Consider the following 144,179-nt stretch of genomic DNA (forward strand, 5'->3'; position numbering starts at 1 on the left):
CACGCTTGGTGTTTAGAGGGGCAGACAGAAGACCCTTGTTGGCTTCAGTGACATGAATAAGGAGGAGGCCATAAGATGGGGTTAGCTCAGACTCCTTTTAGCCCTTAAAAGTCCACACATAGAGTTGGAAAGCACAAGCAGAAAGTGAAACTTCCTCTTCTAAGACTAAATACTTAACAGAACAGTTCACTGTAAAAGCAAGATATAATGCCTAAAAAAAGAGACTATTCTTGCCTCAAAATCTTGTTTTTCTGCATTTATGACACATTGTGGATCAGATGGCCCCTCAAGACCGATGGCCCAGAACTACACCTTTGAGGAGGATTAGTATCTTTAGCGGAGAAGGCAATGGCACCCCACTCCAGTACTGTTGCCCGGAAAATCCCATGGATGGAGGAGCCTGGTAGGCTGAGTCCATGGGGTCACACAGAGTCGGACACAACTGAAGCGAATTAGCAGCAGCAGCAGCAGAGTTGGAAAATGGGCCTGGAGTCAGGAAAAGAGGAAATGGGAGGTCCACCCTTAATCAATGTCCTTCCCAAGAAGAGAGGAGCTTAAGAAATGTCTGAAAATCTATTTCAATTGAATCCAGTCCCTCACGATCTCAAAGTCCTTTAGAGAGGTCTCTGCCTGTGTTTACACTATGACGTGTGGTAACTATGGTGATGATGAGATGGGTTGACAATTGAAAGCTTCATTGAACTTTGGTATTAAATGTATCCACTTCGAACTTCTCCAAAATATGTATCTTCCAGCACAAGCAGAAAGTGAAACTTCCTCCTCTAAGACTAAATACGTAACAGAACAATTCACTGTAAAAGCAAGATCTAATGCTTAAAAAAAAGACTATTCTTGCCTCAAAATCTTGTTTTTCTGCATTTATGGCACATTGTGGATCAGATGGCCCCTCAAGAACTCAGTCTTGAGCAACCCAAAACAGATGCTTCCTGATCAGGTCTCTGGGCTGAGTGAGATGGGCTCACAGGACTCGCTTTATGCCTTTGGACCTCAGTTTTATCTTTGACATGAGTGTAAATACCTCGAGATTAATGTCAGCTAATTGGTAAGTAGACTCTAGAACCTGCCTTTTCTCATTTTTGCAAATCACAATGACTTCCACCTCTCTCTGTGGCACACCTCCCATAATTTCCCAGAAATGACTGCTCACAGGTCTGTGATCAGTTGCTCATTCAGTGCCTGAACAGTCGATGGCCACAACATGATGGACAGGATGACCATGGTCCCTGCCTTAGAGAAGCTAAGTCTAGCAGGGAACACTGAACAGGTTATTTCTGGAGTGAGTGTCATGCAGGAGAAATTCAGGTCCCTTTGGGAAACAGCCATCTACATTGTCTGGGATCCCCGGAGGTTCAGTAGTAAAGAATCTGCCTGCAATGTGGTAGACCTGGGTCTGATCCCTGGGTCAGGAAGATCCCCTGGAGAAGGAAATAGCAACCCACTCCAGTATTCTTGCTTGGGAAATCCCATGGACAGAGGAGCCTGGTGGGCTACAGTCCACAGGGTTGCAAAGAGTCAGACACGATGGAGCACACACAGCACACACACATCTACAACATTCAGACCTGAGGCTTGGAGAACTCAGCCCCCTGGAAGGTCTCATCTGCCTTGAGACATTTTTTCCAGGCTTTAAAGATGGTTTTGCTTTATGATGCATTGAAGAACCTGCTGGTCTTGCTTTCTATCACCCGCCTGTGGTACAGTGGCTCCCTAAGTGTGGCCCTGCCCCATCTTTCTCTAAATATATTTTTGAGCAGTGTCACAGAAAGAGATGTGGAGTCATGGAAAGACCCAGCATTTGGCCTGAAATGATCTGGGCTCAAATCCCAGCTTCGCCTCCGAGACGTCCCCCACATGCTCTGAGAATAATAATTCTTACCCACCCCATCCCCCAAGGATTATTGTGAGGATCCATGTGATCATTTACATGAAAATGCTTTGCAAACTATGGAGCATTATCCTCATGTCAGCTGCTATTTCACAAGTCTTAGCATATTCTGGACTTCAGCTTTTCCTGACACTAATATACAGATTCCTGCTATTCTTTTGTGACACCCTTCATTACATCCCCCTCCTTCCATCTTTTGTTTGTGCTCATCTGAAATCAGAGCTCTAACAGCCTCCCCTCACCAGCACATCGGTTCTTGTAGCTGCCTCTTCCTTTTCTTCTGAGTGATGTTTTTAGTACGGGTACAGATAGCATGTCACATAAAACTTCATAACCTTCCCGGGTCCTTTTGGAATCTTCCTCAAATCCAAATCACAAGCATCTCTCTATCCCATTCATGAACTTCGGAACATCAGGCAACTCCTTTTAGTCCAGATCAAAATGATCTTTCTCAGCTTGGTGTCAAGTCAGGACCAGGGTAGCCCAGCTTTTTCATGAAATTGCTCCCTGCTGGTGGTGGCCCTGGAGGAACTTTACGGAAGCCATAGGGGTCAAAGTCTTCCCCAGTGGCTCGGTGGTAAAGAATCCGCCTGCAATGAGGAAGATGCAGGTTCGATCCCTGGGTTGGGAAGATCCCCTGGAGAAGGAAATGACAACCCGCTCCAGTATTCTTGCCTGGAAAATCCCAAGGACAGAGGAGCCTAATGGGCTACAGTCCATAGTGCTGCAAAAAGTTAGGACTCAGCATGCATGGGGTCAAACGTCCTCTGAGGGTCTATACAGTGGTTCAGAGAACCTAGCAGCTGTTTATCCAGGGACTCCTCCTATCACCCCGGAGTTTTCTTAGGGCTCCCAGACCCACCCCATAACTGACCTCATCAAGCCAAAAAGCTGAATCTTTGTTCACTGGCCCACGACCAAGGCACCCCACCACCGCCTCCCAGGCAGTTGGTGACTGGATGGGAGCAAGCTGGCCTGGGAGTAAACCATTTCTCCCAGGACCTACCAGAGGCAGTTTCAAGCCTGAGCTCCCCCTCCAGACAAGCCACCACTGACCCTGGTGGCAGCCTGCCAGCCGTTGCACTGCCCTCTCTGTTCGTAATCATCACCAAGGCCTTTCCAATCCAGGCACTCGGAGTCAGAGCAAGAGGGTCCTAACCTTCACTAGAGAAGTCCCAACAGTTGCCAGGTGACCGGCACGGGCAAGGTTTGGGGAGAATGCCTAAGGCAGGCAAGCAAGGAGACTGTGGATATTACGAAGTACCAACATGGGAAAACCCAAGTACATGGAAAGGAAATGAACGTCACTTTTTGCCCCAATTCAGTAAAATAAAAAAAAAAAAAAAGGGTCGCTGGGTAATTGCAACCCAGACACAACTTCTTTATTGGAAGTGTCTTGCTCCCCAAGACAATAAACAGGGCAGCAAGTGGGACGGATGATAAGACCCTGAGTTGCTACCATGAGGAGTAGGGGGCAGCTGAGTGCTGCTGGCGAGGATGCTGCTATGGAAACAGCTCTTTCCCAGCTGTGGGCACCTCCGCCGAGGTCCTCAGCCCAAAGTCCACAGCTTGCTTCCCTGGCCGAAGCAGTGAGGTCCCTGGAGACACAAAGAAACATACACAAAGAGCGGCCCATTAAAAAGGATGAGGCTCTTGAGCAAAGAACCAAGGCATGGCGGGACTGTGGCTGCTCCCCGGCTCCCTGACCTCCGTTTCACCAGGCGACAGCAGCTTTCTCCCAAGTAACTTATGAGGAATCCCAGGAGAACGTTGCCTGTGTTTTCAAAGACTCCCGAGTTCTTTAGTTACGGAGCAGGACACAGTCTTTCTTCTTCTTCTCCCCACCCTTTTTTTTTTTTTTTTTTAAGCCTTTTCAATCTACCCATGTTCCATAGTCATCTCCCAGTGTCACTGAACCTCCCGTGTCAGACAGAAACAACTACTGTTGGCCTGAAACACAGGTTCATTTATTGCTGGAATATGGCACATTGTAAAAAAGGCAACTCTAGAGGCATTCTGAAATATAAGCACTAGCATTAAAAAAAAAAAAAAAAAGTAGCTTTATATTGTCCAAAACACCTACTGGGAAATACCATCATTTTCACTTGTTGCAGTCAGAGAGACATTAAGTGGGCTTCATCTTCATAATCTGGAGTAGTTTTTTTAAATGTGTGTCCCTATGGGTTCTGGAAAGCCTGCTGGTTTTGTTGTTCTTTTGGTCATATGCTTTAAGGGTATGTTAGAGCTGTTCAAGAAAGTTTTCCTTTTTCCTTTTTCCTTTTTTTGGGGGTTTTATGGAAATATTGACCCACGAGGATTTAAATCCTCCTTGGTTATAGGCCTCCAGAGACAAATCCATATCCATGGCAACCACAGGCGGCCCAGCAGAAGAAAGAACACGCCAGACCCAGAGTTTAAAGGCTCTGTTTACCGATGACAGAGATCTTGAAAGCACTACTGTACTTTCCGACTCCCGGCTGAGGGCAGGGCTCCAGGCAGTCCTCACCCTTCAGACCAAGCGATCTATGATCGGAGCCACATAAAGGGGAGAAGCTCTTTTCCCAGCCCCTGGACACTTCTCCAAAGGCCCGGTTTGGTCCTGCAGGAAAAGAAATCCTGAGCCAATAGGAGAAGGAGGCGGGGACAGGGCACGGTCCTGGGGTGGGATGGGGCGGGGCACCCACCAGGACTTCCGGGCTCTGGGTGGGCGGGGACCTGCTTAGCTGCGGGCCCCCTGAAGCAGGTCTCCTGCCGAGACCACCTCACTCTTAGGAGGCAAACACACCCATCAGAGCAGGTCCTACAGGAGCTCAGGTCCCCAGGTCACAGCCAAGCGTTTTGTGAGTTACCCTTTAATGCCCCCATCTTGCACCAGCGGGCCTAATTCCATCAGCCCTTTCTAGGTGCCAATACAATTCGGGGACTGACTTCCCAGGTGGCGCCAGTGGTAAAGAATTTACCTGCCAGTACAGGCGATGCCAGAGATGTGGGTTCCATCCCTGGGTGGGGAAGATCCGCTGGAGAAGGAAATGGCAACCCACTCTAGTATTCTTGCCTGGGGAATCCCATGGACAGAGGAACCTGGTGGGTTACAGTCTATGGAGTCGTAAAGATCTAACAGGACTGAGCATGTGTGCAAACGGCAAACGACAAATCAGATAAACACTCAAACCCAAGTAAAGAGGTGTGCTCACTGAGCACCTCCTTGCTTTCTGCTACCTGGGCACTAAACTGGAGCTCACACAGCTCTCCCTGCAGCTGAACCAATAAAGTCTCGGCCTTGCTGAATGCCCTTGGTCAGCCAGCGGTGCCTCCTCTCCAGATAGAGAGTTCATCAGAGCAAACACCAAAGCGGAAAGAATTCAAACCCCAAATGCATGAATTTTAACCCAGAACACAATGGAGCCCTCCCTAGGAAGTTTTCAGATGCCTGAATCTAAGGAAGGGGAGGAGACTGTAGAAAGGGTCAGGGGAGGCAGGGTGGGCATCACAGGGACCAGCGATCTGACTCTGTCCCTGTAATGGAAACAAGGACAGACTTTATTTTCTTGGGCTCCAAAGTCACTGTGGATGGTGACTGCAACTGCGAAATTAAAAGACTCTTGCTTCTTGGAAGAAAAGCTGTGACAAACCTAGACAGCATATTAAAAAGCAGAGACATCACTTTGCTGACATACATCTGTATAGTCAAAGCTATAGTTTTCCAGTAGGCATGTAGGGATATGAGAGTTGGACCATAAAGAAGACTGAGCACTAAAGAATTGATGCTTTTGAACTGTGGTGTTGGAGAAGACTCTTGAGAGTCCCTGGGACAGCAAGGAGATCAAACCAGTCAATCCTAAAGAAAATCAATCCTGGATATTCTTTGGAAGGACTGATGCTGAAGCTGAAGTTCCAATACTTTGGCCACCTAATGGGAAGAACCAACTCACTGGAAAAGACTCTGATGCTGGGAAAGATTGAGAGCAAGAGGAGAAGGGGGTGACAGTGGATGAGATGGTTGGATGGCATCACCAACTCAATGGACATGAGTTTTAGCGAACTCCAGGAGATGGTGAAGGACAGGGAAACCTGGCGTGCTGCAGATCACGGAGTCACAAAGAGTCAGACACGACTTAGTGACTGAATAACAACTCCCCCCTAGGTCTCCCAGTAAAGGAGAAAGGCCATCCCCAAGGATTAAATTGCAAGAAACTTCTGAGGAAAGACAGGACCAGTCAGGTAATTCTGTAGCAGCTTGGGGGTTTTATCTATTTTCTATGCCTGGCTTCTACATACATATACATTTAAATGCTTTTAAAGTTCCAGACATGGGAACCCCCTGGCAGACCAGTAGTTAGGACTTCACATGCCCACTGCAGGGGCCACAGGTTCCATCCTGGTTGGGTAACTAAGATCCTGCATGCAGCGCAGGGAAGCAAAAAAAAGGAAGTTCCAGACATTAAAATAGTTTGAAAATTACCACTCTAGAGATGGAAAAAGGGGATGGAGAGCAGAAGGAGAGAAGGTAGGGGGAAGATTTTGGAGTGCTTAGTGGGTGCCTTTGTATTCGTTTATTTGCTTATTCTTTCACTGACCTTATCACACAGGCACTGCATTTTCTATCGGTTTTCAGATAAAGAATTGTAAGTTGAAGAAAATACAGAATTTCCCCCAGATATCACACATTGGCAATAAAATCAGTTCCAAGTCTATGTCAAGTTGAAGCTGTGCACCAGGGCTGTTTGATTCTCTGCCCAGCTTTACTCCTCTATAAAACTAGCTGTTTGCCTATGATTACAGATGACAAAATAAAGAAAGCTTATGCAGTTGCCCAAGCCTTGAGAAGAAATTTGAAATATTCGTGCCCCAAATTGAAGCAATCACTGTGACCAAACCTTCAGCGCCAGATTTATTCTACATTCTAAAAGCTCTCTGCTGAGCGGCAGGGGGGACTCTGTTGCTTGTCACCGGGGCCCCAGGTACCTTCTGTTTTTGATCCCAGCGCTTTGGGAAAGTTTAGGCTGCTCCATGTTTACCATCACAGAGCGGGAGCCTTGTGGAATTGCTAGGGAGCGGAGCCAGCTCTCTGGGTACAGGCAGTCGTGCAGGGCATCCTTGCCAGAAAAGGAGTTCGAGCTCCGGCTGCCAGTGGGAAGGACTGGGGAAGAGCTCCATTCAGAGCTGTGTGCTGGGCAACCGCTAAGTGCATGGAACCAGTTTCTGTGCTGAAAAAGTGTCATGGAAGCAGCCAAGGTTCTCTGACCAGACCTGCTGGCTTTTTAAAAATATAGGCCAGTTGGGGATCTTGCCAGAAAAGGTTGGGTCTAGCTTCAGCTTCCAGGGCGAACAGAGCCAGTGAAGGAAGAGCACCCCGTGGGCACCACATCCAGTCACTGAGATCATTTTATCCACCAGTGGCTTGTGGCTCAAGCAGAAGTTGGAGAATGAATCCATGACACCAACTGAAAAAAGAATCTTACATTGGCTGCACACTTGATCCCTCAGAACATCTCCAGGAATTGTTGAACTTGTTTGACCTAACTCAGCCCTGGGTGGAACAAGCTAGCAGCTGGTGGTGAGAAAAGGACAGAAGACCTTGTGTGTCTACACTGGAATTCAACAGCAATGCCAGAGACGCGTGTCTGCACCCAGTCATCTAAATGTAAACAACCCAACCAAAACCAAACCAAACCCCAAACCCACACAACCAACTCTAGCATTACCCCTCCCCCCAAAACACTCACATACCCCCCTCCCATAATATTCCATCCCATAATACCAGGGCTTCCCTGGTAGCTCAGATGGTAAAGAAACTGCCCTAAATGAAGAAGGCCCAGGTTCCATCCCTGGGTCGGGAAGGTTCCCTGGAGAAGGAAATGGCAAACCACTCCAATATTCTTACCTAGAGAATCCCATGGACAGAGAAGCCTGGCAGGCTACAGTCCATGGGGTCGCAAAGAGTCAGATATGACTAGAGACTAACACTTTTCCCAAAATTTTCACAGAAATTCAACTCCTGCCCCCTCTGTCCTGTAGTGGTGGTGGAACAGTGGGACCCTAACTCGTTTCTTCTAGTCTCCCTGCATCCTGTGTACCCCTTACCCCCAAGCCAGTTACCCTCCACTTACCAGCATCTAACTTTACCTTTATGTCATATTCCTAGGGATGGTGGCAAAAGTTACTATAATGAAGCTACACTCCTTAGGCTTCTAATGTTTCTCGTTCTCACTTAATTTCTTTTAACTTTCTATTTTGAAATAATTGCATACACACAGGAGGCTGCAGAACATTTGAATGTTAACAGTTGTTTACCTGAGATGAGAGCTATAGTCACACGCGCTACGTTCCCCTTCCTCTAGGTCTCTGCTCTTTGGGGTCTCAGCCTGAGGACAAGAGTCCTTGGAGACTGGAGAGTTACGAACTTTTGGGGTCTAACTTTCTTGGAAGCCGAATGACTTTCTACATATACATGTCAATGTTTTGTTCCCTCAAAAGATCATGTTTAAGGGACTTCCCTGGTGATCCAGTAGCTAAGACTCTAAGCTACCGGTATAGGGGGCCTGGGTTCTATCCCCGGTTGGGGAACTAGAACGCACAGGCCACAGCTAAGAGTTCATCTGCCGCAATGAAAGATCCCGCGTGCCACAACAAAGATGGAAGATCCAGAGCGGGAATCATGGCTTAGATCCACAACTAACACCTGGCACAACCGAATACATAATTTTTTTTTAATCCATTAAAAAAAAAGAGCATGTTTAAAAGACAGAGAGCTCGCTCTAAATATCCAAGTTATTATGCTTTCGTGATTATTGAGCCTAATAGAAATGAATTCAATTTTCTCTTTTTGCTATTTTGTCATATCTGACATTGGCCTCTCCCTACCTTGTGAAATTACCCATTTTTTTCTGCTAACCCTCAAATAAGAATTCCAATTTTTGCAATTCTTGATATAGACTTTCATTTTGATAAGTATCTCAGGGATTTCTACACCCAATGGATCAAAAATCCACCTGAAAATAATTTTTTTAAGCCACTCTGATTTTCATTTGCAAAAGAGCAGTAAGGAAAGGGAGCACTCTGTCAGGAGGAAAGTTACCAGATGGAGAAGACTAATGAGATCTAGGTTTGTGCTTTAAAATCTTTCAGCGCTTGCAAAGAGCTGTCAGTGAATGGTTCAATCCTGGTTTCCTAAAAGAATGTCAAGTGCGACCCCATGGACGTATCCTGCCAAGTTCCTCTGTCCAAGAAATTTTCCAGGCAAGAAAACTGGAGTGGATTGCCATTTCCTACTTCAGGGGATCTTCCCCACCCACAGAGCGAACCCACAGCTCTCGCATCGCCTGCTTGGCAGGCCCAGGGAAGGCACTTGCAGCTAAAATGGCATTTCCCGCATAAGACCCTGGGCATTCAGATTTCGTTTTCTGATGAGAAGGTGGACCACCCACGTCAGCCTGGATGAGAGCCCGAAGGGGTCCTTAGTGGGCTTGAAGCCTTGTCCCTCAATGCCAGCATTGCCCACTGCAGGGGCAGCCCAGGACCCCCGTCTAAAGGGTAAGAGCACCAAGTAGAGACCCACAAAGTGTTGGATGGCTCTGAAATGCCCTTGTGCTGGGGGTTGGTGAGAGCTTACCATGGGGTATCTCATGGCACTCAACCCAGACTCCCAAACTGTATGGTATTACTTTGGGGAAAAGCTCCTGACTACGAAAGCAATCATATATGCATTTCAAAAACAATTTGGGGAATTGAAATAAATAAAAGGAAAAAAATTAAATGTAACTGTGCCATCCAGAAATAGCCTCTGTTAATGTTTGGTATTTCCTTCCTGTTTTTAGGTATGTGTGTATTGCCTTCTAGACAAAGTTGGACTCAAAGTATACATAGAGTTTGGGATTCTGCTTCTTTCCATGTCATTAGATAATATTGGCTGTAAATAATCAGCTGTACAATATTCCACCAGATGGGCATACCATTTGTTCATTCATTCTATTACAGGACTTTTTTTTATTGTTTCAAGTATTTTTTTTAATGATAGATGATGCTATAAGGAAAAAAAAAAGCATCCTTGTTCACCAGTCTGTATCTTTGCTCTTCTCTGATTCTTCCCTGGATGTAGATTTCTAAAAGTATGAAAGTGAAAGTGAAGTCATGTCCAACTCTTTGCGACCCCATAGACTGTAGCCTACCAGGCTCCTCCCTCCATGGGATTCTCCAGGTAAGAGTACTGGAGTGGGTTGCCATTTCCTTCTCCAGGGGATCTTCTAAAAGTATAATAAGCAGATAAAAGGAAGAAACATATTTATGACTCTTGATGCGTATTGCATGCTAAACAGTTTTCCATGAAATCTGTACCAACTCAACTTTCCAGCATGTCCCACAATCACACACAAAACATGTACAAGAAACACCATGCCAACATTACAGTGCCCACTTTATAAAATAGTAGTTCAGGGTCTTTGATTCTTCACATCATGTAACAAGATCAGAAGGGATTAGAAATTCTGCAGGCTTTATTTATTTTAACTTAAAAAGGCTTCCCACATGGCACCAGTGGTAAAGAATCTGCCTGCCAATGCAGGCAATGCAAGAGACATGGGTTCAATCTCTGGGTGAGGAAGATCCCCTGGAGAAGGAAGTAGCAACCCACTCCAGGATTCTTGCCTAGAGAATCCCATGGATGGAGGAGCCTGATGGGCTACAGTCCATGGGGTCACAAAGAATAAAAAAGGGTGGGGGGACTTCCCTGGTGGTCGAGTGGTTAAGACTCTGTGCTGCCAACACAGGGGGCATGGGTTTGAACCCTGGTCAGGGAACAAAGATCCCACAAGCCACTTGGTGCAGTCAGAAAAAAAGAAGGCTGACAAACACCCCAGAGCCCCTGGAAGCGTACATAGTACCTTTGCTCAAATTGGAAAATTCACACCTTTCTCAAGACCCTTTACTGCCATCTGCCAGAAAGCTACCAGAGTTTACGATGACTGCAGTGGGACTGGAGGCCCTGTGAGCTGTGCAGGGCTCCCTTGGTGCTCTTGAGCAATGTGTCCCTGCAGGCTAGAGGCTGATGTACAAAAGTGTACATATCTCCAGATACACGACAGCATCTCTCACTTCTTCCCCAGCACACACACACACGCTCCACCACACCGCTGCTTGCAACAGCCAGGCACCATTCATTAGAAAGCCTCCTAGCCTCCTGTTTGCCTGACCACGATAATTGCCCCCCGAGGTGTCTGCTTTCATAGGTGTTCCAACCTGGCTTGCCTGCGCTGTTTCTTCCATTCAGACGTCCCCGCAGTGCCTCAAATTTGTGAGAGGAGACAAATCTCATTCTCTCTGCCCCACTTCTCGGTCTCTCCTGGGATGCTTATCATCTTAGGGTTGTCAGCAAATCACCCCTGCCCTTCACACCTCACCGCTGAGCTGTTGCCAAATTCTGATTATTCCTGCTTCACTCCCCTTAATGCGCCACTCTCTTCAATGCCCCTGAATCCATTAACTCCAATCCCAGGACATTAATGAGCCCCGGTGATGGAAAATTACTCCAGCTTCTGATAACTGGCAGCTTCACTGTGCCCACCTCAGACTCAATGAACACACTGATGCTTATGAAATCTCCTGCCTTCCTCTGAACCCTCCCTGCAGCCCCAAACTTCTGTACTGAGCCTAGAATGGAAAACAGCACCGAACAGAGTTACCCAGAGGCAAGAAATAAATGATGGAGCTCTCTGCCTTTGGCAAATAGACGTTCGAAGTGTCAACTTAAAAAAAAAAAAATAGTCACAACCCGGAAGCTGACAGTTATGTTCTTTTCGGTGAGAATTTTTAGGACTTCAAGCCTGGGAGACAGCATCTCAAGTGATCCTGGGAGAACTAGTCTGGGGATGGGGTTGGGGGTGGGAGGAGTCAGATTATACAGAAGTTTGCAGCCAGGGGCAGGTAGTCTGAACATCGGAAGATTATTATTAATGAAGGAAAACCAGATATCTCAAGGAATTTAGCGCTTTTCTGTGTATGGGACGGCACAAAAATCTTGGCTTACTGCAATCATCCTGCAATTTGATTTTTCACATCCTTACTTCATCGCTCATGGTAGGGAGTGGCAGCAGTGCAGTGGCTGCCAGATAACAGACATTGTTCTTCCTAGGCTCAGAAATCCACATTTGGAGGGCCGGTATCCCTAATGACTGTGACATCCTTGTTTATTGATATGGCAGGAAATACTCCATTTCACTTAAGTTTATACGTGAGTGAGTCAGGGTCAAAGGCAATGATGCCACCAGACTGCTCTAGGTGTTGGGCAAACATAGCTCAAACCCACTGAAGGGAGGGGGTGGGGTCCCTTGATAATAGCCAGGTGAGCACCCCAGCTCCACTGTCAGACACTGCAGGCTCCAGACAGAACCCTAACAGACCTCCATTTTCTGCACGCGAATGCAGTTTTGCTTTTGAGCTTCCAGTGGAAATTCTAATGCAGGTGACACCCCTCAGACTCACTGTGGTTCTGATGAGACAGAAACGCCCAGCATCAGACACTCCCCAAGGGGGCATTGTTTTCATTTTAAGATCAGAGCATGAGGTGAGGTGGCAAGACAAACAATGTATGCCTCAGAGAAAACCTGCTACTCCCCAAAGCCCCTCCTCACCTCTTGGTGTGGAATTTCCCCTCATGTTAGTTGCTCAGTTGTGTCCAACTCTGCAACCCTGTGGACTGCAGCCCGCCAGGCTCCTCTGTCCATGGAATTCTCCAGCCAAGAATACTGGAGTGGGTTGCCATGCCCTTTCTTCTCCGGGGGATCTTCCCAACCCAGGGATTGAACCCAGGTCTTCCACATTGCAGGCAGTTTCTTTACCTTCTGAGCATAGGAAAATTACCCTTAGGAAATTGTGAAAAAAGATAGAGAAAGCAGAGTCATCATGAGCTGGTGCCCTGATCACTTACCTACATTTTGGCAAACAGTTTATGGCTATAACCAATCCTGTCTCCTCCATTTCCATTGAGGAGAAAACTAGGAAAAAAATGGTTCATAGTAAAGAATTTGGCCTTGCCCAAAGAGATTTCTGAAAGGAAATCAGCCCTGAATATTCATTGGCAGGAGTGATGCTGAAGCTCCAATACTTTGGCCACCTGATTCGAAGAGTCAAACTCACTGGAAAAGACCCTGATGCTAGGAAAGATTGATTCAGTGGACATGAGTTTGAGCAAACTCCAGGAGATAGTGAAGGACAGGGAAGCCTGGAGTGCCACAGTCCATGGGGTTGCCAAGAGTTGGACCCAACTGAACGACTGAAGAACAACAAAAGAGATACCTGACCTTTGCCCTTGACTTCTGGAAAGTAATCTTTGTCTCGAGGTGGAGCTAGTGGTAAAGAAGCTGCCTGCCACTGCAGGAGACGTAAGAGACGTGTGTTCAATCCCAAAGTTTGGAAGATGCCCTGGAGAAAGAAATGGCAATCCACTCCAGCATTCTTGCCTTGAGAATCCCATGGACAGAGGAGCCTGACAGGCTACAGTCCATAGGGTCACAAAGAGTCAGACATGACTGAAGCGACTTAGGACGGAGGGACCTGATAAGAGGGTCTTTGTTTAGGGCAAGGGCAGGCCACACCTGATGGCTTAGGGAGTTGGCCAAGCCAGAAAGACCAACCATGGGATTTAGGACGGGGGCTTTGGGTCACATGTTATCAAGGAGCCTAGAGAGTGAGTTTAACTACATGGGAGATCAACCCCTCAATCATGTCTATATAATGAAGCCCCAACAAAAACTGAGGTGAGCACCCCTGATTGGCAATATTCCATGCATAGAGTCACACATCAGTACTTGGGGGAGGACACAGTCCATCCTGACTCCACGGGGAGAGAGGACACCAGAAAGCTGGCCCAGACTGCCCTGTCTCTCCCGTTGGCTGATTTCAGTCTGTCTCCTTTTCCTGTAACACACCACAACTGAGAGTGCTGCAGCTTTCCCTGAGTTCCGTGGGTCCTTCTAGCACATCATCAAACCTGAGAGTGGTTTTGGCAAGGCCCCAAACTTGACGACAGTGTCCACAGTGAGGGTAGTCTTGACGACTGTGCCTCCAAACTTTGCAGTTTGGCTCACAGGCAAACGGGCTGAAAACAAAGTATAATGCGATCCAGGTTGGTCCACAAGCACACTTTATGACAAAGTTGCCCGGTTCTGAAAATGAGGTGATATAAGCCATTTCAAAGACCTGTTAAACATTTCTCATCTTTCCATAAAGGTGTGGTTGATGCTGACCACAAACAGAGAAACTGGCCAGAAGATTCTCGAAGCCCCTCAAATCCAGAAAGTCTCATCCTGGGGGGTGGAACCCACTCTGTGTGTAAGCCTCCAGAAGTTTCCCATCACATTTAGAATGAAACCCAGACTTCTAACCCTGTTCATGTGTTTGTGTGTTTGGAAGCTTCCACAACTAACATGTAAATCTAAATGGGTGCTGGGCCATAATTGGTTCAGTCGCTCAGTCTTGTCTGACTCTTTGCAACCCCATGAATTGCAGCACGCCAGGCCTCCCTGTCCATCACCAACTCCCGAAGTTCATTCAGACTCACATCCATCAAGTCGGTGATGCCATCCAGCCATCTCATCCTCTGTCGTCCCCTTTTCCTCCTGCCCCCAATCCTTCCCAGCATCAGAGTCTTTTCCAATGAGTCAACTCTTTGCATGAGGTGGCCAGAGTACTGGGCCATAATAGATGCCCACAAATATTTGCTGAATAAATGAGTAGCTCAAGTAAAAGGAATTAAAAGTGCTCATTTTGCCAACAGAATTTTATCTCTGGCTTAATTCTTTTCTGTTTTCTTCTTTAATTGATATATAATTCATATACCATAAAAACCAGCCTTTACATTTGTGGGTTTTAGTGTATCCACAAAGTTATACAGCCATCACCAGTGTTTAATTTCTCTGGCTTAATTTTTTATCGTAGCTTTGTCTCTGTCTCTTTTTTTAATTAACTCATTTTTGGCCATGTGGCAGGTGGTATCCTAACTCCCTGAGCAGGGATCGAACCCATGTCTCCTGCGTTGGAAGTACAGAATCTTAACCACTGGACCGCCAGGAAAGTCCCTCTCTGGCTTAATTTTAGTCCCTGTTTGTCCTTCCTCTCCACCATGTGGTTCTAATGAAAGTGTTCGTCACTCAGTCGTGTCCTAATCTTTGCGACCCTGTGGACTAGGCCGTCAGGCTCCTCCGTCATGGCAAGGATACTGGAGTGGATAGCCATTCCCTTCTCCAGGGGATCTTCCTGATCCAGGGATCGAACCAGAATCTTCTGCATTTCAGGCAGATTCTTTACCCTTTGAGCCACCTGGGAAGGCTGCCAATCACAATACCCTATGCACATCAATCATCAGGAGGATACACAGCCCAGGGAAGGCCACACTCCTCCCCAGCACTTTCCAACAAAAACTAAGAAAACCAAGAGCTTCCCTCTTAGTTGGAGGAGCTGTGAGAAATGAATATGGAGCTGGTGGTGCCCAGATCCCTGCCATGTGGAAATAGCTGGTCCCTAATAGGTGGAATAAATCTGACACCCAGAGAGACAGAGAGAGGGAACACTGGTTCTTGTTGTCCCTGAGGCCAACCACACCACCCCACTTCCCACAGTTTGCTTACATAACCCAATCATTCTCTCTTCGGCCAGTGGTTTTCTGTAACTTGGAACCTAAGATGTTCCTTGAGACAATACAGTTCTTGTCTGGCTCACACATTCCCTCTACACATGTTTATTAAGTATTTACTGCTTGCAGGGCACTGGTCTTGGAGCATGCGCTCTAGAGGGGTGCGTGGCCAGGGCTTTGAGAGAGAAACATGCAGAGCAAAGCATCTCCCCCACTGCCAGTGAAGCAGCAGAGACTTAGGGAAAAAATGACATCTAAGCTAAGACCTGAAGTCAGAAAGGAATTAATATCAGAAGAGAGGTACATAAGATGCTAAGGGGAATGAGAACACATTCCCATCAGGAGTCTCCCAGCAGGAGAGGTAAGGGGTGCTCCGCAAAGGGCAGGACGTTAGAATTAAGCCTTAAAGGATGGATAAGATGCAGATATTTAGGGAAAAGGCACAAGAACATCTCAGCAGAGGAAATGTTGAGCAAAAGCCAGATACCGGGTTCACTGAGAAGTTAACTGGAAACTGGGATGCACGGAGGGAAGTGGTAGGATTTAGGTTGTAAAGGTAGGTTGGGAGCACACAGCAGGTCAAAGCCCCGATGTGCAGAGGAGCAGCACCCTCAGCTCTGTGCTGCAATGCACAGTAGGATGTGAGATAGAAAAGTTGGATGAGATAGGGGGTCAAAGAAACCAACTTGGTGCTTATTTAACAGCGCAGGGAACAAGACGATCTGCCCAGCACAGTGGCAGGAGAAATAGATAAGAACATACCTTGGCATCACTGAAGAGGTAGAAAAGATCAGACTTAACATTGTGATTAGAAGTAGAGAAAGAGGAACTAAACACGATAATGATGACTGATGATGGTGGTGATGGTAACCAGTGGTCATTGGCCCCAAACTGGACCGAGCCCTTTATATGCATTATCTCGTCTAATCTTCACAACCCTATAAAATAGATCTGATTATTACCCCCAATTTTACCATCTAGGAAACTGAGGAACAGAGAGATGATGTCATTTGCACAGAAAATCTGAATTAACACTTTTTTTTTTTTTTTAATGGAATCCAGGCAGAAAAGATTCAGGAAGGAGGATAGAGTCATTGCTGCATAGAATGAGGGTAAGCTGCCTATATAGATGAAGCTGAGCCCCAAACTTCAGCTTGAATGTGTCCCTGCCAGACAGCAGTAGTTTTACCTACATTTTCTTCATGAGTACAACACAGTACAACATGCCAAGGTTTCTTAAATCAGGATAGATTATCTTGACTGCTCCTCCGTCCACCATGCCTGTCACTCTGTGACAAGAGGAAATTAGATTCATCTGATCAGCTTTGTTTTTCACAAAACTGTGAGGGATGATTACCCAGTTCCCTGTGGTCTTCTAGGTGTTTGCAAATTGATTTTTTGATCATTTGTTCCGGTGATTTTCCAAGTATTCAGTGTTTTTCCAATTTTACAACGTGGGTAAGTTAAAATTCACATTTGCCTTCCTTTTCCTGCATTAATATGAAGTGTTAATGTTGCAATCCGTTAGGACATTTTTTATGTGTAACATATATTTCTGAGGGAACATTCATACAAATCTATGTGACTCTATGTGACTCTATGTATGTGAGTAGGCATAAAGTGATATCTGTGCAGACTCCCCCAAAATTTATGACCATATACTGAGAACCTACAACTAATTCAAATGTCCCAAAGATCATCACTCTCTAGAAATGTTTATATGGTGAATTAAAAAAATTTAATAACTCAAAACTTCAAACAGAAAGATGTTACAACTGTGTTGTTACAGCTGTACCAAAAGCAAGATACAACCAAATTCTTCAAATTTATCTTCTCTGCACCCAGTGGTGCAAGAGGGAGTGGTGTCTGTCTAGGACACCATGAAAGATTCAATTTAGGGAGATACATAATCTAAAAATCCAAACCCAGGACTTCCCTGCTGGAGCAGGGGTTAAGAATCTGCCTGCCAATGCAGAGGACACAGGTTCGATCCACAGTCAGGGAATATCCCACATGCCAGTGCCGGGAGCCGGCATATTGCATATTGAGTGCAGCACTTTCCACAGCATCATCTTTCAGGATCTGGAATAGCTCAACTAGAATTCTATCACTGCTCAACTAGAATTCTATCACTGCCGGGAGCCAGCGTGAGGAGCTCCACCCATGACAAAGGTCATGAGGAAGGAGGCTCGGCATACGCAAAGGCGGGATGGAGCCTCAGGAGTCCCCCTGGAAATTCTCGAGCATCTACCCCCAAAACCAGAGTCTGCCTACTTTCTGCTTTGTGCTTTCACCTACACCTCTGACTTTACGGGGGGCTGTCCCCCAATACCTCTCTCTGAAAAAAGAGTTAACTTACAGCTCCAGTTAATAATTCCTGGGTGTGACAGTGTTTCAACCTACAAACTCCTTTGGAAATCCTCTAGCCTGCCTGAATAGGTTTTTCCGGCCACATGTGATTGCTCAGAGCCTCCCAACTGTGAGAGGCATGAGATGTTCTAAAGTGTCTAAATACAGAGTCCTTTGAGCAGTTAAAAGATTGATTAGAAATTGTATTGGTGAAGGGTTTTTCACTTGTTGGGCCAATATTTGCTGCTAAGTCTCTGTATCCCTTACCTGCTGTGTCCCTGGCAGTGTATTGATTAATATAATTGGTGTAAGTAGTAGCTTTAATGTTTGTAACCTTGGACCCTTGAGTTAATTCTTTTCTTGATTGAGCCCACCATACCTTTGCCCTATAGGAATGCAACTTTATCTAATGCTTTTGGAGGGTGGCTCCTGACTTTGGAATAATCACCTTTAGAGAAAAATAAGTTTCTTAAAAAGTTAACAGGCCTCCTGGCCAGAAGATGATGTAAATCACCTGAACTTTTGCATATGATAAGTTTGAAAGTCTGGCTTCGATTAGGATCAGGAACTGCTGTCCTTGCATGACTCTACCCCTTCCCCCATTATCCTCTATGCATAACTTAAGGTATAAAAACTACTTTGGAAAATAAAGTGCGAGCCTTGTTCACCGAAACTTGGTCTCCCCATGTCGCACTCTCTCTCACTCTGGCTGAGTCTCCATCTGGAGCACAGAACCCACCATGCTTACTAATTATGCCTGGGCTTCTAAGATCCGACCGGGGAGGCCTCAGTGTCTCCTCTCCTTCGGGAGAACGGAAGGATGCCTGCAGCCTACGTAAGTGGTGCAAACTTCTTGTCTTGAAGTTTTATTGGTCTCCCGTGTAAACCAAGCTACTCAGCCTCTTTTCCCCACTGAATTTTCCTACTGAGCTATCCTCATTCTATTACTCTTTATATCCTTAATTAACGTTTAATTAAGCAGTTGTTTCCTGATCCTCGCCTACGCCGTCTCTCCTTCGAATACCCTGGATCAGCCGGGGCTGGACCCTGGCATACCAGGAAACAACTGAGCCCCTGCGCCGCAAATAACTGAGCCCATGAGCCACAACTTCTGAGCCCTCACGCTGCACCTACTGAAGCCCGCACATCTAGAGACCGTTCTCTGCGACAAGAGAAGCTATTGCAATGAGAAGTCCGCCCACCTCAACTGGAGAAACCTTGTGCGCGTCAGGAAGACCCAGTGCAGCCATAAGTAAATAAATATTTTGTTTTTTAATCAATAAATATTTTAAAGATAAATTAAAAACCAAACCTGGGGAATTCGAAGCATAAGATCCAGGACCCAGTGCTTCATGGGTAAAATGAAAGGCTCCATTAAATGATTGCAAAGGGCATTTGTAGCTCACAATAGTCTATGAATATAAAGACTAATAAGGAAGATGATTAATGAAAACTATGGCAAAATGTTTTGCAAAAAATACAAAGTTATAAAAATGGCAAATAAAACTCAAGCAAATATTTCCCCACAAAGTTAAGCTGTTTTCATTTAATTAAGTACATGTTTATAGAGGCATCTACTATGCTCTGTGTCTCTTAAGTATCATATTCATCCAAAGGATGCTTTTGTCAAATCTGTGAGGCCACAGATCTATTTTATGGAAAATGAATGATTCATGGGATGAGTGGATTTAACAGTCTTCATGTGAATGGAACTCACTTGCCATAAGAAAGCAAGTTTTAAGACAAACAGAAACCACAGCTCCTCCTTGGCAGCCATCCTCCCTCCCCTTGCTCATTTTAGATTGAGGAGCCCTGGAGACGGCATTATTCCTTATTGCTTTTCTAGAACCTCAACAAAACATAAGTAGTCCCTTTATTAAACTCTGTTAAGAATGTCATCAGTTTCCTACTGGGCCCCTGGTTGATACAGACATAATAATATTATCTGATAACAAAATAAGGATTAAATTGAAAAAAAGTATATAAAACATTTATCCAAGTTCATGGTACGTGCTCAATAAATAGTTGTTATTATTACAGGGTTTTATATTTTCCTATCTGTTCTGTCCTACTCGATTTAATAAATGCAGCTCACCTGCTGATGATCAATTTCTCCTCCAGGCTTTTTATTAGAAATTTTGAATAAGCATATATTTAGCCTAGTATGTTTCTCATTGAAAGTGATATTTTTGTGTCCCCTTAAAATCCCAAAGGACTTTAAAAAGAGAGCAAATCTCAAACAAAGTTATGTGGATGCCAAGTCTTTTTCACAGTCGTTTCTCAGGGTTAATGGTAGTCTAAGAACAAATTGGGGAAGCTTCAAAGAGTTCAACACCAGTGGGACAGAAGTGTGGCTTCTAAATGCCTGGAGGTTTTTCCTAGCAGCAAATGTTTGGAGAAGCAAGCAAGATAAACGATTACAGCAGAAGATGCACTTATTTGGGTAACAGTTGGAAACTGTCTTGTCACACATCAGTACTAACATTTCTAACTCTAGAGAGCTTATTGAGTGTATCATGAATTCCTGAAGTTTTTTACAACAGAATGTGTCAAACAGGGCGTGAGAAGAAAGTGTTATTTTTTGCCATTGCCTCACTCCTCAATATGTGTAATAATATAATTTTCTATTTTCCTTCCTCCCCTTCTCCCCCCCACGATAACTGCTTCAGTGAGCTTTTGAATCACAAAACACAGTAGACTGTACTCTGAACTACTGTGCCCTCAATAATGTGACTTTTCTGAAAATCCTGCTGTCCTTCTCAAAGGAATGGCTTTAGGCAACTTAAAAGCCTATAATGTCTTACAATGTGTCTTTTTTTTTTTTTTTTTCCCAAAGAAGAGCACTTTTTGATCATGTGTTCCATATTCACGGTACAAGGAAAAATTACGCAGGAAAACCAACTGAAAGATCTATCTTAGCATAGGACCAGCTGACTCCCTGCTCCTCGGATTTAAAGACTTATTTCAAAAGCAAACTTGGCACTCTTTCGAGTTACTTCCTTTCCGTTTGCTCCTGCCGGTCGACCGGCTTTGAGTGGGCTGCACGACCATTCACTCTAGGGTAGACCTCGATTCTCTTCAGCTTCAGTTTCCTCTGGGTGCTCTGAAATGGGGTTATAGCTCTTTCTAAAAACACCAGTGTTCCCCTAGGTTAGGGGTGTTTGAATTATTTTCGTTTTCTGTCCAAAAATGTGGTGGCGTTCCCACACCGGGAGTCGAACCCGGGCCGCCTGGGTGAAAACCAGGAATCCTAACCGCTAGACCATGTGGGAGACGACGAGTATTGGTGCAAACCTAGACAAATTGAGTCTTCAGTCTCAGCTTCCTCCCGCCCCGCCTCTTCCGACATCCGCTGGCAGACCTATTTCTGCGCATGCGGAGCTGCTTTACGGCCGGCGCCCCAGCCCTCGGCGCTCGGATCTCTTCTGTGCACGTTCGCGTCCTTTGTGATCTCATCCGGTCTCCTGATTCTAGACACCGCGTCTTCGCCTGTGTAGATTCTAGATTGATGAGTCATTATTCATAATTCCTCAGGAGAAGCCGGCAGAGTACCAGAAGGCTGGCACTGCTTTGGGTGAAGACGTAAAATCGCTTCCACAGAGGCCGGCGTGTGCTGGACGCCGGGGCCCCTGCGAGGCAGCCGTCCGGAGCGCCGCCGACGCGCCTTGGTGCCGCCCGCCCTCTGGCCCTGCTCGCCGAGCTCCGGGCATGCCCGCGCGCCCGGGGAAGCGCCGGAGCTGCGTCCCCTGGCCCGCCGAGCCCGAGTGTCCCCGGCACCCGGGGGTCTGCCTTTCTCCCCTCCGCGCCGTGCAGGGCCGCACTCAGGCCCCATCCCGTCCCAGAAATTTCCCCTCTCAAGATACAGGACACGGGGCTGCCTGGAACATTCCAGGTCTATTTGTGCCGTTGAAAGTGCAAGGTGGTGGCTTGTGAACGTAGTTTTTAAAACCGGAGAAAGTCCCTCGTTGCAAGCAGGCATGAAGGATGGAGGGTCCCCGCGGTCTCCCCGCCGGGTCTCGGCAGCATCTCGCCGGGTGCAGTTTTTCTTCCTCCATCAGCCTCGGGATGAGGAAGCCCGCGTGGGAGAGCTGCGGTCCTGGTGTTCTCGAGGCGGCTTCAACTACCCAGAAGTTGTTTGCACGAGCGCCCGACACTTTTGGAGCCCAACTTAAAGCTGGTTCTGGTTCTCATTTACTTCCTCCTCATCCCCCACCTGCCAAAGGGTCTTAGAAGGTTTTCGCTCTCCCCTTCATTGAGGCTGCCTAAGGCTTCCCTTGTGACATTCGTCAGAGGGGAAATAGAAATGATTCTTAGATTTATTAACACGGAGGATGCTCCCTCAGAGGGAGTCAACATCCAACACCACGGAAATGCAATGAGGCGCCGAAGGAAAGTCACAACCTACTGGCTGCAAACCTACTGTGTGTGTTCAGTTCAGTTCAGTTCAGTCGCTCAGTCGTGTCCAACTCTTTGCACGTTCAAGTCTGTTTGCTCGTTCATAGTATTCCTATGTGGCAGGTCTCGTGCACGTCTTGGGGGTTCTTCCTGTACCATTTTTTGTATCTTTGAACAATTTCACTTGTTTGTTTTGCAATCAGTGAGACAGCTGCCTTCCTCTGGCGGACATCTGTTTCGGAACAGTAAAGAAAAATCTCCAAAACAAACCTCATCAACTACCGAACATCCCGCATCTGTGGTTCTCAATCTGAGGTTTGAGAGTTCACATGTACCTTTCAATTTTGTATTTCCACGTGGTAATTCTTTTGGAAAAGTATCTTACCAGTTTTAAAGATAAAAGTTCCCCTAGTAATCCATAAGACAGGCACCATCCTTAGGATATAACCAAACCGTAAATTTCTCTGGCCTCTTAAACTATCCTCAATCTGAAATTTGTTCAGTTTTCCCCTAGTCATTGGATGAGAACTTGAGTAGTTACCAAAATCCCTATGGTCACTTTATTTTTTTTTTACTATTTTTATATTTATTTATATGTCTGTCTCCCACATGTGAGATCTAGTTCCCTGACCAGGGAGCCAACCTTGGCCCTGGCTGGGGTAGAGCAGCAATCTTAGCCCTGGACTAACAGGGAGGTTCCCCTGTGGTCACTTTAAACAATAAAGCACAGTTCAGGACAATATACTGTTTAGCAACTCGCCTCATTCTAGATAGTTCTTTCCCACCACCCCAGCTTGGGCAGGACTTCAGGTTAGGAACAGTGATGAACTGGATTAGGCTCCTGCCAGCTCACAAGATCTTATTTTAGCTTCTCTTTCTAACCCTGTATTCCTGACATCACATTGGTAGATGGCTATGGTGGTGGAGAATATTTACACCAAAGAAATAGGCGGATGCTCCAAGGCAGGGCTTATTACCTTGGAGAGCTGCTGTACTGATTTAAGAATAGTGAGCTGGTTAAATGGACTCTGGGCTTAGGATCTGTTTGTCCAGGAAAGAGGGTGTGTTCTGTTTCTCATTTCTTTCTTCGGCCTTCCCCCCATCAGTGCTTCAAGGCCCTCCAAGATTGGAGTGTGTGGAGAGCATGAGAAAGGGAGACTGAAACTTCCTACTGGCCTGCTGCCACCAAAAGTCAGCTTCTTGCTTTCTGGGCCTGAACTCTTTTTCGCTCTTTTAGGGCTCTTAGGGCTCTTTAGGTTTTAGGGCTCTTTTCTCAGTGGTTCTCTATGAGTTCACCGGAGGCTTCCTTTCGTGGACGCCTAGGACGGTGTCTCCCAGAAGGCTGGCAGTGGCCGCCCAGTGTAGGTCTTACATCTGTGACACCAGGAGCACCACTGCCTTTGTTTAACTGCAGATTCCCGACCCCACCCAGAGCTCCCGAATGAGAGCTTCTAGGAGCAGGGCCTGGGAGTCTGAATTTTAACAAGCACACCACCCCCGCTCCTCCCAAATGACTCAGATGCCACTAGAGCTTGAGAAACCCTTACGTGACCCCAAGTTCCCTTCAACCTCTAAAAGGCCATGACCTCTGAAGCACAATTTCCATCATTTCCTTTTCCTGCTGAAAAACCTGGGGGGAGAAAAAATGACCCCTAGTTGTCATTTTTGTTGTTTAGTTGCTAAGTCATGTCCAACTGTTTGGGACCCTATGGACTGTAACCTGCCAGGCTGCTCTGTCCATGGGATTTCTCAGGCAGGAACACTGGAGTGGGTTGTCGTTTGTCTTCAGGAGATCTTCCCAGCCTTGGGGTCGAACTCGAGTCTCCTGCATTGGCAGGCAGATTCTTTACCACTCAACCACCAGGGAAGGCCCAGTCCCCTGTTGAGTAAAATCTATAAATTCCCTGCCCAAACCTTCCCAGCTTTCTATAACCCAGCCCTCACATAACCTGCTAATATTATCCTCTCATGCCTGCTCTTCAGCAGTCACGTGCCGGTCACCCTGCTTTCTCTGTCCCACTTGCCCCTCGTGATGTCCTGCCCTGATCTCTTTGTTCCCTTTCACTCTGCACCTTCCCTACTCGTCTTCCCACATCTGACCCCAACTCCAAGGCCAGCTCAACCCCCATAAAGCCACCTCAGGGCTGTGGGTTCATTTCCTCTGAATCTCAAAGCACAGGCCTCTAAAAAATGGTGACATAGGCTTATGCCTAGCCACCCTTATTATTTAAGTTATTTAATAGGAAAGCCCATGAATAAAAATCAGATTCCATAATCCCCCTGGGAACCTAGTCCCACAGTCACTCCTTTTGCCAAGAGTCCTTCCTTTTATCTAACTTAAATACTTCCTGCTGTACTTCTGTGTGAAAGCTGCCTCCTTTTAACCAACAGTATGAACAAAATGTTCCTGGGAGAAGGGAAAAAACACACATTTTTGAAGTTTAGCCAGACCAGTAAGTGAGCTGAATTTCTTTAGTTCCAGACACACACACACACAAAAAAGCCTCCTTGTTGACAGAAGGAACCGCTATTCCTGTTCCCATGCATCTAAGGCTGACTCTCACTGGGCAGCTCTCTCATTTCATCCACCATTTGATACATTTGATCCTGGAAAAAAGCCCCAAATACATTCTACTTGCCGGGCATCTAGATTAACCAAAGCGGAGAGTGCAATTCAGGTCCCCTGCCTGCCAGTCATTTAGGAGCTCAGATGGTTTCCATTTCAGCGGGCCCAGGAGTCACCCTTTATAAGGGCATCGAAAATAAATGCCAATTAAGTTCCACTCTCCCAAGCAGAGCTCTGGCGGGCACAGACCCAGCCTAGGGCATTAAGTTAACCTCAAAGCTCTTTTGGGTAACAGCACCTGCCCATGCTGACCAATTGGGGTGAGTTAATCTTCATGGCCTAACACTTGGTTCAGTTTCTAAAAGTGGACTTGAACTCAGGAGGCCACTGGGATAACAGAGCTTCCTCGGGGCTTTTTTTAGGTTATATAACCCTGCCCTTCACCTCCACCCCAAGTCTAGTATCTCCTACTCATGCTAGGACTCAGGACAAGTACCCTTGAGCCCCCGAAACTGGGTTAGGTCTTGTTCTGTGGGCCCACCCCCTCAGTCTGTGGACTGGATGAATTTCCCCGCCTCTCTCTCCAGGGCAGATGTTAAGCTCCTGATGGCACAGTCTGGGTCTCACTCTGTTGTCTCCCCAGATTCTTGGCACAGCGCTTGGCAAGAAGCAGCTCCCTCAGACAGGTAAATACCTGTAATACAGGTATTTACAGGTAATACAGGTAAATACCTCCACAGCGTGGTATCCTTCCTGCCACATCAGCCACACTCAGCAAATGTTTAAGTGGTCACCTACCTGATTCATTCATTCATTTAGTAATCAACCCATCACTCAATCCCAGGGGAATAGTCTTGGTTTCAACCCAGCACCCAAGGGGCAAAGCAACTGACTACAAGTTCTGCTGTGCTATGCTAAGTCGCTTCAGTCATATCTAACTCTTTGTGACCCCTGGCCGGCTATGAACTGTAGCCCACCAGGCTCCTCTGTCCATGGAATTCTCCAGGCAAGAATACTGGAGTGGGCTGCCATGCCCTCCTCCAGGAGATCTTCCCAACTCAGGGATCGAACCTGCGTCTCTTACATATCCTGCATTGGCCAGCGGGTTCTTTACCACTAGCACCATCTGGGAAACCCAAAGTTATTTTTTATATATATATTTATTTATTCAGATACCGATTAAATTCTCACTTATGATAACTACTAATCTAAAGGTCACATGGCAATGATTAGAATGAAATAAGCCTTCCACATTCACAATCCAAACAAAATATACTGGTTAAGTATAATAAAGGCTGGTGTAACAGCATCTCATATGACAGTACTCCTTACCTAGATCTAGATTGACTCCTGGAATACCTTAAAATTTAGTTATCTACCATGCAAGATTGGTATGCTATGAGCTTTTATCCAGTTCATGGTACCAAACTATAAATAAATTCAATTAATATAAATGGATTCTGAAAAAAAAAAGTCTATTATTGGAAACTTCCAAATACATGGTCCAAGTCAGTCACTGCTGTTTTATTCTATTTTTATTTTATTTATTTATTTATTTATTTTGGCCACACTGCAGAGCAGGTGGGATCGTAGTTCCCCGATCCGGGATCCAACCCGAGCCCCTGAACTAGAAATGCAGATTCGTAACCACTGGAGCGCTGTGGAGCCCCAGCCACGGCTGCTTTACAAGTGGCAATTCGGGGACCAGAGCTCTCTACTGAGATATTTACCCAACTTACCTGGATCCAAATTCTGGCTTCTAAAAGAACGGTCAGGGGGGCCATAATTTGTAAACACCAAATCTTAAAAGTATAAAACTGCTGTTAATTTTGTAAATTCGGAGCCTTTGCTCTTGATTCTCTCTATCTCCTCTGAAATCCTCCCTTGGGTACAAAAATTCATCACTTCTGTGGAACTCAGTTAAGGACCAGGAAGCATACAAATAATAAAACCACTTCTCATTTACATCATGCTTCACAGGTTATAAAATCAGCTCATAGACAATGAACTCATGTGGCTCACAAGTTAAGGGTGAGATATAATCAAACATCTGTGGTGTTCTAGCTTAAAAGATATCGGTCATTATCAGGGTGTGGGTCAGACATGGGAATTTACACAAGCTTTGTGACAAGGCCATAAAACCGTATATAATCTAATAAAGTTGCAATGGGTTTATCTCCTTGGATCATCTGAATATGTTTCCTCCTGCCTCCACCTAATGTACGCCGCAAAATAGGCCCATGCTGCCAAGTAATAATACAGGAGTTCCAAGTCAGCTGTCCTTGGCTGCTCCCTTCCCTGACCTAGAGAAAAATATTAAGTTCAAGGTAATGCTGGAGACTCCTGAGGCAACTGCCCAGATGTCCCCAGGAAATGAATCGTCCCCTCCTCCCCCCACCTAACCACTAGTCAAACAGGCTTTTAAAATCCCTGTGCTAGTTCTCTCTCCTCCGCTCAAAACTCAGCATTCAGAAAACTAAGATCATGGCATCCGGTCCCATAACTTTATGGCAAATAGATGGGGAAACGATGGAAACAGTGACAGACTTTATTTTCTTGGGCTCCAAAATCACTGCATATGGTGACTGCAGCCATGAAATTAAAAGACGCTTGCTCCTTAGAAGAAAAGCTATGACCAACCTAGACAGCATATTAAAAAGCAGAGACATTACTTTGCTAACAAAGGTCTGTATAATCAAAGCTATGGTTTTTCCAGTAGTCATGTATGGATGTGAAAGTTGGACCATAAAGAAGGCCGAGTGCCAAATAATTGATGCTTTTGAACTGTGGTGTTGGAGAAGACCTTTCAAGAGTCCCCTTGGACTGCAAGGAGATCAAACCAGTCAATCCTAAAGGAAATCAATCCTGGATATTCATTGGAAGATTGATGCTGAAGCTGAAGCTCCAGTACTTTGGCCACCTGATACAAAGAGCTGACTCATTAGAAAAGACCCTGATGCTGTGAAAGACTGAAGGCAAGAGGAAAAAGGGATGACAGAGGATGAGAATGGTTGGTTGGCATCAATGACTCCAATGGACATCAGTTTGAGCAAGCTCCAGGAGATGGTGAAGGACGGGGAAGCCTGGTGTGATGCAGTCTATGGGGTTGCAGAGTTGAACACTACTGAGAGATTGAACAACAAAACCCCTCTGTGATGCTGGGGCATCACTCTGGAACCAGGCTACCCTCTCCAGCAGGCTCCCTGTTTGGCTCTGCCAATAGAGGGCGCTAGAGGGAGACTGCCTCCAGTTTCTGAGGGTGACCATGGAAGAAGTGAAAGTGTTAGTTGCTCAATGGTGTCCCACTCTCTCAACCCCATGGACTGTAGCCTACCAGGCTCCTCTGTCCATGGAATTTCCCAGGCAAGGATGGGTAGCCGATCTACTGGAGTGGGTTGCCATTCCCTTCTCCAGGGGATCCTCCCAACCCAGGGATGGAACCTGGGTCTCCCACACTGCAGGCAGATTCTTTACCGTCTGAGCCACCAGGTAAGCCCCATGACCACACTGTAATTCATCCTAGCAGCAACTGCTGGTTTCAGTAGCAGCAGTTGCTTCCAACATTTCCAGAACCAACACAACACCACCTCCCTTCCTCGCTCAGAGATACCAGCACTGATTGGCCAGCATGCCCTCAGCAGAGGTGGGAGTGTCAGGAATTTCCTATAATTCTTACCTCTACGGCACCTATGTCCTGTCTTTGCCTTTTTTCTTTCCTAATACCTGGCTAACCATTTTTTTTTATATTTACTACTAAAGCTCAGACAGTAAAGCATCTGCCTGCAATGCGGGAGACCTGGGTTGGGAAGATCCCCTGGAGAAGGGAATGGCAACCCACTCCAGTAGAATGGCTATCCATCATTGCCTGGGAAATCTCATGGACAGAGGAGCCTGGTAGGCTACAATCCATGGGGTCGCAGAGTCAGACACGACTGAGAGACTTCACTTTCTTTCTCACTTTCACTACTAAAATACCTGCTGTGGTTTCTGTCTCCTGATGGACTCTGATGTGTGTGCTCAGTCACTTCAGTCATGTCCAACTCTTTGTGACCCCATGGACTGTAGCCCGCCAGGCTCCTCTGTCCATAGAACTTTGCAGGCAAGAATACTGGAGTAGGTCACCATTTCCTACTCCAGGGGATCTTCCCGAACCAGGGATCAAACCCACGTCTCTTGTATCTCTTGCACTGGCAGCAGATTCTTTACCACTGTGCCACTTGGGAAGCCTGGTGGACTCTGATACAAGTCCAATAAAGGAACTCATTCAGTCTGATTTATGTCAACACTTCTTTAAGAACACAAATGCTGGTTGCTATCTTCCAAGAGGTCCTTATTTATCTGTTAATTCGTGCTCCTTCAAGGCCAGGGACTGGCCCTCAACTTGAAAGAATCAGAACTACGTCAGAAAATAAAAGCAAATCAGTTCCTTTTATCACTTCCATGGGGAAAAGGACCTCTGAGCCAGCATGACCACAAGTTAGCCTGGCCAGGTTTCATGGGTGCCGGAAGCCCCAAACTCCTGGGTTGGAGAGAAAGGGCTTTCTGCTCATGGCAACACTACAACCAAGTGTCAGCATTCCCATTATTTTTTCAAGCCCCAGTTCTCACGAGGCACTGACAACAGGGCCAGGCAACGCCTGTACAAGCAGTGGGTTGAGTCAGAGGGACAATGAGTTTAGGGAACCTAGATATTTTTATAATGTGCAGTAAGCACGTCTGCCCCATGCTTTAGAGAAACATCTCTTTTCAAGGCTGGCTGCTATTGAAAGATCCTTGAAAAAGGAAGCACAAGAGGCCCTAGGAGAATGGTCTCCCAACATTTACTGAAGCTTGCATGTGAGCACAGAGCAAGGACAATCAGCTGGGTAACTGAACTGCTTATGTTTCCACACCAGTGATCTATCAGGACCTAGAATAGTCGAGTCTTTGGACCAGGGTTCCCCTTTCTTCTTTAGTGCCATTCAGCCTCTCTGAATCTAGATTTTTCTAAGTTGTTGCTATTCAGTTGCCCAATCATGTCCAACTCTTTGCCACCTCATGGACTGCAGCACGCCAGGCCTCCCTGTCCCTAACTGTCTCCTGAAGTTTGCCCAAGTTCATGTCCATTGCATCAGTGATGCCATCCAGCCATCTCATCCTCTGACGCCCTCTTCTCCTGCCCTCAATTTTTCCCAGCGTCAGGGACTTTTCCAGTGAGTCAGCTGGTCGCATCAGATGACCAAAAAACTGGAGTTTCAGCTTCTAAATTAAATTTTCTAAATTACAGGATATCAATCTCTTTTCTCATTAGCATGGAAGTAATTTGAATAAATGTTAGTCAAGTCTTTTCTGACCAGTAACTAAACCATCCTGTCCCTAGAAAGTGATTACACTGTCCAAATGTTACCCATTATATGATTTAACTATATAGAGGGGACAGTCATTATTTGTAAGTAAAGTAGCCCTCACTTATCCCTGGGGGTTATGTTCCAAGATCCCCAGTGGACACCAGAAAGCATGGATAGTACCCAACCTTATAAATACTGTTTTTTCCTATATACACATACCCATGATGAAGTTTAATTTATAAATTAGGGACAGTAAGAGATTAGCATCAGTAACTAAATAATAAAATATAACAATCTTAACAACATACTGTAATAAGTTATATGAACTTGGCCTCTCTCACAGTATCATATTGTCCTGTACTTGCCCTCCTTCTTGTGGTGATGTGAGGGTCCTGTCCTAGGCAGGACAGAGTAGGACGGTGTGGGACTTCATGCTGCTCAGAGTAGCGCACAACTTAAAACATATGAATTGTTTATTTCTAGAATTTTCATTTAATATTTTTGGACTGCAGTTGACCACAGGTAACCAAAACCACAGAAAGTGGAAAAGGAGGGACTACTGTAGCTGGAAACCACCCATCCTCAAAGACCACCTTAGAGATTTAGTTTGAGCATGAAGTTGCTTTCTGTTTCTGTTTCTGTTAAAAAATTCTGCTGTTTATCCTTAATATAGAGCTAAGGAAATCCATCTTCTGTCTATAGATATCTTTCCAGTACACTTTGGCTTTTAGAATCTTGTTGTTTAGTCGCTCAGTCATGTCCTACTCTTTTTGCGACCCCATAGACTGTAGCCCCCCAGGCTCCTTGGTCCATGGGATTCTCCAGGCAAGAATATTGGAGTGGTTGCCATTTCCTTAGAGGAAAGTAATGCCCTAGATAGTAATAGACTAAGATTCTTGACCTCCTAGATCAATGTCAAGTGTGAGATCATAGCTGATGCCTGACATATACAGGAAGCATTTGATAAATAGTAGTTGTACCGTCATGACTCTGGCAAGTATCAGAAACTCAGCACATTGTGCAAAATAAAGAATTTGTTAAAACAGGGTATCTTCTAGAAACCCAAGGCAGGAATGCAGCCTATTTTGAAATGCCCACCCTGCCTTTGCCTCTCTGTATAATGTAACCATTCATTGTCATTCATTCAGCTCCTACACACCACGCATAGTGTTTGCAGCTGGAACACAATAGGAAACACAAATGGATTTTTAAAAAAATTTTTTACAGTGTAAGTCCCAGAGCTTACAGTCTAGTGGAGAGGTACAAATCAATCACACAAGTAAATATAAAACCACAACTTTGGCAATGCTGAGAAAGGCAGGTACATGGTGTGAGTATGTGAAAAAGGAGGACTTGACCTACTTGGGGAGGCCAGGGAAGGCTTTCCTGAGGAAGTGAGGGCTGAGCAGAGATCCAAGTCAAAGCAAGCAATAATACGATGATAGGAGAAAGGGAAGAACTTTCCAGGCATGGAGAGGAGTAAAGGCCTCCTGGCAGGAGGAAGCATGGCTGGAGAGCAGAGAGATCAGGGGCCGAAGGTCACAATAAAACCAAGGTCAAAAATGGGGAATTTAGCCCAGAGCCACACATTCCATTCTACTACCAAGCCATCCTAGCCAACAAACATCACCTTCTTTCCACTCAGAACTTTCCACAGAGGGAGTTCCCTGGCAGTTCAGTGGTTATGACTCTGTGCTTCCACTGCAGGGGGTGTGGGTTCGATCCCTGGTGGGGGAACTAAGATTCCACAGCCTGGCCAAAAACCAAACAAAACACAAAAGTTTTCATGGAGACAAAGTTTCATCAGTTAACACTCACACAAAAGGATACAAATGACCAAGTAGAACACAAACTGAGAACCTTGCCACAGAACTCAATTTGTTGTTTCCTTGTTGAGTTTGACCAGTCGGGGACTGGGGAGCCCTGGGGAGTAGTCTGTCAGTGGTACTCAAAGTGTGGTCCCTGGGCCACTAGCAGCAGCAGCTCCTGGGAACTTATTAGAACTGCAAATCCTCAGGACCCACCAACGGGTTTCCCTGGTGGCTCAGATGGCAAAGAAACTGCCTGCAATGAGGGAGACCCGAGTCTGATCCCCAGGTTGGTATTATCCCTTGGAGAAGGGAATGGAAACCCACTCCGATATTCTTGCCTGGAGAATCCCATGGACAAAGGAGCCTGGCAGACTACAGTCCATGGGGTTGTAAAGAGTCGGACATGACTGAGCAACTCACGCACACACAGGACCCACCAAAGACCTGTGAGTCAGAAACTTGGGAGGTGGATCCAGCAATCTGTATTGGAACAAGCAAGACATCCTGCAGGGGCTTCTAAAACACAGAAAGGTCTGCATGAGATATTTTCAAACCTGTCCAATCATCCAAATCATCTGAGGAACTTGTTAAAATATTCCTAGGCTACATTCCCATATCTACAAAACCCAGAATCTCAGGGTGGGAACCTGTATTCAGGTGATCAGCCTGATGTGGGAGCCACTGGTCGACATCAAAGTCATTCAGCATCTGACATGGTGAGCAATTAATCTTCATATGCCACTTTTCCTTGCTAGGTGATTAAGGGCAGTAAGTATCACAAACTCTACAAGCCAAACTCAGTACGTAATTTGATTCGTATCTTCTATCTTCTCAGCTCTTTGATTTTAAAACAGTACCTTTCAGAGAGCTTCTTCTGATGCTTTTTGATGAATGTCTCCTTGTCTGTCTCATCATCATACCCACCAAAAACCACATGAGATCTAATAGGCGCTTACCAAATTCAAACATTGTTACCTTAGTTGTGGTCAAAAAACTATTTCTTGAAAACGTCCCCAACATTCCAAAATATTCAAAAGAAAAGTGCCCAGCCTAGTAACACAAGTATGGATCTAAATCAGTTTTTTCTTTTTCCTGCTTCTGTAAGGAAATAGATTTCTTTCACAGTGATTTGGCAGTGTTTTAAACACACAAATAAATATGGGAAGAATTGAGACGATGTCTAAAAACAAAAACTAAAAAAAATATTTCCAGAGTTGAAACCATAAATGTAATCCTAGATTTATTTTCAAGCAACAGAATTTTTAAGAATTTTCCTATCTTTAAATTCTTCCATATCCTGGGATTTATGCAGTTCATCTGCCAATAACATTGATTGGTCTATTGTAGGTAATTTTACATGTCTCAGAAACTCTCAAACAAGATAATGATATATGACTTCAGTTCAGTTGCTCAGTCTTGTCCAACTCTTTGTGACCCCATGAATCGCAGCACGCCAGGCCTCCCTGTCCATCACCAACTCCCAGAGTTCACCCAAACTCATGTCCATCAAGTCAGTGATGCCATCCAGCCATCTCATCCTCTGTCATCTCCTCCTCCTCCTGCCCCCAATCCCTCCCAGCATCAGGGTCTTTTCCAGTGAGTCAACTCTTAACATGAGGTGACTTACTTCACTCAAGATATAAGGCCATAGGCCAGTGAAAAGGGACAAAAAAAAAATGAGTGGTCACTAACGTTAAAAAAAAAAGGCCTCAATTATTAGTTATCTTCAGATAGTTTAATGGTTAGGGGAAGCAATCTCTGATTGTGTAAAACCAGAATTTGTGAAGTGGCTGCTGCTATCATTCCAATAAAACAAGGAAGTGGGACTTGCCCAGTCCAGTGGTTAAGACTCCATGCTTCCACTGCAAGGGGTGCGGGTTTGATCCCTGGTCAGGGAACTAAGATCCTGCATGCCATGCAGCCAAAGAAACCCCCCAAAAACAAGGAAGAAATTTCAGTAGTTTTAAGAAATTGGAGAAAAGTGCATAGGAAGGAAAAAAAGGGAGCCTTGATCAAATAACTGTGCCTTTGAAGATATTAATTCAAATAAAGCCTGTAGTTTGGCTTTACAAATTAAAGCACAAAAATAAGCAGAAAAACATGCGGATACTGAACTGCAAATATTGAACCCAGGAAATGATGGTATTCCCTCCTAATAACCAGAAATCAAGTTGCCAGAAACTGGAATGTGGAAACCTTCATACAAGGGTTGCAAGATCCTGAAGCGAAGATGTCAAAGTTTTTCCAGGATTTGTACAGACTTAGGTAAGTCAGCCGGATACAGAGGACCAATTGAAGAGACTTGCTTTTTTTTATTATTATTTATTTCTGGCTGTGCTGGGTCTTCGTTGCTGCACAGGAATTCTCTAGTTGCGAGGAGTGGGACCTACTCTCTAGCTGTGGTGTGGAGGCTTCTCACTGTGGTGGCTTCTCTTGTTCCAGAGGACAAGCTCTAGGCGATCGGGCTTGAGTAGTTGCAACACACAGGCTCAGCAGTTGTGGCTCCCAGGCTCGAGAGCACAGGCTCAGTAGTTGGAGTGCAGGGGCTCAGTTACTCTGTGGCAGGTGGGGTCTTGCCAGACTAGAGATAGAACCCGTGTCCCCTGCATTGGCAGGCAGATTCGTATCCAGTGTACCACCAGGGAAGTCCCACTTGATCTCTTTATGAGATGACCCAGCAAGTGTCCCAAACATTAGCCACACCAGTGCGTGTTTCACAGGACACACTGCACTGCACACACAGTCTCTAGGCGTACAGCTCTAAAGAACAGAACTTCGAGGTGGGGTCTTTTGTCTGTGCATCAGAGTATTTGTCTTCTTTATTATTCCGTTTAACCATACTTACTGATTTTCCCCTCTTCCAATTTTGAGAAAGAAAGAATCCTTCGTTTGCTAGGTCACTTCCAAGCTGCCTCCAGGTCTGCTAACAAGAGACTGTTCAGGAGCAAGTCTGCCCTCCAGAGCTCAGCTTCCATTAGAAGTGGCTTCTCTTCTGGCGATCTCTCGGTCCATTTCAGGCTTATACATCAAGCAGTCACCAGACAAAGGAAGTGAATAAGGCAACTTTCAAATGCTAATTCAGACTGTGGGCTGTGAAAATTAGAAAACCCTCAGAAGAAAGACTGCCCTGGCCTGTCCATCAGTGGGGGTCTTGCCTCCCCTCTCCCTGAGGACTCACTGACCCTAGCACCCAGCAGTGGGGCAGAGCTCCACAGAGCACCACCATCTTCACACTTAAATTCAAACACACTGTCCTCCTCAGAATTTAACTCTCATTTTGTAATGGAAAAGAGGAAGGTGTTAGTAAATACAAGAAATAGGTTGAGCTTTTAAATACATCCAAAATATATTTTCCACTTCTCATACACAAAATGAGGCACAATATGAAATATACAGGATGATCTCAACTATGTTATCATAAAAAGTTATAGAAGCTTATCTGATTGTAAGGAGTTAATTTATAAATGATAGTTTTGTTTTTTTTTTCAAATCCCTATCTTCTAGGGATGTATACTAAAATATACAGGGATAAAATAGTAAGATTCTTGAGCATAAGCTTCATATTAGCCTCCAGTGGGGTGGGGTGACGTAAGGTGGGCTGGCATGGCTAAGGCGTAACTGAACATGACCGGCCACGGACAGATGAAGTGCTGACGCTGCAGGGCGGGTGGGAAGAAGGGCATCACTACATCACTCTCTTTCTATACGTCACATACTTTTACGTGTGCTTGAAATTTTCCAAAAGAAAATGCTTTTTAAAAAAGCCACAGGGACTTCCCTGGCTGTTCCGTGGTTAAAACTCCATGCTTCCAATGCAGAGGGTGAGGGTTTGATCCTTGGTCCAGGAACTAAGATCCCACGTGCCACATGGTGAAACAAATAAAAATTACTTAAAAAAAAAAAAAAAGCCACAAAAAGGAGAGAGAGAAAAAAATAAAACAAAGATACTTACCCAAAAAACTGCAGAGTGAAAAAAGAGACTCAGGTAAAAGTCTTTATTAAAACAATCAACTACTCTCTCCCTATGTTCCAAATTCCTTGAAATGATCATTTTTAAAAACAAATGAATACTTACAACAGGGAAGAAATATAAGATAAAGGACGGCATCAGGAAACCAGTGGCTTGAGAAACTCCTAAATTCCTCAAAGTGGTTCTCAAAATGCACCCCCCCTCCAAAAAAAAAAACACCAGCGCTACCTGAAACCTGCCATACGTGCAAATTCTCAGGCCACATCCCAGTTCTTCTTAATTATAACCTTTGGGGGCAGAGCCCTGCAATCTGGTTTTAACGAGGCCCCCAACTGATTCTGATGAACCAAAGTTTGAGAACCACTATAAAGCTGACCAGGAAACTTGGAAGGAAAGTTATGACCAACCTAGATAGCATATTCAAAAGCAGAGATATTACTTTGCCAACAAAGGTCCATCTAGTCAAGGCTATGGTTTTTCCTGTGGTCATGTATGGATGTGAGAGTTGGGACTATGAAGAAAGCTGAGTGCCGAAGAATTGATGCTTTTGAACTGTGGTGTTGGAGAAGACTCTTGAGAGTCCCTTGGACTGCAAGGAGATCCAACCAGTCCGTCCTAAAGGAGACCAGTCCTGGGTATTCATTGGAAGGACTATATTGAGGCTGAAACTCCAATACTTTGGCCACCTCATGCGAAGAGTTGACTCACTGGAAAAGACCCTGATGCTGGGAGGGATTGGGAGCAGGAGGAGAAGGGGACAACAGAGGACGAAATGGCTGGATGGCATCACCGACTCGATGCACGAGTTTGGCTAAACTCCGGGAGTTGGTGATGGATAAGGAGGCCTGGCATGCTGCAATTCATGGGGTCACAAAGAGTCGGACACGACTGAGCGGCTGCACTGAACTGAATAAACCTGACCAGGTTGACAAGAAACAAAAGGAAGGCCTCCGCCCAAACCAGCCCCAGAGACAACCACAGGAAAGGTAAAGTTAGTCCAGAGGCACTCTAAGCCAAGTCAACAAATGACAGAAAGCTGGGGACTAGCTCCAACAGTTAAGTCCTAAACCTGCCCACGTCCAAAACCAAGCAGTTGGTGGGAGTGGCAGATAAGAGTTCTGCCCCGGAGAAAAGCTCCATCCTCAGATTAAAACTCTTGGTATTTTGGCAAAGAGGTAGGAGTGACGCCAAGAGCCTAGATTTTTTTGCCCACTCCCCCTCTATTCTAAAAAATCTGTGTGAACAAAGCTTCCTTTTCTCAGTCAAGGTAAACATCTTTTGGAGCAAAGAAGGCTTTATACAAATCTGGGAAAAATCCATGCCAACCCATTAATCAAGAGACTCTCTTTCATATGTAAAAGTGATTCTTTCAACAATTAGCAGTAAGATAATTGTTCAGTAAACTGAACAAACAGAACAACTGACAATCAATGGGGAAGCAAATAATTCAAGGAATAGAAAATAACATGAAAATTCTCACTGGTATCCTTAGAAATATAAGGGTACTACACTTATGAAAAAAGCAATCAGAATAAGAAAGCAGTCTTAAATATTTGAAAACAAATTACTAAATATTAAAAACTAAACAGAAAAGCTAAATGATTGTAGCATATCACAGCATATCATCAAGTAATTAAATGTTGAATCCTCATTTCAATTCAAAAAAATGAATTGGGAATTCCCTGAAGAGGGAATTAGTGATTTGGAAGATAACATTTGGGCGGGGGTGGGGGGGTGGGGGGGATGCTGCACCACGCACAGCATGCAGGCTCTCAGTTCCATGACCAGGGAATGAATGAACCCTTGCCCCTGCGGTAGAAGCTTGGAGTCTTAACCACTGGACTACAGAGCAAGTCCTTGGAAGATAACATCTAGAGAAATCTTTCAGAATAGAACAAAAAGACCAAGACAAATTATATAAGTCCAGTGAAAAGATCAGGTCACGAAGTTCCATATTCACTGGTTAAGTCCAGAAAAACAAAAGAAAAAACGGAAAGAAAATAAATCATTTTAGAAATTGTCCTTAGTCCAAGAATGGTACAATTCTTCAGAGTGAAAGGACCGTAAGGTAAGTAGAATGAATGACATATACTATATCCCACATACCTGGGCATTATTGGTGAAATTTTAGGACTCCAAGCATAAAAAAAAAACCCAAGGTTTTTCATGAAGGTGAAAAATAAGTTTTTGCCAATACAGACAGAATCGGACTGCTGTCTGCCTTTTAATAAGCAATACTGGATACTAGCGATCATGTGTTCAATTTTGAACCTAATACCCTAAACTCGGAGAAGGCAACGGCAGCCCACTCCAGAACTCTTGCCTGGAAAATCCCATGGACGGAGGAGCCTGGTAGGCTGCAGTCCATGGGGTCACTAAGAGTCGGACACGACTGAGTGACTTCACTTTCACTTTTCACTTTCATGCATTGGAGAAGGAAATGGCAACCCACTCCAGTGTTCTTGCCTGGAGACTCCCAGGGACGGGGGAGCCTGGTGGGCCGCCGTCTATGGGGTCACACAGAGTTGGACACGACTGAAGCGACTTAGCAATACCCTAAACTAGTTTTTTTTTTTTAATTGAAACGAGGATACAGCATTGAATTATTTGATGATATGCTGCAATAAACCAAAACAACTAACCCTGGGATAAAGGGAAAGGCAGTGAGAAGGAAACAGTGAACTAACAGTTTTCTAAGTAATGATGCATAATGTCAAGACACAAACGCATACACACAAAGATAACAGAGATGAATCTAAAAATACTAACAGGATTGCACCAGAAGAGGATCCAGGTGGGGAAGTGAAAGAATGCTAAGGTAACTGACTTAATTAGGAGGTGAGTGCAAAATATGGCTGCTGATTAATAAGTATAGAGAAAAAAGGTAACCCCTAAAGAAACAGCAATATGTTGAATTAATTTCAAAGCACTAGGAGAAAAAACAACAATCAATCAAGCCAATAAAATGGTGAAATAAAAACAGGCACAATATTCAGAAAATACAATGGCAGAAACAGTCCAAACATTTCAACTGTTTCAATTAATATGAATGGATTAAATTTCCCAGAGACTCTTACATTGAACTCCCCTAAACCTGTTTTGAAAATAGAAGCCAATGGAGAGAGTATTAAGGACAAAAAAGAATATCTCATAGTTGTAAAAAGCACAACTCACCAAGAGTCACATAATGCTTTCACATCTCTGAAATCAATTCATTAAATGGACATCAAGAATGTAGAAGTTCTGACAATTAACAAGGTAAATCCAAAAAAGAACAGGCAAGGCACCCGTCTCCCCTCAGAACTCAAGAATATTTACAAATATTGACCATGCATTCCATAAAGCAGAAACCATACAGGTTACACTCTACCTGCTTGGGAATTGTAAACATACTTAAGCAATTCCTGGGTTAAATATAAAGTGAACTGAATCTGAAATTACCCCCTAGAAATAAACACAGCTTAACAGTCACCACAGCTTAACACTGTTGGACACAGCCAGGGCAGTACTCAGTGGGGCATTTTCAGTCTTTACCACATTTATTAGAAAACAAGAAAGACTGAAAATAAAACATGGCACAATTTACCTTAGAGCAGTGATTGTCAAAGCCCCTGGAGACATGATGGTTCTTCGAAAATAGACTAGGAGTCTGTGAATTCATTTATATATTTGAAACCTACGGAAATTGCATACTAACCTGAGATAAAACTGCAGACTAGTCAAAATTTGAATATCAAATCAGTTTGTAATATTGGTTACTTCTCTGTCCTGTTGAGATGAACTGGGTTAAGAGTAACATCTTTGAATAATGCAAGGTTTTATTCATTTTTCTTTTACTCCATTAAAGTATTATATGAACTGAATTAATGAATGAACTAGTTGGTAATTTTCCAAAATACAGGGCTCTTTGGAGAAAGAGAGTAAAATAGAATAAAAAGGTCTGCATGGTTGTTACCAGGATGGGAAACATTGACGTCAATATGACTGTTAATCTCAGGTCTGTGATGTCACGGTGTTAGGTACCAGATGTTCCAGGATTCGGGATGAGATCTTATATACATAGAGGAGCAAAAGGGGCAGAGGGCTGCTATCAGCTCTCTTGTCCTACTTCTTGAAGTCAAGATTCCTGGATTTCAATAATCACGATGTCAAATAAAATTAATTTTCCAACTACAAGAGACTAAATTTTAAAAATCTAGCTCCTTTGGCTGAATGTCAAGAGAGGAGCTTTAAGGAATGCATTTGAGTCAGTTCTGATGAGATGGATGAACCCAGAGCCTATCATACAGAGAGAAATCAGCCATAAAGAGAAACACAGGTATCATGGATCAATGCATCTATATGGAATCTAGAAAGGTGGCGCTGACGGACCTGCTTGCACGGCAGCACTGGACACAGACACAGCGAACAGACACGGACCCGGCGGGCAGAGGAGGGAGAGGCTGGGACGGACGGAGAGAGGAGCATGGAAACACACGCAACCACGTGTGAAACAGCCAGCCAGTGGGGATCTGCTGTTGTATGACTCGGGGAACTCAAACCCGGGCTCTGGGACAACCTGGAGGGGTGCGACGGGGTGGGAGGCGGGAGGGAGCCTTAGGAAAGAGGGGACATATGTGTACCTGTGACTAACTCATGTGGATAATAGGGCAGAAACCAACACAATATTGTGAAGGAATTATTCTTCAATTAAAAATAAATGCATTAAAAAAAAGAGTAGAGCTCTAGCACTAGCTAGCACAAACGACCAGAACATAAAAGACCGGAACCTCTGGCATTACAGGAGATAAAAAAAACCTTAGTAGCTGTTATTTATTTAAAACATATTTTAAGGTTCAATGATTACCTTTATAAGCAAATTTTAATTCTTTAAATCTCATATGATATTTTACAAATTACTGTTTATGCTGTAAAAAATTAACTGAACCTCATCAAGTACTATACTTTACATACTTTTTCACAGGAAAAAAATTTTAAAACGTCCAATTCTGAACCATACCAAAAAGAAGCACTTCTACTGAACTGAACATAAACAGAAGCCATATCTGTACTATTTCAAATGATCAATACCTGAGCTGCCAATAGGTGAATGTCAACATGTCCTTTGAAATAAACAGCAGAAATTTAAATTTCAAGATGTTCTCATCGTATTAATTCATTCTGGTTTATTTTAAAATACCCTCCTTTTGCAGGGGTTAAAGAATGACTTTCCTCTCCCATTTATTAAAAACAAAATGACTGTATTTCTCTCCTCAACCTACAGTTCTCCTCAGCTTAATTTAAAAAATTTTTAAGTTTTTTTCCTTACCAGTAAACCAGCATCTTCAATTCTTATCTGGCCCAAGAGTAGACTTCCTTATACAACAGCAATAAATACAAAGTAGAATTCTGCCAGCAAATATTACATATGATCCCAACAATACAGACAGTCTTAAAAATCAATTAGCTATTTATTTATATAGCGTCAAAGACTTGAAAATCCTACACAATAGCCCATGAGGCTTACAATTTAATTACTAAATCCAGTTGAAAAAAGAAGACTTTTCACCCACAAACTTGAGTTTGTTACTATCCTACATGCTTCAGATGTGTGTGCTGAAACACCGGGTACCTATTCATCTTTAGTGTTCACAGTAGTAGTATTAAGTCCAAAAAAGTCTTTTTTGATGATGTACCGAACACACTGCAAAATCACATTTCTTTCATGTCGAATGTCCGGAGCTAACAGCTAAAAAATAATAAAGAAAAAGATTAGCTTTTAAATAAAATACATACAAGAAACAGCATCTAAGATATTCTGTGTGCCTTCTCTATATGAAGAACACGGAATAATAAAGATTTGTATTATATTTACTAATTATTTCACTAAAAAACAATGTAAGAATATCTCCTTTTAACCAAAACTATCGAGATTTAAACACTAGTATCCAAGGTCCTCTCCAGGAGTATCAAGAAAGTGATGGGAAAACTAGGTTTAGAAGCTTACAATTCTTTACATCTAAAAACTGTGTTAAACAGGATCCTCCCAAACCCAAATCTATAAACAGTATAGAAACTGGTATGAAGCTATAGTAAATACAGTAATAATGAAACTAGCAGTAAATAATCCCAACATTCCTGGTCTTTCAGGACTTCCCACTTTTGTGCTTACTGTAATTGAAAGAAAACTGAAAATCCCTGGTATCTAGAATACATAACCAAGGAATCACATGTGATTTGCCAAAAAGAATAATGTAACACTCATCTTATTTCTGCTGTCATTGTAGTTCAGAAACACCCACAGAGGAACTTTCAGTAAACAGATGATTTAATATACCACTTACAAGGAAAACATTTTAAAAATGCAGTTTCCTTTACATAGCACCAAAATTTACGAAATAGTACATTTCAGATCGATTTTATTAAGAAGCAACTGTGCCTGTATGCACCATGCGGGTCTGCAGTCACAGAGCCCTCGAGCTGTAGTACAGGCACCTCCCTAACCAGGCAGAAACCCAACTCTGCACAGAGCGTCACCAGGCAGTTTCACAACCCCACTAGAGATTCCAGGGTATCTCCATCACTCTTAGACATGAAAGGCTCAGATCTTTGAACAGCTTAATGTCCATTACCCAGAATCAAAAGAGGCACTATTTCTTTATAATTTAAAGAAAAATTGTAAGCTTTTGAGCACATCACACTGAGAATAAAGTCAACAAAACACAAAACAAACACACAATACCCTTTTTCTCCCTTTAGCCTGCACTGTATTTAGTTGTGCTTTCAATGAAAATTTGAAAAAAGGTCAGTACACTTCGATATACTTTACCAACTACCTAAGCCTGGGTTCCTTTATTTTAAGCAGTTTTGAAAACTGTAATTATTCCACATTTACTGAGTATCAGCTATATTCCAAAGGCAGTTTCAGAACTAAGATACATACATAATTCTTCAAGGAGCATATGTCTCTGGTAACCTTAAAACACACAGGGATGGACACACACACACACACACAAGCCCAGCAGCTCTATTCTCAGGACACGAGAACACAAAGACCACTTACCATTTCCAGGAGATATGGATGGTGTGTTCTTGGTTCAAATAATGTTCGATAGTTGAGATCATTCTTTTTCCTCTTAGGATTTGTGTTTTTAAAACTTCTCTTTTGGCTCTCACACTTGGCTTCTGAGGAATTTTTAACAGTTGCTTTAACATCTTGACTTGGTTTCTTAGGAGTATTGCTATGAAGAACCTGGTCTTCTGCCAGAATGTCTGCTTCAGTCCTGATGGGAGCTTCTACATGTGATGAAAAATAAACACAAAAATAACAAATTAAAAAACAGGTAAAACTTCCAAAAATAACCAATAAAAACACCCCCCACAATAATCTCCTTCCCCAGCCATAACAGTTACTTACTTAAAACTGAGCATGTACAGTGTATTACAAAATTTTTCAAATTGGGAACTATGACTGCCAATAACTGAGGAGATTAGTGTCAAGAGCTATGGAAAATGATCCCTATGAAAGAAGTAATACCAGATGGAAACTTGGATCTACACATAGGAGTGAAGAGGGCCAGAGACAGTCGATATGTGGATAAATACAAACGACCTTTTTCATTTGAAAAAATTTTGTAAAGATAATTGACAACTGAAAGCAAAAATGCATAACAACAATGTCTGTGGGGCTTATCAGCATCTGCAGAACTAAAACCTGAGAGCACAGCACAAAGGGAGGGAAGAGGAAAACCTAAGCATACTGCTGTAAAATTCTTAAATTACAGGAACACCTCGTTTTACTGTGCTTTGATTTAATGGTCTTCAGAGACAAAGCATTTTGTACAAATTGAAGGTCTGTGGCAACACTGACCAAGTCTGTTAGCACCATTTCTCCAACACTGTTTGTTCGTGTCTCTGCATCATATTCTGATGATTTTTGCTCAATGTCTCAAACTTTCACTGTTATTATGTTATGGGCATGTGTAATCTCTGATCTTTGATACTACTATTATAACTGTTTGGGGTCACCATGAACCATGTCCATATAAGACAGTCAACTTATCAATGTTATGTTCTGCCTGCTCCCCCTACCTGCCATGCTCCTCTCTCTCTCTTCCTCCTCAGGCCTCCCTATTCCCTGAGACATCATACTGAAAATAGTACACGGTTAATAACCATACTAATGGTTGATAACCACAGGCTTCCTCAGTGGGTCAGCTGTAAAGAATCCGCCTGAAATGCAGGAGCTCCAGGAGACGTGGGTTCGATCCCTGGGTCAGGAGGATCCCCTTGAGTAGCAAATAGCAACCCACTCCAATTTTCTTGCCTGTGAGATCCTATGGAGAGAGAAGCCCAGCAGGCTATAGTCCATGGGGTCACAAAAGTAGGACATGACTTAGAGACTAAAACAAAAACAACAGAGATGCTATTTCATGGTTCAGAGAAGGCTCACTTTATTTCCTTGTTTCACTTATTGCAAAGTCCTGCTGTGTCAATAGCCTATCCCAATCTATAGCCCAGTAACACTGCAAGCTAGAAATCTGCTAGTGACCTGGATGGCTTAATAAAAGCAAATTCAAATTACATAAAATAATTCCTAAGGCTTAGGAATGTGAAGCAAGGACTTTTTCCTGAAGGCAAGACATTTTAGACAATCAGTCAAACTGAATTCATACAAAGTCAAAAGAATAGCTATGCACCACCTATTGCCACACAAAGAAAGATGTAACGGAAGGCAATGCAGTTGGCTCCTTTAGACCTAAGCTTTACGTCAGCTTTGCCACATACTAGTTTTGCCAGTGTGTCCTCTTGAAGCTTCAGCGTCTATAAAATAAAGGGCTGAAAACTTGATCCCTTCCAGTTTCCTCTCTGCCTCCTCAAAGTGGCAGTCTCAAAATGAAGACATGAGTATAAAACTATTAAATATCTTATCTTAGGAATGAGAGAGGAAAGCATTTGTATGGCTTGTTTTTATGGGATTCAGTAATCTGGTAATAGTGTTCTTTGCTATCACCTGTCATAAATACACAAGATAAGCAGGAAACGTAATATGTGTTTAAAGAATAACTTCATCTTCATATCAGTGTACTAGAAACAAGAGTAAGGAACTAAATACTGTTTTTCTTAAAATTCAAAAAAAAAAAAAAAAAGAAGAGGAGGCAACCATCTGTAAAGGACTCCTCTGATAAACCCAAAGCAGATTATATTTCAAAATTCAAGCAGCCTTTAACCAGTTAACATGGTAAAGCTTGGCCTTTCAAAAAGAGGAAAAAAAAAACCTGTATGTTATAGATACCCAGATCTAAACCTTAACTTTCATATTAAAGCCCAACTCTTTCTTCTTCAGCATTTTCCAACTACATAAACATTGATTTTCTCTAGCTTAGTCAACATTAAAAGTCCTGCCATCTTCATCCAATTACATTTAAACCTCCCTTTCATCCTACATTTTCACTTTGAAGACCCTCTATTCCTGTCTTCGGTAGAGCCCCTACTGTGATGATGCATGTGAGACACACACTCAGAATTCTCTCGTGGCTGGTGAAGCCCAGATGTAAAGACCATGCAGAGCCAGGGTCAGAGGCGCGACAGGACACACGGTTATTCACGAAACCAACGCTGGGTTACTGGTGTGAACCTTGGCTCGAGTTGCCCATACTGCCAAGCCTACTCGTAGCCCTGTTAGGAGGCCCTAGAAGAGATGCCAGACATTGAGTTGGTTTATCACCATTGCTTTTTTTGGGGGGAGGGGGAGTTTGTCATCACCTTTTAAGGTTAAAACATGTATCCTGAATAACATTAACTTCTCAGAAACACTATCAAAAGGATTCCATGTCTCCCAACCTTTAAAATACACAGGCTAATGCAACACAAGCACATACGATTCCCGTGTTCTCCGAAGGAGACAGCTTAGGTACATGTGCTCTATAAGGAGCGATGCCCCATATACAGGTAAGGAATTTTACCATCCTCTTTGTCATAAAGGACCCCTCTCCAGCTTCAAAAGGTGCGAAACGTGTTAAGACAAGGGTTCTTGAGAGTGGGAAGGAGTATTAACTTCCTTTGCTTTATCTTTTAGAATTTTCTCTGATTTCACTAGTGGATATCTCTTCCCCTTCCTCTTCTTTCATTATGTTATTTTTGCCCCTTTCTCCTAGAGGAGCAACACAGTTCTCCATCTCTCCCACGTCCCTTCATCCCATGTTAACTTCGGAATCAAATGAGAAAGGAATTTGAGGCTCAACTTAAGAATGTGCAAGACACATCTCGTCCTCAGATACATACACGTGAAAGGATGCTACTGATGCACAGTGTACATCAGAGGCAACAGTGGAGCGAGCCACACCCACTGTTACCACCCGGAGCCAGGCTCACCTTCCGGCTCACTCTCTGACCCCGAGAGGCCGCCGTAGCTGCTCATCAGGGAGCACAGCGCTGGGGTCACTTCCTTGGGTATGACAGCACTCTGCGGTTTCTCCTCTTTGTCAGACTCTGAAACAGGAAGCACTGAGAATGAAACTGTACATCAAAAATATCTACCAGCATAAAAATGAAAGCTGACAGCCCCCCACCCCCTCATGTTAGTGAAAAGAAAGCACTTTCTGATCATGTCCTCAATCTTCCTGAAAACGAAACCCAGGAGACTTGAAAATTTTCCCCTTGGTTTAAATCTTCACAGTCAGAGAAGCTATCTGCCCCAAAGAGAAAACAGAGGGGCAAATGGAAGCTATATGCAACTCAAGTCTCTTACCATGCTTCACTGGTTATGGAACTTGAGTCTTCTCTAAATGAATTATACAGTCTTTGTTATTATTTTATTTCATGATATTAATTCATTTTATTACAGTACCAGGAAAGCCATAAATGTATTTTTAACATCACTGGACTAGGATCATAGACTCTGAAAATTAGATTTGGAGTAAATAAAATATAAATGGCCACTCTTTTCAAGACTGGTTTAGAGGGTACAAGTAGTATTTCAACCTTTCTACAGTTAAAGGCATAAACATAACGCCTCACTGAATCTGCCCTAAATTTTTATTGTTGAGAACTTCTAAGAACTTAAGTAAACAAGCCAAGCACGAGAATTTAGCGAGTACTAAGAGCCTGCCAAAGGTGAAGTGTTTGATCAGAGCCCAGCAAGTTTAGTTGTAGCCCCAGGACACCACCTATTGCGTTTATTTTTGGCACCTCTGAAAGTGTATTACATTTATTCTGAACAAGTCAGTAGTGCCTGACGGAAGAATGAAGACAATAACTTGCTTGTGTAATGAACCAGCTCAACCCCACAACCAAGAGAAAATGTTTCAAGACAGTACTGAACATTCACCAAGTCGGTCCAAGGGAAACCGAAGCACGCCCGCAGGAAAAAGGAAGTGAGCATGGAACGACCACCTTCCGGTCGATGAAGTGAGAGCCCCTCTCCACCAATCCACACTGCCCGGCACCCACTCCAAAAACTGCTCCTCGTCAATTCCGAGCTAACTTCTTATCTTTTCTCCTGAATTAATAAAGGGGAATTGAAAATATGCAGTTTTATTTATAAATGACTAGTGGATAAAACAGAATCTGCAACAATATTAGTGTGGAGACTGTTCATCTCATTGTTTAAACGATGATATGCCAAAATGTAGAAGCACCAAAAAGTACAATACAGATGACTAAATAATGCTCTTTAGAAGCATGAGCTCATTTAACGCTTTTGAAGTATCACCTTCATTATTAATTACAGGTGATAATACCAAAATTCAAGAGAATCTGAACTGGATGATCCCTCAGGTAACAGAACAATACAACAGCCAGGTCAAATTTAAATCCTGGCTACCTGACTCTAAATCCCAAGTATTAACTAGTGGGCTAGAATATCTCCTACAGATATATAAAGTCCTCTGAAAATTAAGTCATCCTACCAAACTCTCTCTACGGTCAAGAATAATGCCAAGAAATGTCTTTCAGCTACAGCCCATTTCTCTGTTCCCTTTCATAGCAAAACCCCAACTATTTATATAATTCACCAGGGAAGTCGCTTGGGCCTGAAATTTCCTACAACTATCTGACCTTCTAGAATCTACTTCAATCTGTCTTTCAGGCTCACCACACCAGTGAACTTTTTCTTCCAAGGTCACCGGATTCTTCTGTGTTGCCACGTCTAAAGGTCAGTTGCTGGTGTTCATCTTACTTAACCTAGTGACAACATCTGATAGTGCGACCGACCCTTGAACAACGCAGGCTTGAAGCTCACAGGTCCACTTACACACAGCTATTTTTCAATACGAAATACTACTGAAACCAACCTGCAATTAGCTGAATCCATGGATTCAGGGCTGTGGATGCAGAAGAACCACATTACACGAAAGGCAAACTACAGGTTAGACCCGAGTTTTCAAGCACGTGGGGGGCTGGCGCTCCTAACCCCTGAAATTGTTCAAGGTCAACGGGAGACCTTCATGTGACTTCCAGAACCCTTTCACTTGGCTCTCCTTTCCCAGAATTTAGTCTCCCTACTAAATTCTCTTCATTGACCAACTTCAAAATTCTTGAGTTGTCCCTGGGTCCAATCCTCAGCAAGCTTTCCCTCTGTGCCTCTTTCTCCTCTTATGATTTCACTTTATCTCAAATCTTAAAGTACTATTTGGAGGCCAATAAATCACAACTGTATACCTTCAGTTTTCCCCTAAAGCCCAGAATAAACTAACTGTTCAACATCTCTACTTAGATATCAAACAGGCATCTCAAAGGTTAGCATGCCCCAAAACAAAACAAAAAACACTTGATTTCTCCTGCAAACATGCCTACCAGTTGGCCTCCATCTCAGTAAATGCCAGCTTTTTTCAATGGTTACAGCAAAACCTAGCAATCACCCTGACTCTTCACTTTCTCACATACCATATCCAATCCAGCAACAAATACTGTCAGCTCTGTTTTGAACATATATCCAGAATCACACAAATTACTTCACTCCTACAACCGCAATCCAAGTCAACATTTCTTACCCAGACAGTTCTAGCATCCTACTAAAAGAACAGCCTGATATGATCTGCCCACCTCTGCAGTCCATTCGCCACTTTAACACATCACATCACCTCTCTGCTCAACCTCAGAGTAAAGTCCCAAGTCCTTTCCTGCCTTAGACAAGACCCTATTTGAGCTGATCCTTCACCACCTTCTTCCTGCCTTACTCCACTCCAACCCTGTTGTTCCCCAAGTACACAAAGCATGCTCTCCCCATGGGGTGTTTGCAATTGTTGCTTTCTCTGCTTGGAAAACTCTCAAGTCTCAGCTCCTAATTTCACTCAGAATTCTTAGTATCCCCTTATCAGAGATGCCTTTGCTAATTATACTAAATAGCACACTGCTTTCTCCAGCTGCCATTCTCAGTCCTTTCCCTTGGCGTTACTCGTCCTCATGAAGGATATCAACCGATATCAACCCATATTTATTTACTGTAGCTTCCCCAAAAAGAACATAAGGTACAGGAGAGAAGGGGTTTGGCTTTGTTCAGTATACTATATCCTCCAAGCCTAGAACAGTACATAAATGCTCAATAAATATTTGAAGAACAAACTGTTGCATGAATGAGTTAAATAAGGACAAGTTCAAAACGGGTAACTAGAACAGAATGACAGAACTGTGCCAAGGTGGGGCCAAAACAGAAACCTGGCTTCATCTGCATTCAGAGACTATTTCTTTTTTTCAATAAAATGATTCTATTTTTCTTAAAAAAATCACATATATGTATCTAAGAAAAATACTGAGGGATATAAAATGTGAGCAGTGGCTGTCTCCATAAGTTAAGGAAGTATATTGCTTTTTATCTTATGCTTTTCCTTTCTTCCCCCCATTTTTTGCATCATTTTTATAATCAGAAAATGAATTATAAAGAAAACACAGGAAAATGAAACCTGGAGGCAAGTATTTCCCCCCAATTCAAGAAGTGGACTGCACAGCTTTAATTGGCCTACATATCAACCCTTCTTCCTGCCTTCCTTTTTCTCTAGACTTTATATTTTAAATCCATTTTAGATTTACACAGGCGTTGCAAAGCTAGTGCCAAGATTTTCCATAAACCCTAGCTTCCCCTAATATTAACATCTTACATAACCACAGTGCATTTACCACAGCTAACAAATGAACGCTGGGATAGTACTACCACCTGAACCACAGACTGTGCTGTAATTTCACCCGTTTTTCCACTACTGTCCTTTTTCTGTTCTAGGAGTCAATCCACCATAGCACATCACGTTCAGTCTCCGGACTCCTTGATCTGTGTCCTCTTCCAATCCGTGACAATTCTTCAGTATTTCCTTGCCTTTCACGAACTTGACTGTTTTTAAAGACTACTGGTCAATTACTGCAGAATATCCCGTAGGTGGGTCTGATGTTTTCTGATGATTAGACTGAGGTTATGGATTCTAGGTAGTGTCCTTCTCGTCATGTATCAGGCGGTACACATCAACCCGACTTATTACTGGTGACGTCAGCCGTGACCACTTGGGGGTCCCCACCATAAAGTTACTCTTCTTCTCTTTTCTTACTCTATTTCTAGAAACAAGTCACTAAGTCCAGCCCACATTCAAGGGGAAGGAAATGAGGCTCTATCTCTTGGAATAAGGAATAGCAAAGAATTTTAGACAGATGTTAAAACCACAGCCTGGGTGGCTGGTGTACTCAGCACTAGGAGTGCCCTACAGCTCACTATTGCTAACTGCCTTCCTAAGGGCAAGAGCTAGGAGCTCACACAAATGAACAGCTCTTTTCCCATTTCATTACCTTCAGTTATGTTCTGGGGACACACCACATGTGACTCTGGCTCATGCGAAACGAAGCTTCTCTAAACAAGGGAAAACTGATAACTGGAGAGTTGAGACACTGAGAACGCTTAGGGTATGTGAAACAAGGGCACACGTGGTTCCCTGGAGCTATACTTGGGAGTGGACAGCTGAAAGACCAGTGCTCGGAAACTTAGATTTGTAAAGCGTAAAAGTCCAGAAGAAATCCCAAGTAAAGGATAACAGGAGTTTAATGGAACCTTTCCTATAAAATCCAGCAACCATAATTTGATTGTTGGTATTCTGATTTCCTCAAGGAACATCAAAAGTTTATAGCTTACTCTTAGGATTTTTGTATTCATGCCTTACATGTTCCTCTCTGACCTTCACAAAAATAAGGGTTTCACCATTAAGCCACAACAAAATGACTTGATATCTCTCACTCAACTGCTCCTAGGAACCTGACTGAATGCTTTCTATTATTAGGAGGAAAGGCATTTAACTACTGTCTCTCAGGTCTAAAGTGTCTCTCGAAGATCTAGATACAGGCTTAAATACAGGCACGTGTAAAACGGTCATCTTTCCGTTAATGCTTCACCAGACTAGCACACACTGAAACACTTCTTTAAAAAAATGGGAAAACAGAATTGCCCAACCAGAGCTAACAATACGAAGGCAAAGACTATTCAACATTAAAGAACCCTTCAAATGTTCATTTAGAAAGTTGCATAAAGCAAAGAATTATGTAATTTTCAAGTTAGTTAATGTTTATAACAGTAATCTTTGTATTTGTGTTTCAAGTATTTTAATGACGTGGAAGTTTCTATTTAGGCACAGACTGTATTTCATCATCAAGGTCACAAGCTGTAAGCCTGAATAACTATGTGGGCACTCTCCAACACTTTTTGAAGGAAAAAAAAAAATCAGTACCCAAGAGTAAACTGAGCCCTGGCCCCAAATGCCTTCTGCCTTTTCCTCGCTATCAGCAAGGATAAGAAGATGCTTTTTCTTTCACATCTCAACTCTCCTAGACCCATACAACACGGATTTGCTTTTGAGGGCCAGATTCAGACTTCACATTTGGAGGTAGTGCCGTGTACTAGGACTAAGACCCCTAACTCTGACTCTGTCACTAACTAGCAGCGTGACGAAGGTACACGACTCTAAGTGCCTCGGTTCAAAAATGGAAGCAGCAACTGCATGTACGTGAAAGGTTGTTATGAAGCAAAGAGCTACTATACACAAAGCACTTAGAGCACAGTTAAGTACCTTACTTAATAAGTGTTGCTGCTGCTGCTGCTGCTGCTGCTGCTAAGTCGCTTCAGTCATGTCCGACTCTGTGCAACACCATAGACAGCAGCCCACCGGGCTCTGCCGTCCCTGGGATTCTCCAGGCAAGAACACTGGAGTGGGTTGCCATTTCCTTCTCCAATGCATGAAAGTGAAAAGTGAAAAATGAAAGTGAAGTCGCTCAGTCGTGTCCGACTCTTAGTGACCCCATGGACTGCAGCCTACGAGGCTCCTCTGTCCATGGGATTTTCCAGGCAAGAGTACTGGAGTGGGGTGCCATTGCTTTCTCCTTAGTTGGTGTTAAAACATTTATTATTACTATTCCTACTGAATTTTATCTTGTCATTCTTAGCCCAACATCTCTTTATGCCAAGATCTTTTTCCATCCTGATTTAGTCAGTGAAGCAGTTGCCACGTCCCCGCCCATTTCTTCCCATCATTTACGTTCAATAATCTGCTGTGTGATTATCGCAGAAGCCACCTTCCCCCAAGCTGAGCAGGGCCTGCTGGCAAAGCTACCACAATCACTCATCAGTCCACTCACTGGTAACACGCCTTTGCAGAAGAAGAAGCACTAGCAACTAGATAAAGCCTCACACCTTGTTACTAGAAGGAAAGATGGTAAAATATTTACACTGATGTTTTCATTTTTCAGAAGAGAAATGAAGCCTTAGAGGCTGAATGATATCTTTCTGTGACAGCAACATTTCTGTCCTTTAATTTTTCAACTTGTAAGCAAGAGTAAACATATCTCCTAAATTCTAGAGGGAACTCAAGAATAAATAATAAACATATAAATATATTCTATGCTGTGAGGAAGAACAGTATTATTTAATATACTGAATTAATGTTATTTACCCAAAGAGACCAAGTTCATGCTGAGCAGCATAAATACTGGCTTCCCTTGGAATTACTGCTTTCTAGGTGGGAAAATTCATCTAATGGTGTAAATCTGAATTCACAGCATCAATACATTCAAAACAATCTTAAGACATTTCCAAGATTATATGATACTATGCAAATTACACAATAAATATAATCTTTCTCCCACATTCTGCCTGCTTCATGCATTCATTTCCAAGATTCATAAAAAGTTTCTTAAAGTGAGGTTTTAAATAAGACACTCCTATTAGAAACAAAAGCATCATTCTACTTTTTTACATTTTTGCCATTAAACTTTCCATGCACAAGGATGTGAAGAATCAACTTCTGCATCATTGTCTATACTCTTAAAAACACGGTGTTTTCCTATTTAGCTTACCAGAATCAGTGTTTACCAAAACACCCAGGGGGTCTGAATTTGCCTCAAGTGGACTTTCAGGCTTCAAATCACCCAAGTGATGCCCTGACCCAGCAGCTGTTCTCTGCTCAGCATGGCCATTTTTCCATTTGTGATGTTTGCCAGGACTTTGGATTTTTGCCATCTGCGAATGTCTGGTCATCCCCTTCATCTTGCTGCAGTAAGAAAAATGAAGTTCTTAATATAAAAGGCACTGACCTTTCAAGAAAAATTTGAAAAAGATCACTCAATGCAAAAGAAACTTAGCTGTCAGATCAATCACTTGTCACGTACTACACTAAAGAGATCAGAAAAAATACACTCAATGGCTTCCAAAGGCAGAGCGTTAACTGAGCATACACAATACATCATACTTCATCAATTCCAAATTGCACGTTTCCTTCCCATAATTTAATCTCTCTAAATTGGGCTCTGTTGTACAATCAACAGCAAGTGAGTTTAATTGGCAGCGTTCTTTCACTCCTATTATACATAAGATAAAATGTTCCTTGGGGCTTCCCAGGTGGCCCTAGCAGTAAAGAACCCGCCTGCCAGTGCGGGTGTGGGTTCCAGCCCTGGGTCGGGAAGGTCCCCTGGAGGAGGGCACGGCAACCCACTCCAGTATTCTTGTCTGGAGAATCCCATGGACAGAGGAGCCCGGCAGGCTACAGTCCACAGGGCTGCAAAGAGCTGGAAAGACTGAAGCGACTTAGCACACAAAATATTCCTCAGACTTTACAAAGTGTGTAAACTCTTATCTACTTAATTTTAAGGAGCCTTGAAGTTTCTGACAATTTTATAAATATGCTACCTTGTTTCTTGTTTGATAACTCCTTGAAATAGATTAGACAGGTATTGGGGTGGCAAAAAGGTTCTGGTTTTTCCATAACATCTTACGGAAAAACCCTAACAAACATTTTGGCCAACTCATGTATTATTCTCTTCATGTTACAGGGGGTTTAAACTTAAAAGATCATAGACCAAGCACAATTTCACAGCTAGCTCAAATCAAGTGCCCTCTCAAACCACCTTAATTACTACACTTAAGAGGAAAACAAATAATTATGTGAGCACATGCTTATGTAAACTATGCACAGGAAAAAGAAAAAAGATCTTTTGAGAAAAGGTTCACTACATATACCCTCAATGGACAATAATACAAGGTAAGAAAATAATACTAAGGCATATAATAATAAACTTAAAGGTAGTGATGAAAAGAAAATCTTAAAAGCAACCAGAGATAAAAGGTATTTACACAGATGAACAAGGTAATGGTAACAGCAGATTTCTCTTGGAAACCATGCCACTAAGAAAACAGTGGGGCAACATCTTTAAAGTACTGCAAATATCAAAAACACCATTAACCTCGAACTGCATATCTAGCAAAATTATCTTTCAAATAAGAAGGTAAAATAAAGATCTCTTCAGACACATAAAGCTGAAAGAAGTCATCTTCAGCACGCCCTCACTATAAGAAATGTTAAAGGAAGTCTTTTAGGCAAAAGAAAAATAGTATCAGATAGAAAGATGATCTACACTCAAGAATGAAGGCTACGAGAAATGGTTAACTACACAGGCACCCTAGCCATCAGCTAACCAACCCCTGGCTGTGACTCTGTCAAGATCAGCAGATATCCCCCACCTGACCCCAGATACGTGTGCTATTGAGACTAACATACGAGAGGAAAAAACAAAAAACAAGACACCTATTAAGAGCAAAAAGGCAAACCACAAGTTGCAAGATTGTATCTGCACCACCTATACTCTGTACAAAAAATGACTTGTATCTAAGTAAGTAATGCCTACAAATCAAGAAAAGCAACTCTATTTAAAAACAGTCAAAGACTTGAACTGGCACTTCACAAGAGAATTATCAAAATGACCAATAAGCATATAAAAAGATGCCCAACATCATTAGTCATGAGGGAAATGGCATGACATGAGGAAAAGGTATAACGTGTAACAACACCCCATATTGAACAGGACACAGAGAAATTAGATGCAGAGTCAGTAGGCATATAAATCAGGACAACCATTTCAGAAAACTGCTTGTGTCTATCATAACTAAACACACAGTAAGCAAGTACTTATGTCCACAAAAGACACTTAAAAGAATGTTCATAGCAGCTTTACTCATAACAGCCCAAAGTGGAAACCACCCAAGCGTCCAATAGCAGAATGAGTATATTGGCATGGCCAAAAGTTTGTTCCATTTTTTTTTCCGAACCATCTTACAGGAAAACCAGAATTAACTTTTTGGCCAACCCAGATATATTCTCACAACTGAGTTCTATACAGCAGAATGGATTAAGAATGGATTTACAGCTGTATACAACAATATGGATGAATAGCACAAAATAACGTTCAGCCATAGAAACTACACCAAAGAAGATATACTACAGGGTTCCACTTCCCTGTGGCTCAACTGCTAAAGAATCCTCCTGCAGTGCGGGAGGCCTGGGTTCAATCTCTGGGTTGGGAAGATCCCCTGAAGAAGAAAGGTTACCCACTCCAGTATTCTGGCCTGGAGAATTCCAAGGGGGTCGCAAAGAGTTGGACACAACTGAGCGAATTCCACTTTCACTTTCATACAAGTTTCCAAGAACAGGTAAAATAAATCTATGATGACAGAAATCAAAAGAGGTTACCTTTGTGAGGAGGCATAAAACTAGGTGGGAAGGCCTAAGAGAGAAAAGCTCTGTGAGGTAAATATATTCTATACATTATTAATCTATGTGGAAGTTACACGGGTATGTAGGTATGTATGCATGGAGAAATTCATCGAGTTGTACACAATACAAAACAAAATGTGAAAAGTTCTATGAAGGTGAGGTACTGGGGAAATGGGACGTCTCATACACTGCTACTGAGAGAGTAAACTGGGATAGCTTCTATGACAGATATTTGGCAGTTAGCTATCAATATTATGAATACATGTCTTTGACTCAGCAAATCCACCTCTAGGAACCCACCCTCAGAAATATCTGCACGTGTAAAATATATGTACAGAGCAATAAGGGCAACTTTTTATTAATAAAAGATTGAAAACGAATGTCTGTCAATAGAGAACTGGTTTAAAGGGAAAAAAAAAGACGACCTTGTGGGGATATTCCTACACTTCCTACACACCCTCAGAGAATGAGGAGTCTTGTTTATATATTAATACAGGACTATTTATCATTTGGCTAAAAAAAGCAAGATGGAGGACCATATCGAAAAAGGAAAAGAATAAAAAAGACTATTATCTATGTGCTGTATACAAATGAGATATCTCTAGAAAGATAAAATGGGTTGCCTCTGGGAAGGAGAACTGCTCAGCTAGGGTACAAAGATAGAAAAGACCTGTTAATATAAATCATTCTGAAAACCACATGAGTATAGGGTATTATTATACTCATACTATACTATGCATTGGATCAGATCAGATCAGTCGCTCAGTCGTGTCCAACTCTTTGCGACCCCATGAATCGCAGCACACCAGGCCTCCCTGTCCATCACCAGCTCCCGGAGTTCACTCAGACTCACGTCCATCGAGTCAGTGATGCCATCCAGCCATCTCATCCTCTGTCGTCCCCTTCTCATCCTGCCCCCAATCCCTCCCAGCATCAGAGTCTTTTCCAATGAGTCAACTCTTCACATGAGGTGGCCAAAGTACTGAAGTTTCAGCTTTAGCATCATTCCTTCCAAAGAACCTGGAATGTTAGGTCCATGAATCAAGGCAAATTGGAAGTGGTCAAACAGGAGATGGCAAGAGTGAACATTGACATTCTAGGAATCAGCGAACTAAAATGGACTGCAATGGGTGAATTTAACTCAGATGATCATTATATCTACTACTGCGGGCAGGAATCCCTTAAAAGAAATGGAGTAGCCATCATGGTCAACAGGAGTCCAAAATGCAGTACTTGGATGCAATCTCAAAAACGAAAGAATGATCTCTGTTCGTTTCCAAAGCAAACCATTCAATATCACAGTAATCCAAGTCTATGCCCCAACCAGTAACGCTGAAGAAGCTGAAGTTGAACGGTTCTATGAAGACCTACCAGACCTTTTAGAACTAACACCCAAAAAAGATGTCCTTTTCATTACAGGGGACTAGATTGCAAAAGTAGGAAGTCAAGGAACACCTGGAGTAACAGGCAAATTTGGCCTTGGAATATGGAATGAAGCAGGGCAAAGGCTAATAGAGTTTTGCCAAGAGAACGCACTGGTCATAGCAAACACCCTCTTCCAACAACACAAGAGAAGACTCTATACGTGGACATCACCAGATGGTCAACACCAAAATCAGACTGATTATATTCTATGCAGCCAAAGATGGAGAAGCAAAAACAAGACTGGGAGCTGACTGTGGCTCAGATCATGAACTCCTTATTGCCAAATTCAGACTCAAATTGAAGAAAGTAGGGAAAACCACTAGACCATTCAGGTATGACCTACATCAAATCCCTTATGATTATACAGTGGAAGTGAGAAATAGATTTAAGGGCCTAGATCTGATAGACAGAGTGCCTGATGAACTATGGACTGAGGTTCGTGACATTGTACAGGAGACAGGGATCAAGACCATCCCCATGGAAAAGAAATGCAAAAAAGCAAAATGGCTGTCTGGGGAGGCCTTACAAATATCTGTGAAAAGAAGAGAAGTGAAAAGCAAAGGAGAAAAGGAAAGATATAAGCATCTGAATGCAGAGTTCCAAAGAATATCAAGGAAAGATAAGAAAGCCTTCTTCAGCAATCAATGCAAAGAAATAGAGGAAAATAACAGAATGGGAAAGACTAGAGATCTCTTCAAGAAAATTAGAGAAACCAAGGGAACATTTCATGCAAAGATGGGCTCGATAAAGGACAGAAATGGTATGGACCAAACAGAAGCAGAAGATATTAAGAAGAGATGGCAAGAATACACAGAAGAACTGTACCAAAAAAGATCTTCATGACCAAGATAATCACAATGCTGTGATCACTCACCTAGAGCCAGACATCCTGGAATGTGAAGTCAAGTGGGCCTTAGAAAGCATCACTACAAACAAAGCTAGTGGAGGTGATGGAATTCCAGTTGAGCTATTCCAAATCCTGAAAGATGATGCTGTGAAAGTGCTGCACTCAATATGCCAGCAAATTTGGAAAACTCAGCAGTGGCCACAGGACTGCAAAAGGTCAGTTTTCATTCCAATCCCAAAGAAAAGGCAATGCCAAAGAATGCTCAAACTACTGAACAATTGCACTCATCTCGCACGCTAGTAAAGTAATGCTCAAAATTCTCCAAGCCCGGCTTCAGCAATACGTGAACTGTGAACTTCCTGATGTTCAAGCTGGTTTTAGAAAAGGCAGAGGAACCAGAAATCAAATTGCCAACATCTGCTGGATCATGGAAAAGCAAGAGAGTTCCAGAAAAACATCTATTTCTGCTTTATTGACTATGCCAAAGCCTTTGACTGTGTGGATCACAATAAACTGCGGACAATTCTTCAAGAGATGGGAATACCAGACCACCTGACCTGCCTCTTGAGAAACCTATATGCAGGTCAGGAAGCAACAGTTAGAACTGGACATGGAACAAGAGACTGGTTCCAAACAGGAAAAGGAGTACGTCAAGGCTGTATATTGTCACCTAGCTTATTTAACTTATATGCAGAGTACATCATGAGAAACGCTGGGCTGGAAGAAGCGCAAGCTGGAATCAAGATTGCCAGGAGAAATATCAATAACCTCAGATATGCAGATGACACCACCCTTATGGCAGAAAGTGAAGAGGAACTCAAAAGCCTCTTGATGAAAGTGAAAGAGGAAAGTGAAAAAGTTGGCTTAAAGCTCAACATTCAGAAAATTAAGATCATGGCATCTGGTCCCATCACTTCATGGGGAATAGATGGGGAAACAGTGTAAACAGTGTCAGACTTTATTTTTTTGGGCTCCAAACTCACTGCAGATGGTGATTGCAGCCATGAAATTAAAAGACGCTTACTCCTTGGAAGGAAAGTTATGATCAACCTAGATAGCATATTCAAAAGCAGAGACATTACTTTGCCAACAAAGGTCCGTCTAGTCAAGGCTATGGTTTTTCCAGTGGTCATGTATGGATGTGAAAGTTGGACTGTGAAGAAAGCTGAGTGCCGAAGAATTGATGCTTTTGAACTGTGGTGTTGGAGAAGACTCTTGAGAGTCCCATAGACTGCAAGGAGATCCAACCAATCCATTCTAAAGGAGATCATCAGTCCTGGGTGTTTTTTGGAAGGAATGATGCTAAAGCTGAAACTCCAGTACTTTGGCCATCTCATGTGAAGAGCTGACTCATTGGAAAAGACTCTGATGCTGGGAGGGATTGGGGGCAGGAGGAGAAGGGGACGACAGAGGATGAGATGGCTGGATGGCATCACCGACTCAATGGACATGAGTTTGGGTGAACTCTAGGAGTTGGTGATGGACAGGGAGGCCTGGTGTGCTGTAATTCATGGGATTGCAAAGACTCAGACATGACTGAGCGACTGAACTGAACTGATACCTATGAGTATAGGTATATTATTTTAAATTATAATTTTAAAAATTCAGCAAAAGAGTTACAAAAGCAAAAATTTCAGAATTGAAAATATAGAGGTTTTAGGATTTGGGTGTGTCCTCTTTTTATTATTTGTAAGAATGTACATTCATTTAAAATGAGCATTGAGAGTGCAAGCAATTTTCAGGAACTTACCCATACTGTGTCGTCGTCAACACTGCTCCTCTCTTTTCCTTTTCAAGTTTTAACTTTTTCTTCCTTTCAATATTGGCTAGAGTTGGGTAGTTTCTAGAAAACAATAAGAATCCATTATAAAAGGGCTTTTAGAGTACAGTTTTAATTATGTAGTCAAGCAATTGCTGCATTTAACAGTTTTGGTTTAAGTAAAAATGACTAACACAGTAAATTAATATAAACTTGTAATTCCTTCTAGATATTTTTAAGGGTAACAAAAGTAGACTACAACAATGCTACTCTAGATTTTTTCAAGGGTAAAAAATAGTAGGTCTACAGTGATGTAGACCAGTGGCCAGTCCATCTGCTACCAGGTAAGGAACTTACAACAGAATGCCAGTCAAATATATAATGTGCTGAAATGGATATAATTCACATATTTGGCACATATCCATAAATACCGTAAGAAAAAAATGTATTTTCTTAGACATGTACTTACGCAAACACAATTAGTAGGTATATGCAAAGTTACCAAGATAAGGAAGAGACACTTCTCAAAAAATGAACAGTCTACCAGGAAGGACAAGAAAAGCATGGTTATTTCTAAAGAACAACTATAACAAGGTACAAAATAAAATAAGCACCCCCTTGGGAGCATAAAGATTGGAGGGTTGGGAGGAAAGATCATTATCTAGATGAAGAAATCCACAAAGAAAGGAACACGAAAGACACTGGCCTTAAATGGTGTCAACAGACACAAATCCAATGGGAGAGTGTCAGTGCTCCAAGCAGAGCAGACAATGCAGACAAACCAAGGTTTCAAAGTGAGAGAGATATCCAGGGAGTGGCAAGTGGTTCATTTTGGATGAAACAGATACAGGCAATCAGACCAGAAAGGGAGGCTGGGGCCCAAATGTGCCTTGAATGCCAGACTAGAAAGCCTATTTTTAATTCAGGGGTGATGGGGAGCCACTGAAAGTTATGAACAGGGAGAGAGATGAACAAGGCAGTGAGTGAGATTAAATCTGACAGCAGCGTGCAAGATGAATTGCTCCGACAAAGCTTTCTTTGTTCCTTGGCACAGCTGTGTGGAAATGGAGGCACCAAACCTTGGTGGCGAGAGGAACAGCTCCTAGGAGGGTGAACACAGACAGCTCTCCTACCACTCGGCCTGGCTGCTCATCAGAATGAATTCTGAGAAACATCAACACACCGTGTTCTGCCATTATTTCGAGGATTCTGTTTCCACCCTTCTTTTTACAACATCTGCATCACTGACGTGCACAGCTCAGACAACATGAAGCTCATGGGCTGGGCACATTGGAGGATAAGAATGGAAATGACATTGAGTAAGCGGTGAAGTAATTAGAAAAAAAAAGCAATGGATTTCAGCGAGGACAGGACAAAGCAATCTACCCAGCCAAGAAAAATAAACTTCATAAATAAAACATGATTAATGTACAAGCTATAAATAAACATAAGAGGAAAAGACCAAGGTCACAGGAGATAAAAATCTGACAGCCAGTCAGCACCACATGACTCCACTTTCAGAAAGCAAATACAAGGACTCCAGCGCAGGTACGAGTGTGAAGTCCTCCTCTCACGACACTCAAAAGTGATCAGAAACTCTCAGGGAGATACAGCCAGCTTTGTACTGCTGAACTGAAAAGGAATGTTGAGGAAAAATCAAACTTGGAAGGGATTCAGAAGGGACTCACAGATGATTAACAGGATGAAAAATAAAAACCTCCAAAGAAAGATGAAAGGAACTGGAACAACTCGCAGCCTTTAAAAGGAGAAGAAGTGACAAAAACACCGCAATCTTACAGAGAAGACGGCCGACAGCTGTTCGCCATCTGAAGACAAACTCCACACAAGCAGCGATGATGAGGGAAAAGGTGATGACTTTCACAGGCCCCACAGCGTCTACACACGTAACGCACAGCTGCTCAACACTTCTCACATCTCTGAAATTCACTTATTCTTACTGCTTGTATTTCCATAACACTTCTCTTCTGAGTACTGCAGACCAACCCTGACTTAACATCTTGGGCTATATGCTAAACCCAAGGACTTGGCCCTACAGTGCTGCCTGAATAAGCAAGCAGACGGTGTGAAGCGCTTCTCAGTGATAAGGAATATACAGAATTTGTTACAGCAAATGGATTTTAGGTGAGATACAAGAAAGAACCCCATAAATGAGACATCAAGAATGTTGTGGCAATGCCTTTGCTGGAAGTCTTTTATAACAGCTCACTTTTTCTTTCTGGCTGATTAAAGTTATCACTTCCCTAAAGGTAGTGGCTGTTTCTAACCCTCCCAAAGTTTTAAGATTCTGTTTTTCAGTGCTTAAATAAAACTTTCTTCCCCAAAATTATGCCACTCTTCTGTACACAAGAGACTAAAAACTACAGAAAACAAGGGTACTAGAAAGCAAATTTTTCCCCAAAACGGGAATCTAGGAACATAAGACCTAGTTATATATACGATCATCAGGAAGCTCCTTCCAGCAACATACTACTGAGATACAAGATTAAGGAAAAGTCTGATCTTGGACACAGACACAGCTCAGGTTTCTAAAGTACACAAACACACAGCAAACTGTTGGAAAAAATATCATGAACGGTCTTACACTGACTGTACAGTTACATCATGATAAAGCTTAGTTCAGTATCTCCCGGTAAAGAACGGATGTTATGAAGCTATAAAGACTGTGAGAAGTGATATTTTCACAGTTGGTTTCTCTATTTTTATCACTTTTCTCCCTACTTCCATCTTTCCCCAACACCCCAAAAGGAACTGACCCTGAAACTACAACACTTTTTTTCTTTCTTTCACTTCTTAACTCCTCTTTGCCTTCCCTTTGCCTAAGCCACAAGCCTCCAATGACAGCTCTTAAGCCCCAGAGTCAATAAATGGGCAACAGGGAACCAATCATTATCTTCACATATCTCATTCTGGTTACATCTTACCCTTTCCTTCTCAAACCTCCACCCACTCACTGGCTTTTCCCTTAAGCCTGTTTTCTAGAAAAACAAAATCCCTCTGGACTCTCACTGAACCACAGCTGCTTCAACCAGACTACATTTTTATTTCAAAGTCTTTTCAAACTTCAAAAAGATGTAGCATTCTTCAGGAGCACACCCCCGCTGCTGGAATTCTGCAAGAACTGGGGGTGCAACTGTTAAGCGTTTCCTCAGAGCCAGTTAACTGCTTCAAATAAACAACACACAACTACTCCACCTAGTGGACACCCCATCTGCTGTGAAGTGGGTTTCAGTCTTGAAAAGCCAGATTTGGGAAATGAACCTCTCTCACTCAATTTTCCCTAATGCCAAATCATACAGCGTTTGTAACCCCAGAAGATGGGAATGAAGAAAGAATCACTTTGAGTTTTTTTGGCTGTGATGTCTTTTTTTGCAGATTATTAGTGGAAAGCCTTAAGGTTTTTAATTGAACAGAACTCCGTATGTTGGTCAGAACTACACATTTAAAAAGAATAAATAACACCTTAAAACATATTGAGGTGGGGAGAGGGGTGGCATGACCCCTCTTACAAAAAGTCTTACAAAACGATCTGATTGCTCTGCCTTCCAAAGACACCAGGTATCCCTTGACTGACGTGTTAGCCCCACGTGACAAAAATGAAGACTTCTGGTGCCTGTGGTCTCCTGGCAATTTATAGACCTTCTTATGTCTCCTACTAGAGTGAGGATCTTAAGGGCAAGAGTCTACTCCTGTTTTTCAGTAACTTTGGTCATATATAAACAATCTTTGCCTTTTCTAATACTGAATGCTATGCTGTGCTAAGTCACCTCAGTTGTGTCCAACTCTTTGCAACTCTATGGACTACAACCCACCAGGCTCCTTTGTCCATGGGATTCTCCAGGCAAGAATACTAGAGTGGGTTGCCATGCCCTCCTCCAGGGGATCTTTCTGACCCAGGGATCAAACCTGTCTCTCTCACGTCTCCTGCATTGGCAGGTGGACTCTTTACCACCAGCACCACTTAAGTTCAGTTGCTCAGTCGTGTCCAACTCTTTGCGACCCCATGAACCACAGCACACCAGGCCTCCCTGTCCAGCACCAACTCCCGGAGTTCACTCAAACTCAGGTCCATTGAGTCAGTGAGGCCATCCAACCATCTCATCATCTGTCGTCCCTTTCTCCTCCCGCCCTCAATCTTTCCCAGCATCAGAGGCTTTATTCAAAAGAGTCAGCTCTTCGCATCAGGTGGCCAAAGTATTGGAGTTTCAGCTTCAACATCAGTCCTTCCAATGAACACCCAGGACTGATATCCTTTAGGATGGACTGGTTGGATCTCCTTGCAGTCCAACGGACTCTCAAGAGTCTTCTCCAACACCACAGTTCAAAAGCATCAATTCTTTGGCACTCAGCTTTGTTTATAGTCCAACTCTCACATCCATACATGACCACTGGAATAACCACAGCCTTGACTAGACGGACTTTTGTTGACAAAGTAATGTCTCTGCTTTTTAATATGCTGTCTAGGTTGGTCATAACTTTCCTTCCAAGGAGTAAGTGTCATTTAATTTCATGGCTGCAATCACCATCGGCAGTGATTTTGGAGCCCCAGAAAATAAAGTCAGCCACTGTTTCCACTGTTTCCCTATCTATTTGCCATGAAGTGATGGGACCGGATGCCATGATCTTAGTTTTCTTGGGAAGCCCCAAATACTGAAGATTTACCTCTAATTTCAAACTAAACTCTTGTCAGGAAGTTACTCAAAGCTATAATGTATATTAACATAAATTCAAAGGCGGCTGAGATTTCTTGATTATATTAGCAAACCAAACTGGTCTTCCACCAGGGACTTTACATAAGCATACACTACCTAAGCTAGTTCACGTGTTACTATTCCGTAAGTTTCTCGAGCCAGTGAATTTTTTCCTCTAAAGCACTTGCTGCACAAAAACCACAGGTGGCAGAGCTCAGCTTCACATGAGGAGCTACTGCAGAAAGGAACGCATCCAAACACACATCAGTCTGGTTTGTCTCAGCGACAACTTGTCCTGTGAGATGAGGATTTACTGTTCAAAACCACAGTGGCTTAAGTACCACTAATTATATTAATTCCAATTAGCATTACTAATCAGATCAACACTGTCCAGTTTCTTTAGCAATGATATACAATTTATAACATAAATTAAAAATATGAATCTCGGTATAACTTCTCCAACCACTTACTCTGAAGTATCAAAACAGAATTACAGCCACAATAAAAATATTTTCAAATCTCATTTACATATATCAACATTTATGTTCTTATTGTTCAGTTGCTAAGTCCTGTCCACCTCTTACCAGCACACCAGGCTTCTTTCCAGGCCTTGACTATCTCCCAGAATTTGCTAAAATTCACGTCCACCGAGTCGATAATGCTACCTAACCATCTCATCCTCTGCTGCCCTTTTCTCCTTCTGCCTTACAATCTTTCCCAGCATTAACATCTATAACCATCCCTTGTATCTATGCCACCCAGGGATATAAACAGTCACATAAAGTGTGGGTATTAACATTTCTAAAGATTGTAATTTTTTTTTAAAGACTCATAAGCCTAGAGGAGCCACCCCACGTCCAAGGTCAGGTGCAGAAGCCGGGAGGACCCCATGCCCGAAGGGCGGTGGCCAAGAGGAGTTACCCCACGTCCGAGGTCAGAAGCAGCAGCCGAGAGTGCCAGACTGCAACGACGCAGGAACAGCCGAGAGGAACAACCCCGGGTCTGAGGTCAGGGGCGGTGGCCGGGAGGAGCTACCCAACGCCCCCACACCCGAGGCCAGAGGCAGTGGCCGGGAGGAGCAACCCACGCCCGAGGCCAGGGGCTGCGACAAGAGGAGTTACCCAGACCTGTGGCTGCCCGGGTGCAGGAGGGCTTAAGGAGCTATCCCACATTGAAGGTCAGGAAGGGCGGTGGTGAGGAGATACCCCTCGTCCAAGGTAAGGAGCAATGGCTGTGCTTTGCTGGAGCAGCCCTGAAGAGACACCCCACGCCCAAGGTAAGAGAAACCCAAATAAGACGGTAGGTGTTGCAAGAGGGCATCAGAGGGCAAACACACTGAAACCATACTCACAGAAAACTAGTCAATCTAATCACACTAGGACCACAGCCTTGGCTAACTCAATGAAACTAAGCCATGCCCATGGGGCAACCCAACACAGGCGGGTCATGGTGGAGAGATTTGACAGAATGTGGTCCACTGGAGAAGGGAATGGCAAACCACTTCAGTATTCTTGCCTTGAGAACCCCATGAACAGTATGAAAAGGCAAAATGATAGGATACTGAAAGAGGAACTCCCCAGGTCAGTAGGTGCCCAATATGCTACTGGAGATCAGTGGACAAATGACTCCAGAAAGAATGAAGGGATGTAGCCAAAGCAAAAACAATACCCAGCTGTGGATGTGACTGGTGATAGAATCAAGCTTCGATGCTATAAAGAGCAATATTGCATAGGAACCTGGAATGTCAGGTCCATGAATAAAGGCAATTGGAAGTGGTCAAACAAGAGATGGCAAGAGTGAATGTCGACATTCTAGGAATCAGCGAACTGAAATGGACTGCAATGGGTGAATTTAACTCAGATGACCATTATATCTACTACTGCGGGCAGGAATCCCTCAGAAGAAATGGAGTAGCCATCATGGTCAACAAAAGAGTCCGAAATGCAGTACTTGGATGCAATCTCAAAAACGACAGAATGATCTCTGTTCGTTTCCAAAGCAAACCATTCAATATCACAGTAATCCAAGTCTATGCCCCAACCAGTAACACTGAAGAAGCTGAAGTTGAGCGGTTCTATGAAGACCTATAAGACCTTTTAGAACTAACACCCAAAAAAGATGTCCTTTTCATGATAGGGGACTGGAATGCAAAAGTAGGAAGTCAAGAAACACCTGGAGTAACAGGCAAATTTGGCCTTGGAATAGGAATGAAGCAGGGCAAAGACTGATAAAGTTTTGCCAAGAAAATGCACTGGTCATACAAACACCCTCTTCCAACAACACAAGAGAAGACTCTATACATGGACATCACCAGATGGTCAACACCGAAATCAGATTGATTATATTCTATGCAGCCAAAGATGGACAAGCTCTATATAGTCAGCAAAAACAAGACCAGGAGCTGACTGTGGCTCAGACCATGAACTCCTTATTGCCAAATTCAGACTTAAATTGAAGAAAGTAGGGAAAACCACTAGACCATTCAGGTATGACCTAAATCAAATCCCTTATGATTATACAGTGGGAGTGAGAAATAGATTTAAGGGACTAGATCTGATAGATAGAGTGCCTGATGAACTATGGAATGAGGTTTGTGACACTGTACAGGAGACAGGGATCAAGACCATTCCCATAGAAAAGAAATGCAAAAAAGCAAAATGGCTGTCTGGGGAGGGCTTACAAATATCTGTGAAAAGAAGAGAAGCGAAAAGCAAAGGAGAAAAGGAAAGATATAAACATCTGAATGCAGAGTTCCAAAGAATAGCAAGAAGAGATATGAAAGCTTTCTTCAGCGATCAATGCAAAGAAATGGAGGAAAATAACAGAATGGGAAAGACTAGGGATCTCTTCAAGAAAATCAGAGATACCAAAGGAACATTTCATGCAAAGATGAGCTCGATAAAGGACAGAAATGGTATGGACCTAACAGAAGCAGAAGATATTAAGAAGAGATGGCAAGAATACACAGAAGAACTGTACAAAAAAGATCTTCATGACCAAGATAATCACAATGCTGTGATCACTCACCTAGAGCCAGACATCCTGGAATGTGAAGTCAAGTGGGCCTTAGAAAGCATCACTATGAACAAAGCTAGTGGAGGTGATGAAATTCCAGTTGAGCTATTCCAAATCCTGAAAGATGATGCTGTGAAAGTGCTGCACTCAATATGCCAGCAAATTTGGAAAACTCAGCAGTGGCCACAGGACTGCAAAAGGTCAGTTTTCATTCCAATCCAAAGAAAGGCAATGCCAAAGAGTGCTCAAACTACCGCACAATTGCACTCATCTCACACGCTAGTAAAGTAATACTCAAAATTCTCCAAGCCAGGCTTCAGCAATATGTGAACCGTGAACTTCCTGATGTTCAAGCTGGTTTTCGAAAAGGCAGAGGAACCAGAGATCAAATTGCCAACATCCTCTGGATCATAGAAAAAGCAAGAGAGTTCCAGAAAAACATCTATTTCTGCTTTATTGACTATGCCAAAGCCTTTGACTATGTGGATCACAATAAACTCTGGAAAATTCAAGAGATGGAAATACCAGACCACCTGACCTGCCTCTTGAGAAACCTATATGCAGGTCAGGAAGCAACAGTTAGAACTGGACATGGCACAACAGACTAGTTCCAAATAAGAAAAGGAGTTCGTCAAGGCTGTATACTGTCACCCTGTTTATTTAACTTATATGCAGAGTACATCATGAGAAACGCTGGACTGGAAGAAACACAAGCTGGAATCAAGATTGCCGGGAGAAATATCAATAACCTCAGATATGCAGATGACACCACCCTTATGGCAGAAAGTGAAGAGGAACTCAAAAGCCTCTTGATGAAAGTGAAAGTGGAGAGTGAAAAAGTTGGCTTAAAGCTCAACATTCAGAAAACAAAGATCATGGCGTCCGGTCCCATCACTTCATGGGAAATAGATGGGGAAACAGTGGAAACAGTGTCAGACTTTATTTTTCTGGGCTCCGAAATCACTAAAGATGGTGATTGCAGCCATGAAATTAAGAGATTCTTACTCCTTGGAAGGAAAGTTATGACCAATCTAGACAGCATATTCAAAAGCAGAGACATTATTTTGCCAACAAAGGTCCATCTAGTCAGGCTATGGTTTTTCCTGTGGTCATGTATGGATGTGAGAGTTGGACTGTGAAGAAGGCTGAGCACCGAAGAATTGATGCTTTTGAAGTGTGGTGTTGGAGAAGACTCTTGAGAGTTCCTTGGACTGCAAGGAGATCCAACCAGTCCATTCTGAAGGAGATCAGCCCTGGGATTTCTTTGGAAGGAATGATGCTAAAGCTGAAACTCCAGTACTTTGGCCACCTCATGCGAAGAGTTGACTCACTGGAAAGACTCTGATGCTGGGAGGGATTGGGGGCAGGAGGAGAAGGGGACGACAGAGGATGAGATGGCTGGATGGCATCACTGACTCGATGGACGTGAGTCTGAGTGAACTCCGGGAGTTGGTGATGGACAGGGAGGCCTGGCGTGCTGCGATTCATGGGGTTGCAAAGAGTTGGACATGACTGAGCGACTGATCTGATCTGATCTGAAGCAAATAGTTCATCAACAGGACCAGAATAAGGGGCATCTACACCAAATAAGCAGAGGGGATACATATTCAAAGAAGGGCAAGATATTACTCTAAACAGATGAGGAAAAATATTTGCCCAAATTTAGGCTGGCAGGATTTCAGCTGGACTAAAGCAGTGAGCAGAACTTCAAGCTGGAAAAGGTAAGATATTTCTAGAAGCAGCAGCATGATCAAAACTGAAGCTACAAGTTCAAAGAACCTGTTTGGGATATGATAAAAGGAAAAAAAAAGTCTGGCTGGGACAAAGAGTTCATATAAGCAAGCAATGTGCGGTAATCAGAAAAGATAAGACGTATGAAGCCCACCTTATACTATTCTGTCAGTTCCAAGGCATTCTGTTTTCACTGGCATTTGAGTTGGCTAAAATAAAATCAGGTTAACAAATTTATATTTAAATTTTATTCTACATAGTCACCTATATAACTAAGAAATACATGCATATTAGCATCTAATTTTGCGTGGAAAAAAACAGCAAATGCAAAGAGAATAAACTAACCTTGTTGGTCAAGTCAATTCCTTAAGTGTGATAACACTGCTGAATGTTCACCTGCAGAGCACACTTAAGCTGTGTGGTTTTCTTCAACAACACTGAGCAACTGAGGCAGAGCTGAGATTTTTGCCAGTGGGTGTGATGAAGGGCAACAGAATGAGGGAGCTGAGCTTCTGAGAGGAGTGGAAGTGATTTCAACTTGGCAGGAGGCCAAGATGGAAGAGGGGTAAGAGATGAGAGGTCTCAACTCGTCCAGGACCGGTGCTGTTCACAGAGGCAGAAGGGATAGGGAGAGAGCTGCACAGAACAGAAGTTAGGCCCAAAGAGGAGCGAGCCCAACTTTAGGACTTCTGGGGCAGAACGTCCAGAAGATCAGATCCATGGTGCGACCGTGAAAGTAAGCGGCAGAAACTGCATGGAGATGAAGGACCCTGTAAACTGGAAGGTAAAAAGATGCCGGATGAACTCTACGGTAAACTGTGAGTTTCAAAAAGTCAGTGGAATTCAAAGTATACACACTTCCGGTGGAACCACCACCCCAGTGGCCACAATGGCAATCCCTCTTGTTAAGAATCATGCGGAAGGGTGTGAGAGCTGCAGAAAGCTGTAGAGACAGATGGCGGGAAACCCCAAGAAGGGCCAAGGAGCAATCGTCTGGAATCCGCGTCAAGGCGGCCCTACAGGTTGCAAAACCAGTCACTCTGGGGGCTTGTTTTATTTGACCTTTCCACAGCAATCTGCACTGTCTCCACATTTCCTATCTTGAAATCCCCCCCTCTCCTGGCTTTCAAGACAGGTCACATTCTGAGTTTTCTTCTACTTCTCTGGCTCTTGCTCAGCAGGCTTGGCTTTACTCCGTCAGACTATCTGCCCTCTCTCTGTAGGTGGAGTAGAAAGGGAAGATAACTTGACAGAGAGTAAAACCAACCAGTTTTCATATACACTGAGAAAACTGGACCCACTTTTCAATTTCTACTCTGTAGCTGTTTGACTCTCCCACAGTCCTCCACTCCACCCTCCTTTTCAGCCTTTAAGGAGGAGGCCCTCATCTAGTCTGGAAGGGTGGGATGTTCCTTGACAAAGCGAGGTTGAATTGAACCTGGACCTGATTGGGAACTTAGTTTCTAAAGTCTTCAGAATTCATGGCTTCGTGATTTTCAAACGTCTCTCTAGCCAGTCTGGTCTGAGTCACAGTGCCTACACAGCATCTTCAAATAGATGTCTTGGAATGTCCTCATACTCAGTGATATCTCAGAGCAACACCCCCGCACCCCATCCTCTTCCAGGGTCCCTGTCCCAGTCACAGGCACCACCTCACCCCAGGAACTTGGATGTATCCTCCAAGCCTCTTTCCTCAACCTCACAATCATTCAATTGCCAAACAGTGCCGATCTTCATCTCCCAAGTGTTCTCTATCCACCTCCTTCTCTCTGTCCCTACAACTACCATCTCTCAAAGGCTGCTATCGTCTCTTACCGATGCCCATGCCAACCTGTCTGAACGCTAGTCCCTACCCCCCCCTTATTTCTTCCCAACTAGGTCTAAGTTCAGCTCAACCTCCCTTCGTCAAGGAACACGCCCCTCCTCCAGACTAGATGAGGCCCTTCCTCTTATGCGCTGAGGAGGAAGGTGGAGTGGAGAATTTGGGGAGAGTAATACAGCTACAGACAGGGGAGAAGTTTAATAATAGGTACAACTTTCTCAGTTTTACGTGATTTAATTTAAACAACTGCTAGAGATAAAAGAACCAAAGATGGCAAATCAGTGACTCATTTCAGACCTTCCCTATTGTCTTAAGTGACTCCAAACTTGAGAGAGTAAACAGCTTACACAGTTAACTTTTTAGTTGCTTTCTGTGTAGTGTAGTGTGTTGGTCGCTCAGTCGTGTCCGACTCTCTGCAACCCCATGGACTGTAACCCACCAGGCTTCTCTGTCCATGGGATTTTCCAGGCAAGAATACTGGAGTAGGTTGCCATTTCCTTCTCCAGGGGATCTTCCCAACCTAGGAATCAAACCTGGGTCTCCAGAACTGCAAGCAGATTCTTTACTCTCTGAGCCACCAGGGAAGCCGGTAATTGCTTCATAATCATTGCCAACTAGTAACTATCATCATTCTCCTCAAAAGAATTAAACATCTATCAGCACAACACTGGCTAGCACCACTGAGCTGCAACAACTTCCTACTGACCAAAGTCAGAGGAAAGTCAGTGGGAAAAAGTCAGTGGGGAAAAACTTTTGCAGGTAGGACACTTCTGATCCATCTAACAGGATATCATCAATACCATCATCACCAGGGCCTCAAATACTAAGTATCAGGAAGTGGAGCTAACTCTTCCTGTTTGATTATTCCTCTGTAGAAAATAATTTTTTAGCATGTATGTGCTGCTGAAGTGAGCACTCCTCCATGCAAAATAATGAGAAAAAGATACAACCAACAGATAAAGAACAAACAAAAAACCAGAGTGAAGTGGAATCACGAGGAGAAAAACATTATACCTGTAAAGAAGCCACCTAGAGGAAATAAGACACTTTACATGCACTGCTTCTAATTCTTCACTAAGTCAAATCAAGGCATGGTCCTGACTCCTTTGATTTCTAAGTCTGACTATGCCATGGCTAAGGCTTCTTATCAATGCCAAGACGGGTTCCTCTCATGCTAAGCTGAAGTTAGTTGCTCAGTCGAGTCCGAGTCTTTGTGAACCCATGGCTGTAGCCCACCAGGCCCCTCTGAATTCTCCAGACCAGAAACCTGGAGGGGGCAGCTTTTCCCATCTACAGGGGATCTTCCTAACCTAGGGACTGAACCTGGGTCTCCTGCATTACAGGAAGATTCTTTACCATCTGAGCCACCAGATTCTTCCCATACAGTACCTTTTAACAATCATTCAGTCCACAAATACTTATTTTCTACATACTCAATTCCAGGTACTGTACAAAGGGTAGCAGAACCAAAGGTGTTAACTTATATGCAGAGTACATCATGAGATATGCTGGGCTGGAAGAAGCACAAGCTGGAATCAAGATTGCCGGGAGAAATATCAATAAACTCAGATATGTAGATGACACCACCCTTATGGCAGAAAGTGAAGAGGAACTCAAAAGCCTCTTGATGAAGGTGAAAGAGGAGAGTGAAAAAGTTGGCTTAAAGCTCAACATTCAGAAAACAAAGATCATGGCATCTGGTCCCATCACTTCATGGGAAATAGACGGGGAAACAGTGGAAACAGTGTCAGACTTTACTTTTTTGGGCTCCAAAATCACTGCAGATGGTGACTGCAGCCATGAAATTAAAAGACACTTACTCCTTGGAAGGAAAGTTATGACCAATCTAGATAGCATATTCAAAAGCAGAGACATTACTTTGCCAACAAAGGTTCGTCTAGTCAAGGCTATGGTTTTTCCTGTGGTCATGTATGGATGTGAGAGTTGGACTGTGAAGAAAGCTGAGTGCCGAAGAATTGATGCTTTTGAAGTGTGGTGTTGGAGAAGACTCTTGAGAGTCCCTTGGACTGCAAGGAGATCCAACCGGTCCATTCTGAAGGAGATCAGCCCTGGGATTTCTTTGGAAGGAATGATGCTAAAGCTGAAACTCCAGTACTTTGGCCACCTCATGCGAAGAGTTGACTCATTGGAAAAGACTCTGATCCTGGGAGGGATTGGGGGCAGGAGGAGAAGGGGACGACAGAGGATGAGATGGCTGGATGGCATCACTGACTTGATGGATGTGAGTCTGAGTGAACTCCGGGAGTTGATGATGGACAGGGAGGCCTGGCGTGCTGCGATTCATGGGGTCGCAAAGAGTCGGACACGACTGAGCGACTGAACTGAACTGACTGAAGACTAGGGCCACTTATAATGCAAAAAAATGCTGTTTTGTTTCTATTAATGAGCTATGTATTCATACAGAAAGTAGTGAACAATACTTTACGGTAGGTTGGTCCATGGACTGGCAGTCTAGCCATACACCTAGGTCAGGGTATAAATCAACTATGCCCCTAAGCAAAATACTTAGGTTAGCTGACTACCTCTTCTTACCAAGACTTTCTCAATCAAGGGAGTCAAGTATAGATTTACATTCTGGTACAAGCTCCTTATCTCATTACAGACTGGTGCTCCAACAGCACTGAGCTAAGAGGAAATGAAGAGTAAGAAGACAATGACAAATGAAGTGACAGTTAAGCAAGTCTTACAAGGTAAATAAGATTCTGCCAGGAGATAATGAGGAAAAAAGCATTTTAGTACATCCTACTCCTGGTGGCCAAGGTTCTTACATTTGTTGGCCAAAAATGCTCTTGAAATTCTATTAAATCCATTGAGTCCATGCTGACTGGATGGATCCAGGTTTACTTCCTCTGGTTGTCCAGACTCATCCAACTCTGTGTACAATATTAATAACTGATATCTATACACGCATTTACTGAAAGCTATTTGTTCTCAGTTGGTTCTAAATCTTTTTGCTGGTTTTCCTCAGAATTGCCTGTAAAGCTTTAAAGGGCAGTAACTCACTTTTTCACATAATAGTGTAACACCTGACATAGCACTATGTATGCATACGTACAGTGGATTTAAGTTGAAAACTTAAAGCTGAACTAAGAACAAGCTTAATCAGCTGGTCAAAAGTTTTTAAGTATTTTCACCTTTGAGAATAACTCTTCCTAACTAGGGCTTCCCTGGTGGCTCGGTGGTAAAGAGTGCAGGGGATGCAGGAGACGCAGGTTCAATCCCTGGGTTGGGAAGATCCCTGGAGAAGGAAATGGCAACTCATTCCAGTATTCTTGCCTGGAGAATCCCACGGACAGAGGAGCCTGGCAGGCTACAGTCCACGGGGTCACAAAAGAGTTGCACATGACTTAGCAACTAAACAGCAGTAAACAACAACCTTCTATCTCAAGCTCTCATTTTTTAATTCCAGAAAAACAGCTATTGACCTAAAAGTGCAGCTGATCATCCCCTAATAGTTCTGATTTGGTCTTGTGCTTCAGGATTAGGTATCCTGGTCCTTCCTGAGAAAACAATATAATAGCGTCTTCATGGGATTTTTCACTGGTAGATTCCAGTTGGAGATGGTGGTTAAGTCACTTCAGTCATGTCCAGCCCTTTGCGACCCCATAAACCACAGCCCACCAGTCTCCTCTGTCCATGGGATTCTCCAGGCAAGAATACTGGAATGGGTTGCCATTTCTGATTAGATATCTACTAAGCTTTCCTCCTTGGTAAGTATAAAACTACAGGTCATCATGGTAGGCTCAAATTTCTTAGACTTTAATTACAGGAAAACATTTCTTGTCTTTGCCTTTTTTTTTTTTTAGGCCATGCCATGTGGCATGCCGGATCTTAGTTCGCCAACCAGGGATTGAACCCATGACGCCTGCATTGGGATCGTGGAGTCTTAACTACTGGACTGCCAGGGAAGTCCCCTGTCTTTTTATAGGTAAGGACAGGCACTTGGATTATCCTGTCACTATACTCCCTCTGCCTAGCATACTGCAAGCATTCAACAACTTTTTAAAAAACAATAAAAACAATAAACATAGCAAAATATTATGCTTTTTTTTTTTTTTTAACATAGCACCACCCATCACTGCCTTGTATTGAACATCAAACTGAGGGGGCACATAGTGGCCCCCCTCAAAGAGCAAAGTCCCATTATGACATCAGTTATTCATTAAGAGTTCCTATTAGGTCTACCAAAAGCTACATTTAATAATAGCCTCATATAATACAGTTGACAGTTCCATTTCCTAGCAGCAAGATTATAAGGGAATGCAATGAATCAAAACTACAATAATAAAAATTGTATGATTATCATACATCAAGTAACAATACTCTCAAAGTCACTGTAAGCCAATTCTAAAGAACAACAACAAAAGTTAGGACTGGCCATTTTGAGCTGAACATCTGCAATGTTATAAAAGACCAAATTTCCTTTTTCAAATTGTTCCTTAGGGCCAGATGGTCTTTATTTTGAAGTCCTCAGCCCTGCCAGGGTAAAAGAAAGATGCTGCACAAGTTCTGAACTCTTTACTCACTTTCTTCTTTCTTCCCTCCATCTTGCAATCTCCTCTGGAGTGTCTAACTTGATTTTCTTCATACCAGGAGCATGCATCTGAGGGGAAAAGGCCTGCTGAATATCAGGAAGCATACTGTACGCTTTTGACTAGATCTCAAGAACTACAGGGGATAATGAAGACGCTGTACCTAACAATACATTTACTAGCAGAGACAATTTCAAAACTAAGCAAGCAGGTTTTATCCATCCTTATTATGACTTTTCCTTTAAAGAAAAGAGAGTAATTTTTTTCATGTCTTTAGTGCTACTGATTAAAAAGAAAAGCAAGCCATGATATTATCTTGGTTATAAAGCAAATGTCATCAATTTCTTGAGTACTATTAGATATTCATATGACTGACCGACTATAATTGAGGGAGTTAGCTAGAGAAATGATGAGTACACAGAACAATCTGAAACAGCACAGTTTAGTAAAACAAGCACAGAATTTGCAGCTAAGAAACCCAAGTGCAAGAATCAGTTCTGAGGCCCTGGGCAAATCATTTTATAAATCTGTGAAACAGGGCCAAGGCTTATCTAGTCCACAGTGGATGCTGAGGACGAAACTGAATAATGGATGATAAAAAATGCCTTATCAAGTACAAAGGCTCATGAATGTTGCTTATTATTAGGCTGTGTAGATAAAGTGCTATGAAGATAACAGATCAACGAAGTAAAAAGAGCGTGTATCAAAAAGAAAAACAACTTACATTCCTCCAATGGAACTGGACAATCTTCTCATGTGCACTAAAAGAGCAATCTACCTCAGGGCACTGTAAGGAGTTTTTTAAAAAAAAAGACTCAATTCAACATTTCCCATAAAAAATGTACCCTTCTACTATACATACAGACATATTCTGGCATTATTACCTAGTATCCTGTCTATGTGGTGTTATCCATGAATATGTACAACAATCAGTTCAATTCAGTTCAGTCAATAGCAAGACAAAACTCACTCCAAAACCAAGTTGTGCTCTAAAAGTATATAGTACAATAATACATAGCACTCACTTCTCCATTTGAGTGAACGCAGGACATCAGCAATGTTGTAAAATGTTCTTATTTCCTAAAGTTGAGCGTGACTCCTACAAACTGAAGAGCACTTACCCAACCAAGAACTTCTAGCTTTTTTACTTCTCAACAGCTGCCAGACCCCCCTTCTCTTCTGCTGCCATCTCACCAACTCCTGAAGTGGAGGCCTCCCACCCTCAAACTGCAAATCCCAGGGCTACTGTCTCAACTTGTCTTCAAACAACATTTCTATGATAAGTCTAAACTTTTACAGGAAGAAAGCTCAGAATTTCTACCAAATATACCCATTTTGTGAAATAAAATCAGGATAACCAAGAAACCTACTTTTGTATGTTCGGACATGTGTGTATCATACTTCTCTTGATTTTTAAAACCACGATCACAGGTATCACAAAAATAGTGAAAAACGGGTTCCTTTCTTTTCTGCAAATAAAAATGAAGAGGCATTAGGCTTTGGGTGAGAACTCAATCAGCAGTAAAAATATGCAGGTTTTGATTTTTCACACACTCTTAGTGGAAGAAACTTCTGAATATATTTCTAGTGAAGGGGTGATTCTGTTTAACACATTCATGAGAAAAAGCCTGGTTTGTTAATAAAAATTTTAAGACTTCCCTGGAGGTCCAGCAGTTAAGATTCTGTGCTTCCAATGCAGTGGGCAAGGTCTGATGCCTGTTCAGGGCTACCCAGGTGGCTTAGTGGTAGAGAATCTGCCTGACAATACAGGAGAGGCAAGAGATGAAAGTTTGATCCCTGAGTCAGGAACATCCACAGGAGGAGGAAATGGCAACCCACTCCTCGTTTTTTACCTAGGAAATCCCATGGACAGAGGTGCCTGGTGGGCTACAGTCCATGGGGTCACAAAGAGTCAGACATGACTGAGTGACTGAGCAGGCACACAGGGAACTAAGATCCCACATGCCAGAAGGCATGGCCAAAAAAAAAAAAAATTTAAATCTGAACAGAGTTAATATAAACCATGAATAGATTTCAAATTGGCAATTAAAATGCAGTATAGACATATAAACATTCAGGGTAAAAACAGCATTTCTTCCTTTAGGATAAATAAAACAATGTGTGTGTGTATATATAAAACTACTAAATGAGAAAAAATAACTAGGCAAATATTAGTTATTTTCTTATTCCCAATTTACTATTTTTATGTTTAAACATAAAACAAAAAAGATTATTACAATGATAAGACTATATAGGAAGTAAACTCCCATTGTTCAATGTTGAGATTATGTTATTAAATATATTACATATTCACAGTATTTTGTAAATATCAGCAACACAGTTTTGATACCAAAATGAAGGGTAGTAATTTCACGACATGGATCTTATTCAATTTATTATAATGACATTATTTATACATCTTAAAAGTCAAAAGACCAGATTGTTAAGCTACATCAGAATAAAGGAAGTCTATTTTAAGGCTCAGTTTCTGAATATAATCAAGGGTTGAAAATACACAAAAACTTTTCATTTCATCCTTCCCCTCCCAAGCTGCTAGTGGAGTCGGGCACGACTGAGTGACTTCACTTTCACTTTTCACTTTCATGCATTGGAGAAGGAGATGGCAACCCACTCCAGTGTTCTTGCCTGGAGAATCCCAGGGACAGAGGAGCCTAGTGGGCTGCCGTCTATGGGGTCACACAGAGCCAGACACGACTGAAGCGACTTAGCAGCAGCAGCAGCAGCAGCATATATTTTTTACTTCATTGAAGTTCAATCACATTTACATTTATCTGTAACCATAATTCCCCATATTTACTCCTAATACTATATGTAAATGGATTGACTGTTTTCTTTTGTACAATTTCTCCACTTTTTCACAAGAAGATTTTGCTTGAGTTTTTACTTACAGCCAAGACCCTTAAAGATACTTTTACAGCAAAGCTATGGTGTGTCAATGATGAAGGCAAAACAGAAACAGTTATGAGAGATGAGATATGAAGCAGTGACATAGGGACCAAAGTGTCACATTTAAGAACATCTTTAAAACTACCTTTTTTTTCTGTTTTCTTCTGGGAGAGACGCTGAAGTCATTGACCCTTGCATCATGCTTTCGTGGAAAATAAGTATGTTTAACTGGAAAACAAAAAGAGATTCATAAATGTTAAAAACTATACGATTATTTAATATTTTGCTAGAGCACGTCATAAATACCTGAGTTAAAACAGTGGCAGTCACCATTTCTAGAATCCTCCTGCAATGCAGGAGACCCAGGTTCGATCCCTGGGTCAGGAAGATCCCCTGGCGAAGGGAATGGCAACCAACTCCAGAATTCTCGCCTGGAGAATGCCAGGGACAGAGGACCCTGTCAGGCTACAATCCATGGGGTCATAAAGAGTCCGACACGACTGAGCGACTTTCACTTTCACCCTTTCTAGGAAGAATAGTGATTCACACAGTTCCTGCCTCAAGGCTCTGCACTCACAAGTCCCTCTGCCTGCATGGCTAACCCCCAGACATATGCACTGCAAGAGACTCGGGTTCCATCCCTGTGTCGGGATCCCCTGGAGAAGGAAATGGCAACCCAGTCCAGTATTCACGCCTGGGAAATCCCATGGACAGATGAGCCTGGTGGGCTACAGTCCATGGCGCTGCAAAGAGTCAGACATGACTTAGCTACCAAACAACAACTGATCCCTCACCTCCCTTAAGTCTCTGCTCCAATGTCACCTTACTCATGACTGACACTGAAATTTAAATCTGCACTGCTTGTGACTCTGCTTTCTCTCTCCACAGCACTCACTGCCTTCTAATACGCACTGCTTTATTTTGTTCATTGTCTCTGTCATCTTACACCAGGCGATGTCAAGGCCTAAGATAAGGATTTCTGAATGTTTTGCTCACTGCTGTACCCTCACGTCCTGATTCATAGTTGGAATTCACCAAATAATTGCTGAACTAAATGAACAAGTCAGGAAAACGTAACTGTGGAACAAACTGTGAGACATTAATGACCGGACTCCAAGAGTGCAAGGCAGTATCAGAAGAGAAGAGGGGAACAAGGGTGGAAAAGGAGGAGGAAGTAGGGATGGAAAAGAAAGATAAGGGGTGGTACGGAGAGGCGTTAACAACCTACCTGGAGTGCTGTGGGGCTGCTGATGCCAAGGAAAACCACCAGGAGACTGCGTCCAGTACCGTGACGCTGAAGCCTGGAAATTCCAGGAAGGCTGGCCATTGGGTTGAGGCTGAGAATCGAGGGGGGACTGGGCGTCAAAGGGGGGCTGCGCCCCGGGAAGAATGTGGGCGTCGAAGGGGGGAGGTGCCCCGGGGAAAGTGCGGGCTTCCTCGTGGGGCTGTGCCTCTAAGGCAGGCTCGGACCCTGCTGCGGGAAGCGACGAAGGCGGCGGCGGCGGCATCGCCCACAGCATCCAGTTGTTCGGCCGCGAGGCTCGGTCACGTAGAGGCCCCAGCGTGGGGGTCAGCTCGGGGGCTGGGAACCACGCGGCGGGAGGAACGGCACCACCAGCCGGCTCGCCCATCGCCACCCGCCTGGTAGTCAACCCTGCGTGCGAGTGCGCAGCAAGCCTTAGGCGTCACTTCCGTTATCGCCAATAGCAAGGATCAGCCAATCACAAGCTGATATGTCATCGGCCGGCGCCGGAAGAGTTTCCCTCGCGTTCGGCGGCTCGCTGGCTGCCCGTCGTGGAGTTCTGACTCGGCTTGGAGACACTTGTGTGCGTCTGCAGTGTCTGACCCCGCGGATGGCGAGGGATCTGATTGGGCCGGCCCTGCCGCCCGGCTTCAAGGCCGGCGGGTCAGCGGAGGACGAGGAGCGGGACTCCAGCCCCGGTAAGCGGCGGCGACTTACCCGCTCGCCGGGCCCTCCCTCATCCTTTGGCCCTAACTTCAACGTCAGCTCAGTGAAGCCTTTCCAAACTGTCACGCCCCCTCTCTACCTTTGGGGGTTTTTGTTTGTTTGTTTGTTTTCCCTACTTAAATACAACAGGTATTTAATACACTTTCGAAATAACGTGTTGATATAGCTGTCTCCACCCATTACTCAGTAGTCTTCTAGTCTTAACACATAACTGGTACCTCGTATTTGCCAAAAAAAAAAAAGATTCTCAGACCCTTCCCTGAGCATCCATCTCCTTTCGTGTTTTTTCTAATGTGTAGCCTGGGGCTGACCGAAGTTAGAAAACAGTAAAGCTGAAAGAATAACCCTCCTATTCCTGAATCTAATTTGCACTCTTGACAACCCAGAGGCCATGTTTCCACCTAGAGGTTTCTTTCCAGATCTTGTTTTCGCTATGGTTTTTAAAAAGTTAGGTGTTAAAAAAAAAAAAAAAAGTTAGGTGTTTATTTTAGCAAGGAAAGTTCCCTTCAACGATGATTGAAGAAAAGTGGGGTTAAGGTTTGAGATGGACCAGATTAATTTTATTTGACTACTCTGGAAAACTGAATGTTGAGAAATGTCCCCTGAGATCATGTTTTAAAACTGGGTGCAGATGTTTTCTTGAGACAAGTCCCAAAATCCAGATACTGCTTTGTGGAAGCTGAGTGGAACCTGAGCCTTTCTTACTCTGACTTTATTCTCTTCATCTTCACTGACCTTCATACCACTCATCTCAGCTACATTTGCAGTCACACACTGGGCCTTATTCCATTCCTGAAAACTTTTGAGGGGAGGGAGGAAGGCACCTCGTAGCTTGTGGGATCTTATTTCCACGACCAGGAATTGAACCCAGGCCCTCCACAGTGAGACCACGGATTCGGAGTGCTAACCACTGGACCACCAGGGATTTTCCACATCTCTGAAAAATTCAGTCTCATTCTCAGCCCTCGTTCATACATCATTCTTCCTTGGTTACTCTCATTGTTCAGTCGCTAAGTTGTGTCCGACTCTTTGCAACCCCATGGACTGCAGCATGCCAGGCTCCCCTGTCCTCTGCTATCTCCTAGAGTTTGCTCAAATTCATGTCCATTGAGTCAGTGATTCTATCTAACCATCTCATTCTCTACCGCCCTTTTCTTTTGCCTTCAATCTTTCCCAGCTTCAGGGTCTTTTCCAGTGAGTCAGCTCTTTGCATCAGGTGGCCAAAGGATTGGAGCTTCAGCTTCAGCATAGATCCTTCCAGTGAATATTCAGGGTTGATTTCCTTTAGAATTAACTGGTTTGATCACCTTGCTGTCTGCGGGACTCTTGAGTCTTCTCCAGCACTGCAGTTCGAAAGCATCAGTTTTTCAGTGCTCAGTCTTTTTATGGTCCAGCTCTTAGTCCACAAATGACTACTGGAAGAACCATAGCTTTGACTGTACAGACCTTTGTCAGCAAAGTGATATCTCTGCTTTTTAATATGCTTAGTTACTCTCATCACATTTTTTTTTTTTTTTTTTTTGGGTTTTAGTCTCATTGAGCCTCTCTGCCTCAGTCCTGATGGGCCTTCTTCCCTTTATTGTTTCTGTCCCTGCTTAACTTAGCCTCTGTGGTCCATCCATTCGTCCCTTCTCTTGTCAGTGTCTTCCACTGCCTTTTCCCATCCAGTAATTCTGTAAATCCATCTGACAAAACTTCCACCCTGGCTCAGTCCAGATGTTCACCTCTAGTGAACCACACCCAGGCTTCCACATGCTGCTAAATGAAACCTCACCCCTCCACAGGGTAATGCTGCTGCAAACCATAATCTCCTCCCTGGCTGGGTCCTCAGCTCTGCCCTGCCATCCTGTGATGTTTTCCCACACAGCTCTCCGCCCCAGCGATCAACTTTAACTTTTTAAAGCCTACTCTTTCTTCTTTAGCCTCTCTCTCCATCACAGAAAAAGTAGATACCATCTTTAAAAAACTTCCTCACTTTTCTGGTACTATGCCTAAAAACTCTCCTGCATCTCTGCCTGGCTCTTTCAGCTTCTCTTTGATTGTAGTGGAAGAGGGGAACTACCTCCTTCCAAGGCTAATCATTCCATTTTTACTCAAAACCCCTTCCCTCACTTCTCCTGGAGGTTCTTTGCTTTTGACATTTAACTGGAATGTTCAGATTGTTCCCATCTTCATGAAGACTACTCCACATCCCCCTGTAGCTGCTGCTGTCTCTCTGACCAACTCTGGACCTTCACCATTTTCTTCTTAACCCACTGCATCCTGGCTTCTGTTCTTCCCAGTCCACTGAGACTGCTCTCACCAATTTCACTGTGAAAATAGACAATCCACCAGTTGTCTCTCAGCACCTTTTTTTTTAATAGCTTTTTCTGTTTATTTATTTATTTTTGGATGCACTGGGTCGTCATTGCAGCTTGCAGGCTTTCTCTAGTTGTGACAAGCCGGGCCTACTATAGTTGCGGTGCATGGGCTTCTCACTGCGGTGGCTTCTCTCATTGTTGAGCACTGGCTCTAGGGTACATGACTTCAGTAGTTGCTGCACATGGACTCAGTCGTTGTGGTTCATGGCCTCTAGAGTACGGACTCAGTAGCTCTGGTGCACAGGCTTAGTTACTCGGTGGCATGTGGGGTCTTCCCAGACCAGAGATTGAACCCAGGTCCCCTGCATCGGCAGGCAGATTCTTAACCACTGAACCACTCAGGAAGTCCTTCTCAGGAACTTGTTGCTAAATTCAAGGCACTCTTTTCAGTCCTGACCTTGCTTGACCTCACAGCAGCATCCCCTACCCCACTCCCACTTCCATGATCCCGCCTTCTCTCCTCTCTTGGCTCCAGCCACTCTGAGCACATTTCTGGATGCGTCAGACCCTTCGGCTTGCTGTGCATTGTGGGTGCTTTTCCCTCTGCGTGGACCACGTTTGCCCCAACCCACACTCCCTTTCCCCAGCTAACTCAGTCTCGTCCTTTGACCTCAGCCCACCCATCGCTCTTTCTAGGCAGCTTTCTCTGATGTCACTACCTACTCCCATCAAAAGACACTTGGATGCTCCTTCTTGATATTTCCGTGACTTAAGCCTGTCACAGGATCAACAAGCTTTTCCTGGACCAGACGGTAAATATTTTAGACTTTGTTCATCAACAGGCAAAATCAAGATTATTGTGAAAGTGTGTATGAAACAAAAGAGAAAACAAATTTCCACGAATTTTTTTAAGTCTTCATTGGATTTATTACAGTATAGCTTCTGTTTTATGTTTTGGTTTTTTGGCTGAGAGGCACATGGGATCTTCGCTCCCTTACCAGGGATTGAACCCCCTTCATCGGAAGGTGCAGTCTTAAGCTTGGGACCACTAGGCAAGTCCCTAAATTTTTATTGTTGAAATTGAAAACATAATATAATTCTTTTGTAGTATAAATGTACTAGTGAGAAGAATGGAATTGCTTTAGAGGGAATAACATTTGCTTAATTGGGGTTCACAGTCCGTGTTTCCTGTTATAATCAATCGCTGATCTGTAAAGAGGTTTGATGTGCTATATACTGAGTACTTCTTTTTGTGTCTGCATAATTCTGTCTGATATATATTACAAGGGGAACATAATGGAATATGTAAGGCATAATCTGTATTCTTACGGAAGTTGTAATCTATTGGTAAAATTACCACTGCAGTGGGAGAGCTGCCTTCATCACATGCATCACTGCTCTAGGTGTGAGATGGAATTGTTCATTACAGGCACCTAAAACAGTATTTTGAGACACGTTCTATGGTTCTGAAGAATGATACCTATAAAAAAGTGAAGCCAGGCATATCCTCAGTTTTATTAGAAAATCTGTAATGGGCCTTATATTGTACCAACTTATGTTTTCAATATTCTTTTTTTTAGATATTACCATTTCTTAGTATTATTTTATTGTGTAATAATTATTTATTTTGACACAACCCAAAGGGAAAATAAATAATTATATTCTGAATGTTACTTTTTCCTGGCATCATTTTTAAAAAAAATAAGGCCTTACATTCTTCTCAGAGGAGTTTTGTCTTCATCTGTTTATTCCCATCTTTAAACATATATCCCACGTGTTTCTTTAAAAATTCAAGGCAGATTTATCCCTTGGTTATAATACAGCACATGTTTAACCCATTTAACCTTTTAATCATTTGAACTTTACAAAAGAGTATTAAAACCTCATCTTGATTGGAACCAACCCAAAATTAGCCAAATCGACAAATTACATTGATAACACCCATATATAAGAAAAGAAAGGAGCAAAAGAGAAAAAAAAATTAAGGAAAAAAGAAAAAAAATTCCCTCCTTAATATTTAGAAACAAGAAGATGGAAAGAACCAATCATGGGAATGAAATGTAATCTCTTAATCTCTTTCAAGGGATTCCCCTGTGGCTCAGACTGTAAAGTGTCTGCCTGCAGTGTGGGGGACCTGGGTTCGATCCCTGGGGCAGGAAGACCCCCTGGAGAAGGAAATGGCAGCCCACTCCAGGACTCTTGCCTGGAAAATCCCGTGGATGGAGGAGCCTGGTAGGCTACAGTCCGCAGGGTCACACAGAGTTCAGACACAACTAAGCGACTTCACTTTAACTTTTAACTTTAATCTCTTTCATGTTAAACTATGACCCCCTAGAATTTTGAAGAAAGGATTATTTGTGGAAGGTGGTGTTCTCCCCTTCTTGCTATATTCTAAAAGGTGCTTTCTCTGGGATTAGTACTACATACAGAGATAAACCAGAAATCAGTAAAGGCATTATTCATCACAATCAGAAGTCATATGTAATCTCCATTTATGGTTGAGGAACATTTACATACTAAGACATTAACTGTTCTGCAATCTTAAACAGCAGTGGGAGACACGAGTTCTGTCCCTTAATTCTTAATGTTTTCTGCCTTTTGCTGCTTGATTGTTCTTTTCTAGGCATGCTGTGTTACAAGTTTAGCTTTTTTTTTTTTTCTAAAAGTCCTTCCTTTATTTAGTGATATATAGAAGAAAATGGAACAAGTTGGAAAACATCCAATTTGTTAAGATAGGGACTTCCCTGGCAGTCCAGCGGTTAAGACTCCATACTTCCCACCGCTGGGGGCACAAGTTCAATCCTGGGTGGGAAAACTGAGATCTCACATGCAGCACAACATAGCCAAAAATCAGTCAATCTTATTTAAAAGAAAAAAAGGGAGGGCGTGGCATGGGAAGGTTAAATAACATTCAAATCACACAGCTAATAAGCAGCTGAGCTGGAATTGATGGCTAGAGTCTGACCCCAAAGCGTGCGGTGTAACTAACACCTTTATACTCTCAGGTTCTGTCTTGTCACTTTGCTTACTTTGCTTTAGCTACACAGGCCTTTTTGTCCCTCAAGCACTTCAGGCTTGTTCTTTCCATAGGACCTTCGCAGCAGTGATTCCCCCAGATGGTTCTCCCCTCAGATTGTTCCATGGCCACTGTCATCATTTAAGTCTCTGTACAAATGTCTTCTGAGGGGGTCCTTCCCTGACCTATGTCTTTAAAATTGCCCTCCCACATGTTCACAGTCAGCTTTTTAATTTATTTTCTAAGTTATGTTTCTAGAAGTATTTACTCAATAAATATTTGTTGAACATTGACCCTTTGTTGAATGTTGTTTGGTGTAGTGGTTAGGAGGGTCATATCAGAACTCCTCTGTTTAGTTGTGTAAAATTGGGCGAGACACTATCTCTTTACCTCAGTTTCCTTGTCTGCAAGATAGAATTCATACTACTGTCCTAATAAGGTTGTTGGCAGAATTAAATAGGTAAATGCACAGAAGTCTCTCTTAAGTTTTTGTTAATATTGAGTGAATAACATACCTGGAAAGCTTTTTGGAAAATCATATTTCCAAGTCCTCCGCCAGGACAACTGAGTCAAAATCTCTGGTGCAAGTGCCCAGGAATCTCTTTTTAAAAAAATATTTTGGTGAATTTATTAAACATCCAGGCTTGAGAACTACAGCAGTAGAGTTTTGGCATCACTGCTCAGAATCGACAGAGACAATTTTATGTTGGGTAACGTCATGCAATAATAATTTTTGCTGAGCCATAAAGTAAGAGCAGTGGCTCTGTTAGTGGGCCCAGAAGACCATTATCCCTCCCTCAGCATCCCCACCCCAGTGCAGCTTCATTCTCCTCTCTGGGTCTCTGTCAGGAAAGATAGAGTGTGTCTGCCCTTATCTCTGCTTGGACATCATCTTGAACAGAAAACTAACTGAGAAGTATGATAATGCTAGTAAAGATATTTTTTAAAGTGGTGATTCTTAGTCAGAAACCAGAATGAAGAATTTTTATTTTTAACATATTAAAGTATAAAATGGCAGATTTGTTGTTTGGTTAGCTCTGTGATGTATTATCTACCATATGCTGTCTGTTAGTTAAAAAAAAAAAAAACATGAAACCATTTGGCAGTTGCACCAACCAAAATTACAACCAATGCAAAAAATGTAAGATATCAGGGAAATTACATGCTGTTGCTGTAAGTTCAGGTTTTAAAGTTTTGTGACTCTCGTAGTTAACGCTGTATAAGACATGATCTCTGCCTTCCTGGAGTTGGAAAGACTAAACTGCTATACGCAGAACAAGAGCAAAGGAGATTAAAGTCCGTAATAAATGACAGCCCGCCAGTGCTGTGAATTTCAGAAAGTAAAGTGTGAAATGGCAGCTCAGGCAGCAGTCCGCAGCCTTTCTGGCACCAGGGACCCGTTTTGGGGAAGACAGTTTCTCCACAGATGGGGTAGGGGGTGATCTTGGAGTGATTTCAAGCACATTGCATTTATTCTGCACTTTATTATTATTACATGTACCCCACCCCAGATCATCAGACATTCCATCCTGAAGGTTGACGACCTCTGAGCTAAGAGATTCACTGAAACAGTTGTGACTACTTATGACAAACACAAGACATCTTTTACAGTTGCAGGACCGGCTCTGCCTCCTAATTATAAAAGCAGTAGTTCAGAATCATCAGACAGCGACGAGGACAGTAGTTCTTTGTCCGAAGAAGGAAATCAAGAATCTGAAGAAGACGACACTGGTCCACCGGCACGGTCAGTCCGTTTTTACATTAAATGGTAAACCAAGCTCCAAATCTGGTACTTATTGGTTAGAGTAGATAGCTGGTAAGGGGCTTCCCTTGTGGCTCAGATGGTTAAGAATCTGCCTGCAGTACAGGAGACCCAGGTTCAATCCCAGGGTCGGGAACATACCCTGGAGAAGGAAATGGCAACCCATTCCGGTATTCTTGCCTGGAGAATCCCATGAACAGAGGAGCCTGGTGGGCTACCGTCCATGGAGTCGAAAAGAGTCAGACACGACTGAGCGACTAACACTTTACTTTCTCAAGGAGCTATCATAACCTGCATTTATACAGCACAAGAAAAAATCACTTCATATTTCATTTCCTCATGAACTATACCTTTTATAGAAAAATGTATCTTAGTAGTATATAGCTCCAGAGATATCTAGAATTTCAATAAACATCTTATATAAAGGATTTTTCCATAAGGTATTATTGAAGTGATTAAATATTCTGAATAAACCATACATCTTCTTTTAAAATTTGTGTGTGCAGTGTGTGCTTTTTGTTTAAGTAAATGAAGAATTCCCTCTGACCTAGCCTTCCTCACCAGTGGCCCATGTAGATAAGAAATCAAATCTTTATTATTGGATAGCAAGGGTTTTTTTTTTAATGCATTTTAATGACTAAGGGACAAAAATAGCAACCCTTACAAAAGTGAATTTAAAAGCCAATGTCATAAATTCTATGCTTAAAAATATCTCACAAGTAGAATATTTGAAACTTCACTGATAAGAGTCTTTATCAACACAGAAAATACAGAAAATTGATACGTTACTGCTGTGTAAAGAAGTAACCAGTCTCTATTTTAGACCTCAAGTGAATTCCCGAAAAAGATTAGTATAAGATCTGTGGTAGCTTTTCTTTTTTACTTAGCAAGATAAATTTATTATTTCAGAGTTTATACAACTAAGTTGAAATTGCTGCTGCTGCTACTGCTAAGTCTTTTCAGTCGTGTCCGACTCTGTGCGACCCCATAGACGGCAGCCCACCAGGCTCCTCCGTCCATGGGATTTTCCAGGCAAGAACACTGGAGTGGGTTGCCATTGCCTTCTCCAAAGTTGAAGTTAATATGTTTTGAAGTTAATAAATGAAGTCATTAAATGTTAATAAATGAAGTTAATAAAATTTTAATTTAAAAAATTAAAATTTCCGTATGAAAAAGTTTCTGACATACATGCATAAAATTACACTGTTTTCAGAAAACTAAGGAGAAATCAAGATGACGATGATGATGATGATGATGAAGGGTTTTTTGGACCAGCTCTTCCTCCTGGATTTAAAAAGCAAGATGATTCTCCTCCACGGTAAGAATGTGTACCCTTTCAGGACAGTCTTTTCTCAAGTCTGTTAATTCATTAAAGAGTTGTCTGAAATTGTTTGTTTGTTTGTTGTGTTTTTTAATTGTATTTTTTTGGCTGCGTTGGGTCTTATTAGTTGTGATATGTGATCTAGTTCCCTGACACAGGATCAAGCCTGGGCCACCTGCATTGTGAGCTCAAAGTCTTAACCACTGGACCACCAGAGAAGTCCCTGAAATTGTTTTTTAACTTACATGTTTATATAACATTTGAAATAAATTTGAAATGAAAAAAAAATTTAAAATCCACATAAGAAAAGTAATTATTTACATGTTTATGACACTTAACAATTCATGAAAAACACTCACATCTCTTATTTGATACTCACAACAGCGTTTTGTGATAGGCTGGGTGAAACATAACCCTTTCCCCCCCCTTTTTTTTTGACAAAGTTTCACATATAGCCAATGAGTAGAATCCTGGTATTTGATCTTTTTTTTTCTTTCTTTCTTTTTTTGGCTACACCACTTGACATATGAGATCCTGGTTCCCCAACCAGGGATATAAGTCAGACATCTTAATTATTTATTGAAAGAACAGGCAAATCCCTATGTACCAAATTACACAGTTAACCTAACCTCAAATGTATTATCCATGGATTAAGATAGCAGCACACCCCTTACAGAATTGTCATGGTGCTTGAGATGTCATATCTGTATACATATATAAACGTTTGATTCTTCTGTAGTGCCTTGCACAGAATAAACATATAGTAAATATTGTCTTCTCAAAATTAAAAAATTTTTAAATGCTGAATATGAAATTGCACATCAAATTGTTTATAATTCTTAACACTATATCCCAGTGTGCAAGAACAAGTAGGAAAGGCTGTTGTACATTTTATATTCAGAGGTTGTAATCACAATTGTCAGCTTCTAATTTTCATATAACTTTCTGAAAGTAATTGCCTCTGACTACAACTCAAAAAAACACTTTTTGTTATGAATATAAAACAGTTTTTGTAATGGTGTCTGCAAATAAAAGGGAGCTTATTATTAAAAAAAAGAAATAAGAGGGCTGGGCAATCCATGGCTGCTTTTGTATGGCCCCCAAGCTAAGAATGATCATTAGGTGCCATTAAAATGCAAAGAAAAATATGTGGCAGAGACCGAATGTGGCCCTCAGAGCCTAACATTTTCTGCCTGGCTTTTTATGGGAAACTTTCTGACTGCTGGGATGTAATATTCCTTTCAAGAAAACAGTTATTAGAGGCATAGCAGTTTCTTGAGAATTCTATCTTGACGATAATATATGTTTGAAATAAACAGATGGTAGTATATATTGGAAGCAAAACCTTCCATAAGCCTATAGCATGCCATGGTTATATTCCTTTACTATATTTTAAGATTGTATGTATTAGTAATTTTATCCTCACAAAATTCCCCGAGGCCAGAGAGTTGAGCTGTACTTGAATTTGTAGATCTGCTAAAAACTCAGAAAACACTCTTACAGTACTTCCTTATATAAATGACAACTGATTTGATCTCTCTTAATACCACACTTCCGCATTTTTCATATGTACAGTTGTTTCGGTTCATAGCAGTTTTATGAACCAAGACAAGAGGTAACTACGTGGCCGAGATCAGAACCCAGACCCTGAGACTCTAGTGCTGTTTTTGCCCTGCTGGGAAACCTGTGTGTAAGACTCTGAACATAGTGCCATCTGGAAAATTCAGCTTAGGACATCACTGCCCTCTTGGTTGGTTCCACTAACACAGGGACATCTCTGGAAAAGAGCAAAAATAGAATGGAGAAACTTAACAGTATGAAAGAGAGTAGAAAATATCATTCCTCTTTTTGTTTTTTCCACACAAAAAGTAGCACTTTCTCTTTCGAAGACCCAGAATTTCAGCAGGTTTTCTCTTTTGAACAGTGTTAGTTGCCTCAGACTGTGGCAATAGGGCAACTTGAAAGAAAATGAACTCTAACATCACATAGACCGGGGTTCAAACTCCAGCTCTGGGGACTTCCCTGGCAGTCCAGTGGTTAAGCCTCCATGCTTCCAATGCAGGGGATACAGGTTTGATTCCTGGTTGGGGAACTAAGATCCATATGCCATGCAGCGTGGCCAAAAAGAGGACAAAACAAACAACGCAAAAGCTCCAGTCTGCCGCTTACGAGTTTGTGTTGTCCTTGGGCATCATTTTGCTTAGGTAGAAAATGGAGCAACTTATACCAACCAGGACTTTTTTAGGGAAACAGAAAAATGCACTCTCTGCTTGAAATGAGGTTAGCATACCACCTTTTCCTTTCTCTCTGGGTCTCAGAGGAACTCTTTTCTTTGTAACACATTTCCACATCATAATGGGGTTGTTAGTGAGGAGGAAATGTTGGTTTTTATACTGCCTTGACACATGTAACCATAAATAAATTACTAACAGCTGTTGTATGCATTCGCTACATATGTCCTTAAGACTCCATTTGTACTTAAGTAGTTCTGACTGTAATTAAAATGCCACTAAGGTTTTTTTCAGTGGACAGTGACTATCAAAACTGAAAGCCAAGGCACGAGATAAAAAGATCTTCACAGACTTTAGTCCATAATACATAATAAGGATTCTTTTTTTTTGTTCATTATTTTTATTTACCGTACTTCTTTTAGGAAGTGGGTTTACACCACTGCCACAAAGGTTGAGAATTACTGGTTTAGCATCTAATCATTAACTAATAAGTAGAAAATTAAAGTGTAGAAATTAAATTTTTTTATGATACTTGGTGAAAAAATGCTAGGTTTGTTGTTCAATGCCTCAGTCGTGTCCGACTCTCTGCAACCCCAGAGACTGCAGCACGCCAGGCCTCTCTGTCCATCACCGGTCCCGGAGCTTGCTCAGACTCGCGTCCATCAAGTCCAGTGGTGATGCCGTCTAACCATCTCGTCCTCTCTCTCTCTTTTCCTCCTGCCTTCTACCTTTCCCAGCATCAGGGTCTTTTCCAATGAGTTGGCTCTTCGCATCAGGTGACCAAAGTATTGGAGCTTCAGCATCAGTCCTTCCAGTGAATATTCAGGGTTGATTTCCTTTAGGATGGACTCATTGGATCTCCTTGCAGTCCAGGGGACTCCCAAGAGTCTTCTCCAACACCACAGTTCAGAAATATCAGTTTGTCAGCTCTCAGCCTTCTTTATGGTTCAACTCTCACATCCATACGTGAATACTAAGTTACAGAGTAAAAAGCATACATTGAATAAGATTCTCATTTTCCACATTTGTTATTATCACCTGGCTTTTTATTCTTTGTGTGAGCTTTTACTGAAAAGTAAAAGCCAACTGAAAGCTGACTTTTTAAAGGTATGTTTTCTTTTTCAGGCCTATGATAGGTCCTGCACTACCGCCCGGTTTTCTTAAATCTACACAGAAAAGTGACGAAGGCAGAAGTGATCCAGGACAAGTGTCATCAGATTTCAACTCTGAGGTTTGGGGATTTTTCTATTAAAGAACAAGATGTAAGAAACTCAAGACTTTACATGGTAGTAACTATAGTCATTTGACTCAAATGTAATGTAAGATGTGTCATAGTCATACTAATTTAGGACTGTAGCATAGGTAGATGAAATCAAAAGCTATCTCAGACCTGAGATTCTGTTAGGAAAATGACGAGGCAGTCACGTGTTGACAGGGTGTGATCTATTCATGCTTCTCATCCTTAAAGGAAGCTTTTGCGTCCTAGAAAGTAGAATACAGTAAACAGTTTAAGGAATCGCTGTGATTTGATGCAAAAGAGAGCAAGCTGAGAAATGTTTAAATAGTGAAATAATTATTATAAAATATTGAAATTAACTTTGTCCCACCCAGTTCTGGTACCATTATTTAACAGGGTCACTCGTGGGTACATGATGTTTTGAAAAGAAAGAGCCAGTGATTCCGAAATCAAGGAGGAAATCTGTTTTCTTATCAGAGGGCTGCTGCTGCTGCTGCTGCTGCTAAGTCGCTTCAGTCATGTCCGACTCTGTGCGACCCCATAGACGGCAGCCCACCAGGCTCCCCCATCCCTGGGATTCTCCAGGCAAGAACATTGGAGTGGGTTGCCATTTCCTTCTCCAATGCATGAAAGTGAAAAGTGAAAATGAAGTCTCTCAGTCATGTCTGACTCTTAGCGACCCCATGGACTGCAGCCCACCAGGCTCCTCTGTCCATGGGATTTTCCAGTCAGGAATAGTGGAGTGGCGTGCCATTGCCTTCTCCATATTAGAAGCCTAGTCCTTAACAATGGCTGAGATTTAAAGAATATAATTTATAATGCATTTTCTCTATATATGGATACTATTTTCAGCTTCTCCAAAGCCTTATGAAATAATTACGATCTGTATCTTAGAGATGCTAAAGGCCAGAGAAATTGGGTAACTTACTCCAAATAGCACAGTTTCTGCTTAGCAAAGCCGAAACTCAGAGCCCAATTCTTAGGACTTTAAATCACTGTTCAGTCTGCTCTTCTGCAGTACCATCCTATATGTGAATTCATAGATTCCTGTGCATCTCCACTGAGAATTCATCAGTTCCACAGAGGTTGTTACTGAAGGAAATGTAATTCAGTGGTTAAGCTCATGAACTCCAGCATTTACTCATTCTTTCAATGAATGATATAGAATACCTACAGATGATTGTAGAACACATAAGTGTGTCAGGCATTAGTCACAGAAATCGATCTGACAAGTTCTGTTCCCACCTTCCAAAACGCCCAGAATCCAGCCACTTCGGCTGCCACCCTGCCCCAAGCCATCACCCTGTTTGACCTGTGTTATTGTTGGTCTCCTTGTCTTAGCCCTCGATGCTCTGCTGCCTCTTCTCAACACAGCAGCTAGAGTGGCCCAGAGAAAGTCAGATCGCATCAGTCACACTCAGAACTAATTTGCTGCTCCCCTCTCTGTGTAAAAGTCAGAGTCCTTACAGGGCCCTCTACAGTCTGGCTCCCATTAACTCCCTGGTTTCCTCTTACTTTGATCTGACCACACTGGGCTTCTTGCACCTTAAATATGCCAGGCAGGCTCCTACCCCTGAGCCTTGATACCTGCTATCCACATCTCCCCCAGATATTTATGTGGCTGGCTTGCCACCAGCTAGAGCACTTTTAGCTGCTAATAGCAGAAAGTCCAACTTACAATGAAGCTTAGTCTCAACCTTCCTAGTTAGCAAATGGGTTGTTTGTATAACTTCCTGAATGATCTAGAATCTGTATTCCCAAATTAAGGAAAATGTGTTTCATACCTAAGACGAGGTCTAGAGATAGGAACACTCCACGGCTGGTTAACTTAGCCTCACGAGATCACCCAGGACCCCAGTTTTGAATGTCTCCTCTGTCACTTGCAGCATGTTAATTCCTCTTAGGCTGACCCCTTCCTTATACCAGGAAGCCTGCCAGAGTCCTTAGATTGACACGCAGGTGGCAATGTCCAGACAGAGGAATGAACCCTGTCTTGTATCCCCTTCTTAGGGGGAGGAAAACCTCTCCAGGTTTCCCATAGACCTCTCCTCATATTTCTGTGGCCCACACTGAATCATATGCCTATGCTCAAGCCATCAGTTGGGCACGAGGAGTGAGACCAAAGTGATTGGCTTAGAATTATCAGTTTTCCCCAGGAATTAGAGAAGGTTTTAGTTTCCTGAAGAAAGCATGATTCCAACCATCATGAACAAACACTGGGTTGTCTTAGCAATAGTTATTGGTTGGAGCTGTTACAGTTCCTACATATTTCAGGCCTCTACCTTTATAAAACTATCTCTTATTGGAAGAAAGTGTAAATATCATTAGCTTATCCCATCATCCTAAATGTCAACACTCTATTGATACTATGTTTCTTGTAATTTTTAAAGTTTATTATACATCTGCTCGTTTTATATCACCAAGTATTAAGTTTGTAGGGGGCTATAAATATGTTTAAGATAATGTCTTTGCCATCAAAGAGCTTACTGTTGTTGAGAAAAGCTAAAACATTTACAGTTAAATCTTTAGCAGTTGAAATAAAGGAAATAATAGTCTGCTGTAGTATAAGTAGAAAAAATACTGGCTTTGATCTTAGAATATTTAAGTCTTAGGTACAAGTTTTACAACCTCAGACAAGTTGTTTAATCTTTCCAAGTATATTTCTCTAAACCTAGGTTTCCTCAGAAAGAAAATAGGAATAATGATGCTATTTCCCAGTTTTATTATGAGGTTCAAATGAGACAAAATCCAGTTATTGAGAGAGTGTGTGGCTTAGAGTCAGCCATAAGACAAGGTATAATTATCCAGTTATTTGTACTGAGAACAATTGCTATAGAAGTTCAGAGAAGAAACCACAGAGAGTTAACATTGAGTGGTTAACAGGGAAAGTGTAAACAACACAAATTAACTCGCCTGGTCCTGGTAGTTGAAAAAATAAGAGGAAGAAACTACCGGTCCCAGTGGGAGTACAAACATCTTATTGTGATTCATCTTGTTGTTTATCTTACCCTCTCTCCTTCTCGAGGTCAAGGACTATTTTAAACCCTAGTGTATATAGCATCTAACACAGAGTCTTACATGAAAACCCTTTGTTAAAATGATTTACCAAAAACAATTTGAATTCCATTTTTGCAATAATGTGTCTCTGGAGTACTTTGGGCACCAAATGCACCCGTTTGGGCCAGCATTTTGGAAGGCACTGCACAGCACTTCTGTTTCAGTGGACCATACTAAATCATGGAGGCGAATATAGCTTCCAAGAACGTCATATTCATGTGTTTCTTCTTCCAAAGAGCTCTTTCTGTACCAGGAAAGAGAATGGCTTCAACTCTGTCTTCTCTGACCACTTCCTTGGAGTATTTCAGAGGAATTGTGAGGCCACATCTGTGTCCATCAGGAATAGAGCTGAGTGAGTTAATGAGCTCTGCCATGGACACAGGGGCTGAGGTGGGACAGATCCCACGCCCTGGGTTTGTGATCTCTGTTGGGTGCGCTTGACGAAGGCACAGGAAAGGTGCTCAGTGATTAGCCAGTGACACGGTGTTTGCTCCTTCGTTCTGTTTCCAGGTTATCGGTCTCAGTTAAATTTTGAGTAATTTAGGATCATTTTCTGTAATGTGTCACTCCACTCTTGGTTTAAAGGTCCTGTCTTGTTTCAGAAGGAAACGGATAGCAGTGAGGAGGAAGACATTGTCGGGCCGATGCCTGCCAAAGGACCAGTTAACTCCAGTGTAACAGCAGAGTTTGAAAAGAGGGCCCAGAGAATGAAAGAAAAACTGACCAAAGGAGATGACGTAAGTTTCAAATACACAGAACACTTTACTCTGAGAAATCGACCACATAGATCAAAAATCTCAATTTTGATAACAGACATTTAAAAAATGTCCTTCTGCATGTGTATGTATATAAAAATTTGGTCTCTAGGGTAACTCAGAAGCCATAAAAGGAGAAAACTGACAGATTTGCACAATTAAAAATGACAGTATGGCAAAAGATAACATTAAGTCCAAAGAACAATAAATTAGATGAAAGTATAACATATTTGACAAGAAAAATCATCCATCTATTAAATCATTTTCTCTTCAGTTCAGTTCAGTTGCTCAGTTGTGTCTGACTCTGCGACCCCATGGACTGCAGCATGCCAGGTTTCCCTGTTCATCACCAACTCCCAGAGCTTACTCAAACTCACGTCCTTTGAGTCGGTGATGCCGACTCGATCCAACCATCTCATCCTCTGTCGTCCCCTTCTCCTTCTGCTTCTGCCTTCAGTCTTTCCCAGCATCAGAGTCTTTTCTAAGGAGTCAGTTCTTTACATCACATGGCCATAGTTTTAAAAGGAGCTTCAGCTTCAACATCAGTCCTTCCAATGAATATTCAGGACTGATCTCCTTTAGGATGGACTGGTTGGATCTCCTTGCAGTCCAAGGGACTCTCAAGAGTCTTTCTCCAACATGACAGTTCAAAAGCATCAATTCTTCAGCACTCAGCTTTCTTTATAGTCCAACTCTCAACATCCATACATGACTACTGGAAAAACCATAGCTTTGACTAGACGGGCCTTTGTCTTTCTCCTAATGTCTTTTTCTCTTAACATCTGCCTCAGCTGAGAAGCATAGTCACTTAGGTAGTATTCTATACATGTATGCAAACACGTCCACACTTTCCAGGATACTTTTTTTTTGTTTAACTTTTTATTTCTCTTAAAGGATTCATCTAAACCAATTACGAGAGAATCTTGGATGACTGAACTTCCTCCAGAAATGAAAGACTTTGGTCTCGGGCCCAGAACTTTTAAGAGAAGAGCTGATGGCAAATCTGGAGACCGATCAGTCTGGACCGACACGCCAGCCGACAGGGAAAGGAAAGCTAAGGTGAGAGGGCTTGTGTGTTCCTGTATTTCTGTCCACGTTGGCTCTATTTTGAAAAAAATAGAAGGCAGAATTATTCCAGGGTACTGTTTCTTAGCTTATGATTCCCAAGGGAAAAGATTTCCCCTGAAGGAAAGTTATAAGAAAAGAAAGCGACACCAGTTGCTTCCTGTGTATTCATTTATACTGTTTCCCAACAAATTGTCTCATTAAACCTCAAGAGAACCTGGAGACATAAGTTTATTAACCTCATTTTATGAAAGGAGATACTGTGCCCTATGAGGTCATTTTTTCTGGAATGAAATGCTGGTAAGTGATGAACAGTAATTCCGTTCTAGACCTTTCTGATTCCAAATCCCCCAGTCAAAATGTCTCCATGAAAGTTTCTTTTAAAATATCTTGGAAAAAACCAAAGCACAGATTAACCTAGCGAGTTAAGTGATAGTAGTGAGTGTCTCTGAAAGTAGCAGTAGCTCCAGTGCACTAAACTAACTTCACATTACTGTCAAGACAGGCAAAAAGCCCTTTCCTTAATACATTGAATAATTTACCAAAAAAAGAAAAAGGAAAAACTATGCATAAAATACATCATTATTATTAGATTTTCTTTTCTTGGATTTCTACACGTATTATGAAATATTCCATTGTTAAGAATCCAGCCAGTACTAATTCCTTAAATTCACTTCATCAGAAATTCCAATTTCCTTGAGTTGTGAGTGTGGTCTTAAATGCTTGACTAATTGGCGCCTTATGATTATAACTTATCAGTTTTAAATTAAACAGTTCCTTACTTAATTCATGCCCCTAACTCTGTTTGTCTTGTTCATTAGTACCTGGAATTATGAAGATTTCTATTTTCATTCTATAACCAAAAATTGAATGTCTCCTCTGGCAAGCATCATGTTTGGTCACAAGTGACAGAGAAAGCTCCTTAAGACACTTTGATTTTCATGAAGAATTGGTTGTGAAATAGTGTTGTTCTTAAAATGTGGGTGATGTGTGGAAATCACCTCATTTTAGCAGAATATGTGGCAAAACCATACGTTCTCTTTTACCCTGAAGACTCAAGGAAATCCGAGAGTTATAATGGACAGGTGAGGTGAACCACCACACCTGGGGGGAGAGGCAACGGAAGATGGGGGGTAGAAGTGAGCCACACCCCACAGCCCCACTGCTGGGCACGTGCCCTGAGGAAACCGCCATTGAGAAAGACATCAGTGTTCACTGCAGCACTGTTTACATTAGCTAGGACATGGAGGTAACCTAGATGTCCGTCGACAGATGAATGAATAAAGAATTTGTGGTATTAATACATATACATAATGGAATATTACTCAGCCATAGAAAGGAATGCATTTGAGTCAGTTCTAATGAAGTAGATGAACCTAGAGCCTGTTACACAGAGTGAAGTAAGTCAGAAAGAGTAAAATTAATACTGTATATTAACACATACATACCGAATCTAGAAAGATGGTCCTGATGAACCTATTTGCAGGGCAGCAGTGGAGACGCAGACAGAACAGACTTGTGGACACAGCGGGGGAAGGGAAGGGTGAGACAGATTGAGAGCATAGTTTGGAAGCACACATTACCACGTGTCAAATAGGGAGCCAGTCGGGATTCGCTGTATGACTCAGGGAGCTCACACCGGGGCTCTGTGACAACCTGGAGGGGTGGAGCGGATATATATATACCTACGGTTGATTCGTGTTGCCATATGACAGAAGCCAACACAGTATTGTAAACCGATTATCCTCCAATTAATAAATAAATTTTAAAAAAGATGTGAGCCACACACTGTGAATGACTAGTGTTGGAATGCCTGGCTGCTCTTTCTTAACTGGTCTTTTATAAAAATAACTTACTGGCATTTTTATAATTTCACCTTTAAAATTGTCTCCAAAAAGACAACTTAATACCCTTGCTTACATGGATTTTTTTTTAATATTTTTTAAATATTTATTTATTTGGCTTACTCAGGTCTTACTTGCCGCATGGAGAATCTTCCATTGTGGCGTGTGGAATCTTTGATTGCAGCACACAGACTCTCCAGTTGTAGCGTGCAGGCTCAGCTGCCCCGTGGCCTGTGGCATCACAATTCCCCGACCTGGGATTGAACCTGTGTCCCCTGCATTGCAAGGCGGATTCTTGACCACCGGGAAAATCCCTTACATGGACTTTTTATTTGTGCTTTTTTCAGACCTCCTGTTCCTCATTGTGTGTGAGTACATGTCTAGCCTACAGCTAGATATGCAAGAAGTCTTCCTCAAAGGAAAATAACACAGAAAAATGGAACGAAGAGAAAGTAACCAGTACAATTTGAACTTAAGATTTTAGGTCCTGTGACTGAGTTCTTTAGATCTAGTCATTCTTTTTACGGTTGAAAATGTTTTGTTGTATATTTACAACAGACTAACAAAGGGATTATTAATACCCCTTAGATCTTATGTGGTTCTATATCACAGCATGTAATACTGCAGACTTATATTTGTGGTAGAATTTATCACAGAAAGTATCACAGAGCTGTCCTTTATAACGTGAAGTTGCTCAGTCATGTCCGACTCTGCAACCCCATGGGCCTACCATGCTCCTCTGTCCATGGAACTTTCCAGGCAAGAGTACTGGAGTGGGTTGCCATTTCCTTCTCAAAAGGATCTCCTCGACCCAGGGATCAAACCTCGGTCTCCCACATTGTAGGCAGACGCCTTACCGTCTGAGCCACCAGGGAAATCCTTTATAAAGGTCATGACTAATTTTTGATTTTTGTAATGGATCTTCGTCAAGTTTCCTTTTTTACTCTCTCTCCAAATATCCTTTTTGTGTGTTTTTTCCATCATTTCCCTCCTTTTTTTAAAAATTTATTTTATCATCTTACTTGTTATATTTGATTCCCCAGCGTTCATCTCCCTACCACTAATGCCAACATGGCCTAAATGAAGTAAGATTAGAAAGAAATGAAAGTGTTATGCATAAACTAATTGAATAAGATCTGTTATAATCTCACCTCCCAGTCTTGACTAGATTTACTCTTAGAAGGTCAGGTCTTCACCTCCATCTTATCAGAACATCATTTTTCTCTTAATATTACAAGTAAAGAATCTGTTTCTGGGAAAATTGTTATGGAAAAATGAGAAATGAGCTACTCCTATGTTTTTTAACATACTTTATTAAGTACAGTGTTGTTTTAGTCCATTATTTAGATAAAAATTGGGCTCAGATGGTAAAGCGTCTGCCTACAATGTGAGAGACCTGGGTTTGATCCCTGGGTTGGGAAGATCCCCTGGAGAAGGAAATGGCAACCGACTCCAGTACTTTTGCCTAGAAAATTCCATGGACTGAGGAGCCTGGTAGGCTACAGTCCATGGGGTCGCAAAGAGTCAGACACGACTGAGCGACTTCACTTCACCTGACTTTCTTAAGCAAATAGCAACAGTATAAAAACATGCTTTGAGAAAAATAGTTTTCAGTTGTTTTTGTCTGAGCCTTATTCATTCCTGGTTGGGGCTGTATTTTGCTGAATATTTTTTTTTCTAACCAAAATTTATTGGAAATTTACCTAAGTATTTCATCAGTGTGTGTGCTATAGTAAATGGTATATCTTTTTAAATTTCAAATTCTAATTGTTCCTTGCTGGTATGTTTTGTTTCTTGGCCTGGTATCCTACAGCTTTGCCGTGCATCTGTGTGTGCTCAGTCGTGTCCAACTCTTTGCAACCCCATGGTCAGTAGCCCATTGGGCTCCTCTGTCCATGGGATTTTCCAGGCAAGAATACTAGAGTGGGTTGCCCTTTCCTTCTCCAGGGAATCTTCCTGACCCAGGGATCAAATCCACACTTCTCTGTCTCCAGCATCAGCAGGCGGATTCTTTACCACTGAGCCACCTGGGAAGCCCCAGCTTTGCTATACTTGCTTATTAATGCTAAGAGTTGTTTAATAGATCGTGGAGTTTTCTACATTGACACTCATATGTCTTCTGTGAATAAAGATAGTTTTATTTTTATTTTTCTATACCCCTTTTGTTTCTTTCTCTTAATTTTTTTCCCTCAAAAGTGCTTTTCCTGGTTTTGAAAACAGTAATGTAAGATTTCTTCTTAAGCCTTATTTTCTCAACTGCATTTTATTACCGTTTGTCAGACTCATCTCTGAGTTTGATAAAATCCAGTTAGTTGATTGGATGGAGGTTTTGTGGGCTTTTTTTCTTGTTTTCAGGAAAATGTTAGAGTAGGAGACTAACAGATCCCTTACCAAGAATATTACCATTTCTAGTGGGAAGAGAATCAACAGGCCTGGCTTTGTCTAGTCTCCTGTTAATCTGAATTAAAATGATAGTATTTCTTGTTCATTTTTTCCTGATAATGTGGTTCCGTAATGTGTTATCTGTTCATTCCTCAGGAGATGCAAGAAGCAAGAAAGTCATTCAGTAAGAAGGATGAAGAATATATACCATCAGGAAGGGATAAGAGATTGGCTGAGCAAGTATCCTCATACAATGTAAGTCAGAGAGTAAAATGCATGACCTTGCTTTTTTTTTTTTTTTACATCTTTTAATGCTCTTCTCATTTTTTCTCTTTTTCTTGTTTCTCTTTCTTTTATGTTTTTCTTTTCATCTCAGTCTTTTTCTATACATCTGTTCTGAAAAATACTCTCGTGTGTACATATATGTATACAAACATATGTGTATAATCCTCATGTTGTGGGCTTTTTTAATGCATCTCATAATATTTTCAGGTTTTGGGGGTTTTTTAGTTTTGTTTTTTTATTTTTTTTTAATTAATTTATTTTAATTGGAGGCTAATTACTTTACAATATTGTATTAGTTTTGCCATACACTGACATGAATCCACCATGGGTGTACATGTGTTCCCCATCCTGAACCCCCCTCCCATCTCCCTCCCCATCCCATCCCTCTAGGTCATCCCAGTGCACCAGCCCCAAGCACCCTGTCTCATGCATTGAACCTGTACTGGCGATTCATTACACAGATGATAATATACATGTTTCAATGCCATTCTCCCAAATCATCCCACCCCAGTTCATTTTTTACTTGAATCATATATCAGAAATTCAATTCCTGGAGATGGGTAGCACATGATCAGAAAGTAAAGAGCCCTATTAACTCCTAGAGATCCCAATTCAAACATTTCTAAATATAAGCCAATATGGAATTTTGATGTAAAGATTTAAATAAAAGTATGAAACTTTAAAATACAGTTCAATTTAAATTTGAAAACAGTCAGGATTCATTGGGCAAACTATTATTTTTGTAATTGTCTCTTACTCATTAAAAAAAGAAAAAAAAACAGCAAAAAAAACCTAGTATTTCACTCAAAGAATAAATAAACCACTGAACCCTTCAGCTCCTGAAAGGTATTTAGGTGTTCAGGAAAACTACCTTCTATTCCCAGTGCATTAGTTTATAAAAAGTTCTATAAGCATTAAAAATATAGTTAGCAAAGTTTTCACAGACTTGAGAGTGCTTCACTCACAACAGCCTTAAAAAGACTTCTGTAGGAATCTTCATAGGAGCTTTATTCATAACAGCTAATTTCTTTGATAAGCCCAGGTATCTATCAGTAAGCAGGGGGCCAAGGGGGAGTATATATATGATGAAATACTACTTGGCAATAAACAGGAACAAATTGCAAATACATGCAACATTGTGGATTAATCTCAAAGTCATTATGCTGAGTGCAGGAAGTCGTACCCAAGATTTCATACACATGTACCACTGTATGATTCCATTTATATGAAGCTCCACAGTAAGCAAAATGTGTCTGTGGTGGGAAAAAATCAGAATAGTCGTTGTTGGAGCAGGAGTGTGGAGATGGACAAGAAAGGAACATGCAGAGCTTCTGCAGTGATGGAAGTACATCCCACATATTGCTGGGAGTTCAAGTTGCAAAGCTCAGTGGATGCAGTGTTAAGATTTGCACATTTCATTCTATGTAAATTACTTTAAAAGAAAACAGTGTAAACAAATATAGAACATGTAATGATGTCTGCAATTTACTTTAAAATGCTTCCAAAAAATTAGGGTTTGAGTCTTATGGTGAAATTTTGGTTACTTATGAGACCTACTTTTCAAAATATTAATGTTGTTTTCAGACTGAACCACCTCCTAGTATTGATAAATTGAACAATCTTTATAAAATATGACCATGAAGGCAAAAGAGTTGGACACGACTGAGCGACTAAGCACAGGAAGGCAAAAGAAAAACCAAACAATTAGAATCTTAGCATGAATTTTCTAAAGCTTCTGAGAAACTATCACATTCAAAATTAATTGCCCTTGTTTTTTACAAATTAGTATAAAACATACACGTTTTGTTAAATTATTAAATTTGGTAAATCAACAAACTGGTCGTTTAGCAAATTGATCTCACATGAGTTGGCTTTTGGTGTGATTTTCTGTGAACTAACTGCTTCTAGATGTTTTTATTACTCACTTATAAGTTTGGTCCTCTGTGTCAGTCACAGAATGCAAATGTGCTAAACCAGGTAGACGGCACACCTGAAACAAACTGATACAACAGCTCATTTCTTTTATCATAACAACAGTCCACTTGAATTGTGTGGATTGACTATAATAGTCTACTGGTTTAACGTATTCCTCTGTCTTTCTTGGTGTTCAGTTTACTACTTCAGGGGGTCAGTCAGTGGAAACTGACCATTTTTCTTTGTCCACTGGTGCTCACTTTTTGTTACCTTCTGCAGTTTGGCCCATCAGCGTAGACCGTCTTCCTCAGCACCAGATCTAGGAAGTGCAAGCAGGACTTCTACCGCTTCTCACAGTTTCTCCAAACTCTGCTCTCTGTTTCCTCCAGCTCTTTCTTAAATCTTCAGCCTTTCCCATCCAACTCTTGATAGCCTGTCTGCCTTCATCCTTATTGTCTCATTAGTGAATTATTATCTCATTAGTGGAAGAAGGGAGGGAAAATGTGGAGAAATTGCACTAAAAGGTTAAATTTTACAGTATAAATGTTTTACATTTATATGTACACATATAATTATATTCTCCATTATAGTTCTCCATCCCAGATTAACCCTACTCCTGTGCTTTCCATTCTCTTTCCCCCTCTGTTTATACCAAACTACCAGACAGAACCATCTGTTTTACGGGACACCTGTGTGAGAACCTGGGTGGATCTTCACAGCACAGGTTCCTGAGATCCATGGTGGCAGCTTTGATTCACTGCATCTGTCATGGGGCTCAGGAAGCTGTTTTTCTTTTCAACCAGTCAAGGGTGGAGAGAGATGGCCTTTCAAGTGTTTTTACTCAGTATTTACTGAGTATTGTCCCCTCAGAAAACTTCTCCTGGACATGTCATTATAAGTTTCAATAGTTTGCAGAGATACAATTTATAGCTTGTTTTATTATTCTTTTCAGTGTTTCAGATGGAATCTAAATGCCTTAGCAACATATTATCTATTATTATCCTTTAAAAATATGTATGAACAAGCTCTTCCTTAACAGTTGGAAATTTTATTTCATCCTTTTTTCTCCTTGAATACATAATTTCATTTCTCTTATGCCACAAATTTTATCTTAATGGAATCCACTTTTACGCTTGAAAGTCTTTTATGATTATATTTGAAAAGTCATATTTCACTTCAGCAAATCTATGCACATAAATTGAAACCAAAAGGTTTTAATTTCCTGTATCTAAAGTCTAAATGTTTACACTTTTCTTCCTTTTGGATTAAGTTGTAAAATCAGTTGATAAAAACAATATAAACATGTCTCAGATTTTGATAATTATTAAATGTCAAAAGTAAAATGTAAACCTTATATCTTAATGAAAGACCTTTTCTCCAGTTACTTTCTGGTCTTTCAATGAATGTTACTGCTAGAATAAGACAGATTTCAGCATCAAATATGTTCTTTATTTAGTTCATTTGTATAGTTAAGAGTCATATGGTTAAGAGTTAGGAAACCATGTTCACATACAGCAGTGGGTAAGAAAGGAACATGGTTCATTATCATGATGTCATTCAGTTCTTTAAACAGTTTCTATTTATGTACTTAAACCTCAGAATGATCTATTAACAAAAAATTACTATTATTAATGATATCCCAACTTTCACTCTGTCTCAACTTTGATTTTTTCTTTCACATCAGTCTCTGTTTTTTGTTTTGCAATTAGAACAGCTTGACATTTAGTAACTTCTCAGCTGAGGGCTGTTTCCATCTTTTTCCAAAGGGTACAAGTTGGCAGCATTGTCCCCTACTGGCTACTGAAGGGCGGGGCGAACAGGGACAGGAAGGACTGTAGTGCCCCGACTCCAGCCCCCTGAACAGCGTGTATTTCTCAGTCTCACTTTCCAAATCCGCATAATGGCAATAATAACATTTAATTTATATTGATTATAAATTTAGATGTTGTCCAGATTACAACATAGTAAATGCTCAGTAAATTGAATACTTAACATTTATTGACTGATTCTTATGTACCCCGATATGGTACTAAATCCTTTGTATTCTTTAGATGACCTAACTCCTACCTCATCCAAATATTTGGACATTACTGCTACTAGGGTTTATTATTTTACAGCTGAGAAACGTAGGCATAAATTACTTGCCTGTGATCAGCAAGTGTTGAAAATGTCAGCACCATCATTGCTACTCTGGTTTCTCCAAATTCAGCGCTTATGTTCTTAACTGTTTCTCCATGCCCTGTGTATTGATAGGTTATTTTTTCTTAACAATATTTGATTCTTTTTACCTCCACTTTCATTAAAAATAAAGATTTAGAAAGCACTTAACTTGCAAATCAATTTGTTTCCTAAAGATGTATGAAATGATCAGTGTATGAAATGAGAGGGATTGAGAAGTTGGAAATAGTGCTAATTTAAATAAATTCTTAACTATTACAGCATCCAGCTAGAGCTAAGTTTATAGGAAATAACCACATAACCTAGTTGACAAAGTCAGATCTCATTGTCACATCAGACAGGTGAGGCTGGCTTTCTGTGAAAAAGTCTGACTTCATTTCTCTGTTCAAATAAATATGATTATGATCATTTCTATGACACTTCTGAATTGTACCGTAGGTGGGTAGGTGCCATGAATTTGTCTTCTAATGAAATAAGATGCTGCCGCCTTCAACATTTCTTACCAGTTATTTTGCTTTCACTGAGCTCTCTTCATGTCTTTGCTCTCAAATATGTTCTCTGACAGGAGACAGGGTGTGGAAGAGATGTGGTTGTTAAGCAAAACTTACCGTCTTTCATTGTCCCATTCTGCAGTGTATCTGAATTCAGAAACATTCCAACAGCAGCAGAAATACCATTCCAAAAGGATATTACACTCTTTAAGAGAAATTATGTTTGAGACACAGAATAATAGCTCAAAGCCTCCTAGGTTTACCGTTCCTTGATTAGAAGTTTCGTTCATACCAGTATTGCAGGTTTTTTTATTTGATGCTCTGGAGCCTTGCTCCCCAAGACAGTGTTCTCTAATAAGATTCTGAAAGGCCTCTTCTTCATTAAATGGAAAAGGGCTGTAATAAAAGGGTAGATATCCTCACAAGATGCATTATCAGGCGAGTCCATTTTAAGTGAGGCTACATGAAGAAGCTGAGAATCACGGGTAGAGAACGTTGAAATTCCCTGTGCCTTCAATACCCCTTGGAATCCACTCTGTGTGGCCCCCAGGGATGGATACACACACAGCTGGTCTGTACTGCCTGCACCTACTCCCACATCTCACACCCTGCTCACACTCACACTGACACACACACACACACAGCAGTTGGATGGCTGCTGGTCTGTACTGCCTGCACGTACTCCCGCATCTCACGCCCTGCTCTCTCACACACACACACACACACACACACACACACACACACACACACACAGCAGTTGGATGGCTGCTGGTCTGTACTGCCCGCACGTACTCCTGCATCTCACGCCCTGCTCCTCCAAACCAGGGCTATTCTGTCTTATCCTTTAACTAATACTGAAAGGTCTGTGATGAATCTCTAATTTATAAAAACCAGTTGCCTCTGCTCGAACCTCATCCTCCTAGATATATTTGAAAATGTGAAACTAATATCATACTATAAATCAGCTATACTTCGATTTTTTTAAAAAAGAAAATGTGAGCACCTTCCCCAGCTGAAAAGAAAGAGAATGAGGGCAATAAGGAAAGCTGAAAGGGACAGAAATCCTCTTGGCACACAGTCTATGCCAGGACCATGCAGACGTGACCTGCACCAGCCTTGGATTTTGTCTTCTCTGTGCCGTTGTTTTTCTGCTTTGAATGTGCTTTCGCTTCAGCCTGGCGGTGCCTGTCTTTTCCATTCCACCTACAAAGGCTTCGTGGACCAGCGCGTCCATGAAGCTTTAATCAGGCTCCCAAGAGAGAAAGTAATTGCTCCTTTCTCTCCCATTAACACTGACTCATCATACGATGCTTTGCATGATGGTTATTTAAACATTAGTTTCGTGTCCATCTTGTTCTTTTTTGATCACGTGGCATGAGTTCATAGATACCTTTATTTTGGTTGAATTGAATTTGCCTCTGATACATATTTTCTTCAGAGATGCTGTCTCAGATTTAGAAAAACCATTGAGGGACTTCCCTGGTGGTCCAGGGGTTAAGAATCCACCTGCCAATGCAGGGGACATGGGTTCAGTCCGTGGCCCAGGAAGATGCTGCAAGCCGCAGAGCAGCTAAGCCTGTGCACCACAGCTGCTGAACCCATGTTTTAGAGCCCGAGAGCCGCAACTCCTGAAGCCCACGTGCTACAACTCCTGAAGCCTATACTGCAGCCTGTGCTCTGCAGCAGGAGAGGCCACTTCAGAAGCCCTCACACTGCAAGTCGGGAGTAGCCCCCCGCTCGCCAGAACTAGAGAAAGTCCTCGTGCAGTGAAGAAGACCCGGCACAGCCAAAATAAATAAAATTTTTTTAAGTATTAAAAAAAAGAAGGGGACTTCCCTGGTGTTCCCAGGGCTAAGACTCTATGCTCCCAATGCAGGGGGCCTGGCTTCAGTCCCTGATCAGGAAACCAGATCCCACATGCCGCAACTAATACCCAGCACAGCCAAATAAATAAAAGTAATAAAATTTTTTTTAAAAAAGAAGAAAAACAGTTGGGGTTTGTAAATAGCCTCCCTTAATGTTCACCATTACCACTTCATTCCTTTGTTTCCTGATTATTATATTCTGCCAGTGACGTATCCCAACTAAGATTTTTATTTCTGCTGTCTTGCTCTCCCCAGGAATCAAAAAGGTCAGAATCTCTTATGGACATTCATCATAAAAAATTAAAGAATAAGGCTGCTGAAGATAAAAATAAGCCCCAAGAGAGAATACCATTTGACCGTGATACAGATCTCAAAGTTCATCGGTTTGATGAAGCTCAGAAAAAAGCCTTGATAAAGAAATCTAGAGAACTAAACAGCAGGTTTTCACATGGCAAAGGCAATATGTTTTTATAAGTAAGTATCTGTCAGTAAGGCATATTTTCATATTGATAAATTTTGAACTTTTTTTCTCAATAGTTACCTATAACTGTAAAAATTGATTTCCTTTTATAATAAAGTAGATTATAAACCTGCAGATTTTTTTTTTTCTAAATAAGTGTGAATTTTGAAAATTCAGCCTTGTGGAATAAAAAATATGTTATCCTGGGAAAGTAGACTTGTCCTGATAATAACCTAACGGGGCATTACTATTCAGAATGCTAAAATAAAAGCTTTTCATTTGTCAGAAGCAGCAAAGAAAAGTGTGATTTGAAGCTTGAGTAAATATGCATGCTTTATTAAAGAATGAGGTTTCTTAGCAATTTTCTTATGTTATTAAATAAGATCACAGAAGATGTTCATTGCTTTTGAGAAATTCTGTGCAAGTTAAGGTTCAAAGCCATTACATCACTCGTACATAGCCCAAACTGACAAGGGTTCATAATTGTGATTGCATAAAAGCTAAGGTTGCTTCGTAAAATCTTTGTGATTTTTAATTGGATGAAACCTACATCAGTATTAAAGTGTGGCTTTAAGGGAAAATACTGTTCAGATGAGAATTATTTTCCGACTTACTGAATTTTCTTATTCTTACTTCAGGGGGATTTCCCTGTGCAATGAAGAAGAGTTGAAGAATACTCTTTTTTTCTGTCTGTCCAACTTTATTCCTTTCTTTTGAGTTTCTTAAGATTAGAGGATGACTTTAGTCTAAAAAAACCAAAAAGATTTACCTTGTTCTGTGCATCCTTTAAAGTCACGTGAAAACATAAAATTGGTGTGTCTTTTAGAGGAGAATTTTATTTATGTGTCTTTGGCTTCTGAGGACGTGTGGGCTTTTCTTCAAATAATCATTTTTAGGATCCTTCCACCCACCTTCACAAGTGCTCCATAAGATCTGCTCAGGCCGATCCAGGGCGTCTCTCCCACAGCCCGAACCCACCATCAGATGTCACCAGCCTGCCCTGAGAGACTGAGTGGGATCCTCCCAGTAAATCCATGAATTTGAAGCTATTTTGGTTTCCCTCTAACCTGCAGTCAGTGAACAGACAACATTTACTTGAAAACAGAGGGTGTGAAGGTTTTTTCTATTTTGTTAGCAGTTTGCTTGTTTGGGCTATCAGAGCTTTTTCTTTGTGGTTTGGGTTTTTTGGTTGGTTGGTGTCACGAAGTGGGACCTGTGCATTATTTCGTGTGCTAAGGAAAAACCATTTTGATTTTTCGAACCTTAGTAAGTAATCCTAGAGGATGCCTTCAGAGGTCACACCATTAACTTTTAATGGTGTGAAGTCTGAGACCTGGGCTCTGTGTTCTTCACCAAAGCTTTGTAAGTCTTTAAACTGCTTTGGGATGATCTGACTTGGCCCATTTTTATATGTAACATGTTTTAGCTAATTCATTGTGGACAGATCTCTGCAATCAACCATGAATAACTTTTTTTAAAAAAATCAAACTCATATTCCCCAGATATAAAAATGGAAAGTAATCAAAGCCACCGTGATGGAGGATGGTAAGTCTGTGATGCTTCAAGCATTGCCTCTGAAGATGTTAAACAGAAAATTCTCAACAGTTAGGCCTAAATTCAAATTCTGGAAGTTACACTTTCTTACAGATTAATCCCAATTGTTCTGCTAGTTCTGTGTTCTAGTTTTGATGCACATGGTTTTAATGGGGAAAGATTCTGAGTCCTAGTTCATTTAGGCTTCATGAAAATTGAGTATAAAACTGAGTGTTCAGTCAGATTATGGGCCAGATTCTTCTTCTTAGACTTCTTAGACTATACAAATACAATGATACCTTCCATAAGAGTAACCCACTCAAGAATGTTCCTGTTTAAAAGATGAATTTTTTTCTCCTGAGCAAATTGGAAAGGTTCCTAGTCTAAGCAGAATTGAACAGAGCTGCCTTTTGATTGAAGATGTCATTTTTAGTGGGTGATATTTTCTGAACACAAAACTTTGTAGAAGAGTATCTATTACTTTCACTGATTTTGTTATAATGTTTTTTCTTCTGATGAGATGTTTTCTAGTTCCTCATCCTCATGTAAATTCCTAATATATATATTTTTTGAGAAGCTTTTGGCATTTTTAAGATAAAAATGTGGTCTTTGAATACTTATTTTTGCTTTGCTTTCCTCACTGTAAAATAGAGAGATATTCCTATAGTATGTATTTATTGTTTCTCCCATAATGCTTGGAATGTCTGTAACCTCACCAACAGGGAGAAAATACTGATACTTTCCATGAGTGACCACATCACTGGTTCAGTTCAGTTCAGTCGCTCAGTCATGTCCGACTCTTCGCGACCCCATGAGTCGCAGCATGCCAGGCCTCTCTGTCCATCACCAACTCCCGGAGTTCACTCAGACTCACGTCCATCGAGTCAGTGATGCCATCCAGCCATCTCATCCTCTATCATCCCCTTCTCCTCCTGCCCCCAATCCCTCCCAGCATCAGAGTCTTTTCCAATGAGTCAACTCTTCGCGTGAGGTGGCCAAAGTACTAGAGTTTCAGCTTCAGCATCATTCCTTCCAAAGAAATCCCAGGGCTGATCTCCTTCAGAATGGACCAGTTGGATCTCCTTGCAGTTCAGGGGACTCTCAAGAGTCTTCTCCAACACCACAGTTCAAAAGCATCAATTCTTCGGCGCTCAGCCTTCTTCACAGTCCAACTCTCACATCCGTACATGACCACAGGAAAAACCATAGCCTTGACTAGCCGGACCTTTGTTGGCAAAGTAATGTCTCTGCTTTTGAATATGCTATCTAGGTTGGACATAACTTTCCTTCCAAGGAGTAAGCGTCTTTTAATTTCATGGCTGCAGTCACCATCTGCTGTGATTTTGGAGCCCAAAAAAGTAAAGTCTGACACTCTTTCCACTATTTCCCCATCTATTTCCCATGAAGTGATGGGACCGGATGCCATGATCTTGGTTTTCTGAATGTTGAGCTTCAAGCCAACTTTTTGACTCTCCTCTTTCACTTTCATCAAGAGGCTTTTGAGTTCCTCTTCACTTTCTGCCATAAGGGTGGTGTCATCTGCGTATCTGAGGTTATTGATATTTCTCCCGGCAATCTTGATTCCAGCTTGTGTTTCTTCCAGTCCAGCGTTTCTCATGATGTACTCTGCATATAAGTTAAACAAGCAGGGTGATAATATACAGCTTTGACGTACTCCTTTTCCTATTTGGAACCAGTCTGTTGTTCCATGTCCAGTTCTGTTGCTTCCTGACCTGCATACAGATTTCTCCACAGGTCTAATGCTATTTCACACCGCCCTGAGGACAGTTTTACAAAGTGTGAGGCCAAACCAGAGTTTTTTTGCCCTGTGGAGACACTAAACCCAATATAACAACACTGACAATAAAAGAACAAAACAGCTGTTTGCACAGGATGGAAAAGTGGTCTTCATTTCATCTCCTCCCCTCTTCAAAGCTGCCCAAGGCCTGAAAAATCAAGTCTGTGCTCCACCTGGCAGAAAATTGGGATTGTTGACATTTTCTAAGAACTTTTAATTTTCTTTACTTCTTGGCCCAATTTTGTAGAACTGTGACCTCTTTTGAAACCTAAAAATAAGAAAAAAGAACAACTCAAGTTCAAAGAGTGAAGCAGACACTTTTAACATTTTTTACTGTTTGGTGAAGGTGATGTTTTAAGTTCATTGTCCCTGAAATTATACGATTTTTGTTCCACTCTCTAAATTGTCATCTCAGATTTTGATGCTTCAAATAATACCAACATTACCAGTAAATCAATGGCTCTAGCAAGTGGGGGAATTGGCAGAAGAAACAAAAGGTGAGAGGTGGTAGCTACACCCATAATAAAGCTGTCTCATCAGATAACATTTTTTTTTTGTATCGGGAAAAATATCATAAATTATTATCTCTATGCCCAAAGAAAAAGAAAAGCTACAGTTTTACTAAGAAGTTTTTATCTTGTTTGGGTGTAGCAGCTTCTTGACATTTGTCACTTGAACGTTTTATGGTTCTTTGAAGTAATGATATTTTTTAGAAATAAGGTTGATCTTTACATGGTACCAAGGCCTACATGCTCCATGCTCCAGAAGAGATAATCAGTCATTATATATAAATTAATTGATCCTGAAACATCTTGGTACCTTCTGTCTCTTATATAGGGTGGATAATGTTAACATTATTGCTTAGAAACATATGATCATGGGAGATAGTTTTTAGACTATTTACAGGAGCCCATATCACTTCACTTCCCTGTTTTCCGTGGCAGTGATAGGTATTATTAGGGAAAGGAAAATTCTCTCTTGAGTTGTATACCTAAAAGGAAGAATCAACATGGGGAAAGTCGCTAGAGAGAGTCACCCATAAAACAGCAACGCCAAGTCTTCTACTTGAGAATGTTAATTTTTTGTTGTTGTTGTTTGACTTCTGAAACCATCATGTAAGTTTGGTCTACAGCTTCAGAAGGTCATGCATTTCCTGTTCTTGGAGAGGTATATTTTTTTGCAGCTTAAATATTTACCGTGACTATAGTGTGTGCAAAATTAAAAAGCTATACACTGTCTTTCAATCTTTTCATTTTGATTTTATGATTAAAAGACTGTTTTTAGAAAAGAAGAATTTCTGAGGTGTTATTTTTTATGTATAAATAAAGATGCATCTATATCTGAAGTTGTGGCCTTTTATTTTTGCTTTATTTTAATGTTAATTAGCTTATCTGAAGCAGGCAATGTTTTTAAAGAGAATGTCCTGTAAAGATTTATTCTAACCAGTCAGATCATTGTGGGGGTAAAGTCTTTCAACCCAACTCACTTGCCAGATTTTCATTATCCCAATATAACTGCAAATATTAAGTATTTGGGACTTCCCTGGTGGTTCAGTGGTTAAGACTCATACTCCCAATGCAAGGGGCATTGGTTTGAGCCCTGATTGGGGAAATAATATTCCTCATGCCACATAGCTTAGCCTTAAATAAAAAATTAACTATTTATTTAAAAACATAAGAAAGACAATTTGGAAATGCTCTTAAGAGCACCATGGCACAAGAAGGGCTGACACTAGCTTTATAACCAAAATTTCATTGTTCTACATATTGAAAGATTATATGACAGTGGTGGGTTTTTCCTGGGTTGGTTGATTATGAGATTCTTTGGGTTTTGCTTTTTGTTTTGAGGGAGTTTTTTGCTTTGTTTTGTTTGGCTTTTCTAGTTTTCAGATTGTTCCAGAAAGCATATATTCTTTTATAGTCCCAGGGAGAAATGAGTTTTTTGTTTTTAAGTTCTAATTTTGTATTACACAGTGTCAGAAACTAAATGACTAGGGAGACAGGACTCAGGATTTCTCTCTTCCTTAACTGGGGAAGTGACCAAAGGAGATACTTGGCAATACAAAAGCTAAGCATTAAATGATAGGAATCTGGACATAGAGTATCAAGGAAAGAGAGCCTTTGAATTTTCAGATCATTTTCCTATAGTAAATATTTCTTGAGGAAATACTGCACTTGTTCATTCAGTAAACATTTGTTAAATACCCGGGTGTATTCTAGGTGCTAAGAACACAGTGGTGAACCAGACATTCGTAGCCCTTGTCCATGAAAGGAGGTTCTGTGCTAGTCACTACAGAGTGTTCACAGGTACGTAACCCAGATTCCCTGCCTCGTGATAAGTGGGAGAGCAGAAGATGTCATTTAAAAAATAAGTGCACATGATATCGACTTAAAAAAAAAAGCATAACATGAGAGTTTTGAGTTAAGTTTTATTTGGGGCAAAATGAGGACTATAGCCCGGGAGACAGTATTTCAGATAGCTCTGAGAAACTGCTCCAATAAGGTAGAGGGGAAGGTCAGTACGTAGGTGATTTTGATGATGGGGGAGTACATGCAACTAAAGCACATATTTTTGCAGCAGGTTTCTGCAAGTCTAATGAAGGTTACTTCCAGTCATGAGCAGCAGTGGAGGATGAAGGAAAAAACCATGAAGTATTTTTGTGCTTTTCTAGATATGAGGAGATAAAAGAATTGGGTTCATAAAACCAGCTCCTAAAAATAACTATCTGAAGACCTGTTCTGGCAGTTTTTCCCAGAGCACAGAGGGCCTCATTTCTGCTCTTCACCCTGAGCTTCCAGGGGGTGTTGAAGGTCAGCAGCTGCAGCAGCACCTGATCTAATCTTTGTAGAGGTAGATGACAGGTGCCGATTGCTAACAACTGCTGTGTGGTAGATAGGAAAGTAAAGAGAGTAAATCCTAGATGTTATCTTCACAAGGAGAATCCTTGTTTTCATGTTATTGTGCCTATATGAGAAGATGGGTGTTAGCTGATCATATTGTGTCATTTCACAATACGTAAATCAAAGCATCGTGCTGTCCACCATAAACGCATACGGTGACATATGTCAACTACTCAATAAAACTGGGTGGGGGAGTCACATACTGTAGTAAGTGTTATAAAGACAGGCTGTGGGACACTCCCAACAGGTAACTGAGGATGAAAATCCTACCTGAGTAAAGAGAAGGGAAGTCTGAAGAGATGTTATTTAAGCTGAAACCTAAAAAAATGACAAGCTCAGTTCAGTTCAGTTGCTCAGTTGTGTCCGACTCTCTGTGACCCCATGGACCACAGCACACCAGGCCTCCCTGTCCATCACCAACTCCTGGAGTTTACCCAAACTCCTGTCCATCGAGTCGATGATGCCGTCCAACCATCTTACCCTCTGTCGTTCCCTTCTCTTCCTGCCTTCAATCTTTCCCAGCATCAGGGTCGTTTCAAGCTAGCAGTTCAAAAAATGACCTGTTACTAAATCAAGTCTGGCTGCTCATCAGTCAAAAATAAATACTCAGGAAAGTTGCTTTGACTCAGAATGCTGGTGATCTGAGCAGACAGTGGAATCAGTGCCCCTCTAAAACCACCTCTGAATATTCTACTCAGTCATGAAAGTTTTTAAAAGGAAAAAGGGAAGTAACCTCAGTTGATGATTTAGACTGGGAGTCAGGGTTGTTGCCATCCCCCACTGCGTACAGACTGTGTGCAGGCTTGTCGATGTTATCTTGTTCACCCAGTTGGTTCTTGAGATTACTGAAGGGGAAGCTAGGGAAGAGATCAGGTCATCTTGTTAATTGCTTAGTTTTCATTTCTACTACTTTGACCTATGGGAAGAACAGGTTAGGCAGAGTACTGTGTGATCAAAAGATTTGAAAGATGTGCTAGGGGCAGAGATGAGCAGAGCATAGGGGTGCCTGGTTTAAGGTTAGTGACAAGACAAAAGAGGCCTCCTGCAGAGAGTTCTTTCCTGTCTAAAGCTGCTTACAGCCTGACCACACATTCCAAAACCCTGAAGCATTAGTTACGTGGTGTTTGAAGAATCGCACCAGCATGGTGGTGTACAGTGAGAAATATAATCAGGATTGGTCCCTGAATCAGTAGATACTAGGAAGTCCAGGGAACTGCACTTACCCCGGTTTTAGAAGCTAAATGGAGCCTTACAGAAGAGAGTGGCTCTTGGTCATGTCATAAACATCACATAGGAATTGGCCTGATGGATCCTGACACCAAAGGTCTACCGTACTGGCCTTCGAGAATTCTCTATAAACATGTCTGTGTTCATGCCTTAGACCCTTGCGCTGTATGGTGAGTTTAAGACCTTGCTCTGTATGGTCTAAGAAAACCTGTATGAAACTTCGCTAATAATGGTCATCAGTTATCAGAATATTAGTCCATTGAACTCCTGTCTATATTACCAAAATTGCCATTATTTAAATAGAGCTGTCTGGGATTTTTGTTTTTGTTTTCTCAGAATTTGTTATAAATTATTGTTCCTTTCCTCCTCTTAGGCCTAATTATTGAGGATTATATGCATCCTTTTTAAGAGCTAAATAGCACTAGATTAATTCAACAGATATCAGTTGATAGCAATTAATCTTTAGAATTCCAGGACATGACAGAATGTTTTCATTTAAGCACTGGAGAATACAGTTAGATCTGTGCCTTAATTTGTAATCCTTGAACCACCTCCATCAGAGTCACCTAGGGAGCTTGTTTAAATGCATATTCCCAAAGCCACCTCTACTGAAGGGGAACCTGAGGTTAAAGTCAGAAGTCTCTGTTTTTAACAATTATCTCTAATGATTCTTTGTCAAGTTTGAGAATCACTGCACTTATTATGTATGTCCCTGTAAACCTTCCCCTCTCCCTGATACAGTCACTTTCCTATATTAAATATTCTTTAAAACACAGTCATTTTATGTTACATGGCTATAATCACCAGTACTGATAATACTTGCATTATGAAGAGTGGAATATCATTTCGACTGAGTAAATTGATGCTTAAACATTTTCATTCTTCAAATATCTTTACCAGCCAGCTGCTGCAGGGTTTAAGATTATACTATCAATGGGAATTCAGTTTCATTAGATTTTGTGTAATCTTGGGCACCTTTGAAAATGAGAAAGTCCCTGGGAGCAATAGTTAGGTTATAAGAACTCTGTCCTTGGCTGCCTAGGGGGCCCAGGAGATCACTGAACACCCTGGCAGTACAGAACGTTGAGAGGGTAAGTGGGCTCAGCAGGATGCTAAGGATGAAATTCAGAGTGGGTGCCTTGTGACTATTTTCCTCAGGGGAATTAGTGAATGTTATTGAAGTACTTTGAGGTCTTAGGTAACTGCTTTGGCAACTTAAGTATTATTTTAACTAAGCTAGCCAGGTTACATTTAGCTATCAGTTTCTGCTTTGCTAATAAAAGAGAGCTATAGATAAAAGAATGGCAACCAGCAAAGGTACGTGATTACTTTAAGCCTGAAAAATGTCAAGAACCTATGCTAGAATATTGGAAAGCATTCTGAAGCTCATTTTCAAGTCTCTCTAATCACCTCCTTTCCACTGTGCGACCTTTTATAGAACTTCCATTCCGTTTCCTCAGGATGGGTTGATGTTGGCTGATCAGGTCATATGATCAGGTATTCAGTACTAAAATTTTCCTTTTATATAATCAGCCCTCTGAGATAAAAATTAGCTTGTTCCTTTTATCACTGGACACAAAAGCAGAAATGGAGCTGCCAATGTATATAACTTAAGATGATTTTTATCTTTTTGAGTAATGGCTGAAAGCAACGTGTCTTGCTCCCCTGAGAGTACATAATACTCTAATACCTCAGCCACACACAACACGCTCTAAGAAAGCAATTCATTAACCTAAGCTTGCTACTTCTGACAGCAGGTTCTATGAAACTGGCCCAAAAAATCAATCTAGAAATTGTGGCCATTTTTCAGTCTTCATGTTAACTAGATATTTTATGGTCTTTTAAATTAATCTTTTTTTCTTTCCAACAGCCTTATACACTGGTAATAAAAATTGTCATAGTTGGAAAATGAGACTCTTAGAGTTAAAAATGTTTGCCAGTCAAACGTGTTTGTCAATAAAGACAAATGTTGACAAACGTTTTGTCAACCCCATCAGCTTGTGTTAGTTGACCCACTCGTTATACGGTGGTGCTTCTAAGATAATAATGTGAAAAGATGGGTTCAGAGAATTTCCTTTTACCAGCTAATCATAAAGAGCTTTTTTTTTAAAAAAAAAATCACATTTATATTCTTGTTAATTAGTGCATATCAATACCCAGAAGGACTGCATCTTCAGTTCAGCATTTATCAGAACTGAGTAATACCTGCGTTTAGGGGAATGAGGGGTGGTAGTTGAACAAGCATGATGTGGACCAATTTAGACAACAAAAACCTCTGGGTCCATGTGTTTGAAGCTTCAGCGTTCATCAGAATCCCCTGAGAGCTCATTAAAAATATAGACGCCCTAGCATCATTGTCGGAGATTTTGGTTGGAGCTCAGGCATCTGTTTTTGACAAGCTTCCCAAGCAGTTCTAACGCACTTCAAAGACTGATTTGGTCCAAAGATGGCACATTAAGATTTCTAGAATCAAAAACGTCAGCTTGCTGTCATGCTGTGGCCACTGAGCCTCTTGATTCAAAGGATAGACAACAGGACTTCCCTGGTGGTCCAGTGGTTAAGAATCCATCTTGCCATGTGGGGAATGCAAGTTTGATCCCTGGTCAGGGAACTAGGACCCCACAGGCTGTGGAGCAACTAAGCCAAATAAATGAATAGTGATGATGAGGAGGAGAGAGGTAGAAGGCAGGACTCATTTCCCAGCCTCCCCTGCTGCTGGAGCACAAGTGTGTGTGTGTCTTGGGCTCTGCCAATTAGGGGCACCCACGTAGGATCCGGACTCCAAGAAGAGAAAAGTCAAAAGTAAAGAAGCACGTGTTCCCAGAATGATCTTATGCTGGTGGGGGCTAGATAGCCTGACATGTTGGAGGCCTGTGATGTGGTATGAAGCGGTGGAGACACTGGAGCGTCGCAGTGAGATTGGACATATCCCTGGTTATATAGCGTCTGGACCTACATAAACTGGCCAGATATATTATTTTGTTTGCAACTAAGAGCTCTGAGTAACACAAGGGCATTATGCTCTGCTAGTTAAGAGCATAAATTTTGGAAACAACTTGAAATCAAATCCTGGCCTTGTAACTTGAGAAAGTTTAACTGTAAACTTGAGAAAGTTTCTTAAACTATCTCAGCTGTAATTTGTCTTAAAATAGGGGACACTGATAACTCCAATACTTCAGCCACCTGATGTGAAGAACTGACTCATTGGAAAAGACCCTGATGCTGGGAAAGATTGAAGGCAGGAGGAGAAGGGGACAACAGAGGATGAGATGGTTGGATGGCATCACCGATTCAATGGACATGGGTTTGAGCAAGCTCCAGGAGTTGGTGATGGGCAGGGAAGCCTCGCGTGCTGCAGTCCATGGAGTCGCAGAGAGTCGGACGCAACTGAGCGACTGAACTCAACTGCACTGATAACCTCACAGGTGTCGCTAGTGTAAAGAACCCTCTGCCAATGCAGGATACATAAGAGACATGGGTTCAATCCCTAGGTCGGGAAGATCTCCTGGAGGAGGGCATGGCAATCCACCCCAGTATTCTTGCCTGGAGAATCCCCAAGGACAGAGGAGCCTGGTGGGCTACAGTCTATAGGGTTGCAGAGTTGGACACGACTGAAGCGACTTAGCACACACACGCACACCTCACAGAGTGTTATGAGAATTACATGAGAAGACAGATCTAAACAATTAGCACAAAATCCAACGATAAATGATGGTTATCATTATTCCTGGGTAATAGCCCTAGTCATTCCTTAGGACCTCAGAAAATTCCTACATTTATCAGGAGTCTTGGCAGCAAGTGAGAGAAACTTTAATTCAAACTGGCTTAGGCAAAAAATAAATAAACAATTTATTCAGTCATGTAATGAAAAGTTCAGAAGGTAGCTGGGCTTGAGGTACGACTGGATGTGGACACCCAGGTCACGTCAGCAGGATTCTGTCCCTGTCCCTCAGCCTGCTTCCCTTGCGTGGACTTCATCTTTAGGTGGGCTGAGGTGTTGACACAGATAGCACCCCCTCTAAACTGGCAACCTCAGTTCAGTTCCGTCGCTCAGTCATGTCCAGCTCTTTGCGATCCCATGGACCGCGCACACCAGGCTTCCCTGTCCATCACCTGCCAGCTTAGCAACGAATAAAAAAAAATCCTCTTTCCTACTAGTTCCAGCCAATAATTCCCAAGGACTGATGCTAATTGGCTCTAGGGATCAATTTTGGTCACTTGTTTACCCCTGAATCAATCATATATTGTCAGGAGGTCAGTCACCCAGTAGCCCAGGCTGGTTCACATTTCCACCTATGAAACCAAAGGGTGAGTTAAACCTGATCTAAACCACAGAGGCTGAGAACTTCTGAGAACGTGTGAGGGTAGTTCCCTAAAAGAAAGTGAAAGTGCTATAACTGGCGACGAGATAACCCATGCCACAGAGCACAGTATCCATATTGATTCATTTCCTTGTACAGTGGCAACCAACACAACCTTGTATAGCAATTATACTCCAGTTTTTTTAAAAAACTGATGCTTGCAATAGCCATCTTATTTTTTATTCTCACTGATTCATTAATAAGAAGATCAATTTTCTGTTTACCAAAATGGGATATCACTCATCTACCCATCTATTCACCTGTGTTCACCATCGTGAATCCCTCTTCATTAGGTGTCTGTTTTTTTCAGTTCCAGTGGTTATGAGTTTTTTGTGGGGGCTAAAGAGTAAGAGCAAGCACACACTGACCTGCTTCAGAGATGACTTAGCCTGGGTAGGTTCTGCCCAGTCAGTCAGCACTGCTTATCCCCTCTTTATTGGCATCCGTGAAATCTGGCATCAAGAAGTACATTTAGCACAAAGAAGATAAGAAATATATGGCTGTCACAGTTTATTCACCACATTTTGCTGCTGCATATAAACCCCAGTACAATTCCAAATGATTGATCTAGCCCTTCCATTTACAAACAAGGCAAGAAAAAAGATGAGAAGGCAATGAAAAAATGTGAGGAATTGCCACCCTCAACCCAAGTGAGAAAGCTTGCCTGACGTTGCCAATTTATCATGTATCTTGATAGAAGGCATCCAATATCTGAGGCAGCCCTTGAAAGAGGTTAGCCAAAGCTGGGGCCCCAGACTTCCAAATCACCAAACTAGAGGAAAGCAGGAAGGGAAATAGGAGATGCTCAGATTTCTCTCTTGAGCACCTGGAGAGCTGTGTCTGGAGTGTCACCTCAGAGTGTGACCTTATTTAGAAGAAGGGTCTTTGTGGATATAATTACATGAAGGATCTCAAGATGAGATCAGATGGTCCCTACATCCAATGACCAGTGTCCTTAGAAGAGAAAGAGTGATTTAAGACAGCAAGACACATTGAGAGGAAGGTTACGAGAAGATGGAGACAGAGACTGAAGTTATGTTGCCACAAGCCAAGGAGCTCTACAAGCTGCTAGAAGCTGGAAGAGGCCAAGAAAAACTGTCCCCTGGAGCCTTCTGACTCCTTGATTTTAGACTTCTGGCCTATGCAATTTGGGGAGACGAATTCTAAGTTGCCAAGTCTGGTAGTTTTTTGGCAGCAGCAACTAGGAAACTAATATAACAAGATAGGGGGCTTCGCTGGTGGTCCAGTGGTTAAGAATCCACCTTGCAGTGCAGGGGACATGGGTTTGATCCCTGGTTGGGGAACTAAGATCCAACCTGCTGGGTATGTTGGATCAACTAACCCCATGTGCCACAACTAAAGAGTCATGTGAGGCAATGAAAGATCCCACGAGCCACAGCTAAGACCTGACACAGCTAAATAAATTAAAAAAAAAAAAAAGGAGAAACAAATTTGCCTTCACATCCTCAAGCCCAAGGTGAAGCCTAGTGTTAGCAACTTCTCAGCAGCCCTCATTGGTTGAGGGCCTGGTGGTCAGTAGATTTGTCAGTTGCACTAAAGATGCTGGCCTCTGATATTGATGGCTCCCTAAGAGAAACTGGAGGGACTGTTAGAAAAGAAAATGAATTCTGGGCAGGTAAAAATTTGAAAAAATGAAAAGCGCCACAGTTAATAAAAGGCCTGATATGAAATAGTTAAATATGGATTTTTTTAAAAATAAGTGTTGTCAAACGAAGGTAGTTCGTTAATAAATTGCTGTTTAAAATTAGCAATCGGATATGTTGCCATAGTGCTGCTGGCCTCCCATACATGGCAGTTAGATCATGTGTAAATGTGTCACTCTAAAGAGACAAAAGGTGGAGTATTTTTCCTTACATGGGTAACTATTTCTAAATAGTTTTGTTTGTACTGCCTCACAAGCAGTTAAGCTTCAGTGTGGGCAGTAATGACGTTAATTTAGGCGATAATAATACAGATTATAGTTATTAGAATATGAGCTTTGAGTTCTCAGTTATAAGGCAGAAAAGGGTTCAGGACTCATTCAGACCAACTCAGTGCGTAGTTATAGCCCCCAAAGCTAGTAGAGTATTGGATCATATAAGAAATAAAAGAAATACGAGGGAAATAGTTGTACTGCTCCCTGTTCTAGTTTCTATAACTCAAGGAAAGACATAATAGAGAAGCAGGAAGTCTACAGAAGGAGAATTGTATTGATGAAGTCCTGTTAACAAATATTTTTTGAGCTCCCACAATGTTGGAGCCCCTGTTCTTAGGATGCAAAAATGATTAAGACGTGGTCCTCAACTTCACAGCCTAAAGGAGAGAGAGACAGAAATAGCCGTGATAACACAGCTCGCCAAATACAAGACAGAGATACACGGAGAACACCAGGAGATCACAGAGGAGGCCAGCTGGACCCACAGGGCGGAGCTGAGAGCAAAGCAGACAGAGGGCAACACGGGCGCTCAGGCAGTGATGGTGCTGCTGCGTGTGTTCAGGAGCGAGAGGGCCCGGTCTGAAAGGCAAGACAGTGGAGGGGAGACATGCGGAACTAAGGGGAAATGATCTCGCTGAAAGGCTGGAGCTGGAGGATGGTGGGGACTTGCCTGGTGCTGGGGGCCCGGGTTTGATCCCTGGTCCGGGAACTAGGTCCCACATGCTGCAGCTAGGACCCAGCACAGCCAAATAAATTAATAAAAGGATGATGAACAGGGATTAGCCGGGGATGAAGAGGAAGAGAAATCCACACCCTCTGAAAGTGGGGAGGAGGAAACGAGGGTGGGTATCAATAGGTTTTAGGTAAAGTTCAGAAGGATAAGGAAGATTATTCCTGGCATACTCAATTTGCTGAAATTGAAGTTTGTTTTTTTAACCTTGGGCTCTGTTGAGAATGTGATGAACACTCTGGACGTTTTATCTCTTAAAAATGCACATTACCCAGATTCTTACCTAGAATTTTAGTTTCCCAGCCTTCGAATTCCAACCACGAGCTCTGGAGAGAGAAGCTGCACTCCACCCAGAAGAGACCGGTCATTTGCTGAGAGGAAGGGGTCAGGGGCTTGCAGATTTGGAATCAACCCTGAGGGCAAGGGAGATAGCCCTACTCAGAAACCAGCAAAAGATGAGTTGTAGCCTTGATCCAGGTTGGGATCAGGTTAAGAGAAGTGGAATCCCAGGAGGAAACATAAGCAATGAATACACATTTCAGGGCTTCCCTGGTGGTCTAATGGTTAAGAATCTGCCTGTCAATGCAGGGGATGTGGGTTCGATCCCTGGTCCTGGAAGATCGCACACGCTGAGAAGCAACTAAGCCCGTGTGCCGCAACTACGGAAGCCCACGCGCTTAGAGCCTGTGCTCCACAACCAGAGAAACCTCCGCAATGAGACCAAGCAACACAACCTCCTCACCACAACTAGAGCAAGCCCTTGTGCAGCAATGAAGACCCCGTGCAGCCAAAAATAAATAAAATAAATCTTGAAAAACACATTCCAGACTGAGTGGGAAGGAAGAGAGGCCATAAGGAGACTGACAAGCTGGAGGGGGTGCTCTGTGAGCTGGAAAGGAAGCTGCCTCCAGTCGTGCTGGGAAAATTCCCAGCACGCACTCCCCTGCCAGAAGTGGGCACACCGTCAGCTCTTTGGAGCTGCTCTGAATTGCCCTGATCCCCTCTCGGCCCACTTGTGATTCCACTGAACGTCTGCACCGCCTGCTTCTCCCTCCACATACAAACTTGCTCAAGCCTCTCCCATAATTGAAAGCAAAACAACAGCAATGAGGATTTCCTGGAGGTCTACTGGTTAAGACTCTGCCTTCCAGTGCTGGGGGAGTGGGTTCAATCCCTGGTTGGGGTGGGGGAGGTGAGACTAAGATCCCATATGCTGTGGGTTGCAGACAAAAAGTTAAAACAACAACAACAACAAAAGAATTCTTCCTTCAAGGACAAGGTCTCAAATAGAATTCAAGCTCACCTGTCATAGAAAGTTTTGAAACAGACACAAATGCATAGAAAGCTTTTCAAATCACCTGGGTGGGTGAATAGATTACTCAATAAAAGATGTCTAGATTCCTGGGTAGACATGTGGGAGAAAAGATAAGTTGGACCTTTCACACTGTAGATCAAAACGAATCCCAGAAATATCAAATATTTATATGTAAAAAAACGAAACCTTAAACACACCAGAAGAAAATGTGAGATGATTTATTTTGGTACTCTCAGAATGGGCAAAGATTGCTTAAGGATAACATAACATCCAGAAGCCCTAAAATAAAACATTGATAAATTGGACTATATTAAAGAAAATTTCTGCATAGAAGACTCAGTCAGAAGACAAATGAATCTTTGCAACTCACATCACAAAAGCCTTATTTTAGCATTTGAATAACTGACAAAAGTCCATAAGAAAAGTTCAAACAAGAAAAAATTATCAGCTAGCAAAGGATATGAACCCATGAGTTCAAAACCTACCCATAACCTATGGGTTATGCTTGATCTAAGCCTAAGAAATAAAATAGTTCTTAAATACATGAAAAGAAATTCAACCTTACTCATAAAAAAGAAATGCAAATTAAAACTACAATGAGAAATCATTTTTCAACTGATTAGCAAAAGTTAAAATACCCTGTGTTGGCAAGGGGGGTGGGAAATTCATTCTGTCATACATCCTTGGGAAGAATGGAATTTAATGTGGCCTTTTTGTAATTTGTCAATATTCGTGAAAATTGCATACAACAGAACCTTAATTCCACTGTTAGAAATTTAATTCTACAAGTATGCTCACATAAGTGTAGAATGGCAAGTCATTTTCAATTGAGCATTGTTTCTAATAGCAAGAAATTAATGTCCATGGAGGACTGCTTATAAATAAATTGTTACCTTCATTCTATGGAGCATGAGGCTGTTGTTTAAAAGATTCAGTCAGTTCTGTATATTCTGACATGGAACCATCTCCAAGAGGTATTAAGTGAAAATACTAAAGAGCATAATGGTAGACTACAAAAAAAAAAAAAAAAGGAAAGAAGGGAGGAAAAACAATGTCCATATGTGTGTGTGTGTGTGTGTGTGTGTGTGTGTGTATGTTACTTAGAATACCTCTGTAAGGGTAATCAAGGAACCCATATAGTGTTGCTTCTGGGCCTGTAGAGAAGAAACTTTAATAACCAGGGTACTAAAATGAGAGATTTATTTTTCACTACATATTTTTTGTACTTTTCAATTTTATAATTTTTTAATTATAATAAAAATAGAAACTCATATATCTTAGTGGATGAGCCCTGTACTCTCATGAAACTTTCATAATGTTCTAATAAACCTGCTTCAATTTGCCATCCCTAATTAGTCCATTAAAACTGTTGTCATTAAGATTTTCAGTGACCTTTTTGAAACTAAATCTAATGGTCTTTTTCAACTTTTCTGCAGTTTCGGAGTGATGACTCCCTTCTTGAACCCCTTTCCCTTCTGTGACCCCACTCTGTAGATTTGTCTTACAGGTTACGCTTGGTTTAAGTCTCTTTATAGTATTAGTCAATAGTCTTGTTAGCAAAGGGCAGAAATCCAAGTCGGACTACGAGAGTTTTGTTGGGGAAACCCTGAGCCATTTGTAGGCTGGAAGATGGTAAACACAGAGCTCAGGAAAGACAAGGAGGCTCTGGGCTTCCTGGGTCACTGGAACCTGAAACTCCAGCCCTTAGGACTGGTTTTGTTCTTCTTTGGGAGCAGGGGAGCACCCTGTGTGGAATATGGAATCTTAGTTCCCTGACCAGGGGTCAAACACACGCCCGCTGCTTTGGACGCATGGAGTCGTAACCCCTGGACCACCAGTAAAGTCCCAAGACTGGTTGTGTTCTCAGTCTGCTCCCCTTTGAGTTTCTGTGTCATCAGTCTCAGTCCCTGCAGGTTAATCTTCTCCACGTGCTGGAGAGCGCAGCTGCTGAACTTGACTTTTACAGTTTCAACCACACCAGGGAGACTGGCTCTTTTTTCATCTGGGCATGAAAATTCCCGGGGAGTTCAACCTGGCCCTCTTTCGGCTCTCCCCGGGCCCTGATTACTGCGTGCTCCATCCACGCTGGTGACCCATGCTCTGTGCTATGGCCCTCGCGCTTGTCAACCCCTTCCCCTCCCAGGACTCCAAGACCTGAGCCAGCAGCCTGTTGGAGCGTGCTGCAGGGCGCTGGGCTTCAGGAGGGCAGGATATCACCCCTCATCCAGTATTAACTCCTTAACTCCACCCTCCCACAGGGCTCTGAGCTTGTCCCCAGATGTCCCCTGGGCATCAACAGCACCCCAGACACTGACCACAGGGGTGCTCAAAAATGGGGTGTCAGCACAGTGGCTCCACATGGAAAGATGACTGCTTTCTCCTGGGGTTCACCAGCAGACTGCCAGCCATGGCCAGAGAGAGGGCTTCTTGTCTCAGGGAAGATAAAGGAGCAGAAGGCTTGCCTTCCTGGCAGCAAGTCATTTGAGCTTCTTTGGGGCAGGGTGAGCCCTGGTATCTGGATCCTGATATTTGGAACTCAGCATCTGTCCTTCTGAGAGTCTGTGCTGGGAATGAAGGGGTGAGTCAGCTCTTCACCCCCTCCATGGGGACAGGGCAAGCTAGGTACACCCTGCTCCGTCCCCAGGTCAGGGTGTGTGAGTGCTCCAGCTGTGTATTGAGTGTTTTGTTAAAAAAACTCCTTGGGAGAACTCAGGCTTGGCTTGGGTCAGCTCAGCCGCCCACGCCTGGGTCAATGAACTGAAGCTGGAACAGAAGACAGGCTTGGCTTGGGCCAGCTCAGCCGCCCACGCCTGGGTCAATGAACTGAAGCTGGAACAGAAGGGGCACTCTTGTTCTGGTTTGCAGGGGGCCCACCAGGCTTCCCTAGTGGCTCAGATGGTAAAGAAGCTGACCGCTAATGCAGGAGACCCAGGTTTGATCCTTGGGTCGGGAAGATCCCTGGAGAAGGAAATGGCTACCCACTACAGTATTCTTGCCTGGAGAATCCCATGGACAGAGGAGCCTGGTGGGCTACGGTCTGTGGTGTCACAAAAAGTCAGACACGACTGAGCAACTAACACTTCCACTTTCTGTCCCCTGCTTGCCAGCCGTCTCCACTTAGAAGTTCCACAGGTGCCTCAAACCCATACCAACACAGAATTTCATTATCCACTTGAAGTCTTTGAGAGAACACACGAGAAACCCGTCTGCGGTTGCTGTGTTCCAACCTCCTCTCCTAGACCGTTATCCCTCTCTGTGGACGGCACCACCATCAATGAAGTCACCCAACCCAGAGCCTGAGAGTCATTCTTGAGCTCGGTTATGAATATAATGCCATAGAAATGACCTCTATAATATGCAAGCTTGATTCTATCCCTGCCCTACTTAAATCTTTCAATGACTCCACAGCCTTCAGATTAAGGCGCCATCTCTTCTGATGGGCTCATTGTTGAGGGGAAGACAAGGGGTATCTGTGCCTTCCTCCTCACCTGCGTTTGTGCCACTCTTCTCACACACATGCGCACGCACAAGCACATGCTCACGCGCACACCCATGCACACACACGCACACGGGCACACACAGCACCTTCTGCCCAGTGAACAGCCTGGACCCTCCAGGAGGCACCTGTCGCCTCTGCCCCGGATGCCCCATAACTGATGCTGTGCTGATGCTGTGTTGCGCTGGGTCTGATATTGGCAGCTTCTTCTCACCTCTTTTTCAACAGCACTGAGTCTTTGTACCTGCCTCTGTCAACAGAGCTGCTTTGAGGTAGCAAATACATGAACTCGGATAAAGACAGCTGTTACTATGATTTATACTCCGGTTTATTTTGATGACAGAAACCCCTCTTGGATGAAACACTGTCATTTTTTAAAATCTTGCAACCTTGAACATCCAGCTTTACAATGTCTTCTAGCCCCATAGCTGACACAGCTTCCCCAGCCAGCGGGTCCCTCCCTCTGTCTTTCTCCCATAGTTCTTTGTACTCTTAGGAGCTGTTCGATTATTTGGTCCCCTCCCTACCCATCACTTTGCCGACAAAGGTCCAGATAGTCAAGGCTATGGTTTTTCCAGAGGGATGTGAGAGTTGGACCATAAAGAAGGGTGAGTGCCGAACAATTGATGCTTTTGAACTGTGGTGTTGGAGAAGCCTCTTGAGAGTCCCTTAGACTGCAAGGAGATCCAACCAGTCCATCCTAAAGGAGACCAGTCCTGGATGTTCATTAGAAGTACTGATGCTGAGATTGAAGCTCAATACTTTGGCCCCTGAGGTGAAGAACTGACTCATTGAAAAGACTCTTATGCTGGGAAAAGATTGAAGGCAGGAGGAAAAGGGGGGTGACAGAGGATGAGATAGTTGGATGGCATCATTGACGCAATGGACATGAGTTTGAGCAGATTCCAAAGGGAGTGAAGGACAGGGAAGCCTGGCTGCTGCAGTCCATGGGGTCGCAAAGAGTCAGACACAACTGAGCGACTGAATAACTATACGCAGATTGTGAATTCTGTGAAGGAAATAGCCTATATTTCTTATTAGTATTATTGCTAGGGTCTAGCTTAAATATAATAGATACACAGTAAAGTTTGTGAGAAAGAGAGGGTTGGGTGGAAGGATAGATGGATAGATACATTAATACATGGGAAAAGAATATTTTTGCTTCCTAAATGATAGCAAGTAAAAACAGCTTTTTCCGGAGTGAAGTAGAGATGGAAATGTTAGACCTACCACAAGGAGGCACTAGAGTTCCACATGGGTTCCTTCTGCCAAGAAAAGCCAGATCCAACCAAGGATCTTGACCCGGGCTGATGCCTTCTGACAGATGTCTGATGAAGCCAAAATGGGCCAGGAGGGGTTGCTTGAAATGAGGACTGTGGGGGAAATTAATGCAAAGTGATTACAGCACAGCTATAGCAAAGAGGGATGATCACGTTAAACGGACTCTGACACAGAAGGACTCCCCTCCACCTTTGGAAAACATCCCCCTCCTCCCCCTGAAGCCGTATCAGATGTTCTTGCCTCTCCCATTTTCCTCCTCCACTAATTAAGCAAAACACTCAGGCTCGTGATACAGCAATTTCATTCTACTGCCATGATATTTCCCTGTTGAATCCTCTCTTCCTCACTCAGTGCGAATGAGGAAAATAGAACTGTCACAAATATTATCGCCATTTCCCCCCTTTTCTTCCTAAGAGGTCACTGAGATGTTCACCCCAGACTGTAGAACCCTGGATTTCTGTGTAGGCTGACAAAAGAAAAGAAAAAAAAAATCCTTTTAAATTTCAAGTATATATCTCTAACTCCTGTGAGGGACTGGGAAACGTAACCATGGAAACCAGAGCATGCCTGTAACCATGGAGACCCATTTAAGCCAGCTGGGCCATTACCGTCTAGAAGCTGGTAGGGCTTTGACTGTTAGAAGGACAGTTAATATGGTTGGATGATTTCAGTTTAGGTGAGTGTTTTACAGACATTTAAGTAATTTCTGGGTACTCTTTTTCCATCTATTAATGTATCCATCCATCCGTGCATCCATCCATCCTTCCACCCAACCCTCTCTCTCCTACAAACTTTACCATCTACCTATTATATTTCAGCTAGGCCCCAGAATAACACTAATAAGAAATAAATACTATTTCCTTCACAGAAGTGGAAATCTGGGTATAGGGAGGGGACAATTAGGTATAAGGAGAGTAACAGGGAGCCCCTGTCACTCTCCCTCAAATGTGGCTTTTTGAGAGATTTTCCTCTGTTAGGTTTTCTTACTTTTTTCAAACTCGTGCCCACTTCAGTGGACGTGTGGAGTCTTAACCACTGGCCCATCAGGGAAGTCCCTACGCCAATTTCTGATGGGTCTCCCAAATATTTTTCCCTCACCCTCCTGAGCCATCACTTTATCAGCAAGCAAACATTAATCACCTTGGTGTGCCAGGCACTGCTGGACCCACCATGTATGTATCCCAGAGGATCTGTCACATCTGCCTTAACGTTGAGCCAAGTCCTTGAATAAAGGATGCATTTACCAAAGAGCTCCGATACCATTGTTGGAGAAGGAAATGGCAACCCACTCCAGGATTCTTGCCTGGAGAATCCCATGGACAAAGGAGCCTGGCGGGCTACAGTCCATGGAATCACGGAGTCGGACACGACTGAGCGACTAACACACACAGACACACCAGTGTTAGTCGTTCAGTCGTGTCCGACTCTTTGTGACCCAAGGACTGTAGCTCACAAGGCTCCTCTGTCCATGGGATTCTCCAGGCAAGAATCCTCAAGTGGGTTGCCATTTGCTTTTCCCGGGGGGTCGTCCCGATCCTGGAATCAAAAGCTTTAGTCCCTTGCATTGCAGGCAGACTCTTTGCCATCTGAGCCACAGAATTTGACTTTTGTGTTTCCAGGAAGTGAGTTGTGAACTAGCCTATTTTCATGTTGGAGGAAACTGTCACTAGTCAGTGTCATAGCCACGCTTCGCACAGTTCATAAACATTCTGTTTATCCGTCTCTTCTGTTCTTTCCCTGTGTGTGTCACAACCCCATTAGCACCCCTGCAACCACAGCTTCGAAGGCCTGATGACGGTTTGGTTTGTGAGCTGCTTTGTAGCGTATTTTTTACACCAGGGGGTTAAAAGGTGGACCGCTGGAGTCACACCCCTCGTGTCTGCCACTCACCAGCAAATGCCTGAAACTTTCTAAACCACAAGTTTGCCTCTAGAAAAGGGAAGTAAACCCCGTCTTACAGGTTGTGTGTATGTGCTAAGTCGCTTCAGTCGTGTCCAACTCTTTGCGACCCTACAGACAGTAGCCTACAAGGCTCCTCTGTCAGTGGGATTCTCCAGGCAAGAATACTGGAGTGGGTTGCCATGCCCTCCTCCAGGGCATCTTCCCAATGCAGGAATCAAACCCAGATCTCTTAAGTCTCTCCTGCATTGGCAGGCGGGTTCTTAACCACCTGCACCATCTGGGAAGCCCCTATTACAGGGTCTTCAGTGATAACTTTGCACAGCTGGGAAGATTTACACAGCTGGCAAGCTTCATCTTCCCGTCTTCTTTCTTGATCCTCAGTCCACCCTCTCAGTTGGCATTTTCCTCTCAACACACAAGCAGGTCCAAGTCTATTTTCTCTTATTTAAAAAAATTTTTTTTTTTAATTTTTTGCTTCCTGGTGGTCCAGTGGTTAAGACTCTGCGCTCCCAATGCAGCAGGGGCCGTGGGTTCAATCCCTAGTTGAGGAAGATCCCACTTGCCATGTGGCACAGCCAAAAAATAACTATTTAGAAAATAAGTTTTGGGTTTTTTTTTTCTGGCTGCATAGCGTGTGGAATCTTAGTTTCTTGACCAGTGATCGATCAAACCTGTGCCCCCCGCTCCCCTACTGCCCCGCGTTGGGAGCATGGAGTCTTAACCACTGGATCATCAGGGAAGTCCCTGAAATTTTTTTTTTAATACTCTCTCTGATCATCTTCTTCTCTTTCCTTTTCACAACCCAGTTCCTAGAAAAAGTCTTCTACCTTTGTCCTTGGGCTTCCTGACTCTCCTCCACAGCAGATGAGGGAGAGGGTTCCGTACACAGTCAGCTTCTGGACATTCTTCTGACTGGCTGGTGGTAAAGGGGAAAAGGTCGTATGTCCGGTGTTAACTTCATCAGTCTTCTGATTCTTGTCGGTTAAAATTCTCCAAGCCAGGCTTCAGCAATATGTGAACCGTGAACTTCCTGATTTTCAAGCTGGTTTTAGAAAAGGCAGAGGAACCAGAGATCAAATTGCCAACATCTGCTGGATCATGGAAAAAGCAAGAGAGTTCCAGAAAAACATCTATTTCTGCTTTATTGACTATGCCAAAGCCTTTGACTGTGTGGATCACAATAAACTGTGGAAAATTCTGAAAGAGATGGGAATACCAGACCACCTGATCTGCCTCTTGAGAAATTTGTATGCAGGTCAGGAAGCAATAGTTAGAACTGGACATGGAACAAGAGACTGGTTCCAAATAAGAAAAGGAGTACGTCAAGGCTGTATATTGTCACCCAGCTTATTTAACTTATATGCAGAGTACATCATGAGAAACTCTGGACTGGAAGAAGCACAAGCTGGAATCAAGATTGCCGGGAGAAATATCAATAACCTCAGATATGCAGATGACACCACCCTTACGGCAGAAAGTGAAGAGGAACTAAAAAGCCTCTTGATGAAGGTGAAAGTGGAAAGTGAAAAAGTTGGCTTAAAGCTCAACATTCAGAAAACAAAGATCATGGCATCCAGTCCCATCACTTCATGGGAAATAGATGGGGAAACAGTGGAAACGGTGTCAGACTTTATTTTTTTGGGCTCCAAAATCACTGCAGATGGTGACTGCAGCCATGAAATTAAAAGATGCTTACTCCTTGGAAGGAAAGTTATGACCAACCTAGATAGCATATTCAAAAGTAGAGACATTACTTTGCCAACAAAGGTTCGTCTAGTCAAGGCTATGGTTTTTCCTGTGGTCATGTATGGATGTGAGAGTTGGACTGTGAAGGCTGAGCGCTGAAGAATTGATGTTTTTGAACTGTGGTGTTGAAGAAGACTCTTGAGAGTTCCTTGGACTGCAAGGAGATCCAACCAGTCCATTCTGAAGGAGATCAGCCCTGGGATTTCTTTGGAAGGAATGATGCTAAAGCTGAAACTCCAGTACTTTGGCTACCTCATGCGAAGAGTTGACCGATTGGAAAAGACTCTGATGCTGGGAGGGATTGGGGGCAGGAGGAGAAGGGGATGACAAAGGATGAGATGGCTGGATGGCATCACTGACTCGATGGACATGAATTTGAGTGAACTCTGGGAGTTGGTGATGGACAGGGAGGCCTGGCGTGCTGCGATTCATGGGGTCGCAAAGAGTCGGACACGACTGAGTGACTGATCTGATCTGATCTGATCTGGGGCCTTCTTGCTTGTGGTCAACATGCAGTTAACTTCTTCCACCTGGTGGGGGTTTTAATATCTACACAACAATTCAAGGGTATGGTTCAGAATATTATCTATTTCCCTGGAAGAGGAACTGAAGGTCCTTGACTTTGTTTTATGGCTAAACTCCCGTTTTGTCTTGCTTGTCTCTTTCCCTTTGTTTCTGCATTTTCTCCCTTCTCTAGTTAAATTTGCTCTTTGGAACTCAGTGAAAGCCTAGGAGACTAAAGCTTTTCTACAAACAGGAGATGGGGGATATGGCCCGGGGGAGTTGGGAGAGTCTGTTCCCAGGAAGGCCCCAGAGTGCTCTGCTCAGTTTCGTGTCAGGAGCTGGGGTATAGCGATGGAATCGCGTGTTCTCTGCCGTCAGCTTGCTCATGGCCCAGTGAGGCAGACAGACATGTAACCATCAGGCAGGGAGAAACTGCTGTGATTGATTCTGCCTGGAGAGGGAACACAGGTCTCAATAAATATCCCAGATGTGGCATTTGGTCTGGCTTTCGAGGGGCAAATGTGTTTTTTCAAGTGGCGATGGGAGAGATCCACACCAAGGGAACTGAATGAACAGAAACCCTCAGGGTTTGAGGCTGAGGCACCTTGGAAACCATTGATTTTTCTCCAGGACACAGACAGCAACAGCCGAGCTGCTTGCTCAGAACAACATGGGGCATTCCAGAGCCTGAGGGATGATGCGTGGGTGGCTTGGGGGAGTGATGAGCAGTGCCCTGGGGCTGAAGCACACCATGTGAGTCGGGAGGTAGGGAAATAGAGCAAGGTAACAAAAAGTTAACTGTTTAAGAGTTGGACCACAAGGAAAGCTGAGTGCCCAAGAATTGATGTTTTTGAATTGCGGTGCTGGTGAAGACTCTTGAGAGCCCCTTGGGACAGCAAGGAGATCAAACCAGTCAATCCTAAAGGAAACCAACCATGAATATTCATTGGAAGGACTAATATTGAAGCTGAAGCTCCCATACTTTGGCCACCTGATGCGAAGAGCCAACTCGTTGGAAAAGACCCTGATGCTGGGAAAGATTGAGGGCAGAAGAAGGGGAAGGCAGAGGATGAGATGGTTAGATAGCATCACTGACTCAATGGACATGAATCTGAGCAAATTCTGGGTAATAGTTGAGGACAGAGGAGCCTGGCGTGCTGCAGTCCATGGGGTCACAAAGAGTCAGACACGACTTAGCGACTGAACAACAACTACCACTGATCCAGCCTTCCTTCTCTGCCTTATCCACACCTTTGTCAGATACAGACGTAACTCTATAGCTAATGCAACAATTTGACCATCCATGTAGGTAACCTGTGGTTCCCAGATAGCTCCTCTTGCTCTCTCCTTCTCTTCCTCAAAGAGTGTTGAGTTCCACGGTTTTTGCAAACTTGTCACGATCAGGAAGAGCAGGGGACTTCAGGAACCTGGCACAGCAGCTCTTTTCCCTGGGGTGCTGCCTGCCATGCTGGTATCTGAGTCTGGAAATCCATGCTGACTCTAGTCTAACTCAGGTGAACCCAGCCCAGCAGCAAGCCCTGGATGATGAGCCCTCACTGACCCATTGTTCTGAGGTCGTTCTGTGACTCTCCATCAACCCAGGCTTGGGTGCTCTTCCCTGCACACGTCTTAGCTGCAAAACCACCTCTTTTCCACCCATCAAGCTCCTCAGCTACACTCTAGATGATATCTGGGCCACCCGGGAGTCGAGGGAGGCTTTGGACAGCTCAACCTCCACAACTCCTTCTGCCTCACCAAGATGAAACGCTGGCACTCAAGAGCAATTTCAAGATATTTACGAGCCCTCGAAGAGCTGTCTGCACTGTCCTGTTCATACGCAGTGGCCAAGAGATGGAAGCAACCCAAGTGTCCACTGATGGGTGAATGAGGGAAGAAAATGTGGTCTGCACGTGCAAGGGGAGATTATTTAGGCTTCAAAAGAAGGAGATCCCGTCACAGGCTACAAATGTGGATGAACTTTGAGGAGTTTATGTTGAGTGAAATAAGCCAGACACGAAAGGACAAATAGTGTGTGAGTCAAATTCATAGAAACAGAAAGGGGCTGGAGGGTGGGAGGGAGTTTTGTCTCATGGGGAGAGTTTCAGATTTCCAAGACCACTAAGTTTTGGAGATCTGCTTTACAACAGTGTGAAGGCTCTGGATACTGCTGAACTCAACCTAATAATAATGGGCTTCCCTTGTGGCTCAGCTTGTAAAGAATCCGCCTGCAAAGTGGGTAGACCTGGGTTTGATCCCTGGGTTGGGAAGATCCCCTGGAGAAGGGAAAGGCTACCCACTCCAGTATTCTGGCCTGGAGAATTCCATGGACTGTACAGATCCCAAAAAGTCTGGGCGACTTTCACTTTCAACCTAATCATGGTTAACATGGCAGCTTTTATGTTATGTGTTTTTTTAACTACAGTTTTAGAAAGGAAAAATAAAACGAAAATATTTGAATGCTTAAAGAGCGCAGGCACGATGCAGTCCAAATGGACACCCATCCTCACAATCCCCATACGGCTGTCAGAACTGGCTGCAAACACCCAGGACAGCTCCCCAAGTGAAGACTGGCACAAGAGTACCCTCCCAGGCCTCCACCCGCCCCAACTTACTATGTGCCGTCTCCTCTCCAGACACAGTTCTGCCCACTCTGTTCTCTCTCAGGCCATTCTCTTCTCGCTCCTCTTTATTCTTCTCTCCACAATTTCTCAGTTCTGAAAAGGCTTATATTTCACCCTGCATGGACTATGCATGCATGCTTTTTACATGCAAGGGACAGAACTGACTCTGACATAGTTAAGGAGCAGAAAGCACTCATCAGAAGAATGTTGGCACCTTGCAGGGCCCCAGGGGGCACCAGAACTCTGCACCAGGCACCGAAGGCTCTGGAGCCAGGGATGGTGCTCAGGATAAGGCCTTAGAGACTCTGCTGTTGCTATGGACGCTGGACACCACAGCTTCCTCCACTGACAACACTGGCCATTGGGAGCAGCCAAGGTCACTGTTATCACCCAACACCAGAACGGACTCTGCGTAGCGCCTGCTACTTCTGAATACCAGCTTTCAAATCAGAGTCAGGGTAGATGTAGCTCCCTGGCAAGTGCCCTCATATATATTTAAGGAAGCCTGTGAAATCAAGCCTCTCGTGCTTTCTGATTCTACACGGAGTACATGCTCTGCTCAGAGAAAAGGGCTGCAAAGTTTGGATGGTCAGTATGAATGGCATGCCCTGAATTTCCCTCACCTCTTATTTTTCTGTTTCTGTAGAGCACCACCCTTATGGCAGAAAGTGAAGAGGAACGAAAAAGCCTCTTGATGAAAGTGAAAGTGGAGAGTGAAAAAGTTGGCTTAAAACTCAACATTCAGAAAACGAAGATCATGGCATCCGGTCCCATCACTTCATAGGAAATAGATGGAGAAACAGTGGAAACAGTGTCAGACTTTATTTTTGGGGGCTCCAAAATCACAGCAGATGGTGACTGCAGCCATGAAATTAAAAGACGCTTACTCCTTGGAAGGAAAGTTATGACCAACCTAGATAGCATATTCAAAAGTAGAGACATTACTTTGCCAACAAAGGTCCATCTAGTCAAGGCTATGGTTTTTCCTGTGGTCATGTATGGATGTGAGAGTTGGACTGTGAAGAAGGCTGAGCGCCGAAGAATTGAATGCCTTTGAACTATGGTGTTGGAGAAGACTCTTGAGAGTCCCTTGGACTGCAAGGAGATCCAACCAGTCCATTCTGAAGGAGATCAGCCCTGGGATTTCTTTGAAGGGAATGATGCTGAAGCTGAAACTCCAGTACTTTGGCCACCTCACGCGAAGAGTTGACTCATTGGAAAAGACTTTGATGCTGGGAGGGATTGGGGGCAGGAGGAGAAGGGGACGACAGAGGATGAGATGGCTGGATGGCATCACTGACTCGATGGACGTGAGTCTGAGTGAACTCCGGGAGTTGGTGATGGACAGGGAGGCCTGGCGTGCTGCGATTCATGGGGTCGCAAAGAATCAGACACAACTGGGCGACTGAACTGAACTGAACTGAACTGTAGAGCAGTACTTGCCTTGCTGTCCTAAACTTAGAGGTACACTTGTCAGTTTTAGCAAATAAAAATACAAGATCCCCAGTCAAATCTGAATTTCAGAATAACAGTGAATAATCTTTTAGTATAAGTATGTCCCATGCAATATTTGGCACATACTTTATACTAAAATAAGTATTCGTTGTTTATCCGAAATTCAAATTTAATAGGAAATTTAAATTAAATGTACTGTGTCTTATCCAGTGATTCTCCCTAGGGATATCTTTTTTATATTTTCTGGCTTCCCTAGTGGCTCTGATGGTAAATCTGCCTGCAATGCAGGAGACCTGGGTTCAACCCCTGGGTCAGGAAGATCCTCTGAAGAAGGGAGTGGCTACCCACTCCAGTACTCTTTCCTGGAGAATTCCATGGACAGAGGAGCCTGGCAGGCTACAGTCCATGGGATCACAGAGAGTCAGACACGAGTGAGTGACTAACACTCTCACTTTTCACACTCTTCTACACTATACCAAGGCCTGCTTCCTAGGTTTGCTAAACATGCTAACATACAAAATCCATATTTAAAACAATAGTTTTAGCTGACAAATCCTGGATTTTTCCCTGTGTGTTTGTGTGTGTGTGTGTGTGTGTGTCTAGCCTCACCTCAGGGCATGTGGGATCTTAGTTGCCTGACCAGGCATCACACCTGCATCCCCTGCATTGAAAGCATGGAGTCTTAACCACTGGACCACCAGGCAAATCCCAATCCTTGTTTTGAATTCCCAAAACTGGAAACTATCCTGTCTTTCTCTCAGCTTTCCTCCCATAACAGATTTTCATCTCCTCCAAATCAGATACACACCTTTGCAAGGGGAAGGTTATGTCCTTTGGAAAGCAAAGGATAGAAAGCACATTAAAACTGGAAAAAAAAAAAAAAAGACCAATTACCCGGTTGCAATAAGAAGAAGTGGAGTAAACAGTGCAGAAAGATTCCATGAATTTTTTATACTGGGCTCTCTGAAATTCTAGGACCTTGCGTTTACTATGACTCACACTTAACAAGGCTTTCATTGGAGGTGAAATTATAAAGTAAATGAAACCGATTTTCCTGAGCAGTGTATGGAAATGAGTTTCTGTGAGTCAAAGATTATTGCTGCTCTCACCTCCCACGTGGCAAGGTGGATTCGTTACCCAAATGCCAATGTGTTCCCTTCATGAAAAAAGGCAAATGATTTTCAAAGCACCGAATTTCAATACACTATAGACATGTCCTATTATACCATGTCCTAATGTTACTTAAAGTCCTAAATAACACAAACCAGGCACACAATTTTGTCAAATTTTTCTAGGGAACACACACAAAGACTTCACTCATTAGCTTCGGTCGTCTGTGAGAAATAATTAGACCTTCCCAAACCAGCATCAGATTTCTCTGGGCTGCCAGACAAACCACAGTGGGACATTTCCAAACCACAGAAAATAAACAGTGTCTTTTAGGCCATTAGGCATGCATGTTAGAATATATTTCACTCCGATCCTTGGGAAGAGAACTGATTGATGTATTTGCTTCAATTATGCCTTTTTTCAGTTCCTCAGATATGCCTTGTGCCTGTCCTTAGTACACGCAATTCTCTACTCATAGAACATTCTTCCTTGTTCCATCTAATCAAGTCCTTTAGATTTCTGCTGGAAAATGTCAATTCCGTGATGCCCGAGACTAGAGCAGGACTCCTTTCTTATCCTCAGAGTCCACTCTACCATTCCTTCGTAGGCTTTATAAGTCCATAGCTGTGTGGGTTTGGGCTTCACGTCTGTCTCCCTGTGGTCTTTCGAAAGTTTTGGCTGTGTGCATGTCAGCCAGAGACCACATCTTCCAGGCTCCCTTGCCGCTAGGTGTGACCATACGACCTGAGTGTGACCAATGGGATGTGTTCGGCCTGAGTGTAGCCCTTAGAAGGAATGGAGCACACTTTCCCCATTCTTCTTCCTCCCTCTGGCAAACTGGAAGGCAAACATAATGATGAACGGTCTTTACTGGTGCAGGGATGAAAAGGATGGAAGCAGGATGAAAATGGCAAGCATTGCCCCCAGAACCACCAGATCAGCCCTCACCAGTGATCAGGACCATTACTTCAGAAACACTGACGCTATGTGCTTGCTTAAGCCACTGTGCTGTGTTTCTTTTGAAAGCAGCCTCTATCCAGCAAATGCAGATTTGAACCCAAGGTTCTGTGACCCCAGGTTGCAAGCCTGGAAACACCACCCCATGATGTTTGCTCACACCATCCACCTCTTCTCTATACCCCTTACATCGTATATCACAGATCATGTAGAGGAACACCGATGAAAGTGTCATACTCCCTGGATCTGTGTTAGATCTCAGAGTAAATAAAAGATAGTACCCTCCAGGAGTTTGGTTTGTTTTTTTTTTTCATACTTCTTCCTCTCACTCCATTTTCATGTTTTTACCTCTGGGAGCTTCTTGTAAGGTCCTCAGGACCACCTTAATTTCTATTATTATAAATAAGTAATTTGACTTTCCCCATGCCAGGCAGCAGGCCCTTCCCCCATCACAGCTGGGAGAGGGGAAAGCCAGGCATGATCAAGAGTCTTGACTTCTCTTAGAGATAGCTTAAGGTTGTCTTTCCATCTGTCACTAATATGAACATTTCAGAAATGATGGCTCAAAGCTAAAGAGCAGCACTTGACCTGGGGAAAGACATGCATAATTTTTTTTGGCCACGCTGTTTGGCACTCAGGATCTTAGCTCCCTGACCAGGAATCCAGCCCGTCCGTGCCCCCTGTGGTGGAAGCCAGGAATCTTAACCACTGGACCACCAGGGAAGTCCCCGCACAATTTTTTAAACTTAATTTAGTCTATAGCGCATATAATTTTACATCAATGTGTATCATGTGCTATTATTAGTATTTTGGTACAATGCTCTTTTTTCTTTTCTACCTGGTTTCCGCCTTCCTTTCCCCTTTTTCTCCCTCCCTTGTAACACCAGCCATTCCTTCACTAAGACACACACAAAACAGATCACCAACCAAGTACCCATCCTCCCACATTTTCCTCCATGCTCACAGAATCACATACAGAGATTTGGAGGGGTTTTGTCATGGGGTGAAGTGAAGTCACTTAGTCGTGTCCGACTCTTTGCAACCCCATGGACTGTATGTAGCCTACCAGGCTCCTCGGTCCATGGGATTTTCCAGGCAAGAATACTGGAGTGGGTTGCCATTTCCTTCTCCAGGGCATCTTTCCTACCCAGATATCAAACCTGGGTCCTCCGCATTGTAGGCAGATGCTTTACCGTCTGAGCCACCAGGGAAGCCCGATACTGATACTGATACTGACGGGAAAAGGGAGCAAACACAGAGGGCAAGTCCTTCTCCTCTCTTTGCAACACCCCATCTCCCTGCAGTCCAGACTACATTTTACCAGAGGAGCCTGGTGGGCTACAGTCCATGGGGTCACAAAGAGTCGGACACAATGGAGCGTACACACACGGGTGATCATTTTAGGTCTGACGTGCTAAAATGTCAGTCATTTGTACTTAGCTGTGAAAATAAAATAAGTAGTACAAAACTGGGGGGAAAAATCATAGTCAATTTAAAAGTTTCATGAGAAAGAAGCCCTATTCTGCAAGGGACCAAATGATTAAGAATGTGACTACAGGAATGTAACATACTTGTTTTTTCCTATTTCTATATTTAATCAAGATCAATCAGTCAGTTCAGTCGCTCAGTCGTGCCCAACTCTTTGAGAACCCATGGACCACAGCACACCAGGCCTCCCTGTCCATCACCAACACCAGCTTGCTCAAACTCATGTCCATCGAGTCAGTGACGCCATCCAACCATCGCATCCTCTGTCATCCCCTTCTCCTCCTGCCTTCAATCTTTCCCAGCATCAGGGTCTTTTCCCTGATGAGTCAGTTCTTCGCATCAAGTCATCAAAGTATTGGAGTTTCATCTTTGGCATTAGTCTTTCCAATGAACACCCAGGACTGATCTCCTTTAGGATGGACTGGTTGGACCTCCTTGCAGTACAAGGGACTCTCAAGAGTCTTCTCCAACACCACAGTTCAAAAGCATCAATTCTTTGGCGCTCAGCTTTCTTTACAGTCCAATTCCCACATCCATATATGACTACTGGAAAAACCATAGCTTTGACTCGACAGATCTCTGTCTGTAAAAGTAATGTCTCTTCTTTTTAATATGTAATATTTTTAATCAAGATACATGTTCACAAACACCAGGCACTATGGCAACTGAATAGTATCAGTAGCAAATTTCTCAGTCCCCTGTCAGTTTTTTCTAGGTGGCTCATTATATGGAATACTGCTTTCCTGAGGCATACTCTGCCCCCAAATCCCACTCCCAAGACCATTTATTCACTTGGCAAATATTTATGGAGTGACTCCAGTATGCTACGCACCATTCTAGATGGTGAACACACAGTGGTAAACAAGACGGAGGAGAAACCACTCTAGCTCTAGGGAAAGATATTAACAACTAATTACAGGTGTGTTTGGGCTTTTTTTTTTATTGTGATTAAAATACATATAATGTAAAACTTGTTTAAGCCACTGCCTTGTGTGTCTTAATGAAGCAGCCTGTATGCAGGAGTGTAGTTAACCATTTCTAAGTGTACAATTCAGTGGTATTATGTACATCCACAATGTGGTTTAACTATCAACAACATCCATCTTCATAACTCTTCTATTCAGTTCAGTTCAGTTCAGTCGCTCAGTCGTGTCCGACTCTTTGCCACCCCACGAATCGCAGCACGCCAGGCCTCCCTGTCCATCACCAACTCCCGGAGTTCACTCAGACTCACGTCCATCGAGTCAGTGATGCCATCCAGCCATCTCATCCTCTGTCAGCCCCTTCTCCTCCTGCCCCCAATCCCTCCCAGCATCAGAGTCTTTTCCAGTGAGTCAACTCTTTGCATGAGGTGGCCAAAGTACTGGAGTTTCAGCTTTAGCATCATTCCTTCCAAAGAAATCCCAGGGCTGATCTCCTTCAGAATGGACTGGTTGGATCTCCTTGCAGTCCATGGGACTCTCAAGAGTCTTCTTCAACACCATAGTTCAAAGGCATTCAATTCTTCGGCGCTCAGCCTTCTTCACAGTCCAACTCTCACATCCATACATGACCACAGGAAAAACCATAGCCTTGACTAGATGGACCTTTGTTGGCAAAGTAATGTCTACTTTTCAATATGCTATCTAGGTTGGTCATAACTTTCCTTCCAAGGAGTAAGCGTCTTTAAATTTCATGGCTGCAGTCACCATCTGCAGTGATTTTGGAGCCCCAAAATCAAGTTTGACACTGTTTCCACTGTTTCCCCATCTATTTCCCATGAAGTGATGGGACCAGATGCCATGATCTTCATTTTCTGAATGTTGAGCTTTATGCCAACTTTTTCACTCTCCACTGTCACTTTCATCAAGAGGCTTTTTATCTTGCAGAACTGCAAATCCATACCCATTAAACGACTTCCCACTCCCTTCTCCCCCAACCCCTGGAAACCACCACTCTGCTGTCTGTTTCTATGAATTTTACTACACTCAAATTCAAACACTGTAAGTGAAATGGTACAGTAAGTGTTTTTATGAGTGACATTTGACTGATCATAATGTCCTCAGGGTCCATCCATATTGTATCGTGTGATAGAATTTCCTTCCTTCAGAAGGCCAAACAATACCTTATTGTATGTGTAAATATTTTATTTATTCCCCAGTGGACCCTTGGGCTGCTTCCACCTTTGGGATAATATTTTTAAATTTGTTTCCCTTGACTTCTTGACTTTTTTTTTTTAAAGAAATTTAAGCTCCCACACTAGACTTACAGAGCCAGTAAGGACTGGCAAATTATATCTCCCACATAACTTTCACTACACATTCCCAAAGAGTAAATATATGTTTGAACTACTGTTTTTAAAATATTTACCAATGTTTTCTCTCTCTAGTGATTTCCTTGCCTCTCCTTGTTTTCTCTGTTTGAAAAGGTCAGGCTGTATTCATTGCCCCTGGACACCACATTTCCAAGGCTCTCTCTGATGGCTATTGTTCAACACCGAGGGGCCTAAGGAAACAGAACCAGGCAGGACTCTGGGTATCTTAGCAGAGAGCTTCAGGGACAGATGAAACTCAAGGCAAAATAACCACCCTCAGCACTTCCTTTCCCCGCCCTCCTCTCTCCAACTATAGGCCTTTGCATGTGCTCAGTTGTGTCAGACTCTTTGTGACCCCATGGACTGAAACCCATCAGGCTCCTCTGTCCATGGGACTCTCCAGCCAAGAATACTGGAGTGGGTTGCCATTTCATTCTCCAAGAGATCTTCCCAACCCGATGATCATACTCACAGCTCCTGCATTGCAGGCAGATTCTTTATCGCTGAGCCAGCAAGGAAGCCCTATAGCCCTTTAGCCCTTCAGAACTACTGAAACTTTGGGGACCCCCAAGTTGACTGCAACTGTATTTCTACCACCATGGTTGAATGGGATCTTGAAATAGACATTAAGTCATATTTCTGGCTCACTTGAGCCGTGGACTATCTCTACACCTATACACAATGAATGAT

At 42.6% G+C, this 144,179-nt stretch overlaps 2 protein-coding genes and 1 non-coding gene across 6 annotated transcripts; 1 reads left to right on the plus strand and 2 right to left on the minus strand.

Annotated features, from left to right (window-relative positions):
• Positions 1–21,079: 21,079 nt before the first annotated feature.
• Positions 21,080–21,151, minus strand: TRNAE-UUC. Its single transcript has one exon. It is a non-coding gene; the product is annotated as a tRNA-Glu (tRNA).
• Positions 21,152–40,790: 19,639 nt separating this feature from the next.
• On the minus strand, positions 40,791–80,377 carry NUFIP1 (nuclear FMR1 interacting protein 1). 2 transcript variants are annotated; one of them, XM_027557187.1, is made up of 10 exons: positions 79,933–80,377; positions 78,850–78,932; positions 77,168–77,266; positions 76,522–76,584; positions 75,792–75,868; positions 59,959–60,051; positions 53,247–53,440; positions 46,302–46,418; positions 42,991–43,223; positions 40,791–41,676 (listed from the first exon to the last, which is right to left on the minus strand). In XM_027557187.1, exons 1-10 carry the CDS (start codon positions 80,333–80,335, stop codon positions 41,560–41,562), a joined length of 1,479 nt encoding a protein of 492 aa, XP_027412988.1. In that variant the 5' UTR covers positions 80,336–80,377; the 3' UTR covers positions 40,791–41,559. The 2 variants fall into 2 exon arrangements, with proteins under 2 accessions (XP_027412988.1, XP_027412987.1); XM_027557186.1 differs by having other exon boundaries at positions 75,792–75,883.
• Positions 80,378–80,448: 71 nt separating this feature from the next.
• GPALPP1 (GPALPP motifs containing 1) lies at positions 80,449–113,512 on the plus strand. Of its 3 annotated transcripts, XM_027557191.1 has the most exons (10): positions 80,570–80,645; positions 83,670–83,785; positions 87,601–87,733; positions 88,965–89,069; positions 92,429–92,534; positions 96,200–96,334; positions 97,247–97,411; positions 101,800–101,898; positions 108,632–108,850; positions 109,475–110,311. In XM_027557191.1, exons 5-9 carry the CDS (start codon positions 92,433–92,435, stop codon positions 108,848–108,850), a joined length of 720 nt encoding a protein of 239 aa, XP_027412992.1. In that variant the 5' UTR covers positions 80,570–80,645; positions 83,670–83,785; positions 87,601–87,733; positions 88,965–89,069; positions 92,429–92,432; the 3' UTR covers positions 109,475–110,311. The 3 variants fall into 3 exon arrangements, with proteins under 3 accessions (XP_027412991.1, XP_027412990.1, XP_027412992.1); XM_027557190.1 differs by lacking the exon at positions 83,670–83,785 and having other exon boundaries at positions 80,449–80,645; positions 96,203–96,334; XM_027557189.1 differs by lacking the exon at positions 83,670–83,785 and having other exon boundaries at positions 80,450–80,645; positions 109,475–113,512.
• The last annotated feature ends 30,667 nt before the right edge of the window (positions 113,513–144,179 follow it).

Source organism: Bos indicus x Bos taurus, chromosome 12 (assembly GCF_003369695.1).
Source record: "Bos indicus x Bos taurus breed Angus x Brahman F1 hybrid chromosome 12, Bos_hybrid_MaternalHap_v2.0, whole genome shotgun sequence".
NCBI classification, from domain to species: domain Eukaryota; kingdom Metazoa; phylum Chordata; class Mammalia; order Artiodactyla; family Bovidae; genus Bos; species Bos indicus x Bos taurus.

What these genes read in the sequence shown, in the direction of transcription:
- NUFIP1 (XM_027557186.1), bottom strand. Translation starts at nt 80,335, where the DNA reads ATGGGCGAGCCGGCTGGTGGTGCCGTTCCTCCCGCCGCGTGGTTCCCA. An exon ending in GCAGCCCCACAGCACTCCAG is followed by an intron (nt 78,933 to 79,932) that starts GTAGGTTGTTAA and finishes TTTGTTTTCCAG; the next exon opens with TTAAACATACTTATTTTCCA. An exon ending in GAAGAAAACAGAAAAAAAAG is followed by an intron (nt 77,267 to 78,849) that starts GTAGTTTTAAAG and finishes TTTTATTTGCAG; the next exon opens with AAAAGAAAGGAACCCGTTTT.
- GPALPP1 (XM_027557189.1), top strand. Translation starts at nt 80,558, where the DNA reads ATGGCGAGGGATCTGATTGGGCCGGCCCTGCCGCCCGGCTTCAAGGCC. An exon ending in ACAGGGAAAGGAAAGCTAAG is followed by an intron (nt 97,412 to 101,799) that starts GTGAGAGGGCTT and finishes TTCATTCCTCAG; the next exon opens with GAGATGCAAGAAGCAAGAAA. An exon ending in AGCAAGTATCCTCATACAAT is followed by an intron (nt 101,899 to 108,631) that starts GTAAGTCAGAGA and finishes TGCTCTCCCCAG; the next exon opens with GAATCAAAAAGGTCAGAATC.